This window comes from Thamnophis sirtalis, unplaced genomic scaffold (genome assembly GCF_051295495.1).
Source record: "Thamnophis sirtalis isolate CommonGarterSnake01/CBP01778 unplaced genomic scaffold, rThaSir2_p1.2 scaffold_4, whole genome shotgun sequence".
NCBI lineage: Eukaryota > Metazoa > Chordata > Lepidosauria > Squamata > Natricidae > Thamnophis > Thamnophis sirtalis.
In genome coordinates this window covers 3,417,898-3,557,044 of record NW_028261384.1, presented here as the reverse complement: position 1 = coordinate 3,557,044, position 139,147 = coordinate 3,417,898, and the positions used below count along the sequence as shown (strand labels likewise).

General features: G+C 44.3%; 1 protein-coding gene and 1 pseudogene across 1 annotated transcript; both read right to left on the bottom strand.

The window, feature by feature from the left end:
• Positions 1 to 17,545: 17,545 nt before the first annotated feature.
• On the bottom strand, positions 17,546 to 122,188 carry MINDY4 (MINDY lysine 48 deubiquitinase 4). Its single transcript, XM_087712373.1, has 19 exons — positions 122,075 to 122,188; positions 120,549 to 120,668; positions 117,258 to 117,472; positions 109,276 to 109,365; positions 107,936 to 108,188; positions 100,142 to 100,575; positions 84,992 to 85,050; positions 81,914 to 82,023; positions 77,469 to 77,585; positions 74,878 to 74,966; positions 73,576 to 73,677; positions 71,575 to 71,638; positions 69,060 to 69,125; positions 64,559 to 64,626; positions 46,761 to 46,824; positions 42,837 to 42,998; positions 35,386 to 35,566; positions 28,139 to 28,211; positions 17,546 to 17,798 (listed from the first exon to the last, which is right to left on the bottom strand). The coding sequence occupies exons 1-19, from the start codon at positions 122,135 to 122,137 to the stop codon at positions 17,750 to 17,752; spliced, it is 2,379 nt and encodes a 792-aa protein (XP_087568499.1). The 5' UTR covers positions 122,138 to 122,188; the 3' UTR covers positions 17,546 to 17,749.
• Positions 103,500 to 107,646, bottom strand: LOC148045751 (guanine nucleotide-binding protein G(I)/G(S)/G(O) subunit gamma-5 pseudogene; annotated as a pseudogene).
• Positions 122,189 to 139,147: the final 16,959 nt, after the last annotated feature.

Genomic DNA, 139,147 nt, shown 5'->3' with positions numbered 1-139,147 from the left:
GGTGAGAGGAAGGGGACCCAAGCCTAAGGGAGGGAAGAGTTTGAGTGAAAGAAGGCAAGCAGAGGAAACAGCGAAGGAGCAGAGGCTGTGGAAGGAGATCCCAGCAGGCAGTTCAAGAGAGAGTGAAGGTAGAGGAAGAGGAAGACGCTCCAGCCAGCCACCTGAATACCACCCTATCCGTGACCTGCCTGCTAAGAGGAGGCTGACCACCACCCCATCACGTGAGCCTGGCAAGTAGAGGTGCATCAGAGATGGACCAGGTTGGACTGGCAGCCATACGAAGAGGGCCAGGAGAACCAGACTACAGAGGCCCTTGCGAGGGTAAGCACTACACATATACATACATACATACAACGTACATACATACATACATGCGTGTTCTGACCCCCCCCCCTCCGACCTGCAAATCACGGATTTATCGACTCCTTTGGCTGAAGGCCCAGAAAAGACTCACATGCAAGAATAGTTGGCAGCAGCCCAAAATCCAACAGGCACAGATACAAAGACGGACAGAGTATTCCAATACTGTTTCAAACGGTTGTGTCCTGCAAACGACCCCTCCCAACTTCTCCACTTATATACTCTCTTGGGAGGGGCCAAGCCACAACCACCTGGGCTTAATTATCGTCGCTGAGTCTGCCTCCGGAGCTGCTCCTTCCGTTTCTCCTCCCGTCTTAATCGTGCGTCAGGAACAAACTGCCTTGAATCCTCCTCACTGCTCCATGCCTCAGGCGCTTCCTGGTGGCCAACCAGCCTCTCTGGTCCCTGCTCTGAGTCTGAACCCCACCCAGGGTCCGCCACATCTTCCCTGGCAGACTCAGATGGTTCCTCGCTATCCGAGTCCATCAGTAGCTCAACCGGATCCTGCTGGGCCCCAACACATATGTATGTATGTATGTATGTGTGTGTGTGTGTGTGTGTGTGTGTGTTTGTGTGTGTGTGTAAATTGAACCTTAAAAGAACATGAGGAGGTTAGTATTAAGACCCGTCAGTCAACTGCCTGTGCTAAAAATTTAACAGAAGATCATTTTCATCTTCTAATACAGGTAGTCCTCGAGTTACGACCACAATTGAACCCAATATTTATGTTGCTAAGTGAAACATTCTTTAAGTGAATTTGCCCCATTTTAACTTTTTATGTCACGGTTCTTAAGTGAATCATTGTGTTTGTTAAGTGAGTCACACGGTTGTTAAGGGAATGTGAATTCCCCATAGCCTTTGCTTTTCAGAAGAAGGTTGCAAAAGAGGATCACATGACCACAGGACATTGCAAGAGTCATAAATACGAGTCAGTTGCCAAGCACCTGAATTTTGACCATGCGAGCAAAGATCGTAAGTGTGAAAAATGATCGCAAGTCAGCACTGTTGCAACTTTGAATGGTCACTAAATGGACTGTTGTAAGTCGAGGATTACCTTATGAATATTACCTATTTTTCTTCTTGTGTTTTTTAAAGTGCTTTCGAACTGCTAGGTTGGCAAAAGCTGGGACATATTAACAGCAATAGCAATAGCAGTAGACTTATATACCGCTTCATAGGGCTTTCAGCCCTCTCTAAGCGGTTTACAGAGTCAGCATATTGCCCCCAACAACAATCCGGGTCCTCATTTCACCCACCTCGGAAGGATGGAAGGCTGAGTCAACCTTGAGCCTGGTGGGATTTGAACAGCCGAACTGCTGAACTACAGTCAGCTGAAGTAGCCTGCAGTGCTGCATTTAACCACTGCGCCACCTCGGCTCAACAGGAGCTCACTCGGTTACAGTGGCCCTAGAGATTCAAACCGCTGAACTGCCAACCTTTCTGACTGACAAGCTCAGCTTACAGTAGTTCATTTAATGACCATTCGAAGTTACAACCAAGAGAGAGTTGAATCCAGGAATGCCAATTGGGCGATTCTGGTAGTCTACACATCTTAAAGCGGCCAAGTTTTGAAAAACAGTGATCCGTTTCATAAAGCCCCCTACTCCTCAGGGCGGGGGGTGGCGGAATTGTGGCAGAAAATATAGAAAGGGATGGAAAACATCCAGCAGCAAAAGAAGAAGAAGAAGAAAAAATTCAGCAGAGGACAACCGGATAGACCAATATAAAAAGTGACAATCCCCTTTTGAATTCCCAGCCAGTTAAACTGAAAAAGTGCTAAATTGTTCCCATCGTTGGTCATAAACAGCTGCGGGAGCATCAAGGGGAAAAAAAGCCTCAGAAACTCATTTTTCTCATTGTGTTGGCAATTTTTGGGATATAAAAGGTGTCATTTTTCCTCGAAAGCGGAGCTGGCCCCAAGGACTTCAGCACTGCCAAAAATAAATTCCGTGTGCGTGTGTGTGTTTGTGCGTGTGTTTGTACGAAGTGTGCCTGGTGTTTACAGACTTGCTGTGAATGTGGATCATGCCCAGTGGTGAAATTTATTTATTTATTACTACCGGTTCTGTGGGCATGGCTTGGTGGGAGTGGCAGGGGAAGGATACTGCAAAATCCCCCATTCCCACCCCACCAGAGGTGGCATTTGCTGGTTCTCCAAACTACTCAAAATTTCCTCTACCCGTTCTCCAGAACCTGTCAGAACCGGCTGGATTTCACCCTTGGTCATGCCCATGCTTAGCAAAGGAACATTTCTCAGAAAGTTAAGGGCACCATAATATAATCCAAGGGATGCAGTGGCTCAGTGGCTAAGACGCTGAATTTTTCAATCAGAAAGGTTGGCAGTTTGGTGATTCGAATCCCTAGCAATGCATAACTTTTCAATCAGAAAGGTTGGCAGTTTGGTGGTTCGAATCCCTAGCGATGCATAACGGAGTGAGCTCCCGTTACATATCCCAGCTTCTGCCAACCTAGCAGCTCGAAAGCACGTAAAAAAAAAAAAGAAGATTCAAGTAGAAAAATAGGAACCACCTTTGATAGGAAGGTAACAGCGTTCCACGCGCCTTCGGCGTTAATTCATGCCGGCCACATGACCACGGAGACGTCTTTGGACAGCGCTGGCTCTTCGGCTTTGAAACAGAGATGAGCACTGCCCCCTAGAGCTGGGAAATGACTATCACATATATGCGAGGGGAACCTTTACCTTTAATAAAATCCAAAAAGGCGAGGGACTTTTTAAAATTGCTTTCTGGTAAAATCAAGATTCCATCATCCTCAACACAGGGTCTTTGCACAGTAAAATAGCAATCTGGACAGGTTGTCCTTGACTTACATCCATTTGTTTAGTGACCACTCAGAGTTACAACTGCACTGAAAAAACTGACATGGCCATTTTTCATACTTACAACCGTTGCAGTCTCCCCACGGTCACATGGTCAAAACATCAGATGCTGGACAAGTGACTCATATTTATGATGGTTGCAGTATCCTAGAGTCATGTGACCTTCTGACAAGCAAGCTAAGTCAACAACTGCAGTGATTCACTTAACAACTATGGCAAGAAAGATCCTAAAATGTGGGGGGAGAGGAGAGAAGAGAAAGGAGAGGAGGAAGGAAGGAAGGAGAGAAGAAAGAGAAGAAAGGGGGGAAGGAAGGAGGGAGGGAAGCAAGGAGGGAAGGAAGGAGGGAAGGAAGGAGAGAAGAAGAAAGGAGGGAAGGAAGGAGGGAATGTAGGAGAGAAGGAAGGGGGAAGGAAGGAGGAAAGGGAGGGGGAAAGGAAGGAGAGGAGGAGGGAAGAAAGGAGGGAAGAAAGGAGGGAAGGAAGTAGGGAAGGAGGAGGGAAGGAGAGAAGGAGAGAAGAAAGGGGGAGGGAAGGGGGAAGGAGGGAAGGAAGGAAGGAGGGAAGGAAGGAGAGTAGGAGAGAAGAAAGGAGGGAAGGAAGGAGGGAAGGAAGGAAGGAAGAAGTAGGAATGTTGTAAGATAAGATGGATTTATGGGATGGTAAGAAAGCAATTTCAAGTATATTGTCAACTGCAGGGGGAAAATTGTTATAAATACATATTATTAATAACAGTTATGAGATCATATAATTGTGAATGTATATATGAAATTAATAAAATTTTCAAAAAATAAAAAAATAAAATGGGGGGGGGCAGTCTTCACTTAGCAACAGAAATATTGGGCTCAATTGTGATTGAAAGTTGAGGACCACTGTAGCACCAGGCCAGCTCTTGTCTGCCGGTCGATGTATTAGCATGTCTGATGGCCTCTCAAGACCAAATTTTGTTCTTAAAATCGATTCGTAAAGCAAAGAAGAGCCCTTAACTATGAGCCTTTGAAAAGCTGCTTCCTCTGTACTTCATCGATCTTTTTTAAATTTAATTTTAATTGAAGAAAGTTTTACAGAATAAAAACAAAGGTGATAAGTCAAGAAGCAAATAACAAAGAAATGAAAGAGAAATTAAAAATATATATATATTCAGGAAGTGGTTTCCGATCTGCTGTGTTTCAGTTACACATGCTTTAGTATTTAATTCTTTATAGTGGCTCTCTTCTTTCCATGTTCTCTCCTTTCTAATCATTGAACCCATAAATCACAAGCTCATTCCCGCCCCTCATTTTCAGCAAAAAACATTAAAGGTTTCCACTCACTGATATAGTTATCGTGTTTTCTCTAACCACAAACTATTTTTCTTCTTCTCTGCTAATTGTTCTCTTTCCCAACAGTTCCTCCTTTCTGGGTATTTCAAAGACATTCCATCCATCTTACTTCACAAGTCCTCATTGTGTTTTGTGTATGTGCTGAGCCTATTATTTGTTGCGCACTGAAAAATTCTTATTAGTGCATCACCTCCAATATTTTCTTTCAGTCATTAAGGCAGTTGTAATTTTAGCGAGGTTGAAAATCCTAAATGTTTGTGACTTTTCCTACAGTTGTATTGAATCAGCTTTCCCTCTTTCTTCCTCCCAATAAAGGCAAAGGTTCTAATCGTGCTAATCGTTCCTGACTCTAGGGGGCGGTGCTCATCTCTGTTTCAAAGCTAAAGAGCCAGCGCTGTCTGAAGACGTCTCTGTGGTCATGTGGCCGGCATGACTCAACACCCCCGAAGGCACACGGAATTTTCCCACCAAAGGTGGTTCCTATTTTTCTACTTGCATTTTTTACGTGATTTCGAACTGCTAGTTTGGTAGAAGCTGAGACAAGTCACGGGAGCTCACTCCGTTATGTGGCGCTAGGGATTCGAACCGCTGAACTGCCGACTTTTTTGATCGACAAGCTCAGCGTCTTAGCCACTGAGCCACTCCCAATACAGAGACACATACAAATAAGCAGTATAATACAGTCTTGGCAGTCATAAATGTGACGGGACCTGATTTTATTACCCCCCTTTTTTTGCTATAGTCATTAAGCAAACACCATGTCATAGTGTGAACACTGTGACATTAAATGAACGCGACAATCACTAAGCGATTGCCATGATCATTTAGTGTACAATGAAGTTGTCACAATACAATAATACAATAGCAGAGTTGGAAGGGACCTTGGAGGTCTTCTAGTCCAACCCCCTGCCTAGGCAGGAAACCCTATACCATTTCAGACAAATGGCTATCCAACATCTTCTTAAAGACTTCCAGTGTTGGGGCATTCACACCCTCTGGAGGCAACTTCTGTTCCACTGATTCATTGTTCTCCGTGTCAGGAAATTTCTCCTCAGTTCTAAGTTGCTTCTCTCCTTGATTAGTTTCCACCCATTGCTTCTTGTCCTACCCTCAGGTGCCTTGGAGAATAGTTTGACTCCCTCTCCTTTGTGGCAACCCCTGAGATATTGGAAGACTGCTGTCATGTCTCCCCTGGTCCTTCTTTTCATTAAACAAGACATACCCAGTTCCTGCAACCGTTCTTCCTATGTTTTAGCCTCCAGTCCCCTAATCCTCTTTGTTGCTCTTCTCTGCACTCTTTCTAGAGTCTCCACATTTTTCCTACATCGTGGCGACCAAAACTGAATGCCATTTTGTTAAATAAAATGAGGCTATTTTCGTGGGAAAGTAGCAAAAAGTACTAGTTTCTGGGGAAAACATAATAATCTGAAACAGTGTGATTTTCAGGGTGCTAAAAACAGCCATAAGTGGGATCCTATTGCTACCTCTTAAATAAAGTGAAATGACCATAGGATGAGGACAGTGTTGGAAACTTGGAACCTGGTTCTATGTAGGTTTTGTGGTCTCAGTCATAACTCCGGCTTGTCATAAGTTGAGGAAATTCAACCTGAAATTCTCCCATGTTGTTCATTATTTAGGTGGTTCTCGCCTTTTAATCACAACCGAGACCAAAATTTCTGTGTGAAGCAAGACAATTTGGCCTTCCGAAAGGCTATTAAGACCTGGCTATTCCGGCAGGCCCCGGGCTGTTGACCTCATGACTGAGGTCCAGCCCCCGATTAGACTGGATGTATGTTGTGGCTTTTTAAATCTATGTTTCTTTGTTTTTAACTTTTCGATTTTTTAAATGTATTTGTTGTAAGCCGCCCGGAGTCCTTCGGGATTGGGCGGCCTATAAATTCATTAAATCTAATCTAATCTAATCAGTGAGTTTGCCCCATTTCACTCCCTTTCCAGCTATAGTTGTTAAGCGAATCGGGTTTCCCCATTGACTGTGCTTGTCAGAAGGTCGCAAAAGGGGATGGGTGACCCCAGGACACAGCAACGGTCGTAAATGTGAACCAGTTTCCAAGTGCCTGAATTTTGATCACCTGACCATAGTGAGTTGTAAGTGTGAAAAACGGTCATAAGCCACTTTTTTTCAGTGCCCTTGTGACTTTGAATCGTCGCTAAACAAACTTTTCTAAGTGGAGAACTATCTGTATTCTCAGTTGGATCCTTGCAGACTTAGAAGCATGGCAATAAATGATGGCACTTATTAGGAATGCGGGTCCATGCCACAAAATTCGTCACGCTCTTAAATTAAAAACAACGGAACAGCCCCGGTTGTAAGGAAAGAGACAGTCGCCACTTGGCTGAAAAAAGCAGAAAATCAGTTATTTTTCTGGCAAATAAACTGTCTCTTTCCACCCAGCGAGGAACTAGAAACTCCTTTTTTCTCTCTCCCAACTGAGTACAAAACAAAAAAAAACTCAAAATGACCAAACAATTCTGCTCAGTTCAATTGGTCAAAAAAAGCGCATTTTTCCCCCTTGCCTTTCGCAGCTCATAGAAATGAACCCAAGTAACAAGAACAGAGTTCACCACCATCAGGAAATCGGGGTTAAAAAAAAAGAAAACCAGGAGAAGAAATATAACAATATGCCTGGCAGTTTTTTTTGAAATCCAGGTAGTCTTTGACTTATGACCACAATTGAGACCCAGGTTTTTATTGCTAAGTGAGACATTTGTTAAGTGAATTTTTGCTCCATTTTAACCACCTTTCTGGCCACCGTTGTTAAGGGACTCACTGCAGTTGTTAAGTGAGTCACACGATTGTTAAGTGAACCTGGCATCCCCCTTGTCAGGAGTTACAAAAAGGGATCATGTGAATCCCCCCCCCGACACTACAATAGTCATAAATGTGAGTCAGTTACCAAGAAATCTGAATTTTGACCATGTGACTATAAGGTAAAGGTTCCTCTTGCATGTATGTGCTAGTTGTTCCCGACTCTAGGGGGCGGTGCTCATCTCCGTTTCAAAGCCAAAGAGCCAGCGCTGTCCGAAGACGTCTCCGTGGTCATGTGGCCGGCAGGACTCAACGCCAAAGGCGCACTGAACGCTGTTCCCTTCCCACCAAAGGTGGTTCCTATTTTTCTACTTGCATTTTTTACGTGCTTTCGAACTGCTAGGTTGGCAGAAGCTGGGACAAGTCACGGGAGCTCACTCCATTACGCAGCGCTAGGGATTCGAACCGCCGAACTGTGACTATAGGGATGTGACTATAGGGATGCTGAAATGGTGATAGCTGTGAAAACCAGTCAAAAGTGACTTTTTCTGCTGCTGTTGTAAAAATGAACTGATGTAAGTCGAGGAGTATCTCTGTAGATTCCTTTCACTTGTAGCTTCAGAGAAATCGAAGATTGTCTCCCTCCAGGTTTTTCTTTCAGTGGGTCAGTTCACTTTTCCCCCGACGCCAGGAATTAAATTCAGGAGGAAGAACAATTTTGATTCACGCATGGCCCACGCCTGTCCCTGTCCGAGCAGGAGTTGGACGCGATGAAAATAAAAAAAAACTCCCACAAAGGCATCATGTACTTCCTTAATTTTATCGCCCTTATTCACTTCATGTCATGCCAGGAAGGCCTTGATTCAGGAAACTGAAATCATAAAGCGCTGATGTATTTTTAATGCTCTTTCCCCAAAGTTTGCCAAGGTCTCTGAAATCTATCCCTAGGCAGTTTAGCCTGGAACACTGAAGAAAAAAAAAGAAATTAGAATAGATTCTCTTCATCTCCCTGAACTGTAGATTGGCTGGCATTTCTTTTTCTTTTTGTCATTGTGTCCTTTTTCTTTTTTGGTGAAACCATAAACACGATTAGTCTTTGTTTATAAAGCATTAAATACCTTTTTTGTCATTTTAACAATCTGTTTCCTTTCTGTTTCGGGGGACTCGGGTGGCCTGCCTTTGTAAATCAGATTATCCCCTGATAATAAACACGTCTCCATAATGAGCTCTCTTGCCATATATGACCCGTAATGAAGCCGTGTGCCCAAACAACCATTTTATTTCCTTCAATATTTTTCTTTTTTCTTTTTTAATGCAAACGTCTCTGAAATTCCCATCAGCCAGACTTTCCTGGACCTGCAGTAAAGCCAAATATGAAATTTAATTCCTATTGTAATCCTGCAATATTTACCCAGGCAGCAGATCCCAGAGAAGTGAAAGCAGATCACATAAGCCTTTTTTTTTTTTGTACAAAACGGTACAAAAAATGACCTATGAACGTTTTTCACACTTATGACCGTTTGAACATCCCCAGGGGTCATGTGATCAAAATCCGGATACTTGGCAACTGATTCATATTTATGACGGTTGCAGTGCCTCGGGGTGATGGGATTCCCATTATATGACCAGCAAAGTCAACGGGAAGCCATATTCACTTAACAATCATGTCACTAATTTAAGAACTGCAGTGATTCGCTTAACAACTGCGACCAAAGAGGTAGTAAAACGGAGCAAAATTCACTTTTAGAAAAATGTCTCATTTAGCAACAAAGATTTTCTGGTCCTGGTGATCGACCCAGATTGGATCCTGCAACACTACAATGGCTCGGGTTAGTTGAGAAGAAGACCTAATGGAGGATTAGAACTCGCCAGCCAATAGCTCTAACCACTACACCAGGCTGCTTCTTGGTACATCATTAAAATTATTAAAACCCCTTCTGCAATTGCAGTGCCATTTTATCTAATAAGATGATATGAAATGGTATATATATATATATAGTATTTCCTGCCTAAGCAGGGGCTGGTCTAGAAGACCTCTAAGGTTTCTTTCAACTCCTGTTTATTTTATTCTATATGCAAATTAAAGTTAAACATCATTATGTGTGGCCATGTTTGAAAGATACCTGATATGCCCATCAGGATTTCTTCATATGAAATCATCCAAAGAGGGCTGTCTTCGTTTTGTGGAAACCTTTTGGGAAAAGTGTACAGTATTTTTGAGGTTTGATGGCTAATAACTTTTTTTTAGAGTAGTACCATGAAATTATATATCAGTGGAAAGATAATTTAATCAGTAATGTAATGCAGTAACTTTTATGAAGGATTTACCATTAGAATAGTAGCTATAAAGAAGAAAAGTGAAACATGTAGAAAAAATGAGATATACAAAAATTATCACCATGTCAGTTAATACTTAGTTGATACTTACTTTAGCCTTACAACATCTTCCCATGGAGTGAACCAAGTCTTTTAATTCTGCAGCTGTTATAATGTGAAACCAAGATTGCTCCTATTAACTGGATTTTATTGCTGGCTAAATTTGGCTATATATTTTCATAGAATACAGATAATTGAACAAACCTTGTTGCATTACATTCTTGATTAAATTATATTTCCATTGATGTATAATTTTATGGTATTACTCAAACACAAAGTGATGTTATCAGCCATCAAACCTCAAAAATACATTTCTGAGGCCGTTTTGAGATTCATAAAGTAATGGAAGAAGAATCTTTGTACAGAAATTTGTAGGTTTTCAATTCTGGAGGTATTTAAAAAGTTTTTCCCCCCGTCTTCAAACTTTATCCAAACTACCTGGAGAAGCTGAACTGGCTGAACCAAAGCTCTCCACAAAGTTTTCTAAACAAGCAGGAACCTCAAGAATCTGTCTCTTCAGGGAAGGGGATGAAGCCGTGAATAATTGCACAATATTTAAGACGGTATAATACACCACCTAAAATAGAGAATGGAAGGGAGATAAAGAGAGGGAAAGAGGGAGAAAGGAGACAGGAGAGAGGGAAGTGGAAGAGAAGGAAAGAACAGGAGAGAGGGAAGGTGTGGAAAGAGAGGAGAGGGAGAGAGCAAGGGGAAATAGAGAAGAAAGGATAGAGGGAAAAAGAAGGGAGGGAGGAGAAGAGAAGGAGAGGAGGAGAGCTGAAGATGAAATAGACTATAATATGGTGTATGGAAAGCAGAAGAGCAAATAAAAATTGAAGAGGCTTAATGGCAAAAGGAATTGATATACTATTGAATACTCGAAAAACGCTTTTTCAGATGTATAGGTATGCTTTGGATTATATTATATGTATCATAAAAAAAATAAAAAAACTTTTGACCAACACTCCCCCCCCCCCAAAAAAAAACAAGGAAAGCAGAGGAAGAGCTTTAAGCCTAGGGCAAAGAATAGGAAAACTAACAATTAAAACATTATTTAAACATACCGAGAGTAATAAGGCCAGACTGGGTGTTGGCTGGACTTTTAAGATAAGAGGATTGTTTAAAATGTGTATAGGAAGGATAAGGAAATTTTAAGGAGAAGGTCGATGAGTTTTTTACGTGTTTTCACAATGAATGATGTGACAGGACTGCTTGTAGTGCCTTTTCTCAAGTTCCAAATAAATTGTGGTCTTGTTATGCCTGTCAACATCTCAGCTTTGGAATCTTTTAGCTGTTATTCAAACCCAAATAACCAGGACCAAATACATGTTTTATGCGCTTGGATGCGTACAAAGTTTAGGCGGGGACAGAACAAGCTTGCCCTGTACCGTTCTCCCGTGCATTTTATGAATTCCTTGCGGCTTCTTTAAAAGCAGGGCAGAGAAAATCCAGCGTGTTTTCTTGCTAATGATCGAGGGGTCTTGTGCCAGGAAGGTTTTTTTTTTTTCAAAAATTTGGAATGGAGCCTAAATCCACACAAAGACAGACGAACACGTTCCCGTGTTTTAAAGTTTTTTTTTGGGGGGGGGGGTGAAAAAGAGCCTCGCCTTCAAACATTGCAAGAAGCAGCTTTTTGGCACAAAAGAAGGACTCCGTTTGCAGACTGTTTGCCAAAGGTTATCATTTTTAGCCAGATGCTTGTTCTTTTTCAAGGCTGTTTTAATTTTTATGACCTGGTCTCGGACCTTAATAAATTATTCACCGCTTCATCTCTCCTCTGAAGAGACAAATTCTTGAGATCCCTGCTTGACTGGAAAAATTCGCGGAGAGTTTTCGTTTAAACCAGTGCAATCTCCTCCGGGAAGTTTTGATAAAGATTGAAGACAGTGAAAGGAAAAACAACAACAACAGATTTTTTTTTTTTTTTGCCAGGCTCCATATTTGGAGTTGAAGATCGAGGACCAAATTTGGAGGCAGCCATGACAAGGTTCTAGTCCACAATGCTGTTGCAGTGGAGATTTCTAAATTATGTCAGCAACGAAATCTGCATATCTAGAGGCAGCATATATACTATCATGCTTCCCCCAAAATAAGACAGGGTCTTATTTTCTTTTGATCCCTGAAACAAGTGCTTGGTCTTATTTTCGGGGAGGTCTTATTATTTTTGAGGTGCAGGAGGTGGTGAACGTGGTCACCTCATGGCTGCTGCTGTGCTGCAATATTTTCAGGGAGGGCTTATTTTGGCACATGCGCTCAAAACATGGTAGGTAGTCCTCAACTTACGACTGTTGTTTAGTGACTATTTGAACTTCCAATGGATACCCTGAAAGGTACCTATTTCCCAGTTCCAAAGTTCACCCCTCTCGGTCATGTGATTATATTTTGGGGCACTTAGAAACTGGTCTCAATGTCTGTGATTTATATTTTGGCTTTTCTGGTTCCCATCAAAAACAACCCATAGTGAATGATGGGGTCTTTTGGGGGTGTGTGCGTTTTGCTTAATGGCCATGGATTCATTTAACAACGAACTGCATTCACCTAACATCCCGCTGTAAAAAAAAAGGCCATAAATACAGGTCCAGTTATCTAGTGACAGACTTATGACTGATGTGACTTATAAGCATAATGTGCAGGCCACGTTATGGTCGTAAGCCAGGGACTACCTGTATGTATAAATTAGGGGTGACCAGATTAATTGATTATGAGCCATCCAGTTGTTTTCAACTCCTAGCAGTCCCATCAATTTATTTTCCCCCATGATGATTTACTCCAGGGATCCCCAAACTTGGCAACTTTAAGACTTGTGGACTTCAACTCCCAGAATTCCCAGGTTTGAAGACCTCTGATCTAAGTGGAGAGATTGCAGAGGAAGGGATTGCAAGAGAGTAAGTTATGCTGGCTGGAGAATTCTGGGAGTTGAAGTCCACAAGCCTTAAAGTTGCCAAGTTTGAAGACCTCTGATCTAAGTGGAGAGATTGCAGAGGAAGGGATTGCAAGAGAGTAAGTTATGCTGGCTGGAGAATTCTGGGAGTTGAAGTCCACAAGCCTTAAAGTTGCCAAGTTTGAAGACCTCTGATCTAAGTGGAGAGATTGCAGAGGAAGGGATTGCAAGAGAGTAAGTTATGCTGGCTGGAGAATTCTGGGAGTTGAAGTCCACAAGCCTTAAAGTTGCCAAGTTTGAAGACCTCTGATCTAAGTGGAGAGATTGCAGAGGAAGGGATTGCAAGAGAGTAAGTTATGCTGGCTGGAGAATTCTGGGAGTTGAAGTCCACAAGCCTTAAAGTTGCCAAGTTTGAAGACCTCTGATCTAAGTGGAGAGATTGCAGAGGAAGGGATTGCAAGAGAGTAAGTTATGCTGGCTGGAGAATTCTGGGAGTTGAAGTCCACAAGCCTTAAAGTTGCCAAGTTTGAAGACCTCTGATCTATTCCTATCTTGCTCTTTCTGGTCTCTCAACAGATACTTACCGATATTTGTTCGCTTAATAACCAAAGCCAAAAAAAGGGAGAACCAGCTAAAGTCATAACTCTACCTCTGTCACATAATGACTCACTTCATGACTTAGGATCATAATAGGCACGCCCTATGGTTGTCATAAACCAAAGATCTGTACTTAAAAGGATGAGGTATCTTAAGTTGGTTCTTCAGCACTTCCAAGAGTGTTGTCATTGCCACCGTAGCTGAGTCCATCCACCTAGTTTCTATTCTTCTCCTATTCTTCTCTTTCCTTCTGCCTTTCCCGCCATATTATGGACTTTTCAAGAGATCTGGGCAATTGATTGATTATTGGCCATCATCTTGGTTATCAAGTCTTGGATAGCCCAGATAGACCTTCTCCAGGCTGACCTGTCCCCAATATGGTCCATTTCTGGTCCATTTCCAATCATGGATGCACCACCTTGTAACTGAGTCTCTCTCCATCTTGTTCCTCTTCTTCTCTGTCCTTCCATCTTTTCTACATTTGTGATTCTCCTCGGAGGGCCTAAGTTTTTGCATTGAAAGATTTTACCTGCCATCCAATGTGTGAGGAATCCAGCGTAGATCGAACTTCCACGTGACAATCTGCCTTGGTCCTTCAAGACTTCCAATGATGCACTTACTGCTACGGTAACTGAGTTTGATTGTCCTCTTCTGCTGGTCGTCTTCTTCTTCTCTTTCTTTCCATCTTTCCCAGCATTATGGACTTCTTAAGGGATCTGGTTTTTTCCCCGATTGATGAGTTGGAAGGTACCTTGGAGGTCATCTAGTCCAACCCCCTACTCCAGCAGGAAACCCTACACCCTTCTGGAAAAAGTGGTGGTCCCATCTCTTCTTGAAAACCTCCAGCGATGGAGCACCAAACACCATGAAATCAAACTGAGGTTTACTTTCTAATTCCTGCACAGATTGTAAATTGTTTTCTATGTTTACCAATTGCCTGGTAATCTTTTTTTTTAAAAAAAATATCACAAGGTATATAAAAACAGCTGCTACTACATAGGGTGTCCGTTTAAGCAGATGCCAATGGGAACATCCTCTTCCAGTGTGTATAGCAAACAGGAACTTGGTATTGTGTTTTAGCAGTTAGGGGAAGGATTGTTCCCCTACGGGTGGCCTTGGCCCTGGCCTTGACAATGCATGCAACAGAACAATTATAATATAGACTGATTCACATAATTAACTCAGAAAACAGACTAAGAGGAGAGGTCATTTGGTGGTGTGAAAACTTGCAAAGGTTTGTCTTGATGATGCAGCCAAACAGGGGATCAAAAAGTGTCCAAGAATGCCCAAGTAAATGAGATGAAGAGTGTGAAGTAGAGGAGAGAGGTAAGGGAAGAAGAGAGGGATAGGAGAGAGAAGAGGGGAAGAGGAGGAGAAGGGAGGAGTGGAAAGGGGAGAGAGGAGAAGGAGAGAGGTAAGGGAAGAAGAGGAGGGATAGGAGAGAACATAGGGAGGGAAGAGGAGGAGAGAAAGGAGGAGTGGAAAGGGGAGAGAGGAGGAGAGAGGAAAGGGAAGAAGAGAGGGACAGGAGAGAGAAGAGGGGAAGAGGAGAGAAGGGAGGAGTGGAAAGGGGAGAGAGGAGAAGGAGAGAGGTAAGGGAAGAAGAGAGGGATAGGAAAGAACATAGGGAGGGAAGAGGAGGAGAGAAAGGAGAAGTGGAAAGGGGAGAGAGGAGAAGGAGAGAGGTAAGGGAAGAAGAGAGGGATAGGAGAGAGAAGAGGGGAAGAGGAGAGAAGGGAGGAGTGGAAAGGGGAGAGAGGAGAAGGAGAGAGGTAAGGGAAGAAGAGAGGGATAGGAAAGAACATAGGGAGGGAAGAGGAGGAGAGAAAGGAGGAGTGGAAAGGGGAGAGGGGAGAAGGAGAGAGGTAAGGGAAGAAGAGAGGGATAGGAGAGAGAAGAGGGGAAGAGGAGAGAAGGGAGGAGTGGAAAGGGGAGAGAGGAGAAGGAGAGAGGTAAGGGAAGAAGAGAGGGATAGGAAAGAACATAGGGAGGGAAGAGGAGGAGAGAAAGGAGGAGTGGAAAGGGGAGAGAGGAGAATGAGAGAGGTAAGGGAAGAAGAGAGGGATAGGAGAGAGAAGAGGGGAAGAGGAGAGAAGGGAGGAGTGGGAAGGGGAGAGAGGAGAAGGAGAGAGGTAAGGGAAGAAGAGAGGGATAGGAGAGAACATAGGGAGGGAAGAGGAGGAGAGAAAGGAGGAGTGGAAAGGGGAGAGGGGAGAAGGAGAGAGGTAAGGGAAGAAGAGAGGGATAGGAGAGAGAAGAGGGGAAGAGGAGAGAAGGGAGGAGTGGAAAGGGGAGAGAGGAGAAGGAGAGAGGTAAGGGAAGAAAAGAGGGATAGGAGAGAACATAGGGGGGGGAAAGAGGAGGAGAGAAAGGATGAGTGGAAAGAGGAAACTAATCAAGGAGAGAAGCAACTTAGAACTAAGGAGAAATGTCCTAACAGTTAGAACAATTAACCAGTGGAACAACTTGCGTCCAGAAGTTGTGAATGCTCCAACATTGGAAGTTTCTAAGAAGAGACTGGATGGCCACATGCCTGGAATGATATAGGATCTCATACTTGAGCCGGGGGTTGGACTAGAAGACCTCCAAGTTCCCTTCCAACTCTGTTATTCTGTAAACTTTGTGGGCATTTGAGACCAGTAATCCAAATAGCATTTTTCAAACAGGATTTTCCTAAACAGGCAAAAGTTCTCTGTTAGGATTTTATGAATCAACTCTAGGAATAGCCTGAAAAAAGTTTTTTCTGGGCACTCTAAAACTGGGCTGGATGGATTTTACTTTCAGAAAATCTCAGCCTTCAGAATGTTGGGGGAGCCCAGGGTGTATTTCGTGTCAAAACAGTCAAGATGGCAGCCATGACTACAGAGATGAAGCCCCTCCCCTCTTCCCCTGGGCTTCAGTTGTGCAGATGTAGCAGCCATCTTGACTTTTTTGACCTTGCTCCCCTCTACAGCCACCTCTAATCGGGTTTGGGATTTGTTTTGTGTGAGAAAAAGAAAAAGAGAACTTTTTTTTTCCATATTAAGCCTTCTCTTTTTATTTACTCCGTGACACATAATAATCCCTACATTCGTTTTAAGTCTACAATAATGGGGAGGGAAGGAAGATCCAGGAAGCACCACTTACATCCGTGTTTCTCAAACCTTGGCAACTTGAAGATGTCCGGACTTCAACTCCCAGAATTCCCCTGTCAGCGAATGCCAAGGTTGAAAAACACTGACTTACATTATACACAACAGTCTTGCAATCTGTTTAACGCGCTCGTGACAGCTGATGGGGAAAAAAAGAATTTTAATCTTACTGAAATAAGAAGTTCAAGACAAAATCTGATTGGAAAAAAAATATCCAGAGGCAACCCTACTTGCTGTGGTTCTGAAACTTAAGGCGCAGAAAGGAGCATAAAATCTAGTTTTTCCCTATCTTGTCCCTTCTCGAAATCAAATTAGGTCTCCAATCATGGGCCCCAAAATTCCTAGCATTTTTTCGGACTATCAGTTGATTGATCTGCGAAATTTGCATGGTGACGAAGGAAAATTGGTAGTTTGTGGCATAATTTCCATTATCGACTTCATCACTTCAGTACAACTGCGGGCTGGATTATCCTGGATAGTGTTTCTCAAAACTTCGGGAATTTTCAAGATGGGTGGACTTCAGCTCCCAGAATTCCGCATCCAGCATGACTAGACTACAATTCCCAGAATTCCCCAGTCAGCATGAGTCGGCTTCATTATTTGAACTGGTGAATTCTGGGAGTTGAAGTCCACACGTCGTTGAGAAACACTGCCTAAATAGTGCAAACTCATGTAGCAGAGAGAAACTCAGTAGGATATATTCAAATAGAAACCACTGTTTCTCCACAGAGATAAAATAATAAACAGACGGCAGGCCTTTTATTTCTAGAACACAGAACTATAGGTCCAGAATTGTCTTGGCAAACTAGATTTTGAGTCTAAAAATCCAAGCTTCGGTTACAGAAATTAAAAGAAGAGATAGCCCTACCGGTTCAGTTCTCTGGTAGCCGAGAGTTCCAAGGACTGAATTAAAAACAGATGACAATTCAATTATTTAAAACAATTTTTTTTTAAAAAGGAAAGAATCGGCAGTGATGTTTTTGGTCCCAAACTATTTTGGGACGACCCAAAAGAAATGTCCTTGGGAACCAGAGCTTAATTGCTCTCTTTTTGTTGTTGTTGTTGTTCTGTTTTTTGCTTTAATTTTGGCTTTCTAGCTTTAAAATGGACCCAGGGATTGTTATCATCACTTGTTTTGCTTTTTTTTAAACAAGAAAGGGGGCTGCCATCGGTATTGTTCAACCAATATAATCACAGGATGTGGCAGGGATTCAGCAACGGAATTTGATGGGATGTCGACAGATTTACTATTCTCTCTCTTTTTTCCCCCCCCCCCTTCTTGGTTCGGGGGTGAACCTTCCCATTTCCAAATGTTGTAAGCTCCACGGAGAAGTCGAGCCGTCTTCGGATAAGCCTCAAGGAAGGGTGTGAGGAGTCACGATGAAGGTGGGTTTTGCATCCAATCGGGCCAGGGGACGAGAAACGCGCGGGGCTCCCTCTCCGGGGGGGGTGAAGCCTGGCTTTGCTGGGAGACGTCGGTCACAAGATGGGTTCTGTGCCATTCCAGTTGACCACGGCTCCTTTCCACCTGGAAGAACCAAAGAGGCAGAGTTTCATTTTTTGGTGGTTTCCCCAAAAGAACAATCCCTTTAAAGCTAGAATCAAGAAATTCTTAAAAGCGGGCAGGAGTTTGTAAGAGGCTGCTGGCTTTAGTCAAGAAAGTAGAAGGGAGATACGGCCAGCCCCTCGATTTTCGACCACAACTGGGCCCGAAATGTATGCCGCTAAACGAGGCAGTTGTTAAGTGAGCTTTGCCCTGTTTCTCGCCACAGTTGTTAAGTGAATCATTGCCAATTGTGAAGTCAGAAGCACGGAGTCTTCCCCTTTGACTTTGCTCATCAGAAGGTCACAAAAAGGGGACCACGTGACACACACACACACACCCCCACCCAGACACTGCAACCGGCATAAATATGAGTCAGTTGCCAAGCCTCTGAATTTTGATCACGTGATCATGGGGAATGCTGCGATGGTGGTAAAACGGTCATAAGTCACTTTTTTTCAGTGCCCATTGTAACTTTGGTCACTAAATGAACTGTTGTAGGTCGAGAACTGCCTGCATACTGTAATATCATTTTTAAAAAAAACACACAAGAAAATCACCCAGTTGTTGGGGAAGGTTGTGTGCTGTTTCTTGTGGGCAGTGATTTTTGGACTGCCTATGGGACTCCCCTCCACTCTGTCATCCCACGGTCACTCCCAAGAAGGGCAACAATGCGCCCTCTAAATCAGCCCTCGTAGACAGGTAGTCCTCGACTTACAGCGATCGCTTAGCGGCTGCTCAAATGGGCCCGCCTGCAGTCTAGAGACATGGATTTGAAGCTCCGACAAATCGGGATCTCCCCTGCAGTCACGTGACCAAACCCCGGACGCTCAGCACTTGGACCGCCCTTAGAGACGTCCGCAGCAGTCACATTTCGCGCCAGTTTTACCAAAAACCAGCATTTATTCCCAGTTTTCAGCAAAACGAGTAAATAACTGGTTCGCTTAACAACCGTGGCATTTGCTTTACAACTGCATTATTCACTTAGCGGCCATTGCAAAAAACTTCATAGAGATGAGCTGATCTCTGTTTCCTGACCACCACGACATAGAATAGAATATAGAATAGAATAGAATAGAATATAGAATAGGATAGAATTACAATAGAATATAGCATAGAATAGAATATAGAATAGAATATAGCATAGAATAGAATATAGAACAGAATTACAATAGAATTAGAATAGAATATAGAATAGAATAGAATTACAATAGAATAGAATAGAATAGAATATAGAATAGAATATAGCATAGAATAGAATATAGAAGAATATAGCATAGAATAGAATATAGAATAGAATATAGCATAGAATAGAATAGAATATAGAATGGAATTACAATAGAATAGAATCAAATATAGGATATAGAATAGAATAGAATTACAATAGAATAGAATAGAATATAGGATATAGAATAGAATAGAATTACAATAGAAAAGAATTGTATATAGAATAGAATTGAATATAGAATATAGAATAGAATATAATTGCAATAGAATAGAATTGAATATAGAATAGAAGAATATAGAATAGAATATAATTGCAATAGAATAGAATAGAATACAGAATAGAATATAGCATAGAATAAAATAGAATATAGAATAGAATTACAATAGAATATAGAATAGAATTACAATAGAATTAGAATAGAATAGAATAAGAATAGAATAGAATATAGGATAGAATCAAATATAGAATATAGAACAGAATATAGAATAGAATATAGAATAGAATATAGAATAGAATATAGAATAGAATATAGAATAGTAGAATAGAATAGAATAGAATAGAATAGAATTACAATAGCATATAGACTATAAATAGAAAACAGAATAGTAGAATAGAATATAGAATAGAATAGAATTCTTTATTCTTTATTGGCCAAGTGTAATTGGACACACAAGGAATTTGTCTTTGGTGCATATGCTCACAGTATACATAAAGAAAAATAAAATAAAATACATTTATCAAGAATCATAAGATACAATCCTTAGTGATAGTCATAGGTTAGCAATAAGCAATCAAGTCATACTAGAAAACAAATATAAATTGTAGAGATACAAGCAACATGGTTATAGTTATAAGTGGGAGGAGATAGGTAATAGGAAGAATGAGAAGAATAATAGTAATACAGTCTTAGTACGTAATATGACAATGTTCTGGGAATTAGTTGTTAAGCAGACTGATGACATTCGGGGGGGGAAAACTGCCCTTGTGTCTAGTTGTTCTTATGACCCTGATGGGCAGTTTTTGTTACAGTCATAAATCGAGGACTACCTGTAATTTTCAACACACACACACACACACACACACACACACACACACACACACGGTGGGTTGCTCCGGATCGGCCGAACAGGTCGTAGCGGTGGCAGGAGGCTCCGCCCATCCGCCCGAATGCTTCTGCGCATGTGCAAGAAGCGTTCTGAGAGAGACAGCGAACCCGAAGTTAAAAAAAAAAATTGGAAACCCTCCACGGACACACACACCCACCCCTAGATGTTTCTTCTGAGCAAGGAAAGATCCTCACAGGGCTTGTTCTTTGGACAAACAGACGTGATATAAATCTTTCACACTGTGTTCCTGGCCGGCCCTTCCTCTCTTCCATGGACTGGGAGTGAAAACTCACGGTTGGCCTCCGCAGAATCCATGATGGCGTCTGAACCTCTCAGCAAGCCTGTTTTTTTTTAATGATTTTTGTAAGGCAACCAGGCCTCTGGAAGGAACAACTAGCAGCCGTTTAACAGCCCAGCTTCTGTGTCTCGGGCCGGGACAATGGGGCTTAGTTGGCATCTCCTAATTGGCGCCCTTCGCCTGCAGGATGGAGGCTCCTAACAGCCCCGACTGGCTGTTCTCTTAACAAGCCCACCATTCATGCTTATTTATGGCCCCAGCTTCAAGCAGAGCCAAATTGACGAGAGCTATTGAAATCTTTCTTGGGAAGCAGAGAAAAGAGGAAGAAAGCGGGGCAGGAGAACGCAGTTCTCCGGAACAATATTGCTCGCCACCTTAACTGAACTCTACGGGACCCCTCCGAAGGGGGGGGGTCAGCAGTGGCCGTTTCCCCCTCCCCACTTGCTCCCTCCTAATTTTAAAAAGTCAAGGAAAGCCACGAAAAAGTTCAGGCCTCTTCCTGAACCCTCAGGACGGTTGCAAGGAGGGGGCCGTACGCAATGATGGTGGTGTTTGTATCGGAAGGTGATTTATTTCTCCTGGAAAAAAATAGGAGTTTAGAAGGAATGCAGAAATAATTCGGTTCCACGGCACAGATGGTTTCTTTTTTTTTTTCTTTTTTAAACTAAAGCCAAACATATCAGTCTTATAAAGCATGCCATTCTTGGTTTTTATTTAAAAAAAAAAACCCTAGCCAATAACCCGGCATTGCCTGGTATTTATTTATAGGGGGGGAAAATGTCCGGACCAAATGTAATTTCTACTGTTGGATTTTCCCCCTTACCAGAGGGAGCCCCCTTGTGGAGTACTGTGAAGCCGCTACCATGACAACTCCACTGCACTGTACAGTAGAAGCCATTTTACGGCAGTATGGTAGAAGCCGTTTTAAGGCACAACAGGCTGTATATTAACAGAACACGCACCCTGAGGGGTTTTAGGGTGTCACGCCCACAAAAAGCCATCATCTGTGTACCCCCCCCCCACACACTAATAGTAATAATAATAATAATGGCACAAACCAGCAGTGATAATTCCAGTGGTAATCGGCACATTGGGTGCTATTCCAAAAGCACTGGAATTACATTTAAAACAGTTAAAAATTGACAAAATCACCATCAGTCAAATGCAAAAAGCCGCACTGCTTGGACCTGCATGCATATTACGAAAATACGTTATGACGTCCTAGGCCCCTGGGTGGGGCCCGACTAGTAACCAATGCCAAATCCGGCGAAACAACTGGCCGCTGTGATACAATTGTATAATAATAATAATTAATTGAAAGCACAAAAGAATTTAGCCAAGACATTGCCATGCAGTTTGGAATTGACAAATGTGCAACAATGGCAATCAAAGCAGGCAAGGTCATAGAAGATGATGGAATAGAACTTGAGAATGAAGAAATTATAAAGGCAGTAAAACCAGAAGAAGGCTACAAGTATTTGGGGATTTTAGAGGCCTCTGACTTAATGCATAATAAAGCCAAGGAATTAACTTCACCCAAGTACATTCGACAAATTCGCAAGATATCAAAGTCCAAATTGAATGGAGGAAACATCATAAAAGCCATAAATACTGGGGCTATACCTGTGATTCGATACTCTGCAGGAATAATTGACTGGACCCAGATGGAGTTGGACAATTTGGACAGAAAAACAAGGAAGCTTATGACAATGAATCATGCTTTGCACCCTAAAAGTGATGTTGACCGATTATATCTGCCAAGAGCAGAGGGTGGTAGAGGACTCCTACAAGTAAAACAGACTGTGGAAGAAGAAAACACAGTTTGAATGATTACATCCAGAAAAGTGAAGAACCAATGATTAAGGAAGTAAATAAAGGAGGCCTTTTAAAGACAACTAAGTCAAAAGCTGAATATAAGAAAGAAGTAATTGAGAAGCGAGCTGAAAATTGGAAAAACAAAGCTATGCATAGCCAATACTTGAAAAGTATTGAAGGCAAAGCTGACCAAAAGCTAACATGGAACTGGTTAAGATCAGGAGCACTGAAAAAAGAAACAGAAGGCTTTATTTTGGCAGCTCAAGAACAAGCCTTAGCCACAAACTGCATGAAGGCAAAAATTCAACATGTTACCACCAACACCAAATGTTGCCTCTGTAATGAGAAAGACGAGACAGTTGACCACTTGATCAGTGGGTGCAGCAAATTTTCACAAACTGACTACCTACAATGCCATAACCGCGTAGCTAAGATCATTCACTGGAAATTGTGCCAAAAGTTTGCATTTGAGTACAGCAAAAACCACTGGGACCATCAGGTTGAAAAGGTTTTAGAGACTGAGAAAGTCAAGATCTTGTGGGACTTCAGAATCCAGACCGACAAGCACTTGGCCCACAACACACCTGACATAATAATAGTTGAAAAGAAGAAAGTATGGTTCATTGACATTGTAATATCTGGAGACGCACGAATTGAAGATAAACAGCAAGAAAAAAGTCACAAAGTACCAGGACTTGCAAATTGAAGTTGAGCGACTGTGGAAAAAGAAATTGTGTGTTGTCCCGATTCTAATTGGAGCCCTTGGAGCAATATCTAAAGGCCTACCTCTCTATTTGGAAATTCTAAATTTATCAGACTTGAATATTCTGGTTCTACAAAAAACCACCCTACTTGGAACAGCTTATATCCTCCGATGTTACCTTAACAGTTCCTAGGTCCTTGGTTAGGACTCGAGCTGTTGAGCTACCAACCAGCCCCAAAGGCTGTGAATCTCACCAAAGATTAACCACATAATAATAGTAGAATTTTAAAGCAAAAGATAAAAACTAACAAATGCTGAGAATGAAAAAGAAAAGGAAAAGAACAAAAGTTCAGAAATCAAAGAGAAAGGGAACATTAAAAAATGATGTGGTTTTCTTTTGGAGAAACCAGTGGAAGAGAATTTGCCTTTGAAGGTTGTGGGAGCTTCATCCCTGGAAGCTTCTAGACTGTGTTGAAATATTCATGATTGGGAGAGACATGGGAACAAGGTCAGCCAATGAATAGGCATAGCAGCTAAGTCAGCCAAAGGGAGCTTAAGCAGATCTGTGTCTATGCAGAGAATTGAAACAGAAACTTAAGCAATCTGCTGCTCTGAGAAGTAAACTAGCAGTCAGTCTGAGCTTGTCTGCTGAAATGAAACTAACTGCACGTGTTTCCTGTAGCTCTCCTGCCTTGTGTTTACTTGGAAGAATCACCTGTTGGTATTGTACATTTATTCATCTATTCTTATGTAGATAAAGAAGTTAATGAATCCAGTTGAAACAGTTATCTGTGTGTGCTTTCTGGATTTGATTTTTCTGCAACAAACTCTGGACTGCCATCTGTCAGAAATGGTGTAGGATCTCCTGCTCGGATCTCCGAAGGGTTGGATTAGATGACCGACAAGGTCCCTTCCAACTCTGTTAATCTCATCTGATCTTTTACAGCAGCCATAAGTATAAATATAAATTCATACAAATCTCTGTGGCTACAACATCGTTTAAGTCTTTTCTACAATCTCTTTTTTTCCTAATCATGAAAACCATGTATAATTTCATTTTTTTTCTATTTTGTGCAAAAAGATTAATACGTGAGCATGCATAAATTCCCAGAATTCCCCAGCCAGAATATGTGGACATCAATCCCAGAATTCCCAAGGCATCGTGTATAGACCAACTCCTAGAATTCCCTGGACAGAATGTGTGAACATCAATTCCCAAACTGATCCTTTTAACTCCCTAAATTCCCTGGGCAGCAAATGAGGACTTGCTGCCAGAATTTCCCAGTGTTCTTGAAATTCCCTAGCTAGCATGTTCGAACTTTGATTCCCAGAATTCCCCAAAGGTTACCTGAAGGGAGAGAATAAAAATACACAAAGTGTAATTTATCTGGTTTTATTAAACACTGCTAGGAAGCATCAGCCATCATATATATATATATTTATTTCATTTTATCTTTATTTATTTTTTCCCTTTAGGTCTGTGAACTTTGGTGGGAATTTTTTTATGGAAGATAACATTTATTGTCCCTGAAAACAAATCTTTGCATTGAACAGATTTGAATTCAAGCAGAGTGGATAAAAATCGGATTTTTAATTTTTAAATCGGATTTTTTTTTTTAAAAAAAAAACTTTTTTATCAAATTTATTTTAATAAAATGCCTTTGGAGTAAAAAAATAATAATCTAAAGATAGTTTTCTATTTAAGATATATTAATAATTTAGTTTATTGGGCATGAAATGGAGCTTAGTTATGTAGCATGAGGCTGCAGATTCTGCAATATTTACATTTTTGTTAAACCCATTCAATGATTCCAAACTCTGCAAATTGAGATAACATGCATTGATGAATTCACACAATTTCACAGTAATCATCACATAAATCATAAAACAAAATCCAGGAATATTCCTTATCCCATTGCTTTGCAAATCTATGCACATTACAACCTGTGTGATTGTTTGAAGAGAAACGCACCTGTACCACCACAGGCTCTTAAGAGTGAGGAGGAAGGGAAAGCAGTAAAAATGGAAGTGGAACCTTCTCAGCAGCTTATAAATATAATCTTAAAGAGCACCTGTCATTTCAGGTCCATCATGGGCAGCGCCTGTTAGCGGACATCCACTCACCTGCTGCCCACCACGCAGGGGTGGGCTTCAAAAATTTCAGCAACGAGTTCTCCGCCCGGTTGCTGGGTGGGCATGACCATGGGAGGGGGGGGGCATTTTCACCTTCCCCAGGCTCCAAAGGCTTTCTTCGAACCCCTGGGAGAGCGAAAACTGCCTCTCCCACGCTTTGGAGGCCTTGCGGGAGGCCCGTTTTTCCCTGGGGGGAGGCGGGGCGGGCGGGGTAGGATGGGATTTGGAGGTTCTCTGAATCTGCCCTAATGTTAGCTACGGGTTCTCCCGAACTTTTGCAAACCGTAGCAGCCTACTCCTGCTGCTACGTCCCTCACCGTGTGGTGTCACTGCCACATCACCAGCCGTCCCTTCAAAGTGAATGGGTCTGTCAGTGAGTCAAAGGAGGTCAAGGGAGGAGCCACTGGCGGGACAGAGATGACAGCCGCTCTTTAAAAATTATGATTTAATACAATACAACACAATAGCAGAGTTTGGAGGTCTTCCTAGTCCAACCCCCTGCCTAGGCAGGAAACCTCTAAGATTTCAGACAAATGGCTCTCCAACATCTTCTTTAAAGACTTCCAGTGTTGGGGCATTCACAACTTCTGGAGGCAACTTCTGTTCCACTGATTAATTGTTCTGACTGTCAGGAAATTTCCCCTTAGTTCTAAGTTACTTCTCTCCTTGATTAGTTTCCCACCCATTGCTTCTTGTTCTGCCCTCAGGTGCCTTGGAGAATAGCTTGACCCCCAAATCTTCTTTGTGGCAACCCCTGAGATATTGGAAGACTGCTATCATGTCTCCCCTAGTCCTTCTTTTCATTAAAACTAGACATACCCAGTTCCTGCAACCGTTCTTCATATGTTTTAGCCTCCAGTCCCCTAATCCTCTTTGTTGCTCTTCTCTGTGCTCTTTCCAGAGTCTCCACATCTTTTCTACATCGTGGCGACCAAAACTGGATGCTGTATTCCAAGTGTGGCCTTACCAAGGCCTTATAAAGTGGCATTAACAATTTACGTGATCTTGATTCTATCCCTCTGTTTATGCAGCCTAGAACTGTGTTGGCTTTTTTGGCAGCTGCTGCACACGGCTGGCTCCCTATTTAAACGGTTGTCCACTAGGACTCCAAGATCCCTCTCACAGTTCCTACTATTGAGGAAGGTACCACCTATACTGTACCTGTGCATTCGCTAAATCAACTTAAATCAAGCCCTTTTTACCAGTGATTTAAATCGTGATTTAAATTGACTTGATTTAAAATCCAAACCCACCTTGAGTTCAAGGCAAGATAAATGCTAACAGAGGCAGGTCTTCATTTTGGGAGTGGGGAGTGGGGGAGGGCTGGCGCTTTTCGAAATGCAAGATGAGAAAAATAAGCAAAGAAAAACCTCTGTCTGGATAGGTTAGGGTTAACCCAAGTTATTTCCTCCACCGGAGACAGAAAACAAGGAAGGATTAAGAGGGCAAGACAAGTCTTCCTTCGGGGCAACGAAATGTATTCGCCCGACCCAAAAATAATAATAATAAAAATAAAAAGATCAAGAAACCCACATTCCATTTCCCCTTCGATCTTAATTCAACTTCTTAACGCATATTTTGGAGACTTGACTTAAGAGGGGGCAGCTGAGAATCTTAAGCCAAGCAGCCTTAAAGGAATGTGGAGGTGCTAAATGACCTCGCCATGGTGAGACCAGGAGCCCAGGGGAAATGTTTCTGAAAGGTTATCAATCACAAGGAGAACAAAAATTAAAAGTTTCTCCAGACATTCCAAAGTAGTGTTGGGAAAGAAAAACACCCCTGTTTTAAAAAAAAACATAAAAATGCATTCTGCGATGATCTGTAAGCTCCGGAGGCCGTTAGGAAATTAATGATATCCCCACCACCACCCCAAAAAAAAATTCAGCCGCGACTGCTAAACGGGCCAGCAATTTCCACCCCTTTGTAGGATTTTAAGTAAACAAAAAAAACAGGAAATAATTGGTAATAGAGGTGAATGGAGCCATGCAGCTCCTCAGTTGTTATAGAAGCCTTTTTTTTTTTTAAATGGTAGCTATAGTGTCGGATATAGTGTTGTATATATCTTTAATGTATATGGGGATTTACAATGAGGGGAAAAGATCTATTTATCTGCACCCACGTTTGCAAGGGAGGGAGGGAGGGTGGGGGGGTTTGGCCTGGAAAGCAAGAAGGGACTTGCGACTGTGTGACCTACATCGCTGGTACGAAGGGACAGGGCTTTAAAACTGAATAGATGCAACAGTGTAGTAATTGCATAGTAGTAGGCTGCAGAGCAGAATAGATATTCTGCATAAGGGCACTTTTGGAAGAAGAAGAAAAAAAAAGGGAAAAAAAAATATGCCCTCGACTTAACCACCACAATTTAACCTAAAATTTCCGTTGCTAAATGAGACATTTGTTCTATGGATTTTGCCCCATTTTATGGCCTTAATAAACAAACTGTTGTAAGTCAAGGACTACCCATAGTAGACTATAGAACAGAAGTGAAATTCTGCATAAAGGCATGGAATACACACACACACACACACACACGCACACACACACACACACACACACGCACATATAGGAACACAGAGAGGGAGGGAGGGAGGGAGGGAGAGAGAGAAATTATTCAAGCAAAGAGGAAAGAAGAGAGCATGACGAAAACCTGTATGTGTGCAACCACACCCATAATGCAATGCGCACATGACACACACACCCATGTCCCCCCTTCCCCCGTGCCTGCACGCGTGATGCCTCCCCCCAATTCTGGGCCTAGCAGGCCTCCCTGCAGCCCCCTGGGACAAAAAAAAACAGAGTGTGGGAAGTGCACTACACACATACACCCCCGCATATGCGTAGGCAACCTCCCGCACATGCACGCATGGCCACCCGACCCCGCGCATGCACGCACATCTCCCGCATGCGCACCAGAGACCAGCTGCCTGGTGGGAGGCATGCAGTCATGTGGGGTGGAGCTGAAGGTTGGACTAGAAGACCTCTAATGTCCCTCCCAGCTCTGTTGTTCTATTAAGTTAAACCGGGGGGAGGGGGGGCACTTACTTCGTGCGAATGCAATGCTCCAAAGGGGAAACGAGGTCATTCTCTGGGTTTCCCACGTACAGCTGCGAGGTGTCTGTGGAGAGAAGGAAGGTCAGAATTCATTGCCATCAATTAACGATCCTATTTTGGCCTATCTGCCCACAATAGCAATAGCAATAGCAGTTAGACTTATATACCGCTTCATAGGGCTTTCAGCCCTCTCTAAGCGGTTTACAGAGTCAGCATATTGCCCCCAACAACAATCCGGGTCCTCATTTTACCCACCTCGGAAGGATGGAAGGCTGAGTCAACCCTGAGCCTGGTGGGATTTGAACAGCCGAACTGCAGAACTGCAGTCAGCTGAAGTAGCCTGCAGTGCTGCATTTAACCACTGCGCCACCTTGGCTCAACGACATGGAGATGGACGACAGAATTCACCTCACGGCCATTTAAAAGGAAACTGGGGGGGGGGGGGGGACGACGACTGGAATGTCAGCGGTTATAAACCTGGATAGATATACCGGTAATCCTTGACTTAACAACAGCTCCTCTGGTGACCGTTCAAAGTTACGGCACTGAAGAAAGTCACTTATGACCGTTTTTTTCACACTTACGACCGTTGCAGCATCCCCATGGGCACACGATTGAAATTCTGGCGCTTGGCAACTCACTCGTATTTATGGCGGTTGCAAGTGTTCCCGGGGCGGGGTGGGGTGGGGTGGGGGGTGTGTCGGCTTCACGTAATCCCCTTTCGCGACCTTCTGACACGCAAACTCAACGGGGAAGCCGGATCCGTTTAACGACCGCGTGACTAACTTCACAACTGCAGGGTTCAATTAACACGTGTGTGGGGGGAAAGTCTTAAAATGGGGGCAAAACTCACTTAACAAATGTCTCACTTAGGACATAAATGTTGGGCTCAGTCGTGGTCACAAGTCAAGACTCTAGAAAGAGTGCAGAGAAGAGCAACCAGGATGATTAGGGGACTGGAGGCTAGAACATATGAAGAACGGTTGCAGGAACTGGGGATGTCTAGTACAGAAGTCGGCAAACTTAAACACTCAAAGAACCATTTGGACCCGTTTCCCACAGAAAAGAAAACTCCGGGAGTCACAAAGGTCCTAACCGGAAGCCCCCTGTTCAATTCTGGAGCTGACCAGAAGTTCGGTTCCCCCACCATAGAGTCTCCTCCTAGCGCGGCATACTTTTTCCTCTACCTGTCAAAACCGGAAGCCCTATCAATTGTGGAGACAACTGGAAAACCCTCCCCTTGCCATAGAGTCTTCTCCTGGCGCACTCTGCTTCTCTCCCCCCTCACCCCACCGGAAGCTCCTCTCAAAATTGTGGCGCCGATCGGTGACGGAGCCGCAGCAGAGGGAGGAAAGAGCCACATGCGGCTCCAGAGCCACAGTTTGCTGACCCCTGGTCTAATTTAACGAAAAGGAGGACTAGGGGAGACATGATAGCAGTGTTCCAATATCTCAGGGGTTGCCACAAAGAAGATTTGGGGGTCAAGCTATTCTCCAAAGCACCTGAGGGCAGGACAAGAAGCAATGGGTGGAAACTAATCAAGGAGAGAAGCAACTTAGAACTGAGAACTTTCCTGACAGTTAGAACAATTAATCAGTGTAGGACGGATCCTGAAGTTGAAGCACAAATATTTTGGTCACCAAATGAAAAAGAGGATTCCTTGGAGAAGACCCTGAGGTTGGGAAAGATGGAAGGTGAAAGGAGAAGGGGCTGGCAGAAGATGAGATGAGAGACAGTGGAGGACACTGGCATGTCCTGGCGTGAAAAGATGGTCACCTTTTTCATAAGACACTTTTCGGTAACTTTGACTGGTCACCAAACCAACTGTTGTAAATTGAGGATTACCTGTAGTCTGTTGTAACTTTTGACAGTCACTCAGTGGTTATTAAGTGAGGACTTCCTGTACTTTTCATTACTTCAGCTGCTCTGTCTCCCCACCACCCTCTCCGTACAATCTTCGCGTTGCGCATAACCAAAGGTGAGTTTGGCCAGGAAAGCATCTTTTAAGAGCCGCGGTGGCGCAGTGGTCAGAGTGCAGTACTGCAGGCTACTTCTGCTGATCACCGGCTACCAGCAGTTTGGCAGTTCGATTCTTACCAGGCTCAAGGTTGACTCAGCCTTCCATCCTTCCGAGGTGGGTAAAATGAGAACCCAGATTATTGGGGAAAATAGGCTGATTCTGTAAATCACTTAGAGAGGGCTGTAAAACACTGTGAAGCGGTATATAAGTCTAAGTGTTAGTCCTTCCTTCTTTCCTTCCTTCCTTCCGTGGTGGCGCAGTGGTTAGAACGCAGTATTGCAGGCTAATTCTGCTGACTGCCAGCAGTTCGATTCTCACCAGGCTCAAGGGTGACTCAGCGTTCCATCCTTCCGAGTTGGGTAAAATGAGGACCCAGATTGTTGGGGGCAAGAGGCTGACTCTGTAAACCACTTAGAGAGGGCTGCAAAGCACTGTGAAGTGGTATATAAGTCTAAGTGTTAGTCCTTTCTTCCTTCTTTCCTTCCTTCCCCTTCCTTCTTTCCTCCCTTCCTTCTGTGGTGGCGCAGTGGTTAGAATGCAGTATTGCAAGCTAACTCTGCCAGCAGTTCAATTCTCACCAGGCTCAAGGTTGACTCAGCCTTCCATCCTTCTGAGTTGGGTATATGTCTAAATGTTAGTCCTTCCTTCTTTCCTTCCTTCCTCCTTCCCCCCTTCTTTCCTCCCTTCCTTCTGTGGTGGTGCAGTGGTTAGAACGCAGTATTACGGGCTAATTCTGCTGACTGCCAGCAGTTCGATTCTCACCAGGCTCAAGGGTGACTCAGCCTTCCATCCTTCCGAGTTGGGTAAAATGAGGACCCAGATTGTTGGGGGACAAGAGGCTGGCTCTGTAAACCGCTTAGAGAGGGCTGTAAAAGCACTATGAAGCGGTTTATAAGTCTAAGTGTTATTGCTATCTTTTGCGGGCCAGGAGATGCCGGGAAAAGATGAATCACACAACTTCTGGCCCGAAGGTTGCCCCAAATCCAGGAAGGAGGAGAGCCAACTGTAGCAGCAAAAAACAGCAAATTCCACCCCCATTTATTTCAAAACAAGTTAATGCCACAAACACACATCTACCAGGAAGTTGTGGGGAGAGGAGGGAGACATAAGGCATGGTTAGGTCTGTGAGTATCCTGGGAAAACAAAACTTTTAAGCTGTCACGGATGACAATAGGCTAACCAAGTTGGGGGGTGTGTGCTGGGGGGCACAAGGAAGACGAAAATGTCAGGCCTCTCCCCAGCTCTGCAATTACACCGCGGAGGCGGAGGGTGAGAAATAAACAGGAGGGCCAGGGAGGAAAATAAGAGGGGAAAAACGGGGCAAGAAAGACTTGATGGCGTCCCGCATTGTAAATGTGGCGGTTTTTGATAAAAGGGCCTTTCAAACAGAGCTCCTGCCTCTTTGGAATTGAGAGCTAATGGACAGCGGAGGTTAAAGAAATAAAAATAAAACTGCCCGAAATTTACTACAATGGGCATTTCTTTTGAAAATTTAATGGCGTGCCATTTTCCTGCAATTTCCGTAAGTTCTTGAGTTAGCGGTCGTGGCTTGCAAATTGGCAGAACTTCTACAAAGCGATGGCCCAGTCCGATTCCGTTCGTTCTGTTTATTTATTAAATGTTTATGAGGGGCCCCCCCTGCTTCCGTTGTAAGGACACTACAGGGCTCCATTTTATGACTTCTTTTTTTTGCCATGGTGGTTAAGCAAGCCACTGCAGTCGCTAAGTGAATTAATTCCCTGGTCTTTAAATGAAGGGGTCGCAAAATTGTGTGGTGGAATTGTGAGGGTAGCGTTTGCGACCCTTAACCCAGCTGATTTCTCTCAAGTTGGTGAGGAAGTCAGGAGGGAATTCACCCGTTGCCATCATGCAGTGTCTTGTTTAACGACTCTGGCGACTCGCTTAACAACTGTGCTTAAAAAGAAGCTGGTAAAGCTGCGTGACAGCTCACTTAATTACCACACAATTATAAAGTTTTGGTCCCAACTGTACTCCTTGACTTATGACCACAGCTGAGCCAAACATTTCTCTTGTTGAGGGAGTTTTGCCCCATTTTACGACCTTTCTCGCCTCAGCTGTTAAAGTGAACCATTGCAGTTGTTAAGTTGATAACACGGTTGTTAAGCGAATCTGGATTCCCTCACAGACTTTGCTTGTCAGAAGGTCGTAAAAAGGGATCACGTGACCCCTTTTACACTAAAATTGTCACAGGTATGAAAAGGCTGCCAAGCATCTAAAGTTTGATCATGTGATAACAGGAATGCTGCAACGGGCGTAGGTGTGAAAAACAGTCATAAGTCCTTTTTTCAGTATTGTAATTTCAAACAGTTGCTATACGAATAGTTCTAAATTGAGGAATAGTTATATTGATAACTTGCACCTGTTGACACTCATATACATAAACAGGAGAGAGAGAGAGAGGGAGAGAGAGAGAGAGAGAGAGAAACAGAAGAGATGATAGACAGACAGACAGGCAGACAGACGGATACAGAGATGAGAGAGAGACAGAGAGAGACAGAAAGAAGAGAAAGATACAGAGAAAGAGATGGAGAGAGAGAGAAAGAAAGAAACAGAGAAGAGATAGATAGATAGATAGATAGATAGATAGATAGATAGATAGACAGACAGACAGACAGACAGACAGACAGACAGACAGACAGAAGGATACAGAGATGAGAGAGAGAGACAGAGAGAGAGATGGAGAGACAGAGACAGAAAGAAGAATAGATACAGAGAGAGATTAGAGAGAGAGAGAAAGAAAGAAACAGAGAAGAGATGATAGATAGATAGATAGATAGACAGACAGACAGAAGGATACAGAGATGAGAGAGAGAGACAGAGACAGAGAGATACAGAAAGAAGAGAAAGATACAGAGAGATGGAGAGACAGAGACAGAAAGAAGAATAGATACAGAGAGATATTAGAGAGAGGGAGAGAGAGAGAGAGAGAGAAAGAAAGAAAAAAAGAAAGAAAGAAAGAAAGAAGAGGATAAAGACGGAGAGAGACAGAGAAATAGAAGATAGACAGAACGAGAAGGTAGAGAAATGATAGAGAGAGAGAGACAGAAAGAAACAAAAGATAGATACAGAGGGAAAAGAGAGAGAGAGAGAGAAAGAGAGAGATTCACTTAACAATTGTGGCAGGAAACATTGTAAAATGGGGTAAAATTTAGGTAGGCGTGTGTGGGCATTGATTTGACTGAAGTAAAAGGATGAAATGAAATTAGGCTTGTTGGGGTGTTGTTATTGTTATCTCCCCCGCCCCCCCCCCCCCCCGTCTCGCTCCTTTTTCTTCATTTTCTTTAGAAAAATGCCCCTGGCATTTCATTCGAAGGCTGAGTGTTCTAGATAAAAATGCAGATCGCAGCATAACTGGATTTTGCCCTCACCCCCAAATATTTCACCTGGAATGACCTGTAACTCTGGTGACCTGCAGTTTTGTTTTCATAACTGTCCCAGGGAGTGAAGATGTATTATTATGATTAATGAAACGTAGAGAGTACTCTAAACAACTCTGGGTGGCTTACACTTAAAAAGTTAGTAATAGCAATAGCAGTGGACTTATATACCGCTTCATAGGCCTTTCAGGCCTCTCTAAGCGGTTTACAGAGAGTCAGCATATTGCCCCCAACAATCTGGGTCCTCATTTTACCCACCTCGGAAGGATGGGAGGCTGAGTCAACCCTGAGCCGGTGAGATTTGAACCGCTGAACTGCTGATCTAGCAGTAGCCTGCAGTGCTGCATTTAACCACTGCGCCACCTTGGCTCTTAGTGCAGAAATAAACTGGCTAAGGGGAAGAGAAAGAAAGTAGGCAAAAATCATTTCCCTGTCTAAAGACTTCGGAAGCTAATTAAATGCCTTCCTATCAGTAGAAGTGTGAGGTCCTCGGTGCTTTGTGAGTTCAGCGGTTTTCTTGCAGACATTTCAGGACCCAACTAGGTAACATTATCAATGCTGGAAGGGAGGGAGGTTTGCAGAGGGGAGGAAGATGAGGACTGTGGAGTCCTTGGTGCTCTCGTTTGCTTTCCTGTAGACATCTCAGGACCCAACTAGATAACATCATCAGTCTAGAAGGAGGTGGCATTTGTTCTATGCTTATATACCAGTGAGTTGTCTCTCAGTGTTGGTGGGAATATTTCGTTCTTGGTGATCCTTGATTAGGCTATTGTTTACTGTTATCTTGTTTATCTGAATTGGTAGTTTCTTTATTGGGGTATTGTTTACTTTTTGCTTGTTAGCCAATATTAATCTCTAGATTGTTCCATTACCCCTAGTTGGATCATTGTCTGCAAGAAAACCACCACCAAGGATCTCACAATCCTCCTCCTCTCTCCAACTTTTTCTTCTCCTCCTTCTCCCTCTCTTTCTTCTCCTGCTCCTCCTCTTTCTTCTCCTCCTTCTCCCTCTCTTCTCTTCCTTCTCTTCCTCCCTTTCTTCTCCTTCTCCCTTTCTTTCCTTGTCTTCCTCCTCCTTTCTTCTCCTTCTCCCTCTTTCTTCTCCTCTTCCTCCTGTTTCTCCTCCTCCTCCTTCTTTCTTCTCCTCTTCCTTCTCTTCCTCCCTTTCTTCTCCTCCCTGTCTTTCTTGTCTTCCTCCTGTCTTATCCCTCTTTCTTCCCCTCTTCCTCCTTCCCTCTCCTTTTTCTTCTCCTCCTTCTCCCTCTCTTTCTTCTCCTCTTCCTCCTCTTCTTTCATCTCTTTCTCCCTCTGTTTCTTCTCCTCCTCCTCCTCCCCCCCTGTAGCACTGATGATATTACCTAGCTTGGTAATGAAATGTCTGCAAGAAAACCCTCACGCTTAGAAAGTACCCAGGGGACCCACAGTTCAGTCCCAAACTAAAACAAATATTTTGTTTTATCCATATGAATAATATCTGTGGAAACCACAACTTCCAGAATTCCTGACTAGCACGGATGAAATCTGAGGAGACTGTAAGTCAGTGGTTCCCAAACTTGGCAACTTTAAGACTTGTGGACTTCAACTCCCAGAATTCTCCAGCCAGCTCCTGGCTGGAGAATTCTGGGAGTTGAAGTCCACAAGTCTTAAAGTTGCCAAGTTTGGGAACCACTGCTGTAAGTGATGCTACTAATAAGGAGGAAGAAAATTATGGATTATGACCTGCCAAGAACACAGGGAAGGCTACATTGGTCACATGTTCGACACTCCCTGGACCTGGTCCATCTTTCTTGAAAGTTTTTTTTTTTTTTTTTGATCTCCTACCGATGGTTAGGCGGATCTCCTCTTGCTGATTGGCTAAACCGTCGTAATAATAGAGGTCGAACCGCCGCTCCGTCCTCCAATCCCCCAGCAAATCCTTCCGCAAGCAGAAGAGGACGCTGAAGTGGCTCTCACTGCACACCACCCAAATTGGAAACCGGGGGGTCTTCAGGTAACAGCCCACCTGAGCAAAACGAAAAGAGGAGGAGGGGGGGGGAAAGCGTGCTTCTTTAATTGTCTGTGGAGATTCTCAGCCATCCAGTTGTTTCATAGGTGCACAACATGGGACAGTGATGACGTAACCTTTTTGCCATCGCATGCCAAAAGTGGGGGGAGCATGGTGTGCGTGTGTGTGTGTCATGTGCATGCGTGCCCACACCCATAATTCTATGGGCTCTCTTCTCCTCCTTCTCCCTCTCTTTCTTCTCCTCTTCCTCTTTCTCCTCCTTTCTTCTCCCTTTCTTCTCTTCCTTCTCTTCCTCCCTTTCTTCTCCTTCTCCCTTTCTTTCCTTGTCTTCCTCCTCCTTTCTTCTCCTTCTCACTCTTTCTTCTCCTCTTCCTCCTGTTTCTCCTCCTCCTTCTTCTTTCTTCTCCTCTTCCCTCTCTTCCTCCCTTTCTTCTCCTCCCTGTCTTTCTTGTCTTCTTCCTGTCTTCTCCTCCTCCCTCTTTCTTCCCTTCTTCCTTCTTCCCTCTCCTTTTTCTTCTCCTCCCTGCTTTTTGCGCCCGATGGCGTGGGGGACTCGTTTTTCGCCCTCCCCATGCTCCAGAGGCTTCCCAGGAGCCTGGGGAGGGCAAAAATGGCCTTCCCTGCCCCCCCCCAGGCCCTGGAAGGCCAGAAATGGCCCGTTTTCAAACTTCTGGTTTGCATGTTGGGCTGTTTTTTGCTCTCCGGAGGCTTCCCTGAAGCCTCCGGAGGGCAAAAAATGGCCAAAAAATCATGGCCGAAATCAGCTGGCCATTGCGCGCATGCACGCTGGAGCTGAGAGGGCAATGCCTTGCATACCAGAGGTTCGCCATCACGGACATAGTATAACAAACCCATTGGCCAGAGAGGACGGCTGCTTTGAACGAGGGATCGAAGACGCCGTCTGTGTCAAAACTGAGCAGCACTGCCTCAACAGAAGGGGAGGGATACAACATCACCTGTCTCCTGTCTATAACACAGTCCTTTCCGCAGTTCCAAGAAGGCTCCACACCCCATTTGCACCACTCAGGTGACCCCGAAGACACAGATAAACCTCCAAGTGGCCTCGAGGACTCTCTGAAACGATGCAAATGACCAGCTGTCTGCAAGGAGTATCAATCCTTCCGTTCCCCTCCATCCAGTCAGAGCTGAAGAAGCTTCTTGGATGAGTAGTGAAATGACTTCAAGGAAAAACAAAGAAAGACCAGCTGCCTCTTGGAAGAAAAAAAAAAAGCACCTTTCGGACAACCATGCCCTGAATGACTGAGAATCTCCACAGAGAAGTCCACCGATCTTAAAAGTTCCTGAAGTTGAGAAATACATCCTCAGATAACTATCGTATTTTTCAGAGTATAAGACGCACTTTTTTTCCTCAAAAGAGAGGCTGAAAATCTGGGTGCGTTTTATACATCGAATACAGCATTTTTTTGCCTCCCGAAGACACCCCCCCCCTTCACCAAAATGGCTGTGCATAGCCTTATGGAAGCTTTCAGAGAGCTCGTGGGGGCTGGGGAGGGCAGAAATGAGGGGGGGGGAACGGGCCATTTCCCCCCCCCCCAACCAGTCCCCACAGCACTCTATAAGCCTCCATAAGGCCATGCATGGAATTTTGTTTATAACAAACGGGCCAGTTTTTGCGAAAAAAAGGCTGTGTTTGCTCATTTTTGCGCGGGGGGGGGGGGCAGGAGCACTCTGCAAGCCCCCCCCCCCCCCGGCAAGGCTATTCATGCCTTTAAAAAAAAACAAAAAAAAAACAGGCTCGTTTTTGCGAAAAACGGACCATTTTTGGGAGGTTTTCAGAGTGCAAAAAAAAATTCATTTTGGAAAGCTTTTTAACTGATTGATGAGAATTAGATTGTGCAAGTGCTGTGCCAGCAGAAACAAAGTCTTAGGTGGTGCAGATTGTCAGCGATTTCCTTCTCCAGCACATGGATAAATACACCTGGAAGCATCTACCTACCTACCTACTCTCTCTCTCCCTACCTACCTACTGTATTTCTCTCTCTCTCTCTCTCCCTCTATCTATCTACTCTCTCTCTCCCCCCCTCTATCTACTTATATACCTACCTATCTACCTAACTACTCTTTCTCTCTCTTTACCAACCTACTGTATTTTTCTATCTTTCTCTTCCTCTCTATCCCTCTAACTACCTACCTATTTTTTTTAAAAAATTGCCCCTTCAAAATCTTGGTGCGTCTTATACTCCGGTGCGTCTTATACTCTGAAAAGTACGGTATTTTAAAAGCCATTGTTCAACTCTCCCCAATTATTCTAGTTTGTTTCCTGGGTTGCATAAATTCTTGGTGAAGAGAGATCCCAGTTTAGAGTGATGCTCTCCAAAGGGGAACAAAAGGGCTTGTTCAGCTGGGGGAAGATAAAATCGGGCGGATTTCCTTTCTAAACGCTGGCAGGTGGTAGCACTTTGCAAGGCGAAGGTGGCCTTCTGGCTCCCTTGTGCCCCAACCTCAGATTCTCTTTGATGTCCAATTAGAAACACACTGGGGCATTTCTTTGGAGGGAAGCCAAACTCTGCATGCCCCATTTTTCACGAAAAACGAGATGTGCAGAGGGTTTGGGAGGCCTGCAGAGTGCAAAAACTTTCCTTATTTTATTTACCTCTTCAAAATCTTGGTGCGTCTTATAGTCCGAAAAATACGGTATGTTACATATGGGCCACTTGGAAACATCTAAATCTTCCTCCAGGAAGTGTTGACAGGTGAGTCTTATGTCCACAACTGAGCCGAATGTTTCCAATGCTAAGCAAAGCAGTTATTAAGCGAGTTGTATTATCCCATTTCACAACCCTTTTTTGTCATGGTAGTTAAGTGAGTCATTAAATGAATCAGGTGGTTGTTAAGCGGATCTGGCTTTCCATGGTGACTTTGCTTGTCAGGAGCAGCCTAGCGGTATTGGTTTATACCCGTGTTTTTCATCCTCAGCTACTTTAAGATTTGTGGACTTCAACTCTTAGTATTCCCCAGCCAGCTTCTTGAGTTTTGGGGTGTTTTTGTGGTTTTTTTTTTAGAGAAACCGGCCCTAAAACCAACATTCGTTTTGATCCCCAAAGGGTTACAATTCTGGAGAGAAGATCCAGAGAGCGATGGGCGTGTCAGGCGCCGAGAAGAGGGGGAAAAATAGGATACGGATGGAAATCAGATCACGGCAGAACAAAATGTACACTAAGGAATAAACTAGAGTAAAGTAAATTGTAAAGTATAAATTAAAGTAAAAAATAAAAACTCAGCAAAGGGTAAAGAATAACATAAACATTGAAGGAAAGAATAATGTAAAGAGTAAAAAGTAAAGTAAAATAAAGAGTAATATAAACAGTAAAGTAAAAAAGAAAGTATAAAGCAAAAGGAAAGTAAAAAAGGAAAGGAAAGTAAGAAATAAAGAGTAAAATGAAGAGTAAAATAGAGTAAAGAGTAAAATAAAGAGTAAAATAGAGTAAAGAGTAAAATAAAGAGTAAAAGAGTAAAGAGTAAAATGAAGAGTAAAATAGAGTAAAGAGTAAAATGAAGAGTAAAATAGAGTAAAGAGTAAAATGAAGAGTAAAATAGAGTAAAGAGTAAAATGAAGAGTAAAATAGAGTAAAGAGTAAAATGAAGAGTAAAATAGAGTAAAGAGTAAAATGAAGAGTAAAATAGAGTAAAGAGTAAAATGAAGAGTAAAATAGAGTAAAGAGTAAAATGAAGAGTAAAATAAAGAGTAAAATAGAGTAAAGAGTAAAATGAAGAGTAAAATAGAGTAAAGAGTAAAATGAAGAGTAAAATAGAGTAAAGAGTAAAATGAAGAGTAAAATAGAGTAAAGAGTAAAATGAAGAGTAAAATAGAGTAAAGAGTAAAATGAAGAGTAAAATAGAGTAAAGAGTAAAATGAAGAGTAAAATAGAGTAAAGAGTAAAATGAAGAGTAAAATAAAGAGTAAAATGAAGAGTAAAATAGAGTAAAGAGTAAAATGAAGAGTAAAATAGAGTAAAGAGTAAAATGAAGAGTAAAATAGAGTAAAGAGTAAAATGAAGAGTAAAATAGAGTAAAGAGTAAAATGAAGAGTAAAATAGAGTAAAGAGTAAAATGAAGAGTAAAATAAAGAGTAAAATGAAGAGTAAAATAGAGTAAAGAGTAAAATGAAGAGTAAAATAGAGTAAAGAGTAAAATGAAGAGTAAAATAGAGTAAAGAGTAAAATGAAGAGTAAAATAGAGTAAAGAGTAAAATGAAGAGTAAAATAGAGTAAAGAGTAAAATAAAGAGAAATAAAGTAAAGAGTAAAATGAAGAGTAAAATAAAGTAAAGAGTAAAATAAAGAGTAAAGTAAAAAGCAAAGTATAAAGTAAAAGTAAAGAATTAAGTAAAAAGCAAAGTAAATAAAGAAGTAAAGAGTAAAGCAAAGAGTAAGATAAAGCAAAGTATAAAGTAAAATAAAGAGTAAAGAGTAAAGAAAGGAGCAAACATTAAAGTAATGTAAAGCATAAAATTAAGAGAAAAGCAAAGAGTAAAGTAGAAGAGGAGCGTTATGGAGGCCGCCTATTGTTGCACAAAGTAAGAAACAGACAAAGTGGAGGAGAAATGATTCACCTCAGGGGTTTTCCACTTTCTAGAACCTGCAGTATTTCTCTGGGGATTTAATCTCTTTTAGCTTTGGACAAGAGGAATGTCTGCATTTCTGGGTGGATAATTGCGAGGGATTGGATTCCACCTTGGCTTCTGGCCGTGCCAACATCAACACAAAACAGCTCAAAAAGGGTATTTCTGAGATTTTTTTTCCATGCTCCTCCAGCAAATAAAGTTGCCCTCCCTCACTTCAAAACCCATCAAAATATAGGCAAAGCCCTTAATTTTTTTAAAAAAAATATATTTTGTTATCTCTTCTGTGTACAGAGGTACATTTCAAACCAAGTTCTATTAAGAATACTGGCATGCTTTCAGTTACATTGTGTGTGTGTGTGTGTGTGTGTGTGTGTGTCTGTCTGTCTGTCTGTCTGTCTGTCTGTCTGTCTGTCTGTCTGTCTCAGCATAACTCTAGAACGCCTCGAGCAATTTCAACCAAACTTGGTACACAGATGACTTACTCTGTGGAGAAAAACAATGTGGGAGTAAGACACCCCTAAAACTCCTTGGTGTGTGTGTTCTGTTAGGATACAGCCTGTTGTGCCTTAAAATCACTTCTACCGTACCGCCGTAAAATGGCTTCTACCGTACAAGTGCAGTGGAGTTGCCATGATAATGGCTTCACAGTACTCCACAAGGGGGCTCCCTCTGGTAAGGGGGAAAATCCAACATTAGAAATTACGTTTGTTCCGGACATTTCCCCCCTATAAATAAATATCTGGGCAATGCTGGGTTATCAGCTAATTGATTATAAAGTTCTCATTTAGGGAGAGAAAGAAACCGGAATGACTGACAAACAATTCCCCAAAGACTCAAGTCTTCAAAATCAATGTTTCTCAACTTTGGCAACTTGAAGATGTGTGGACTTCAATTCCCAGAATTCCCAGTAAAGCTGGCTGGAGAATTCTGGGAATTGAAGTCCACGCACCTCCAAGGTAAGAAGGCTGGGAATCGTTGCTGTCGAATACAGATTGATGTGGGAACCGTTTTGATTCCAATTTTGCAATTTATAAGTAGTCTTCAACTTCCAACAATTCGTTTACCGATTGTTCGAAACTATGACAGCACTTTAAAAAAAAGTGATTTATGACCATTTTTTCCACACTTACGACCGCTGCACCATCTCCATGGTCACGTGGTCAAAATCCAAATGCTAACCATCCGGCTCATATTTATGACGGTTGCAGTGTCTTTGGAGGGTGTGGGGGGTCACGTGATCCTCTTTTGCGACTTACTTGCAAGCAAAGTCAATGGGGGAAGCCAGATTCACTTAACAACTGTGTTACTAACTTAACAACTGCAGTGATTTACTTAGCAACTGCGGCAAGGAAGGTCGTAAAATGAGGCAAAACCCATTTACAAGTGTCTTGTTTAGCAACATAAATTTTGGGGCTCAGTTATGGTTGTTAAAGCGAGGATTAACTTTTATTAGAAAATAGTAAGTTAGCTGAAACGGAATTAAGGGGAAAACTGGCATACAGAACAAGGTAAAAAGACAAGAGAGAATTGTTGGCCGAAAGAACCGATGTTTGTGTTGACTTCAGCGGCAACCGAAATCTTGTTCGCTCGACTCAAATGAAGTCCTCCTTTTGAAGTCCCTGATGGATTGATTTGCTTGGGATAACAGAATAACAGAGCTGGAAGTAACCCTGGAGATCTTCTAGTCCAACCCCATTGCTTAGGCAAGAGTGCATGGGCGCACTGGGCCAACTGGTCTTCGGGTTTCTGGCATGCACATGCGCGCTGGCCAGCTCGCCTTTGGGGAGCACCAGAAAGTCAAAGACTAGCTGGCCAATGCGGACATGCCTATATTTGGGGCTGCTATAGGTTCACCATAACGGCCCTATTCAATTCCAGACATATGGCAGTCCAATATCTTCTTAAAGACTTCCAGTGTTGGGGCATTCACAACTTCTGGAGGCAACTTCTGTTCCACTAATTAATTATTCTAACTGTCAGGAAATTTCTCCTCAGTTCTAAGTTGCTTCTCTCCTTGATTAGTTTCCACCCATTGCTTCTTGTTCCGCCCTCAGGTGCTTTGGAGAATAGTTTGACTCCCTCTTCTTTGGGGCAACCCCTGAGATATTGGAAGACTGCTATCCTGTCTCCCCTAGTCCTTCTTGTCATTAAACTAGACATACCCAGTTCCTGCAACCGTCCTTCGTATGTTTTAGCCTCCAGTGTCCCCTAATCATCTTTGTTGCTCTTCTCTTCACTCTTTCCAGAGTCTCCACATCTTTTCTACATCATGGCGACCAAAACTGGATGCTGTATTCCAAGTGTGGCCTTACCAAGGCCTTATAAAGTGGTATTAATGCTTCATGTGATTCTATCCCTCTGTTTATGCAGCCTAGAACTGTGTTGGCTTTTTTGGCAGCTGCTGCACATGGATGGCTCATATTTAAATGGTTGTCCACTGGGATTTCAAGATCCCTATAAACTAGACATACCCAGTTCCTGAAACTGTTCTTCAACTCCTGATCATCTTTGTTGCTCTTCCCTGCACTCTTTCTAGTGTCTTTTTTTATGTCGTGGCGGCCAAAACTGGTTGCAGTATCCCCAAGTTTTGTCTTGCCAGGGCCTTATAGAGCTGTAACACCCCTTCACAAGATTGCAGGCAAAGGGGTGTTAATACCAATTTCCCCCCAAGCCTTCTCCATACCTGGCAGACGTCATAATGCTCAAAGAGGGACAGTAAGCCGATGTTGCTGCGGCCAGCAATGCCTTTCAGGATGGTGATGTTTCCGTTTCCTGAGTCCAGCTCCATCACATCGTTGAAGACGTTGGAGGCAGCCTTGCCGGTCAGTAGCAAGTTGACCAGTTCCTAGTTTCAGGAGAACAAAAGGGTGGATGGATTAGGTCAGTGATGGCGAACATTTCTTGTCCTCGCATGCCGAAATCGCGCACGCGCATGGGCTAGCACATACGTGCCCACACTCATAATGTAATTTGCCCCATGACCCCCATGCTCCCCCACCCTGCGCATGTGCATGCCACCTCTGTGTTCCCCCACGCGTGTTCGTGATTCCCCCCCCCACCGTGCTTTTGGGCTAACAGGCCTCCCTGAAGCCTCCTGAAACCAAAAATGGGACACGGGGGGCGCCACACCCCCATGTCTGTTTCCAGCCTCCAGAGCCCAGGGGAGACTGTTTTCGCCCTCCCACCCTCCGGAGCCTGGGGAGACCAAAAGCATCATCGCGCTACCCTGCCGTGGTGCAGGAGTCCGACTAGGCCACGCCCACCATGGCCACACCCACCCAGCCGCCAGGGGTCAGGCCTGCAGCCATCTTTTCTTTTAAGTATTTGGTCTGCCACACTGTTATGCATTTTCTATTGTGGGAAAATGGGAAGGGTGATTGTATGGAGTTAGATGATATGCAGCCATAACAAAATCCTTTCTAGAAAGCCAAGGTCATCCTTTGTCTCTGCACCTCTGCACTTGACTGGAACTGGATGGGTGGAACTGCCAGCATGGCAGTGGGAGATTGGACTATATCAGTGTTTCTCAACGTTGGCAACTTGAAGATGTCCGGACTTCAACTCCCAGAATTCCCCAGCCAGCGAATGCTGGCTGGGGAATTCTGGGAGTTGAAGTCCGGACATCTTCAAGTTGCCAACATTGAGAAACACTGGACTATATGATGGATTTGTGGTTGTGGGGGCAAGATCTTGAACTTTCAACTAGATGGGGAAAACCAGGAAGCTTTCAGATTTGGGTTCTCCCAGATGTGCCAACATGGCTCTCTTAATAAATTGGAACGTTGAGCAAAATTTTGCCTTGGACTCTGATTTAATTTTGGATACTATTCGGAACCCTGAACACCGGGCAGAGAACTGAAAGAGTTGCTGAATTTTTTGAAGTTCTGATTCAGAAAAGAAGTATTAAAAATAGTGACATCCAACTTTCATCACAGCAGATACACACACAACCCCCCAAAAACTTTAGTAATCCTATATTCCTAAAAGCTACAAGCATCTTCTTCCCATAATCAACCCCACATCAAAATCCCCCCCTTTTTTTCTTTTCCTCTTTCTCATTCTTTACTTTTCTCTTCCCCTTTTCTTTCTTTCTTTTTCCCTTTCCCTCCTCCCTACCTCCCTTTTCCTTCTTAATTAACTTCATGTTGCATTTTAAAAATGTTTTTAATTCAATTGAATTATTCTTTTGAAAGAAAAAAAAATTATGTCTGCTTCTATTCATGTAACAAGTAAATCAAAATGTATCAAAAGGCATGATTGATGTAATTGTTGATGCGTGAAAGACAGAAGGTACTAGCGAAAGACAAAAGCGTGCTGAAAAGTTACAAATCTGCGACCAATTGATTGATTGATTGATTGATTGATTGGCTGATTGCAGGGGGTGGATGCATCAAGACCAGATTTTGGATTTTGGGTTTTCTACCAAGAAAGCAATTATAACACAAATACTACAAATGGCAAGAGATAAAAGATTGTACTACTACTGGATGGATACAGGATGATGTAATGAAATGCTATAATAAAAAAATAATTTAAATTTACTTAAAACTTAGAATACACATAAAATGAAGTAATAATAGTTATAGTGAAATAAATTATTTATCAGCATAAATATAACAAATGTAACAAAAAAGGCAACAGTAAAAAATATTGGGTTTCTGTCTGGATGGTCTCTTGTGACGAGCCAAAGACAGAGAGTGGAAGTGTGACCTTCCTCCCATATTTGGGCATACCAGGGGTTGTGACTTATATATATTGTCAGGCTTGCAATTATATCCTTTTTAGGATCTTTGGCCTGCCACACTCTCTCTTATTTCATTATGCTGTTTCACTAGTGTAGTAATTGGGAGGGGGGAATAGAAAGGAGTAGGATTGTGGAATGTGTTGTTGTCATTCTTTTCTAGAAGACCAAGGTCATCTTTCGTCTCCGCACTTTTACACTTGATGGGAAGCAGCTGGGTGTAGATACCAGCATGGAAGAAGAAGATTGGACCATTTGGGTGTGGGGACAAGATCATGAACTTAACTGGGTGGGATTCCGATGTCATTTCCAGAATTGGGATTAACACAGATGTGCAAAGATGTCTGCTTTATTACATTGGAACTTTAAGGATCGTTTTGCCTTGGACTCTGATTTAATTCTACTTGATACTTGGAACGCTGACACACACACACACACACACACACACGTATATGTGTATGTGTATGTGTATGTATATGTATATGTAAAGACCAGATCTTGGGTGATAAAATGGAAGAAAAGCATAGAAGAAATTAAAATGAAAGTGGAATTACAGGTATTCCTTGACGTACGATCACAATTGACCTCCAAAATTTCAGTTGCTAAGTGAAACATTTATTAAGTGAGTTTTGCCCAATTTTACGACCTTTCTTGCCACAGGTGCTGAGTGGATCCCTGCGGTTGATTAATAAATAACCCGATTTCTATCTGAATCTGGCTTCCCCATTGACTTGGCTTGTCAGAAGGTTGCAAAAGGGGACCACATTATTTCAGGACATTGCAATCATCATAAAAGTGAGTCAGCTGCAATGGATGGAACTCTGAAAAATAGTCATAAGTCACTTTTTTTCAGTGCCCTTCTTACGCTGAACGGTCGCTCAATGAGTCACTGTTGCAAAATGACCTGTTCTGCAGGATGGGTAAAGCTGACTTTAATCACTCTCCCTTAGCCTGACCCACCTTAAAGGGTTAGTTGTTGTGGGGAAAATTAAGAGGAAAGTGTGTTGGATGTGTTTATCACCTTAAACTATTCCTAAAATGCTAAAGTGGAATATAAAATGTTTAAGGTGAAAAATAATAAAATAAAATGGAAAGTAAGATAAAATAAAATATTAAATGAAATAATAAAATGAAACAAAATGTTAAGCAAGGAAATAAAATAAAAAATAAGAAGATAAAGTAAAATGGAAAATAAATAAAATATAAAATAAATTATAAAAAGAAATAACAAAAGGAAATATTAAAATAAAATTTAAATAATAAAAATAATAAAAAATGTAAAATAAAATAAAAGGCAGGTCAGACCTTAACTTCCTAAAAATGTGCCACGAAGAAGCCATATTTGAAACTTTCAGCAAGTAAGAAGGTGGCTGACTGACATGTTCCACAGAAAAGGGCCACCACCGAGAAGGCTGCGTTATGGGCCCCTATGGGCTTAATCGCCTCGAGGACAGGAGCTCAGTGAGTTGATGACCCTTCCAGAGTGACACTGATCAGGTAATTTACCCTCATGTGGGACCTGGGACCTTGACTTGACCCCTTGGTAACTACCGTGTTTTCCCCAAAATAAGACAGGGTCTTATTTTCTTTTGAACCCCACAATAAGCGCTTTTGCCTTATTTTCGGGGAGGTCTTATTATTTTTGAGGTGGCTAGTGTGGTCACCTCACAGCGGCTGCTGTGTTGCAATATTTTCAGGGAGGGCTTATTTTTGGGGGGGAGGGCTTATTTTAGCGCATGCGCTCAAAAGCCCGATTGGGCTTATTATCAGGGGAAGTCTTATTTTCAGGGAAACAGGGTAACAACTCCGGAGGGACAGGTTCTTTAGTTGCACCTTCCAACTCATGGTCCCTGCTCCGCTGTGTACCTGCGTGCAGTATCCGTGCGCCCCGATCAGTGTGCTTGTGGTGACGTCCACATCTCCACGGACTCTGTTGGGGAGAAAAACAAGATCCTCATCAAAATTAAACTGACCAAACTGGTGTGCCTTTCTCCTTTCCCTGCTTGAAATCTGGTTATCAGCCTCGGAAGGTAAACAGAGCACAGAACAATGAAACGGTGAAAACGAAACAGCAAAATGCCAGGGGAAGCATAGAAGGAGAAAGATGCTGTATCGACAAAGAGAGTCCTCGACTTATGACCGCAATTGAGGCCAACGTTTCTGTTGATAACCAAGCCAGCTGTTAAGTGAGTTTTGCCCTGTTTCACGACCAAGCAATCAGATTTTGATCACATGACCACGGGGAATGCTGCAACGGTCGTTAAGTGGGAAAACAGTCCTAAGTCCCTTTTCTTCAGTGCCATTGTAACTTCGAATGGTCAATAAACGAATGGTTGTAAGTTGAGGACTACCTGTAATGATGGATGACCTCGAGGGATGTGGGAAGGAGATACTGCAGAGAAAACAATCAGGTAAAGAGCCTGCAGTCACTAAACCGTGAGAGGAAAAAACTTGGGAGATCTCACCCCAAGCAGTTAAAATGGAGGAGGGAAGTTTGCATTGTCAGACCTCCAAGATTTTTGTTAACGTAGCCTTGCAATGAAACAGATTATTATAAATTACCAGCCGATAACCCGGGATTGCTTCGGGTATTTATTTATAGGGGGTAAAAGTCCGGACCAAACATAATTTCTAATGTTAGGAGCCGCCTGGTGGAGTGCTGTGAAGACGTTACCATGGCAACTCCACTGAGCTGCATCATAGAAGGCATTTTATGGCAGTACAGTAGAAGCCATTTTAAGGCACAACAGGCTGTATCTTAACAGAACAAACACCCCAAGGGGTGTTAGGGGTGTCTTACCCCCCCACAGTATTTTTTTTCCAGAGAGTAAGTCATCTTGTGTACCAAGTTTGGTGGAAATTTCTCCAGGCGTTCTAGAGTTATGCTGCAACATACAGAGAGAGAGGAAGAGAGAGGGAGGGAGGGAGGGAGGGAGGGATGGAGGGAGAGAGAGACAGCCATTTAGATATAGATGATAGATTAGATAGATAGATAGATAGATAGATAGATAGATAGATAGATAGATAGATAGATAGATAGATAGATAGATAGATAGATAGAGATAGAGATGATAGAGATAGAGATAGAGATAGAGATAGAGATAGAGATAGAGATAGAGATAGAGATAGAGATAGAGATAGAGATAGAGATAGAGATAGAGATAGAGATAGAGAGATATTTAATCCCAGGGATTTGGGTTTTACTTGTGAGAGAGCAGATTCCTGTTAACAGCATCTTGTTAGTTCTGCCATCATATCAAACAATCAATTCCTGCTTAAATTGCAAGGAAGTATTTTGGGGTTTTTTTTGGCTTGGATGTCAGGAAGAAGGTAAGCAACTATCATAATTCTCAGGTTATGATTGCCCCATGCAGAAAGCCCTTTCGTTAATTTTTTTTTTTTTTAAAAAGAAATTAAATATTTAAACCTTTTCACTCAAAAAGAAAAATGAATCCAAACCACAGGATCCATTTTCAAAAGTCAACTGGACTTCCTGGGGAGTTTTTTTTTTTCCCCCTTCCCTGAAGACGTTTCTCTTCTCATCCGAGAAGCTTCTTCAGTTCTGACCGAATGGTGGAAGTTGAAGCTGCAACAACTCTCAGAGAGAGCGCTAATGACCAGATGATTGCAAGGAGTATAAATTCCCCCCCCCAATCCTCCATCATTCAGTCAGAACTGAAGAATCTTCTTGGATGAGCAGCGAAACGTCTTCAAGAAATAAAAACAAGAATGTCCAGCTGACTTTTGAAAAGCAGCTTTGAGGCTAACGGAGTAGACTGCAGTTTTTGTTCAAATTTGGCAACTTTAAAATGGATGCATTCCAACTGCTGGTTGGGGAATTCTGGGAGTTGAAGTCTACCCGTCTTAAAATTGCCAAGAATTGGGAAACATCGCATAAAAGTATTCCCAACCAGCGCTGAATGTACATACACACCAGAGGTTGGTTCCTACTGGTTTGGACCGGTTCAGCCGAACTGGTAATAACTTGGCGGCCTGGATTACTGGAACCGGCAGCGACCCTGGCAGGCCTGCCACGCCCCCAAACCAGTTCTCCTACGGCGGCGCCATCTTGATTTTCTGTTCTGCACATTCACAGAACAATTTTCCCTACAGAAATGTAATTTTTCCTCTTTTTCTAACTTTTGCGCATGCGCAGACCTTTTGAATTGCAAGTGTGCACGCACCCAATTTTTTTTTTGCGTGCCGAACCGGCAGTAATGCCAGCAGCAACGCACTCCTGATATACACAGAAGTCCCACATCAAATCCCATCAAATTTCTGAATAATTCTCACAATGCAGTGAAATCTTATCCAATCCTTTTGACTTCGGCCCGCTACAGCTCATGTTCACGAAATGAAATAGAGGTAACTTGGGACCACGATGGAGCCCAAGATTTCTGTTGCTAATTGAGACATTTGTTGTTTTGCCCCATTTTACGGGCTGCCTTGCCACAGTTGTTAAGTGAATCACTGCAGTTGTTAAAAGTTAGTAACACAGTTGTTAAGTGAATTTGGCTTCCCCCATTGACTTTGCTCGTCAGAAGGTTAGAAAAGGGAATCACATAACCCGGGACAGTGCATTGTCATAAATATGAGTCAGTGGCCAAGCGTCTGAATTTTGATCATGTGACCACATGGGGATGTGGGGGGGGGGTTGATACTGCAATGGTTGAAAATGTAAAGAACGATATGTCACTTTTTTTCAATTTCCATTGTAACTTCGAATGAGCCCGGAACAAACTGTTCTAAGAACTACTTGTAATAATGTTACGGAAAGCTTTCAGTAATTTTGATCCTCTGCCTGCTGCAAGACCTTTTGTTATTTTTTTTTTTTAAAAAGAAATTAAATATTTAAACCTTTTAACTGAAAAAGAAAAAAAAATGAATCCAAACCACAGGATACATTTTCAGCGGCCATATAGGTCTCCCCCTAAAATCAAAGGAGTTTAACTAGTATTTGAGCTAAAAGAGAGAGAAAAAAAATAACATCTTAAAGATATATATATATATATATATATATATATATATATATATATATATATATATATATATATATATATATATATATATATATATATATATATATATATATATATATATATATATATATATATATATATATATATATATATAGTGTCACAACCCCTGGTAAGCCCCAATTATGGGAGGAAGCTAACTGCTTCCATCATCTGTCAATCGGCTCGTCACAAGAGTCCATCACGACAGAAACCCAATATTTTTACTGTTGCCTTTGTTATATTTGTGTTTTATTTGTGCTGATAAATAAATAAAGGGAGACTAGTATAGATCTATTTCAAGCTATTTAGCTCCCATCAGCTAGCCATACCCTTACTGGGATTCGAACCTGTGCTGTATTGCATCTTAGGCAAACGTCTTAGCCATTATGCCACAGGTCTCCTCCTTATCAGCTGAAGCCAGATCTATACTAGTCTATACTAGATCTATACTAGTCTCCCTTTATTTATTTATCAGCACAAATATAACATATATATATATATTATATATATATGTTATATATATATAATATATTTAAAGTCAGAACCCCTGGTATGCCCAAATATGGGAGGAAGGTCACACTTCCACTCTCTGTCCTTCGGCTCGTCACAAGAGACCATCCAGACAGAAACCCAATATTTTTTTACTGTTGCCTTTTTGTTACATTTGTTATATATATATATATATATATATATATATATATATATATATATATATATATATATATATATATATATATATATATATATATATATATATATATATATATATATATATATATATATATATATATATATATATATATATATATATATATATATATATATATATATATATATATATATTTGATTGCTTTAAAAGAAACTTGATTCTAAAAATAAAAGCAAGGAATAATTGTGATTGTTCCCTGGAATGCTTAACTCGGCATATCAAGGAAGTATTTGGACTAAAAAAAGCTTTTTAACTGCGGCCGTGAAAAGCAAGTTGATCTCACTAAAAAGGGTTTTATATTAATAAACTGCCATCTTCAAAGAACAATTCCAAGAGTTGATTTATATTAGGGACTCTTTCAAAGAATGTCAAGTCCCGAACATGACCGGAAGAAGAAGAAGAAGAAAATGGAAAGTTGGTGAGATAATATTGAGTATCGCTCGGCCACTGGCCATTTTTTCCCCCTGAATGACCGGCACTGTGGAATTCCCATGGCTTTGCTTGAAGCCAAATCACGGATGAAATAGACGTCAGACGGGAGCTCAGGGACATCCAGTGTGGACAATAGAAGGAAGTTCTAATTCCATCCATGGTTGCGAACGTTCTGGGAACGCCGAGTTGAGGCTAAGATATTGCAGGAGAAGCAACATCTGTGTTTCCCATCATTTTTCCTAGAGAGGAAATAACCTGCATTTCCAGAGGTTAGAAAGCCTCTTTCCAAAGGAGGTCAACCAGTGCATTTGAATGAGGAGGACCTCAAGAGTTTTCGACCAGAGCGGGGCCAATGGGAATTGTTGTTGGAAGACGTTGAGAAGAAAATGGAGGAACACATGAGCTACAGAAACTTGCAGAAGCTCGGTGTGACAATCTAATCGATTGATTGATCGATTAGGATAGAGCTGGAAGGGACATTGGAGGTCTTCTAGTCCAACCCTCTGCTCGAGCAGGAGGCTCTATACCATTTCAGACAAATGACTGTCCTGTCTCTACTTAAAGACGCATTGTTCCTATCATCCATCTCCTCCCACTTATGACTGCAGGACTGTGACTCTGCCTGTGTCCTTACGGTTTATATTGATATTGTTTCCTGGTTGTTTATTTGTACCCTATGACTATCATTAAGTGCTGTACCTTATGATTCTTGATGAATGTATCTTGTTATTTTATGTACTCTGAGAGCATCAAAAGACAAATTCCTTGGGTCCCCAATCACACTTGGCCAATAAAGAATTCTATTCTATTCTATTCTATTCTACCCCATCCTACACATCTCTACTCTACTCTACTCTACTCTACTCTACTCTAATCTAATCTACTCTACCTAATCCATGTATCCTATTCTATTCTACTCTACTTTACTCTTTCTATTCCATATTTTCTATTCTATTCTATTCTACCCTATCCTACACTACTCTACTCTACCTAATCCACGTTTACTATTCTATTCTATTCTACCCTATCCTACACTACTCTACTCTACCTAATCCATATTTCGTTTCTATTCTATTCTACCCTATCCTACACTACTGTACTCTACCTAATCCATGTTTACATTCTATTCTATTCTATTCTACACTACTCTACTCTACCTAATCCATGTTTCGTTTCTATTCTATTCTACCCTATCCTACACTACTGTACTCTACCTAATCCATGTTTACATTATATTCTATTCTACTCTACTTTACTCTTTCTAATCCATGTTTTCTATTCTATTCTATTCTACCCTATCCTACACTATTCTATTCTACTCTACTCTACTCTACTCTATTAAAAACCTCCATAGATGGAGCACCTGCAACTTCTGAAGACAAGTTGTTCCACGGGTTAATTGTCCTCACTGTTAATAAATTTCTCCTTCATTTCAGGTTGCTTCTCTCCTTGGTTAATTTCCTTCCATTGTTTTTTGTCCAACCTTGTGTTGCTTTGGAGAACAGATTGAACCCCCCTCTTTCTTTGTGGCAGCCCCTCAAATACTGAAATGCTGCTATCATGTCTCACTCAGTCCTTCTTTTCTCTAGACTAGCCAGGCCCAGTTCCTGCAACTGTTCTTCCTATATTTTCGTCTCAAGGCCTTTGATCATCTTAGTTGATCTTCTCTGCACTTTTTCCAAAGCCTCAAAGCCTTTTTCCCCCCTAACGTGGTGACCAAAACTGGATGCCGTATTTCCAGGTTTTGCCTTTCATCCAAGATGGTTCTACTTTCAAGCCACCAACTGTGGAGAGATTTAACCAGAAGAAACAAATTTTGGAGCTGGCTGAGAACTTCCCAGCCACATCTGTCTCTCGACCTGCTTGAAACGCTGACCCCCCCTCCTCCCTTTCACAGGAGAACCTCAGGCTCTTCACCAAAGAGGCCTCTTAAAATCTGGATGACTACTTGTGGCGGGAAGCTCCTTTTCTTCTCATCACCTGGAGTTCAACAACCCAAATCTATCCAGCCCGTGTTAAAAAAGAGGGAGGAGGGGAATGTATTACGAGAATGTGTCTCTTTCATTTGTGGTGAAGCCATAAGTACCTGAGGCTATGGCATAAACGACGTTGGTGTTGCAAGCCGCCCAGAATTGCCTCCCAGCGAGATGGGCAGCAAACAAATCTAATTAATTAATCAATTTATAAAGTAGGAGCCAATTTGGCATCACGGTTCAAGCGGGCAGAGTGTCAACTCACAAAGCATCCCTGGTCTGCTCTGGAGTTACAATAGGCAGGAGGGAGGATAACTGACGGAGCAGCACACGGCAGCCACAACAAGGTAGCACATTCCACGCACACCTCTCTCAAGGCTGTCTCCCAGGATACCTGCAATAGTCAGAGGGGAGTAATCTCTACAGACCATGGAAGTGCTCCATTGGAGAATGTGATTTATGACACACCCTGGGAGGAGGGGGGGGAAACAGGGTCATAGTTGGGCAGAGCTGGCTTCACTTGGGTACCTGCCGGCATGTTGCTCCGAATAAATAACTTGATTTCCTTTGAAACCTGACTCAGGACTCATGATTTAATTAGGGCATCCGTAGGAACCCTGACACAGAGACCAAGAGACCTTTGAATTCTAGTACTGACTTAAGCATGGATGCCAGCTGGATAACTTTGGACTTGTCCCTCCTCTTAGCCTTTAACTAGGCAACCTAGTGGTTAGAGATGGTGAGTAAAAAGCCAAGCAAGCATGAGTTCTACCTCATCCTTAGGCACAGATGTTCCAGAGGTGATGATCTGCTGGCTCAAGAGTTGACCAGGAATTGGGAGATCTGGATTTTAGTCTCTCCTCAACAATGATAGCTCCGTGGGAGTGACTTAGGGCCAGCCCCTCCTTCACAGAGGTTACTTGGTGCAGTGGTTAAGGCACCAGGAGAAGCCAAGAACCTGTGAGTTGTCCTGCCTTGCCACAAAAGCTTGCTGGATGACCTTGGGCCAATTACCAGGAGACGTAGAACATAGATTCGTAAGCAGGAAGGGAACTCAGAGATCTTCTAGTCCAGCCCCCTGCTCAAGGTCAAATAGTTCTAATCTACTTTGTTCTTGAAAACTTCCACTGATGAAGTGACTTCTAGTCCCGCCTTAAGCATAAAAAACCAACTGAGTGACTTTGGACCAATCACCAGGAGGCATTGAGTTCTAGTCCTGACTCAGGCATGAAAGCCAACTTGGATGGCTTTGGGCCAATCGCCAGGAGATGGTGAGTTCTAGTCCCACCTTGGCCATGAAAGCTGACTGTGTAAACTTTTGGCCAATCACCAGAAGACAGTGAGTTCTAGTCCTAGCTTAGGCATGAAAGACGATTGTGTGACTCTGGGCCAGTCACCAGGAGACAATGAGTTCTAGTCCCAACTTGGGCATGAAAACTGGCTGACTTTGGGCCAATCAGCAGGAGACGGGTGAGTTCTAGTCCTGCCTTACACACAAAATCGACTTGGGGCCAGTCCTTCTCTCTTAGCCCTAGGGCACCGATGGTAAACCTTTTTGGCTGCCGTGCCAATAGCGGGGGGGAGAACAGGGGGGTCATGTGTCGGCGTGCCAAACCCATAATGCTATGTATGTGTGCCCCCCCAGTCTGCACGCATGCGTGTGATCAGTGACAACGCCCCCTGCTTTTAACATGTTTTTTTTCTCCTTCCTCAGGCTCCAGAGTCTTTCTAGGAGCCTGGGGATGGTGACTTCCGGCTTGTCCGTAGGGCCAATTTTCGACCTCCACAGCCTTCAGGAGGCTTCCCTGAAGGCTCTGGAAGTCAAAAATCAGCCCTACAGACAAACTGGAAGTCACCATTCCCGAACCTCTGGGTTCCCCGTAGGGCCAATGCTTGACCTCCGGAGCATTCAGGGGCCTTCAGAAGGCTTCCCTGAAGGCTCTGGAGGGCAAAAACCGGCCCTACGAGCAAACCAGAAGTTTGTTCCAGTTTGTCTGTAGGGCTGATTTTCAACCTCCGGAACCTCTTCAGGAGGCTTCCCTAAAGGCTCCGGAGGGCCAAAAACGGCCCTACGAGCAAACCAGAAGTTTGTTCTAGTTTGCCCATAGGACCATTTTTTTTTTGTGCTTTGGAGGCTTCAGGGAAGCCCTCCGGGGAGCGAAAAACAGTGCGCGCTGGCCAGCTGACAGGGCATCGCCTCGTGTGCCCTGACAAACGGCTCTATGTGCCACCTGTGGAACGCATGCCACAGGTTCTCCATCGCAGTCCTAGGGAGAAGGAAGCTAGAGCAAACCACATCCAAACACATTGCCGAGAAAGCGGTAAGGCCTTATTCCAGACTGACTCAAAGATTTGGGAGGGAAGAGGGAGAGGAGTTAAGAATGAACAAAAAAAGAAAAGTCTATAGAACTTTTCTCTTGAGTGTTAGCAGAATGCAATGTGAGTCAGAAACGGAAGTTAAATCTAACTTGGGAATGAAAGAAACAAGTATACCAACTGATTAGAAAATATTTTTTTTTGAATAGAAAGCCACTGTGGATATGAAGTGATGGAGGGGGGGGGGGGGAGAAGGACCCTGACTTCTCATTTGGGCATCTCTATATATATATATTCTAAAGCTTATTAGTCATATATTTTCACCCACCTCCTTCTTATAAAAGAGTCCGAGCAGCTTTTCAAAATCCATCTCCGGATCCTTAACCTTTCAAACGTCTGTCTTAATATCCTCAATAATTCTCCTTCTTTGTTGGGTTAGTTTAATTTTCTAAATTTTGCTGTGCGATTATTTGGAGGACTGCAATCAAATGTCCATCTGGCTGGCTTTCTATTTCCTCCTCTATTTTATTAGGCAGCTTAGAAGTTACTTTTTTTAAAGTTCAATATTTTTTTTCTGTTATTGTGTGACTTTATATAACTCCCGAGTTACATAAAGGTTTTACAAAAAAAAAAAAAATGTTGATAAACACATGAGGTTTATCTGGGAAGGACTTTGACGAAGTTGAACAGATTTCAAGAGAGAGAGAAAAGATTTTTTTTAAAAAAAACAACTCCATTAAAATAGTTTTCTAAAAGTTTTATTTAAATCACCAAGTTATTAAGGAGAGTTGGAATTGTATTCCAATACATAATGCTTTCCTGTGCTGGTTTTCTATTTGCATTAAGTATTGATTAAAGAACTTAATCAAGGCTTAATTGGATCTGGCACTGTTTATTTTATCACCAAATTTTTACTGCATGATATCTGCACTTTTCTGCAAAATTTGCAAGATGCAACCTCACATCTTTGGTATGACTTGTGATAAAGCAAAGAAATACTGAGGCCAGATTTTTGCTTTAATTCCAAAGATTCTTAAAGCAAAAATAAAACTGGAAACCAGAATATTTTTCTTTTAGGACTATTGGACAAACTAGAAAAATAAATAAATCTGAACATTACCTGTGGTGACTGCAGTGAGAATCATATATGCACAAAAATGGAAAGACAAATTGCCTATGAAGATTCTCAGTCATGGTTGTCCCAAAGGTGCTTTTTCAAAAGGCAAGTGGACTTCCTTGGTTTTTCCTTGAAGACATTTCACTTCTCATCCAAGAGGCTTCCTCGGTTCTGACTGAATGGTGGAGGATGGAAGGATTTGTATTCCTTGCAGTCATCTTGCAGAGCCTTGCAGAGCCAAGGTGGCGCAGTGGTTAAATGCAGCACTGCAGGCTGACTGCTAGATCAGCAGTTCAGCGGTTCAAATCTCACCGGCTCAGGGTTGACTCAGCCTTCCATCCTTCCGAGGTGGGTGAAATGAGGACCCAGACTGTGGGGGCGATATGCTGACTCTGTAAACCGCTTAGAGAGGGCTGAAAGCCCTATGAAGCGGTATATAAGTCTACTGCTATTGCTATTGCTATCTGGTTGTTAGTGCTATCTCTGAGGTTCGTTGAGGCCACTTCCATCCTCCATCATTCAGTCACGACGGAAGAAGTTTCTTAGATGAGAAGTGAAATGTCTTCAACGAAAATTCAGAAAGTCCAGTTGCCTCTTGGAAAAAAAAAAAACCCCTTTAGGAAAGACAAATTTGAAGATTAGATGGAAAAAGTGACGAATGACCTGCTTTAATTCAAGAAAAGAATTCATCCTGTTTTGTTTCCACTTAGATACCACTTCTGGACTTTAAATTTGGAGCAGGAAAAAAATGAAACTTTGATTTTAGGTTTAGACGATTAAGTTAACTTTGCTGTTATAGAAATGAATAGTACTCTCTAAATGTCTAAAAAGCAAAAAAGTTTGAGGTTATAATTATGTTTTGTATTCTACTGCACCAAAAAAAACAATTGGAAGTCACTATTTTTCCTCTCTTTTCTTTACTTTTCCCTATTCCCTTACATCATTGTTCCTATTTGTATAATAAACTTGAATAAATCAATAAAAACCTCACACTTTGCAGGAAAGTTCTCAGAAAAAGGTAGCAAAGAGATCTAACATTTCTGAAATATCAAAATGGTCACAGAAGGATGGTGTTAGTGACAAGGAGATGGCACAGAATAACAAGGTTGGAAGGGACCTTGGAGGTCTTCTAGTCCAACCCCCTGCTCAAGCAGGAGATCCTACACCGTTTCGGACAAATAGCTGTCCAACCAATCTCTTCTTAAAAGCCTCTAATGACAGAGCATTCACAACTTCTGGAGGCAAGTTGTTCCGCTCATTCATTGTTCTAACTGCTAGGAAATTTGTCCTTATTTCTATGTTGCTTCTCTCCTTGATTAGTTTCCATCCATTGCTCTTTCTCCTGCCTTTAGGTGCTTTGGAGAAAGACTTTTTGTGACAAGCCTTCAAATATTGGAAGACCACTATCGAATCCCTCCTAGTCCTTCTCTTAGTTCCCTCAACCCTTCATCATATATTTTAGCCTCCAGTCCCCTAATCATCATTATTGCTCTTCTCTGCTCTTTCTAGAATCTCAACATTTTTTTTTAATTATGTTGACATTTGGGTATTCTAAGATAGCCTTGCTGGAGTAGAACAGAATAACTGAGTTGGAAGGGACCTTGGAGGTCTTCTAGTCCAACCCTCTGCTCAGGCAGGAAACCCTACACCATTTCAGACAAATGGATATCCAACATCTTCTTAAAAACTTCCAGTGCTGGAGCATTCACAATTTCTGAAGAAAAGTTGTTCCATTGATTAATTGTTCTAACTGTCAGGAAATTTCTCCTTAGTTCTAAGTTGCTTCTCCCCTTGATTAGTTTCCACCCATTGCTTCTTGTCCTGCCCTCAGGTGCTTTGGACAATAGCTTGACTCCCTCTTCTTTGTGGCAGCCCCTGAGATATTGGAAGGCTGCTATCATATCCCCCCCACCAGCCCTTCTTTTCATTAAACTAGACATACCCAGTTCCTGCAACCGTTCTTCATCTGTTTTAGCCTCCAGTTATGTTGTTAGTGCTATATAAAACAATACTATTGTGATCTTAATGCTATCCCTCTGTTAATGCAGCCTAGGACTGAATTGAATTGTGGCTCGGCGTTCAAGTTTGTTAGAATCGATGGCTGGTTAGAGAAGGAAGGACAAGACACCACAAGACTTTGCAAGAGGGACAAAGCTGAAGTTTGTTCTTCAGCTGAGGGAGACAGATGGGCCGTGTGACTTAAAGGTAACGAGGTCCGTGAGAAATGTGGCATCTGGAGCTTGTAATCTCAAGGTAGAGAGGTTGATTAAGCTGAATCGCTTTTTCCATAGATTTGAATAGATTGATTTTAATGGCGCAAACAGCCTCCTCTTTGACCTTCGGTGTTCCCTAGACTAGATTGTTTTTTTTCAGTACTGTTGTTTTTTCCCCTTTTCCCCCCAAAAAGGGGGGGGGGAATGGGATTTTAAAAAAAAAACACCAACATTGTTTCCTTCAACTATTAACAAAATAAAAGCACAAGTTTAAAAACTTTGGGGGGAAAAAGCACAAGTTTAAAAACTTTGGGGGGGGGGGGAAAGCACAGGTTTGAGAGTTTTTGAGACACTGAACGGAGATCTATATCTTTATTTAAAACCTTCACCGAGGTTGCTGGCGGCCAATTTCCTAGCTGAAAATTATTGTCCCCTTCGCTGTTATATACCGAGCACTTTTTGCTGCAGAAATACTTTAGGGTTGCTCCTGGGTGGTTAGAGTTTAGGATCCTACACTTAGGTGCAACTAGCTGGTGGTGTTCCCTGTTAGACAGTGAACAGAATGTTTTAGAGGTTCCACCACAAAACCGCGGTAGAATAAAGCGCGCTCAACGAAAGCGCATACGTGACGTCATCACAGCGCGACGAAAACATCGCGCTGTGAGCGGTAAATTTAAAATTAAAGCGAAAACCTTACCCTAACCCCCCCAAACCTAACCCTAAACCTAACCCTAAACCTAACCCTTAACCTAACACTAACCCTAACCCTAACGCTTAACGTAACCCTAACCCTAACCCTTAACCTAACCCTAACCCTAACCCTAACCCTAAACCTAACCCTTACCTTTATGTGAATCGGCTTGCTTTAATTTTATTTTAATTTTATTTTTATTTTTTTCGTCGCGCTGCTGATGACGTCACGTACGCGCTTTAATCGGGCGCGCTTTAGTAGACCGCGGTTTTGACGGGTCACGTGTTTTAGAATGTGGTGGCCTCACCAATGGGGCTGGTTATTAGGTGTCCGCGTGAGTTAGCCTTTCCCAACTGTGCAACTTTTTAGAATTGTGGACTTCAACTCCCAGAATTCCTTAGCCAAGATGTCTCTTGTCGAATTGCTCCCTTGTCACTGAACACATGGCAGAATGTTTGGGGAGATAATCATGGTTTCCTGAAAGATGCTTTTGGAGGCAACTGGATTTTCTTGGGCTGTCTTTTGAAAACGTTTCGCTTCTCATCCAGGGAGCTTCCTCGGTTCTAATCTCAATTCTTCATTTCCCAAATTCTTCAGTTTGAACCGAAGAAGCGGCTTGGATGAGAAGCGAAAAGTTTTCGAAGAAAAAGGAAAAAACCAAGGAAGTCCATCTGCCTTCCTGGAAAAAGCATTTTCAGATGAGGGAATAGCCATTACTCAAGGGCTACTGACAGCTCTCTCCATTCCAAGGTCATTTCAAAATACATACTCAGCAGTGGTGGGTTGCAAATATTTTTACTACCTGTTTGGGCGCGCTCTTGCACACATGTGCAACGTTTCTGCGCATGTGCAGAAGCACCCGGGCGGGGCCTCCCACCACCGCTACTACTGGTTCAGCCGAACTGGGCCAAACTGGGAGCAACCCACCGCTGCTACTCAGGGAAGAGTTACAAGCAATCCGTGACCCAAGGCCACAACTGAGCCAAAGATTCTGTTGTTAAAGGGAGACATTTGTTAACCAAGCTTCGCCCCGTCTTATGACACCTTTTTTTGGCCACAGCTGTTAAGTGAATCGCTGAGCTGATAAGTTACCAATTCAGTTGTTCTGCGAAACTGCCTTCCCCACTGACTTTATAGCAATAGCAGTTAGACTTATATACCGCTTCATAGGGCTTTCAGCCCTCTCTAAGCGGTTTACAGAGTCAGCATATCGCCCCCAACAACAATCCAGGTCCTCATTTCACCCACCTTGGAAGGATGGAAGGCTGAGTCAACCTTTGAGCCGGTGAGATTAGAACAGCCGAACTGCAGATAACAGTGGCTGCAGTACACCACTCTAACCACTGCGCCACCTCGGCTCTTCTAAGACTTTGTTTGTCTGAAGGTCACAGAAGGGGATCATGTGACCCCCCCCCCCAAGATACAGCAACCGTTGTAAATATGAACCAGTTGCCAAACGTCTGGATTTTGATCCCATAACCATGGGGATGCTTCAAAGGTTGTAACTATGGGGAGCGGTCATAAGTCACTTTTTTCAGCACCGTTGTTTCTTAGAACGGTCTCTAAACTGAAGGTTGTAAGACAAGGACCACCTGTGGAATGGAAAGTGTCTATGGTTAGACTCTCAGTCGCCCAGGTTGTATTTGTCGAGCCGAGGTGGCGCAGTGGTTAGGGTGCAGTACTGCAGGCCACTTCAGCTGACTGTTATCTGCAGTTCAGCGGTTCAAATCTCACCAGGCTCAGGGTTGACTCAGCCTTCCATCCTTCCGAGGTGGGTGAAATGAGGACCCAGACTGTGGGGGCGATATGCTGACTCTGTAAACCGCTTAGAGAGGGCTGAGAGCCCTATGAAGCGGTATATAAGTCTAACTGCTATTGCTATTGCTAAATAGGTAGGTAGGTAGGTAGGTAGGTAGGTAGGTAGGTAGGTAGGTAGGTAGATAGATAGATAGATAGATGATAGACAGACAGACAGACAGAGGTATATAAGTCTAACTGCTATTGCTATTGTTTTTTCAAGAAGCAACTGCCCTTCCTTCGTTTTTCCCTTGAAGACGTTTCCCTTCTCACCCAAGAAGCTTCTTCAGTTCTAATGGGACGGTGGAGGGCGACAGTGGCTTCCACCTCTCTCAGAGAGACTACTGATGACCAGATGGCACTAAACAGTTGTAAGTCGAGGACTACCCCGTACAGTGTGACCCCCCTCCACATATTTTGAGGCTTCCCCCGCAACTGACTTGACTTAATGTGCCATCAATCTGGGTTTTGTTTTTGTTTTTTAGCAAATCGCACCCAGAGACTTTCTCCGGGATGGAGTTGTTTCCAACCTGCCTGTCAGAAATATTTTCCCACCCAGGGCAGATGACAGAATCCATCCATCCTTTCTGGCCTTTTTTGACTGACAGGAAAGGTTAGGTTAGCCTGACATTTGGATCTTGGAGGCTTTAAGGAAGAACAGAGTATTCTCTCCCCTGCCCCCCCCCCCTTTGCCTCTGCCGGCGTTTCCTTCTCCTCCTGAGCGATAAGGCAGATATTCAGAGCTGCTGTTGCTGAACATAAACAGAAGATAAGAACCGGGCCAAATTAGTTCCGGTGTTTGTTCCCTCTCGTTGAGGGGCTCAGGGGTTTTGAGCTAACAGGTTCAGGTTTTGTTTTGTTTTTAAAATTTGCTACTCTAAAAAAATAATAACAATCCACTTGGCATATGGTTCCTTAGTCCCTTTAGTCGTAATTTCCAGTAAAGCCAGAGGTAAAGGTAATCCTTGACTTACAACGGTATGTTTAGCAATCTTTAGAAGTTACAACAGAGGGACGCAGTAGTGGCTCAGGGGCTAAGATGCTGAGCTTGTCGATCAGAAAGGCCAGCAGTTCGGCGGTTCGAATCCCTAGCGCTGCATAACAGGGTGAGCTCTTGTTATTTGTCCCAACTTCTGCCAACTTAGCGGTTCGAAAGCACGTAAAAAATGCAAGTAGAAAAATAGGGACCATCTTTGGTGGGAAGGTAACAGCGTTCCATGTGCCTTCGGTGTTTAATCATGCCGGCCACATGACCACGGAGACATCTTTGGACAGGGCTGGCTCTTTGGCTTTGAAACGGAAATGAGCACCGCCCCCTAGAGTCGGGAACGATTAGGAAGCATGTGCGAAGGGAACCTTTACCTAAAAGTTACAGAGGCATTTTAGGAAAGTGATTTATGACCCTTTTTCACGATTGCATCCCTCATGGTCATGTGATTAAAATTCAGACACTTGGCAACTGATTCATATTTATGACGGCTGCAGTGTCCTGGGAGGGTCACGTGATCTCCTTTTGTGACCTTCCGACCCGCAAATTCACTTCTGCAGCCGTGTTATTAGCAACTGCAGTGGTTCACTTAACAACTGTGGCAAGCGAGGCTGTAAAATGTGGGACAGACTACCCTTAAAGCAGCACATGAAATAGGCTTCAAGATTTAGCACCATGGATTTTTGCTTGATGTCTCGGAGTTTACATGCTCCAGAATCAGATACCAGAAGACACTGAAATGGTCTCAATGTTGGCCAAGATGCCAGCTGCATAATTTTCTTCACACAATGATGTCACAATGGCTACAAGTACCCAATTGACACTAGACCAGTGTTTCTCAACCTTGGCAACTTGAAGATGTCCGGACTTCAACTCCCAGAATTCCCCAGCCAGCAAATGCCAAGTTGCCAAGGTTGAGAAACACTGCACTAGACGATCTTGGAATTCAAGCTGGTTTTCTCAACCTTGACAAGTTAAAGATGTGTAGATTCACCAAAACACGTACCTTCATTATAAAATATGCTAAAACTTCTTGTCATCCAGCTTCCAGAGCAGGGGTCACCAACTTTTCGGACCTCAGGGACCACTAAATTCATAATTTTAAATCCCGCGGACCACTAATATGATTTGCCTAATGACCGGCTGTGTGGGCGTGGCTAGGTGGTCATGTGACTGGGTGGGTGTGGCCAACTCGATGTCACTCACATCGAGGGGTGCCTCGCCGGCCTCTATTTGCCCCTCCCCTCCCCTCCCAGCCACTCCTCTTCACCCCACCCGGGTTCCTAGGGCCCCAACAGGAAGCCATTGCTGGAGCTAAGCAGCCCCCAGGAGAAAGAGTGGGCAAAACAGCTCAGTTCAAATTGGATCTGACCGAGAAGGAGGCTCAGCAGAAGCGCCTCACTGAGGACTAGGAGCATGGGCTTTCCAAGCAGAGGGAAGACCTGCGGGAGTGCAAGGCCAGGTTCTGGCGCCTGGAGGCTCAGTGGGCTGAGATGGTCAGCCAGTTCCAGGCCATGATGCAGTCCCACTGGAACGAGGCTCTCCGGCTCTTCGCCACCAGCGGTGCTTCCCTCCAGCCTTCGCCCAAAGCCCCCCACCAGGGGGCCAAAGCAGACCCAAAATCAGAATTTCTGCCCTCCTCCGACCCCCACAAAAAGACCCCCGAAGGGGGAGACTCTCTGCAGCAACACAAGCGTTCATTGCACGTATTTTGCCATAGTTTGAGGACCCCTGATTTAGTTCAATATAAAAAATGCAAATAATGTTTCTGAGGACCACCAGAATTTTTTAAAGCCCCCCCTCCCAGTTGGTGACCGCTGGTTTACAGAGTATGATCCAGTGGTGGGTTGCAGGCGGTACGCCCTGGTACGGACGTACCGGATCCTGCCCGGAGAACCGGGCACCATTCCAGTATGGTGCTCCGGAGGGCCCACCCGCCTGCCCGCGCTCCTTACCGATGCTTTATGCTGTTGGTACTTCCGCGCATGCGCATGGCACGTAGGGCGCCTGTGCGATGCTCCCCGGAGCAGCTGGAGCATCACAGAGGTTTGCGGAAGCGTCATTTGACATTAGAACACATGTGCGCACCACGAGCATGCATGTGGTTAACTCCGGGGCCGTTCCAACCGTACCGGTTGGAAGGGAATCCGGAACCCACCCCTGGTATGTATGATCCCATGCTCCACGGCATGGAAATTTTGCTGAAGATGCATTCCTCTAGATGTGAATGCGTACGTGTTTAGGGCTAAGAATCAGCCTGGATGTTTCCCTGAGAAGCCCAAATAATTCCATCTCTCGTAAGCAGAAACATTCTTTGAAGCTTTGGCCTTTAGGTGCTTCTTTCAAATGTATATACCAGGGGCTTAAGCACTAATTTACAACATTCTGAGAGAAATACAAACATACTCACCGGTGGATGGATCTTGACAAGATCACTGACAAAGTCAGAAGAATGCAGCCATGGGGACCAGCCTCAAACTGAAAGGCAGGAGAAGAGGGGGAGGTGGAAAAAAATATTGGAGTCATGACTAAAATAGGGACTTCCCCAAGTTCCCCCCCAAAAGTTTTTGGTTGAACAAAAAAAAAAAAAAGTGTATGTGTTGGTTGTTCATCATTTCTGGAATATTTTAGATGTTTCAGCTATTTAGAGAGGCAGTTTGGTTTAGTGGTTAAGGAGACGGTGAGTTCTAGTCCCACCTTAGGCATGAAAACCAAGTGGAAGACTTTGGCCAATCACCAGGAGACAGTGAGTTCTAGTCCCACCTTAGGCATGAAAGCCAGGTGGAAGACTTTGGCCAATCACCAGTAGACGGTGAGTTCTAGTCCCACTTTAGGCATGAAAGCTGACTTTGGACCAATCACCAGGAGGCACTGAATTCTAATCCCACTTTAGACATGGTTGTAATTTATGACAGTTTAGACACTTATGACTAAATTGTGTCATTTTGGGACAAGCCTAATTTTACAATCTTTTTGCAGAACCCGTTAATAGAAGGCCACGTTTTTTTTAAGCAAACCAATAGTTCGTTACAGATACAGTTGCTGGTTTTCAGGCAAATTTGTCGTAAAAATGAGGTCATGTTGATTGTAGGGTGCTACAAACAGCCACAAGTGTTGCCTGGTTGTTGAGTTCCTGAGTTGTGATCACACAACTGCAATTGTGTTTGTGTGTGATTAGCAGAACTTTGAATCCAGGTCCTAAGTGTCTCCAGGAAAGTCTGCCGCAACTTCGAACAGTTGCTAAGCAACCTGTCCTAAGTCAAGAATTACCTGTTCAACGTATTTAATGAGAGTGCTATGGTTTTATTCTTAATTTTTAGACACTGTCCAGAAATTACCGTATTTTTCAGAGTATAAGACGCACCAAGGTTTTGAAGAGGCAAATTTTTAAAAAAGTAGGTAGGTAGATAGAGGGAGAGAGAGGGGAAATACAGTAGGTAGATAGGGAGAGAGTGAGTGAGTAGGTAGGTAGGTAGGTAGGTAGGTAGGCAGATAGAGGTAGGGAGAGAGAAATACAGTAGGAAGGGAGGGAGGGAGGGAGGGAGGGAGGGAGGGAGGGAGGGAGGGAGGGAGGGAGGGAGAGAGTAGGTAGGTAGGTAGGTAGGTAGGTAGGTAGGTAGGTAGGTAGGTAGAGGGAGGAAGGGAGAGCGAGAGAAATACAGTAGGTAGGGAGGGAGGGAGAGAGTAGGTAGATAGGTAGATAGAGGGAGAAAGAGAGAGAGAGAGAAATACAGTAGGTAGGTAGGTAGGGAGAGTAGGTAGGTAGATAGAGGGAGAGAGAGGGGAAATACAGTAGGTAGATAGGGAGAGAGTGAGTGAGTAGGTAGGTAGGTAGGTAGGTAGGTAGGTAGGCAGATAGAGGTAGGGAGAGAGAAATACAGTAGGAAGGGAGGGAGGGAGGGAGGGAGAGAGTAGGTAGGTAGGTAGGTAGGTAGGTAGGTAGGTAGGTAGGTAGGTAGGTAGAGGGAGGAAGGGAGAGCGAGAGAAATACAGTAGGTAGGGAGGGAGGGAGAGTAGGTAGGTAGATAGAGGGAGAGAGGGGGAGAAATACAGTAGTTAGGTAGGGAGAGAGAGTGAGTAGCTAGGTAGGTAGGCAGGTAGAGGTAGGAAGAGAAAAATACAGTAGGGAGGGAGGGAGAGAGTAGGTAGGTAGATAGGTAGGTAGAGGGAGGGAGGGAGAGAGGCTGATGTTCCCACCAATTTGTTGCTGTTTTAATATTATAATTTTTGCACAAATTCCAATGGATCATTTGTGCTACTGAATTGTGCCGCAATTTATAATCAGTGTGGGCGATTTTTTTTACAGCAGCTGAGTATGTGATCAACAGTTTCATCAGCTTCTTTGCAAAGTCTGCATTTGGCCTCATCAGAGGATTTTTCGATTTTGGCCTTGATGGCATTTGTGCGGATAGCTTGTTCTTGCGCAGCCAGGATTAGTGACTCTGTTTCTTTCTTTAATGTACCTGTTGTTAACCATAACCAAGTTTGTTCACTGTCCACTTTATCTTTTATTTTTTCCAGAAATTGGCCATGCAGTGCTTTGTTCTGCCAACTCTCCATTCTTGATTTTATCACATCTTTTCTGTATTCTTGTTTCGTCTGTTGGGCCTTCAGTAGATTTTTGTTCTTTACTTCGATTAATAGATGTTCTTGACTTTCTTTTAAATAATCAGCCAGTGCATGTTTTTCTTCTTCAACTGTTTGCTTCACTTGTAATAATCCTCTGCCACCTGATTTTCGGGGCAGGTAGAGTCTATCAGTATCACCACGTGGATGTAAACTGTAGTGCATTGTCATAAGTTTCCTGGTTTTTCGGTCCAAAAGGTCCAAATCAGCTTGTGTCCAGTTAACTATGCCAGCTGTGTATCTTATAACTGGTATTGCCCAGGTATTTATGGCCTTGATTGTATTTCCACCATTCAATTTAGATTTCAAAATTTTCCTAACTCTGTTGGTGTACTCTCGCCTGACAATAGTTTTTACTTCTCCATGCTTGATGTTATCCAACTGCAGAAGTATTTGTAGGCTTCATTTTCATTGCATTTTATTAGTTTTCCATTGGGCATTTCAATTCCCTCACATGCAGTGATTTTGCTCCTTTTTATGGATACAGTGGCGCATTTTTCCATGCCAAACTGCATTGAAATATCAGTGCTGAATACTCGGACTGTGTTTGTCAATGATTGGATTTCTATTTCTGACTTTCCATAGAGTTTCAAATCATCCATATATAGTATTATTATTATTATTATTATTATTATTATTATTATTATTATTATTATTAATAATAATAATAATAATAATACATTTATATTGTGTGTGAACATAGTTGATTCTGGGTATCATTTATATTAATCCAATTCACAATAACAATATTAGTAATCTCTATCACATTTCTCAAATATAAGTAATAGGTTTATATTGTTCAAACATATACGTATATTCAAAAAAAATGCCTAACTCCTCATCTTTATCTCTATCTTCATCAATATCTTTCTTCTTCATCTAAATATTTTTCTATTATGTATAAACAAATTTAACTAAGTTTCATTTATATTGATCCAGTTTATCCCAACACTGTTAGTAATCTCTTATCACATTTACCAAGTTTATAAATTTAAATTTTGGGCTCTGTTGTGACTGTATTTTTTTTGAGGACAACTTGTTTCTTTGCATTGCAACTTGTGTGTGTTTTTGTGCTGGAGAAGAAGTCTGTCCAACTTTGCTCTCCACTTTTTAAAAGCAAATAAGCAGGTTGGCTTCGCAAGAGAATGGCAATTTTGCAACGGCATAAACGCAATCCAGCCCCTTTCTGGCCTACAGCAGGAGCCAACCGGGGAAAATCTCCCTCCTTCCCACCCACCCTCGGTCCTAATTAGCCTGCCCTTCCTTAATTTTCAAATCAAAATAAGTTCAGCGAATGCCGTTCAGGTCAGGAAAAGCCATTAAAAACTCATTCATCCTGTTCCATAAACATCATTCTTTAAGTACCACTCGAAACAAATTTTCAGTTAGGGAGGAAAAAAAAAAGACTTACCAAAAAAAAAATAAGGCCATAGAAATCTTAGATGGGCTTTTTTTTTTTTTTGATGAAGAAAAAGATTGGTTTGGTGATTTATGCATTTGGATTTTTTTTTAAAAAAAAAAAGTTTCTGGGGGAAATGGAAAAAGTGAGATGTCAAGTGTTCGGTTCTGTTATTCCGTTATTTAGCAGAACGAAGGGACGAAGCCATAATTTTGTGCTTTCGGTCTTTTTTTCCACTTTTTTCCCCCCACTTTCCTGACTTCTTCGTTTGCCTTAGTTTTTCTTTATTATTTTAAATAAATATTCCCCCTCGTATGTATGTGCTGGTCGTTCCTGACTCTAGGGGGTGTTGCTCATCTCCGTTTCAAAGCCGAAGAGCCAGCGCTGTCCGAAGACATCTCCCTGGTCATGTGGCCGGCATGACTAAACGCTGAAGGCGCATGGAACGCTGTTAACCTTCCCACCAAAGGTGTTTCCTATTTTTCTACCTGCATTTTTACATGCTTTCAAACTGCTAGGTTGGCAGAAGCTGGGACAAGTCACGGGAGCTCCCTCCGTTACACAGCGCTAGGGATTCGAACCGCCGACCTTTCTGATTGACAAGCTCAGGATCTTAGCTACTAAGCTACCTTTCCATTATATTACCTAATGTTAAATCTTAATTGTAATAAAGGCAGGATTTTTTTTTTTAATCTAAATAAAATAAAGCAAGCCGGAGGGCAGTTAAGAGCCACATCTAATCCACACACACACCCTCTCTGTTGTGCCTTTCCTACACAACATGGCAGCGGTGCTTTTAAACGCACAAGGAAAAACGGCGTTAAGAAGTGAAGTATAATTGGAGGGCCCCGCCCAGAAGTGACGGCTCCCTTCCCAGCCTCGTTACCTGATGGATATTTTGTTGGAGGAAGATCAGCAGATCTTCGAAGCTTGTGATAGTGTGCAACAGGAGCTGCAACGAAGCAAGAAAGAGAGGAAAAATGAGATCCCGCAGGCAAATGGAAGACGTTGATATCTAGGCGACAAAATCACCCACAGGACAGATTTTTGAAGAAGCGAGTCCCAAATTCTGCTGGGTTGGAAGAGAAACACGGGGCTGGCTTGGGAATTCTGGGAGTTGAAGTCTACCTCTCTTAGTCTTGGCGAACCTTTTCAGCACACGTGGGAGGGGGGGGAAACAGGAACCGGAAGGGCAGCTCCTTGGAGCGCATGCGCGCACTGGGAAGCTGAGCTTCCGGTTTCTAGCATGCACATACGTGCCGGTCACCTCGCCTTCCGGTTTTTGGTGCACACATGCACATGCAGAGATCTGCTGGGCAGCACGCATGTGTGCTCCAGGACCCGGAAGAGCAATAGGCAACGGCTGGCGTGCCCAGAGAGACGGCTCTGCGTGCCACTTCCGGCACGCGTGGAGATAGGTTCTCTGTCACCGACCTATCTTAAAGTGGCCAAAATTGGCATGCACACTGGATTACAGTGTCACGTACTGCAAACCAGGTTTCTGAATCCAGGAGGGCTTTTTTCCTTTCTCACTAGTGTTCAGATATATATATATATTTCTTTTTAAAATTAATGAAACAGCCACTTCGCACTGGCTGTGTCTGCTTCTTTAGGCTACCCGTCTGCCAGGGACATCTGGACTTAACATCATCCAGGAGTAAAGAAAGGGAAAAATTCAGAGCATCTGAAAGGGTTCCCCCCCCCCAAAAAAAAAAACTGGGATGAAGGGAAACAGGGAGCGTTTCTCATACACGTACCAACTCCAAACGGCCAGTCCCAAAGGGTTTAAGTTACTAAGAGGATAAGCCTAAAGATTTATTTATGCTTATCTGGCTACTCGCTGACTTCCAGACATAGAACATTATCTTTTTCATTTCGTTTCTCTTTTTCACTCCTCTCCCCTCTCTTTTCCTTCCTTTTTCTCTCCCCCTCTCTCCCTCTCCCTATTTCTCTCTTTTTCTCTCCCCTCCCTTTCCTTCTCTCTCTCTGCCCCTCCTCCCTCTTTCTCTCTCTCCTCTCCCTCTCTTCCTCCCTCTTTCTCTCCCTCTTTCTCTCCCTCTTTCTCTCTCTTCTCCCCTTCCTTCTCTCTCCCCCTCCTCTCTCTCCTTCTCCCTCTTTCTCTCTCCCCTCCCTTTCCTTCTCTCTCTCTCCCCTCCTCTTTCTCTCCCTTCCTCTTTCTTCTTCCCCTCTCACCTCTCCTTCTCCCTCTCTTCCTCCCTCTCTTTCTCTCCCACTCTCCCTCTCTCTCTTTCTCTCCCCCCTCCCTTTCCTTCTCTCTCTCTCCCTCCTCCCTATTTCTCTCTCTCCTCTCCCTCTCTTCCTCCCTCTTTCTCTCCCTCTTTCTCTTTCTCTCTCTTCTCCCCTTCCTTCTCTCTCTCCCTCTCCTCTCTCTTTCTCTCTCCTCTCTCCTTCTCCCTCTTTTTCTCTCCCTATTTCTTTCTCCCTCCCCTCCCCTTTCTTCTCCCCCTCCTCTCTCTTTCTCTCCTCTCTCCTTCTCCCTCTTTCTCTCCCTCTTTCTCTTTCTCTCCCCCCTTCCTTCTCTCTCTCTTTCCCTCTTCTCTCTTTCTCTCTCTCCTCTCTCTCTCCTTCTTCCTCTTTTTCTCTCCCTATTTCTTTCTCTCCCCCCTCCCCTTCCTTCTCCTCCCTCTCTCTCCTTCTCCCTCTCTTTCTCTCCCTATTTCTCTCTTTCCCTCCACTCCCCTTCCTTCTCTCCCCCCTCCTCTCTCACCTTCTCCCACTTTTTCTCTCGCTGTTTCCCTCTTTCTCTTCCCCTTTCCTCTCTCTCTCCCCCTCCTCCCTCTCTTGCTCTCTCCTTTCCTCCTCTCCCTATTTCTCTCTTTCTCTACCCCCTTCCTTCTCTCTCTCTTCCCCTCCTCTTTTTCTCTCCCTATTTCTTTCTCTCGCCCCTCCCCTTCCTTCTCTCTCTCCCCCTCCTCACTGTCTTTCTCCCCACTCCCCGCTCTTCTCTCTCTCTCTCTCTCTCTCTCTCTCCCTTTTTCTCTTTCTATCGTTGTCTCAATGGGGGGGGCAGAATAATGTCTTCCTTTGAAAAAACTTCAAATCTTAATTAAGATTTGAAGCAGTCAGGGACATCTCATAGATTGGAAAACATTTGTTCAAATTTGGATACAGTATAAAAATATAATAATTATATCTCTACCAAGGAGGGAAGGAATGGAATGGAGGAAGGAAGGAAGGAAGGAAGGAAGGAAGGAAGGAAGGAAGGAAGGAAGGAAGGAAGGAAGGAAGGAAAAGATAAGAAAGTCAGAGAGGGGGCAGGGAGAGAGGGAAGTGGGGAGGGAAGGGAAAGGAGGGGAAGCAGAGTTGATGATGAAGAGAAACACAGGGGAAAGGCAGGGAAGGAGGGAGGGAGGGAGGGAGAAGTCTAAATGAAAATGTACCATTTCTAAGATCCCATCTGGCTTATATTTTCCTGCAGGCATGAACTGCTGTGTTCCTGTAGCCCTGAAAAGGTCAGGAAAACAAAACATTCTGATTTTCTTGAATGCAGGGGCAAAAAAGCAATAACTTGTGGGTGATTCAGCAGACCTAGTTAGTGTACTCTTGCTATTTTGAAGTTTTCACTATTTTCATATTTCCTGAGGGCTGGCTGATAGGAGTTGCAGTTTAATATGAGCTCCCCACCCCCCCACCCCTGCCCCTCCAAAGCCTTCAGATGACCTCAATGAACACAGTATTAAGTTAGTACTGATTAGATATGGGACGTGTGTGTGTGTATGTGTAAGTAAGTGGGGATACAACATCAGTAGCAAACAGAGACCATGGTCAAACTGTCCAAATTAAACTTTGAATGGGCACGCTGGAACACAGAGCTCATTCTCAACATATAACCAATTGTATAGTGCAGGGGTCACCAAACGTTCGGACCTCAGGGACCCTTAATTTCATTATTTTAAATCCTGCGGACCGACCAGTAAATAGGATCTGCCTAATGACCGGCTGGGTGGGCGTGGCTAGCTGGTCATGTGACTGGGTGGGCATGGCCAACTCGATGTCACTCATATCAAGGAGCGCTCAACGGCCCCTACTCGCCCCTCCCCTCCAAGCCCCCCCTCCCCTGCCCGCCCAGGCTCCTTAGGGCCCCAACAGGAAGCAGTTGCTGGAGCTAAGCAGCCACCAGGAGAAAGAGTTGGCAAAACAGCTCAGTTCAAATTGGATCTGACCGAGAAGGAGGCTCAGCAGAAGCACCTCACTGGGGACTAGCAGCATGGGCTTTCCAAGCAGAGGGAAGATCTGCGGGGGTGCAAGGCCAGGTGCCGGCGCCTGGAGGCTCAGTGGGCTGAGATGGTCAGCCAGTTCCAGGCCATGATGCAGTCCCACTGGAACGAGGCCCTCCGGCTCTTCACCACCAGCGGTGCTTCCCCCCAGCCTCCGCCCAAAGCCCCCCACCAGGAGGCCAAAGCAGACCCCAAATTGGAATTTCTGCCCTCCTCTGACCCCCACAAAAAGACCCCAAAGGGGGAGACTCTCTGCAGCAACACAAGCGTTCATTGCACGTATTTTGCCATAGTTTGAGGAGCCCTGATTTAGTGCAATATAAAAAATGCAAATAATAAAATAAAATAAACCAACATTTTCTTATGGACCACCATTAGTCCACGGACCAACAGTTGATGAACGCTGGCTTAATGACTGTTTGAAGTTACAACCGAGGTGGAAAAAAGTGACTTATGACTGTTTTCACACTTACGACTGTTGCAACATCCCCATGGTCACGTGATCAAAACTGGCAACTGGCATGTATTTAATGACGGTTTCCGTGACAACACCCCCCCCCTTTTGCAACCTTCTGACAAGCAAAGTCAATGGAGTAATTCACTTAAAAACTGTGTGACTGACCGAGGTGGCGCAGTGGTTAAATGCAGCACTGGAGGCTACTTCAGCTGACTGCTAGTTCAGCAGTTCGGCTGTTCAAATCTCACCAGGGTCAAGGTTGACTCAGCCTTCCATCCTTCTGAGGTGGGTAAAATGAGGACCCGGATTGTTGTTGGGGGCGATATGCTGACTCTGTAAACCGCTTAGAGAGGGCTGAAAGCCCTGTGAAGCGGTATATAAGTCTAACTGCTATTGCTACTGCTATTAAACAACCGCAGTGGAAAGAAAAGTCGTAAAATGGGGCAAAACCCACGTAACAAATTTCCCACTTAGCAACATTCATCTTGGGCTCCACTGTGGTCATAGGCTGAGGACTGGTGGAGATGAATGAGGGTGGAGCCTGCAATTTTGGGGGTGCCTTCTGCAGTTCCGAGGTCTCCCATCGGAGAAGGAGAAAATAAGATTAGATGGGAGAGACGGCGGGAAGAGCCTGTTCCATGGACATTGTGATGAGATTTATTATCTTTTTTTTTTTTTTTTTTTAAAGAGATGTACCTCTCACTTACAAAGTCAACACCACTTTCTCGCGGCCCCCTGCACGCCATAAAATACCGGCGAGAGCCAGAATAAGGCACTGGATCCTTTCGGTGTCAGACGGCCGAAGGCACCTGCAGGTTATAGAGAAAGAGAGAGAGATGAAAACAACACTGTAATATAAACAGAGAACAAACCCCCTTCTCTTCTGGCATTGATGACGTTCCCTAGTTGGGTCACGAAATGTGTGTGCAAGAAAACAGCCAAGCTCAGAGAGCACCAAGGACCCCACAGTCCTCCTCCTCCCCCTCCTCCCCCTCCCCCCCCCTCCTCCTCCTCCTCCTCCTCTCTTCAAACCAAATCCCTTCTTACAGTGATGATGTTACCTAATGGGGTCATAAAACACCTGTAAGAAAGCAGCCAAACTCAGGGAGCACCAACCCTGAGGGCAACTCACTGCTATATATAAACCTAGAGCAGAGTCCAATACAATACAATAGCAGAGTTGGAAGGGACCTTGGAGGTCTTCTAGTCCAACCCCCTGCCTAGGCAGGAAACCCTATACCGCTTCAGACAAAATGCTATCCAATCTCTTCTTAAAACCTTCCAGTGTTGGGGCATTCACAACTTCTGGAGGCAACTTCTGTTCCACTGATTCATTGTTCTATCTGTCAGGAAATATCTCTCAGTTCTAAGTTGTTTCTCTCCTTGATTAGTTTCCACCCATCGCTTCTTGTTCTACCCTCAGGTGCCTTGGAGAATAGCTTGACTCCCTCTTCTTGGTGGCAACCCCTGAGATATTGGAAGACTGATATCCTGTCTCCCCTGGTCCTTCTTTTCATTAAACTAGACATACGCAGTTCCTGCAACCGTCATAGAATCAAAATCACTGCTTAGCACCGCTTTATAAATCTCTCCCTCCGGGGGGGGGGGGGAAGCCATTTTCACCCTCCCCGGGCTTCAGGAAAGCCTCCGGAGTCAGGGGAGGGGTCATGTGGGCAGGGCGGATTAAGTGGGCCCGTGTGCATGTGCAACAGAGCACGTGCCCGCAATTTTGGCAGGGCGTTAAGAAAAAGGCTCCCCATCACTGGTATAGGTCTCTCGCTTGAGGTTAGACTAGAAGGCCTCCCGGGTCCCTTCCAGCTCTATTCTGGACTGAACTGAAATCCGCATGATTTCCACGGGTTGCCCTTTCCGACCCCACCAAGGAGGTCAAAAGTGGGATCACCCCCGTTTCCCCCCCCCCCACAACAATAGAGAGAGGGGGGGGCGGAATTTCCCTTGAAGGAGAATGGAAAACCATTGGAGCCCCTCGGGGAACGTCGACGACTTACCCAACTGCGTTGTTCCGGCTACTGTCACCGAAGATAAGATGTTGGAGGACGTGGGCTTGAACGGCTGCCAGGACCCCGCACGGCCCACCCTGGAAGAGGCCAGGAAAGAACGGAGGGAAACAATACGTGTGAAAAAAATATATATATTCCTCTGCAGCCTGGATCTCTTTCACCTGGCTGACGGCCCCCCCCCCCCCCCCCTGGCCACGGCTGTCCTTGGATGCTCGTCCGGTGACCCTCGTAGATACAATGAGTTCTGACCCTGCCAGGTTCTTAATTAAAACTTCAGGTCCCTGGACCTTTTCCTGAAGAGGCCGAGCCAGGGTGGTGGTGATACGTGGTGGCTTTGTCTTGCATCCAAAACCGTAAACATTGACGTTTTCTGACGGTCGAAATATTAAGGGGGAGAGAAATAGCCACAGAGGATGGGGTCCCCCCCCCATGTTTTATTTACTGCATTTTTTGGAGAATAAGATGCCCCATTTCCCCCCCCAAAAAAGAGCACGGAAATGTTGGTGTGTCTTATACACCGAATACAGCCATTTTTGGCCTCCTTGAGCCCCGTCTCCGCATCCCATTTTTGCAGAAAATGGTCAAAAAACAGACTTTTTTTTTTTTTTGCAAAAACTGAGGTGTTTTTGCCTGCCTCCGGTCCCCTGGAGCACTCTGCAGCCTTCAGCGGGGCTGAGGGAAGGGGAAAATGACGTTTTTGTGAAATATGGGTGAAAAAGAGGCCATTTTTTTGTGTGTGTGCAAAAACTGAGGCATTTTTGCTTTCCCCCAGCCTCCAGAAGCACTCTGCAGGCCTCAGCAGGGCTGGGGGAAGGCAAAAATCCCCCTGTTTATGGAAAAAATGCCCATTTTCTACTCGATTTTCGTAAAAATGGAAGCGTTTTTGCCTGCCTCAAGTCCCCAGGAGCATTTTGCAGCCTTCAAGAGGGCTGAGGGAAAGAGAAAATGACGTTTTTGTGAAATATGGGTGAAAAAGAGGCCTTTTTTTTTTTTTTTTTTTTTTTGCAAAAACTGAGGCATTTTTGCTTTCCCCCAGCCTCCAGAAGCACTCTGCAGGCCTCAGCAGGGCTGGGGGAAGGCAAAAATGCCCCCGTTTATGCAAAAAAAAGGTCCCATTTTCTACTTGTTTTTCGTAAAAACGGAAGCATTTTTGCTTTCCCCCAGCCCTGCTGAAGCCTGCAGAGTGCTCCTGGGGGTGGGGGGCAAAAACTTTTTTTTGTTACTTATCTCTTTGAAATCTTGGTGCGTCTTATAGTCCGAAAAATACGGTATTTTATTTATATTACCTTTCATTTCCAACAAACAGTGGGAAATATGGGTTCCACCTATTTGTTATAATATTTACCCCAACACTATTAATAATATAACTATATATCAATACAATTACAATAGCACTTAACGTCTTCATCATCAAATTCTCTCGACGTTTGGTTGATGGTTTTAAAATCCTGTTAAAATGGGGTCAGGTTGTACAGTAAAACTCTGTTAGGATTTGGAGGGTTTGGGGGGGGGAGAGAAGGGGAGGGGGTTGGAAGGGTTCCTCCGCCCAATCTCCCCCCCCCCTCCTAGCAGGGCATTTATTGGTCCATTAAAAATGCTTTTGGGTGGAAAAAAAAATGGATGTGCAGGTACACATCCTCGACTTAAAATTGAGCCCAACATTTGTTAGGCGGGACAGTTGTTAAATGAGTTTTGACCCACTTTATGACCTTTCTCGCTGGAGTTGTTAAGTGAATCACTGGAATCAGTCACAGGGTCGTTAAGTGAATCTGGCTTCCCCAGAAGATTGTTAAAAGGGGGATTGCGTGCAATGGCAGGTTTCATAGTTACCTCCGGTTCGCCACGCATGCACCTGGCCTCCCACGCATGCGCTTTGCTTACACACGTGACCCCGGGATGCTGCAACCGTCATAAATATGAGCCAGTTGCCAGGTTTCTGAATTTGGACTACGTGACCACGGGGGGGCGCCACAATGTTCATTAAGTGTGTGGAGAGGACATAAGTCACTTTTTCCAGTGCCATTTTAACTTTAAATGGTCACTAAAGTAAAGGTTGTAAGTCAAGGACCACCTGTGCAATGGAAAGCGTCTATGGTTAGATTCTCAGTCGTCCAGGTTGTATTTGTCACAAAGGTGTTTTTTCAAGAGGCAATTACACTTTCTTTGTTTTTCCTTGAAGACGTTTTGCTTCTCACCCAAGAAGCTTCTTCAGTTCTGAGGGAATGGTGGAAGTTGACAGTGGCCTCAACGACTCTCAGAGAGAATACTAATGACCAGATGACTGCAAGGAGTATAAATCCACCATGCGGATGTGAGGACGCAGATAAGCCTCCAGGTGGCCTCAATGACTCTCTAAAAGGATGCAAATGACCAAGATGATTGCAAGGAGTATAAATCCTTCCGTCCCCCATTATCCAGTCAGAACTGAGGAAGCTTCTTGGATGAGAAGCGAAACGTCTTCAAAGAAAAAAAAACAACAAGAAAGTCCACTTGCCTTTGTACAATGGAAACTCTCTTGCAGGTGACTTTTATCAGCTCCGCTCGGCAAATTCGGGAAGGAACTGATAGGAGCTGGTTACCTTTTTCTGCACGATCCCATATTTCAGCTCCGCGTTTTCACTGAACGTGAAACTCTGGATTTTCCATTCTTCGTTGAAGCATCCAAGACTAGAGCCGAAAAGCAGAGTTTTTAGGTCCTGTATTAACAGAAAAAAGAAAAAAAATGGGTGAGGCAATAAGAGGAACGGCAAAGATGGAGGAAGAAACTGCTATTTTAATTTGGGAAATACATAAAATGACAGGACAGAGACTGAGGTACGCCATTTTAAATCAGGGTGTCCACTCCCAACATTGTCATAGAGAGAGAAGGGGGGAGAGTGCTTTCCCCGCATACTGTCAGTTGAAGTCGGATCTCAGATTACTGCAGAAGGTTTGGGAGGTGTGCACCTCATAGAGGAATGTGATTAATGACACAGACTATGGGGAAGGAAGGAACAGGGGTGAAGTTCAGCCATAAATCAAACAAAGCTTAGACCTGGCTGTCTGTAAGGTTTCCTAAAAATGCCCTAATTGATTCATGAGTCTCGAGCCAAGTTTCAATACAAAACTAGTCAGTTATTAGGAGCATCATAGGCAAGGTCTTTTCGCAGTCAGGTCTGAGCTTTGTTTGATTTATGGCTGAACTTTACTCCTGTTCCTTCCTTCCCCTCAGTCTGTGTCATAAATCACATTCCCCATTGAGTTGCACCCCCTCCCAAGCCTTCTGCAGCAATCTGAGATCCAACTTCAGCCAACAGTATGCGTGGAATGCACTCTTCCCTACTTTCTCTTACTATGACAACATTGGGAGTTGAACACAGGGAAGATAAAGCTGGAGAACATAACTCTTGACTTACATTAATTCATTCAAAGTTACAACGGGACTGAAAAAAGTGACTGGCCACTTTTCACACTTACGACCGTTGCAGTGTCCCCATGGTCACGTGATCCAAATTCAAACACTTGGCCACTGACTCGTACTTGCGATGGTTGTAATGTCCTCAGGTCACGTGATTCCCTTCTGACAAGCAACGTCAACGGGGAAGAAGACAGACTCGCCTAACACCTGGGTTACTGATTCAACAACTTCGGTGATTCATTTAACAACGGTGGCAAGGAAGGTCGTAAAACGGGTCAAAACTCTCTTAACAACTCTCAGCCACAGAAATTTTCTCGGCCACGGAAATTTTGGGCTCAGTTGTCGTCTACGCCAAGGGCTGCCTGCAATCGCCGATGGCAGAAACACTGCGAATGAACCTGGCATACTCTCGTGCTTCCTTCTTTTTCCTCATCACGTTGTTTCAGCAAAAATGAGACACGGCAGAGCAAAATGAGGCTTGGCTGCAGATCCCTTCGCCCTTCTTAACTTCTCTCTGTTTTTCAAGCCTAATTTTTGTTAAAACAAAACTTGAGAGAATTGCTGCTCAGAAATCTGTCATTAATGCCAAATTGACTCATATTTATGACGGTTGCAGCGTTCCGGGGTCAGGTGATCACCTCTGGCAACCTTCTGACGAGCATAGTCAACAGAGAAGCCAGGTTCACTTAAAGACCAAGTTACTAACTTATCAACTGCAGCGATTCACTTAACAACAGCGACAAGAAAAATGGGGTAAAACTCACTTAACAACAGAAATTTTGGGGTCCATTGTGGTTGTAAGTCGAGGATTACCTGTAGCTCGATTTTTCAGAACTCAGGCTGTCCTCGGCCTACAACCACAATTGAGCCCAGAATTCATGTTGCTAAGTGAGAAATGTATTAAGTGAGTTTTGCCCATTGCACGACTTTTCTCAGGAATGCTGCAACCGTCATAAATATGAGACAATTGCCAAGCGTCTGAATAGCGATCGCATGACCACGGGGATGCTGCAACGGTCATAAGAGTGAAAAATGGTGATGTCACTTTTTTTCATGGCCTTTATAACTTTGACCCGTCACTAAACAAACTGTTGTAACTCAAGGTTGCAACTATCTGTATTAGCTTCAACAGTGGCGCAAAATTTTAATTTGCTGAATAGTCCTCGTGGATGGGCTCCCATGAAACTCTCTGATTTAGAAGGTAGTCCTTAGCTTATGGCCACAATTGAGCCCAAAATATCTGTTGATAAGCAAGGCAGTCCTTAACTGAGTTGTGCCTCACTTTGCAATTATTTTCTGATATGGTTGCTAAGCGAATCACTGCAGTGGTTAAGTAAATCATGCACTCAGCAGATCCGGCTTGTGAGAATCCAGTTGGGAAGGTTGCGAAGGGTGATCCCTGGGGACAATGCAACTGTCATAAGTACATGCCAGTTGCCAAGCGCCTGAATTTAGATCACATGATTGTGGGAATGCAGCAGTGGTGGGATTCAAATAATTTAACAACCGGTTCTATGCCATAATGACCATCTGGGTAGGTGGGGCTCGGTGGTCATGTGGCTGGGTGGGCGTGGCCAACTCAACGTCACTCACGTCGATGGGCGCTTCGCCTTAGCTGTTGCAATGTAATAAGGGTTAACCGGAGAGGCAGTTTCTGTAAGCAGGTCAATAAAGATTAGGCTAGAAACAACACCAGAATGTTTCCTTCCTGCCTTCCTTACAGGATTAGCCCTGTAAAGTGGGGAAAAAAATAAAATAAGATTTCTTCCAACAACTGGTTCTCCGAACTGCTTAGAACGTTACCAACCGGTTCTCCTGAATAGGTGCGAACCGGCTGAATCCCATCACTGGAATGCAGCTATGGTTTATAAGTGTGAAAACTCGTCAACACTCGCCTTCCCCCTCCCCCCTGGCGCCGTTGTGACTTTGAATGCTCGCTAAAGAATATAATTTTAAGTCGCGGACTGTCTACAAAGGCAATTTGTCAATCGGTATTTACAGGCCAATTTTAGTCAGGAAGAAAAAATTAGAACCACATTCAGTTCCAGTTAACATGACTTATTTGATCGTTCCTATTCACAAGAACCACAAGGGTCAATCAGTGGTCAGAAATTCGTCACTGGATAAAAGTCAACGGAATTCAAGAGGGGTTAGCAGCGGCGGCAGAGGTGGGTTCCTACCAGTTCGCACCTATTCGGTAGAACCGGTTCGTCAAATCTACCGAACCGGTTAGAAGAGGTTCCACCAGTGGACCCGGAAAGCAGGCCACACCTACAGAAGAGGCTCCAAACTTTTTTGAAACCCACCAGTGGTCCTTGGATAGGATTATTCTACACTATCATGCTCCTATTTATAAACCTCAGTGCCTCTGTGAAAGGTAAGGATGACTACTGCATTTGTGGTGCAATCAGAACATTGTGTGTGTTGAAGTTGTTTTAACGCAAACCAAAGATGCCTTTTAAAAAACAAGTTTACATCCTATTCTTATGCATGCCAATGCTGTGTGTGAGGTAATTTAAGGTGGTTCTGACCAGTGTCATCGGCATCTTCATATTCGGTCACATGGGCGGCAAGCCACTCCCACAAAGGAGGCCACACCCACAGAGTAGGTTCGAACAATTTTTGAAACCCACCACTGAGCGGCGGGGTTAAAAAAATGTTAGCAACCGGTTCCCCGCCCTGGTTGCTGGGTGGGCGTGGCCATGGTAGGCGTGGCCTACTCCGCCTCCTGAACCACGGGGGTGGGGGGAGGGCGTTTTTGCCTTCCCAAAGCTCTGGAGGCTTTCCCTGAGACTCCTGGAGGGCGAAAACGGCCTCCCTGGACTCTGGATATCCGGAACTTCCAGAAGGCCCATTTTGTGTCATCCCAGACCCTCTGCTGGGCCTTGTACTTACCCAGCAGGATTAACGGGCCACATGGAGAGATTCCTGGGGTCGGTGGAGCCAGCTTGTCCTTCCAACAACTGGTTTGGCGAACCAGATGCAAAATTAGCATACGGTTCGCTCGAACCGGTCCAAACTGGTTGAATCCCATCCCTGGGGATTAGGCTTTAACCTTTTGTGATAACGTAATGATTCTAGACTGATGAGTTGCTTGACTCCTCCCCCAGGGTCTGCTTGCTCTTCTCCTATAATTTGGCACATAATTTAGCTAAGAACAAAAGGGAGCTGACCAGATATGTCCTTCAGATTCTGTGGAGTCCTTAATGGTCTCTGAGCTTAGTTTGTTTGTTTGCAGATATTTCATGACCCGGCTAGATAACATCATCCGGTTAGTGAGTTTGTGGCTGCTATTGTTTGTATACAATAGCTTGCCCTGGCAGTGTTGACGAGGGAGAGGCTTTCCCCTTGATGTTGATTAGGGTATTGCTTTCTGCATGACTGTTTGTCTGGTATTAATCCCTGCTTATCTGTTGTTAGATGCTAGAGAAGATAGGGTTTTTTTTTGTCTTTTTATTTCCTTCTTGGCTTTTTATTCTTTCTTTTGAATGGTGTGTAAATATTATTTATATCTATGTGTCCGTTGATAGTTGATGGGTGTAAGTGCCAAACTTCCAGAAATCCCCTATTCCCCTCCCCACATTCAAATTCTGTCCTGTCCTCTGCCAAACTTAATGCACAGCTCACCTTTGCAAGATTGAAATCAATGGGCCTGGTTGTCACTTGGCAGGTATATAGAGTCAATGATTCAGGGCCCTCCCCAACATCCTCCCAGCTTTCTTCATCCTCGATATCAACTAGTAGGTGAAAATAAGAGGTCAACAGTAGTCTAGCAGCATCTTATGGCCTATTAAGAGCATGAAATTCTACTTGTATTCTGTACATTAAAACCACTCCATAATTGAAACTCCTTCAATAGCCAAGAGTTTGCATTTTAATATTCAAAGTTAAAAATAGCCTTTTTTTAAAAAAAAAACTAAAACTTGATTTTCTTTATCTCCTTGAGATGAAACACACTTGGGTAAAATGAAACAGGTTATGACATCCTTAGCCGCCTTAGTTAATATACCAACAGCAGAGTTCCAGCAACACGGATAGCCATAAGCTATCCCTTACATGTCATTTGCACAATAGACTAGGCCCGTGATGGCAAACCTATGGCACACATGCCAGAGGTGGCACTCAGAGCCCTCGCGGTGGGCATGCGCGCCGTCGCCAGCTGCTCTCCTGTTTCCGGTGCATCTGTGCAGGCAGTGGAGTGCCTGAAAACAGGCCAGAAAACAGCCTGAAAACGGCCCGAAGAACAGCCGAGAAAATGGCCTGAAAACAAGCCAAAATGGCCTTTAAAAGGGCCAAAAAAGAGCCTGAAAACAGCCTGAAAAAGAGCCTGAAAACAGCCTGAAAACAGCCCAAAAATGGCCTGAAAACAGCCCAGAAAATGGCCTGAAGACAGCCTAAAAACAGCCTGAAAACAGCCCTGAAAAAATGGCCCGAAAACAGCCTGAAAAAGAGCCTAAAAACAGCCTGAAAACAGCTCGAAAAACAGCCTGAAAACAGCTCGAAAAATGGCCTGAAGACAGCCTGAAAAAGAGCCTGAAAACAGCCCTGAAAAAATGGCCTTAAAACAGCCTGAAAAAGAGTCTAAAAGCAGCCTGAAAACAGCTCAAAAAATGGCCTGAAATCAGCCCAGAAAATGGCCCGAAGACAGCCTGAAAAGGAGCCTGAAAACAGCCTGAAAACAGCCTCAAAAGGGCCTTAAAAAAGGCCCGAAAGAGGCTGAAAATGCCCTGAGAACAGTAAAAAAAAAATGGCCAAAAAAACAGGCCTCCACACGGGGGACAACTGGTCTTCAGATTTCTGGCACTCCGGCACACGCACACACATTCACGCACCTTCCAATTTGGGTGCTCAGTGCCGAAAAAATTCGCCATCCCTGAACTAGGCTGATAAACAAGAATATAGTCTGGCTCAAAAAGCCCATGGAAATAATGCAAATATGGCAGTTTGCTTCTGAAAGAATTTCACAAGGTCATTAACTGAATGGTTGCAGGTCGAAGACGTTCCTACTACAGATCCTTTTATCTGAATTTATCTACCGTGTTTCCCCGAAAATAGGACAGGGTCTTATTTTCTTTTTACCTACAAAATATGGCTTTGGCTTTATTATGGGGGGGGGGGGGAAGGGGGGTTTATTGTTTTGGGGTTGACGGGCGGCTGCTCTCTTGCGAGCGGGCTCCCAAAGAGCCGGGCACAGCCTCATGGGCGAATGGCTGTGTTGCGCTGTCGCAGCAGAGCAACACAACAGCCATGAAGTGACCACGCTCACGAGCAGCCACCCGGCAAACTCCCTTTTACAGCCGGGCACAGCGCCATTCACTGATCTAGGGGTATCGCCAAGCCACGGGAGTGCCTATTCGCCGCCGCCCGGTTCCTGCGGCTTGGCGCCTTCCAAATGCCAGTGAATGGCGCTCTGCACGGCTGGGGAGGGGGTTGCGCAAGCGGCTGTTCTGCTCTCGCTCACCTGCCTCCCAGTCTCACGATGCATGGCCCAGCTCTCATTACGGAGTCAGGGCACCTCCACCACTGCCGCCATCCAAGCCTGGCTTTTTCCGCGGCTTCCAACCCGAGTCTTTCGGCAGTGGCCCCCCTGGGCGCAAGCTCTATGGTTGTGGACCAGCTGCCTGCAGAGCGTACAACCATAGAGCATGCGCCCAGAGCGGCCACTGCCGAAAGACTCGGGTTTTACCTTCCTTCCTTCTTCCCTCCCTTTCACCTTTCCTTCCCTTCCATCTTCTCCCTTCCTTGTACCTCTTTCCTCCCTCCCTCCTTCTTCTCCCTCGCTCCTCCCTCCCTCTCTGTCTTCTTCCTCAAACCCTGCTTTTTCTTCCTCCCTCCCTCCCTTCTTCTTCCTCCACATTTGTTTTCCCTTCCTTCTTCCCTCCCCTCCCTTTCACCTTCCTCGTACCTCTTTCCTCCCTCCATCCTTCTTTCCTCTTTCTTCTCCCTCCCTCTTCCCTCCCTCTCTGTCTTCTTCCTCAAACCCTGCTTTTTCTTCCTCCCTCCCTCCCTTCTTCTTCCTCCACATTTGTTTTCCCTTCCTTCTTCCCTCCCCTCCCTTTCACCTTCCTCGTACCTCTTTCCTCCCTCCATCCTTCTTTCCTCTTTCTTCTCCCTCCCTCTTCCCTCCCTCTCTATCTTCTTCTTCCTCCACCCTTGCTTTTCCTTCCTTCCTTCTTCCCTCCCTTTCCACCTTCTGCCTTACTTATACCTCTTTCCTCCCTCCCTCCTTCTTCTTCCTTGCTCCTCCCTCCCTCTCTTCTTCTTCCTCCACCCTTGCTTTCCCTTCCTTCTTCCCTCCCTATCTTCTTCTTCCTCCACCCTTGCTTTTCCTTCCTTCCTTCTTCCCTCCCTTTCCACCTTCTGCCTTACTTATACCTCTTTCCTCCCTCCCTCCTTCTTCTCCCTTGCTCCTCCCTCCCTCTCTGTCTTCTTCCTCCACCCTTGCTTTCCCTTCCTTCTTCCCTCCCCTCCCTTCCACCTTCCTCGTACCTCTTTCCTCCTTCTTTCCTCTTTCTTTCTTCTCCCTCGCTCCTCCCTTCCTCCCTGTCTTCTTCCTCCATCCTTGCTTTTCCTTCCTTCCCTCCTTTCGGAGATGGAATGCCCCATACTCAGAGGGGCATTCTAGGAATTGAAGTCCACCATCTTAAATTTGCCATGGGAGAGAAAAAAAAGCAGCAACAGATATTTTACCAAAGCAGAACTGACCTAATTCCAGAATGTCCTTGGGCAAATTTTCTCTCCTGGAGGCGGTGGTGGGAGATCTTCTGAAATGAAACAAGATGGAACAACCATATGGTCAAATGTGATCACAGGCTTGGGTAGATTTAGGTGAATTTAATCAAAAACAAATGAGAGGCTCAAAAACTAAAGCTCAAAACATCCGGTGAGCCAATTTCAGAGGCTGGGGCTTTCGATGTTGAAGGCAGGAGTGAGAAAACCTAATTCCCAGAACTTCATACTCACTGTATAATGAAACGTCAACCAGGTGGACCCTCAGCCCATGGGCAACTACTAATGTAGTAGTTACTCCTAGAAAATCTCTTTGGAAGAAGGCGATTGGGTTTTTTTTGGGGGGGGGGATGTTAAAGTGTTCCAACTTTCCAAAACTTTCCAAATCAATTCTGTCTGTACATTTGCAATTCGTATTTTAACCTTTGTGCAAAAGTTGCCAGTCCTTGTTGACTTTTGTTGTTCTTAGGCTGTCTGAGCCACTTCCAAATATTATCTGGTGGATATCGGCTCCCATTGCCTTAGTAACTAATCTTCGTGTGTCTCGAAGTCAAAATGATCTTCCTTAAGTCTCTGTATTCAACGTGCCCGGAGGTTGAGTCATGGCAAATGAGCTTATTTCTTTGTGGAACTGAGAGGTTTCGCTGCCCCTTCAAACAGCTTCCTCGGTCAGAACAGATTAGTTAGCTAGGGAGTTGTTGGGACGTATCAACTCCAAAAATCAAGTCCAAAAGCAGAGATACTGGAATACTGCAATGTGCTCTACATGGGGATGCCCTTGAAGAGCATCCGGCGTCTTCAGCTGGTACAGAACGCGGCCGCGCGAGTGATTGTGGGTGCACCGCGGTTCACCCACATAACACCTGTCCTCCGCGAGCTGCGCTGGCTACCTGTCGATTTCCGGATGCGCTTCAAGGTGCTATTAGTCACCCATAAAGCCCTACATGGTAGTGGATCTGGATACTTGAGAGACCGCCTTCTGCCAATCACCTCCCTGCGACCAATTAGATCACACAGATTAGGCCTCCTCCGTATTCCATCGGCCAGCCAGTGTCGGCTGGCAACTACAAGGAGGAGGGCCTTCTCAGTAGTAGCCCCGACCCTTTGGAACGAACTCCCCGTGGAGATTCGTACCCTCACCACCGTCCAGGCCTTCCGCACAGCCTTGAAGAACTGGCTAGCCCGTCAGGCCTGGGGACAAGGATAGTGCCCCTCCCGAATGATGAATGTATGTTGCTTATTGTTTTTATTATATGTGTCTATGTTACTGTTTGCATTTCCCCCTCCCTGATTTTATGTGAGCCGCCCTGAGTCCCCTCAGGGAAAAGGGCGGCCTACAAATGTCAATAAAATCAAATCAAATCAAAGATACATCACCCTGCCAACAAAAGTGCCTATAGTCAAGGCGATGGTTTTCCCTGTTGCAATGGATGGCTGTGAAAGTTGGACCATAAGGAAGGCTGAGCACCAATGGAGGCCTTTGAACTCTGGTGCTGGAGAAGAAGACTCCTGCATTGAGTCCCTTGGATCTCACCCTCTGTCATCCCCTTCTCCTTTCACCTTCTTCCCCAACCTCAGGGTCTTCTCCAAGGAATCCTCTCTTCTCGTTTGGTGGCCAAAGTATTTGAGCTTTAGGGTCTGTCCTTCCAAAGATCAAAAATCAGAGCTGATTTTCTTCAGGATTGACTGATATGATGTCCTTGGAGTCCAAGGGACTCCCAAGAGTCTTCAACACCACCACAATTTGAAAGCATTATTTTTATTTTATTTTATTTTGCTATCTAAGCGTCTGTTTTTCCCATTTGCCATGGATGGCTGTGAAGGTTGGACTCTAAGGAAGGCCAAGCGCCAAAGAATGGAGGCCTTTGAACTCTGGAGAAGTGCTGGAGAAGACTCCTGCAAGCCCTTTGGACTGCAAGGCCATTCAACTGGTCAGTCCTGGAGGAGATCAACCCTGACTGCTCTTTAGAAGGCCAGATCCCGAAGAGGAAACTCAAAGACTTTGGCCACCTAATGAGAAGGAAGAAGGACTCCCTGGAGAAGAGCCTCATGCTGGGAAAGACGGAGGGCAAAAGAAGAAGAAGGGGACGGCAGAGAAGGAGGTGGAATGAATGGCATCATCAAAGCAGTTGGCGTGAGCTTAAGTGGACTCCAGAGGATGGAAGAGGATAGGAAGGCCTGGAGGAACGTTGTCCATGGGGTGGCAATGGGTCAGACACAACTTCGCAACTAACAACAACAACCAACTCCCCCTACACAAAACATGTTGTTTTTCCCCAAAGTAGAACACCTGTACAATGTTTCTTCATTATCCTGGAGAAACACAGCTGACTTCTTCATGCTAGCCCTAACATCCTCGAATGCTGGACTGGTTCAAAGCATATTTCGGAATGGGAGTTACAGCAAGTCCTCGACTTACAACAGTTCGTTTAGTGACTGTTCAAAGTTGCAACAGCACCAAACATGAAGTGGTTTGTGACCATTTTTCACACTTAACAACCATCACCGCACCCTTGCAAGTTATCTGATCAAGATTCAGATGTTTGGCAACTGACCCACACTTATGACGGTTGCAGTGTCCCCTTTTGCGACCTTCCGACAAGCAAAGTCAATGGGGAAGCCCAGATTCACTTAATGACCGTGTGACTCGCTTAAAAAACCGCAGTGATTCACTTAATAAACGGGGCAAAATTCACCTAACAAATGTCTCGCTTAGCAACATAAATTTTGGGATCAGTGGGTTCAAAGGTCAAATGGCTACCTGTACAGGTACTCGACCAACAATCACAATAAGGGCCTGAATTTTCATTGCTAAACAAGGCGGTTGCTAAGTGAGTTGCGCCCAGTGTTATGACTTTTTGTTTTGTTTTAGCCATGGTTGTTAAGCAAATCCAGCTTCTCCCACTGTGTTTGCTGGCCGGAAGCCAGCAGAGAAAAAGGTCGCGAATGGAGATCACGTGACTTCGGAATGTTGCAAGTGCTGTAAATTGAGGTCAGGAGCCAAGCGCCCGAATTTTGATCACGTGACCATGCAGGGAGGCTGTGACAGCGGTTAAGTAGCAATATAGCAATAGCAGTAGACTTATATACCGCTTCATAGGGCTTTCAGCCCTCTCTAAGCGGTTTACAGAGTCAGCATATTGCCCCCAACAACAATCCGGGTCCTCATTTTACCCACCTCGGAAGGATGGAAGGCTGAGTCAACCTTGAGCCTAGTGGGATTTGAACCGCTGAACTGCTGATCTAGCAGTAGCCTGCAGTGCTACATTTAACCACTGCACCACCTTGGCGTAGGGAAGTAAGGAAACAGTCCTAAGCCGCTTTTATTTTCAGTGCTGTTGCAACTTCAAATGGCCACTAAGTGAACCGTTGTAGGTCGAGGACTTGCGGTAACTCCCATTCCGATATATGCTTTGGACCACTGAGGAAAACAATCCGGCCTGTAGTTGTAAGTCACTTTTTTTAAGTATCGTTCTCACTTTGGTCACTAAGCAAGTAAGTGATTGTAAGTCAGCGACTACTTGGTATCCTGGGCAGTTCAAATTTGGACACTGTTTACCCAAATTATAATCGTTCTAGCTCCATCAGGGAGGGAGGGTGATAGGAAGGAAGGAAGGAAGGAAGGAAGGAAGGAAGGAAGGAAGGAAGGAAGGAAGGAAGATGAGAGAGGGAAGGGAAGGAAGATAACAGACACACACACAGAGAGAGTAAATAAGGTAAGAAAGAGAAAGGAAGAAAGGAAAGAAAGAAGGAACAAAGGAAGGAAGATGAGAGAGAGAAAGGGAAGGAGGGAGGGTGAGAGAGAGGAAGGAAGGGTGAGAGAGTGGAAGGAAAAAAGAGTGATAGAGGAAGGAAGGGAGGAAGGAAGGAAAGAAGGAACAAAGGAACGAATGAAGGAAAATGAGAGAGAGAAAGGAAGGGAGGGAGGGTGAGAGAGAGGAAGGAAAGAAGAGTGAGAGAGGAAGGGAGGAAGGAAGATGAAAGAAAGAGGAAGGAAGATAAGAGAGAAATGAAGGAAGGGAGGATGAGAGACAGGAAGGAAGGAATGAAGGAAGGAGGGAAGATGAGAGAGGGAAGGGAAGGAAGATAACAGACACACACACACAGAGAGAAAATAAGATAAGAAAGAGAGAGGAAGGAAGGAAAGAAAGAAGGAACAAAGGAACAAATGAAGGAAGATGAGAGGGGGAAAGGAAGGGAGGGAGAGTGTGAGAGAGGAAGGAAAGAAGAGAGAGAGAAGGAAGGGAGGAAGGAAGATGAAAGAGAGAGGAAGGAAGGAAGATAAGAAAGATAGAGATTAAGGAAGGGAGGGTGAGAGACAGGAAGGAAGGAAGGAAGATAAGAGAGAGGGAAAGGAAGATAAGAGAGAAAAAGGAAGAAGGATGGATGGATGGATGGATGGATGGATGAAAAGAGAGGGGGAAGGAAGGAAGGAAGGAAGGAGAATTAGAAAGAGAGAAAGAGGAAGGGAAGGGGAGCAAAGGGGAGCAGTAGATGATGAAGAGAAGAGAAGGGGAAAAACAAGGATGGAGGGAGGGGAAAGTTTAAAAGAAAATGTGCCATTTCTAAGATCCCATCAAGGTAACCTATTTTGCTGACGGCCAGGAAAATATAAGGAAAAGAGTCAAGAAAAGATGACTCAGATTGAAAATAACTCCGTGTACAGCCCAGGATGGAGACTGACTCACTGGTATTATGGGATGACTCAGGGCTGAAGGAACAGCCCAACATGGTGTGGAAAAGCCCCATCATGATGAGCTGGAGGTAAAATGATTGACACCCAAGTTTCGCCGTGAGATGCCACCCATTTCTAATCCTGGCGCTGTGGGCCGTAATCTAGAAATTCAGACTTTCCTTGGGGATGCCTGTCTCTTAGCCAGCTGTTCATTTCCACAGTTCTGTTTTTTCACAGTTCTGCTTCACTACAAGGACAAAAATAGGAATGGAGTTCAAGAAAAGAAAGATTCAGACCTTGCTGCTTCACTACAAGGACAAAAATAGGAATGGAGTTCAAGAAAAGAAAGATTCAGACCACCAGAATAGAGCTGGAAAGGGACCTTGGAGGTCATCTAGCCCAACCTCCAGCATCGAAGGACCCACAGCTTCCGGGGGCAGCTTCTGTTCCACTGGTTGATTGTCCTCACTGTTAGGAAGCTCCTCCTTAATTCCAGGCTGCTTCTCCCCTTGATTAGTTTCCATCCATTGCTTCTTGTCCTGACAGGCCTCATTGTGAAATAGAAATAAATATATCCGGAACTCCACTTTGATCACCGTTGGCATTGACAAAATTCCCATCCGTCAATTGCAAAATGCAGCTTGTTTCGGCAGAATTACAGAATGACAGAGCGGAAGGGACCTTGGAGGTCTTCTAGTCCAACCCATGCTCGGGCGGGAAACCCTAAACCTGTGATGGCGAACTGTTCCTGAACTTCCAGTTTGCGTGTTAGGCCATCTTTGGCCCTAGAAAGCCTCTGGAGCCTGGGGAGGGTGAAAAACAGACTTCCTGGGCCCACCGGAAGTCAGAAAACAGACCATTTCTGACCTCTGGGGGTGGGGGAGGCCCTTTTCGCCCTCCCCAGGGTCCAAGAAAGCCATGCACACATGTGTGGGGCAATGGGGTGTGTGTGTCATGGGTGCATGTGCAGGGGGCATGGTGCGTGGGGCATTAAATTATGGGGGTGGGCATGCGAGCAAGCGCAATAGCACATGCGCAGGGCTTTTTGGACACCCAAAAAGTTCGCCATCATTGCCCCTGACCCAATTTAGACCAATGGTTGCCCAACTTCTTCCTTTTAAAATGTCCAGTGTTGGGGGCTTCCGGATTGGGCGTGGTCTGAGAGGAGCTGTTCTTTTTAACAGCTCCGGATCCTTGGCTACGTTGAGCTGTCTAAACAGTATCCATCAACTGTTTGACAGTTTGATTACCTCTTCTCCGGGCATAGGAGGAGGAGGCGAGTAAGCTATGTTTCGGCAGCGCTCCATTTAACCCCCCCCAGAACATAAATCTGGGGTGGAAAGAGGGAGCCGCCCGGTAACACAGTGGATTCTCCGTCCGGTAACACAGTGGATTCTCCGCGTCAAGGACTTCTGCCTTTTTTGCAGAATGAAGGCAGAGCCAAGGTGGCACAGTGGTTAAATGCAGCACTGCAGGCTACTGCTAGATCAGCAGGTCAGCGGTTCAAATCTCACTGGCTCAGGGTTGACTCAGCCTTCCATCCTTCCGAGGTGGGTAAAATGAGGACCCAGATTGTTGGGGGCAATATGCTGACTCTCTGTAAACCGCTTAGAGAGGCCTGAAAGGCCTATGAAGCGGTATATAAGTCTACTGCTATTGCTATTGCTATACGTCCACCCTCAGCTCAAGGATTGATTTATTACTGATTCCAATATGGGCAGAGATGATACTGGAGAACTTCAATGTCCAGTGTTGGGGAGCACAGCTTACATCCTGCGATAAAACCTTTAACCCACCAAACAATAACGTTTGCCTAACCTATAGGTCCTTTTGAAAGACTCAATAGGTGGACAAAAAAAAAAAAGGCCAAATCAGTCTTAACTGTGGCTGGGCTACCAAGTTGTGGGTAGCTCAGACCATCCCTGGAGTTTTCAAGAAAAGATTGGACATCTGTTTGACCTGAATGCTATAAAGTCCAGGGAGCTGGACTAGAAGACCTCTGGAGTCCCCTCCAGCCCTGGGATTCTACATTTTATGCTCTGTCTGAACTAACCCACATTAGAAGACGACAGCCTTCTAAGCCTGAAAGTATGATTCTGCCACGCAAAGAGACTAGAGAGGATCTCTTCCAAGATGATGGGGGAGGAGAGGGGAAGGAGAAGGAGGAGGAAGAAGAATGAAGAAAAAGAAGATAGAAAGAGGGAGGAGAAGGGAAGGAGAAGAGGAGGAGGAGGAAGAAGAAGAGGAAGAGGAAGAAGAAGAAGAAGAAGAAGAAGAAGAAGAAGAAGAAGAAGAAGAAGAAGAAGAAGAACAACAACAACAACAACAACAACAACAACAACAACAACAACTAGTAATGTTTCAAAGAAAAAGTGCAAACAAGAGAAACTTCCTAACAGTGAGGACAATTAACCAGTGGAACAGCTGGCCTCCAGAAGTTGTGGGTCCTTCAATGCTGGAGGTTTATAAGAAGAGACTGGATCTAACTGAAATGGTAAATACTTGAGCAAGGGGTTGGACTAGAAGACCTCCAAGGTTCTTCCAGCTGTCTTCTGATTGATTGATGTTTGCCCTGACTCCATTCTCCAATAGGCTTAGCTGCCCCTTATTCCAACATTTCCGGGGCTCAACCCCTTCCCCAAGTCATTCCCACGTGCGACCACTACAATCTTTTGAGCCCTTCAACTGATGCTATTCTTTGTCTGCCTTTTTGCTAACTATTGTTCTCTTCCACCACCTCCTCCTCCTCCTCTTCTTCTTCCTCCTTCATCTCCTCTTCCTCCTCCCCCCTCCACTTCCTCCTCTTCCTCCTTCTTCTTCCTCCTTCCCCTCCTCTTCTTCCTCCTCCTCCTCTTCTTCTTCCTCCTCCTCCTTCTTTCTCCTCCACCTCCTCCTCTTCCATCTCCTCTTCCTCTTTCTCCTCCTCCTCCTTCTTCCTCCTCCCCCTCCTCTTCCTCCTTCTCCTCCTCCTTCTTCTTCTTCCTCCTTCACCTCCTCTTCCTCCTCCTCCCCCTCCTCTTCCTCCTTCCTCCTCCCCCTCTTCTTCTTCCCTCCTCCTCCTTCTTTCTCCTCCACCTCCTCCTCTTCCATCTCCTCTTTCTCCTCCTCCTCCTTCCTCCTCCCCTCCTCTTCCTCCTTCTCCTCTTCCTTCTTCTTCTTCCTCCTTCCCCTCCTCCTTTTCTTCTTCCTCCTCCTCTTCTTCTTCTTCTTCCTCCTCCTTCTTCCTCCTCCCCCCTCCTCTTCCTCCTTCTCCTCCTCCTTCTTCTTCTTCCTCCTTCACCTCCTCTTCCTCCTCCTCCCCTCCTCTTCCTCCTTCCTCCTCCCCCTCCTCCTCCTCTTCTTCCTCCTCCTCCTTCTTCCTCCTCCCCCTCCTCTTCCTCCTCCTCTTCCTCCTTCTCCTCCTCCTTCTTTTTCTTCCTCGTTCCCCTCCTCCTCCTCTTCTTCCTCCTTCTTCTTCCTTCTCTTCCTTCTTTCTCCTCCACCTCCTCCTCTTCCTCTTTCTCCTCCACCTCTTCTTTCTCTTCCTCCTCCTCCTCCTCCTCCTCCACCTCCTCCTTCTCCTCTTCCTTCTCCTCTTCCTCCTCCTCTTTCTTCCTCTTCTTCTTCTTCCTCCTCCTCCTCCTCCTCCTCCTAGGCCTGCTTGCCTGCAAGGAAAGGGACTATTGGCTTCCCTTCGCTAGAGGGTACCCAATTACCGTACACGCCGCAGACCCTGCCATGCTGTGAGAAGGAAGCAATCCATCATCCTAGCTGAAAGGGACCGGAAAAAATAAGGCCGCATTGTATAAGCAACCCCAAGTGTGCTCCCTCCGATTGTCCAGTCCTGCCTTTGATCTCGAGATATACCAGGGAGGCCGCCTTTACTGGAAGCGCAGGGCTGGGTGGCGGAGAAACTCCTCCGTTTCATTCACAAAGGGACATTTCCTCCACGGCTCCTGCAGACAATAGTCCCATCTTGCCTAATGAGGACGCAAAGGGAATCCCAAAATAAGCCGCGGTGGCCAGCCAACGTTCAGCTGAAGGCGAGGGGGATGGCTCGGGCTTTCTCAACTGAGGGGCAGAAGGACTGGACGAAGGTGGTTGAGGATGCTTTCCAACACTGGAAGATTTTTTAAGAAGAGGTTGGAAAAGAGCAGGAGGTGGAGGGAAGAGGAAGGAAAAAGGAATGAAAGAAGAAAAAGAGGGGAGTGGGGGGGAAAGGAAGGAAGGAAAGGAAAGGAAAGGAGGGAGGGAAGGAAGAAAGGAAGAAAGAAAGAAAGAAAGAAAGAAAGAAAGAAAGGAAGGAAGGAAGAAAAAGATAGATGGATAGATAGAAAGAAAAAGATGGAAAGAAAGAAAAAAAGAATGAAAGAAGAAAAAGAGGGGAGCGGGAGGGAAAGGAAGGAAGGAAAGGAAAGGAGAGAGGGAGGGAAGGAAGAAAGGAAGAAAGAAAGAAAGGAAGAAAAAGATGGATAGATAGAAAGAAAAAGAAAGATGGAAAGAAAGAAAGAAAGAAAGAAAGAAAGAAAGAAAGAAAGAAAGAAAGAAAGAAAGAAAGTAATAAGGAGGGCTTTGAATCTTCTTATAGATAACCTTTGTAATTTTTCACTGTGAGCACGAAGTCACGCATTAAATATGAAATTCTGTTGCCTTTCCAGAGTTTCTCAGCCAGGACAACTTAAAGGCACTTGAACTTCAACTGCCCCCCCAAAATCCGTGTTGATTCTTCCTTTTTAAATCTGCAGCACTAAAACCAAGTTTTATCTTAAAGATCAGGAGGATCCAGGAAACAATAGGAAGCATCGGAGGAGGGAAATGCATAGGATGCCTATCTCGTGTGTCGAGGCCATGATCCTGGACCAATCCAAGGACAATGGGTTTAAGACCTCCGGACTTCTTCCGAGAAACCTCGGAGTCAAAGAGGAAGAAATAAAACTTATCTAGCCAAGGAAGAGAAAACGAGGCTGGGGAACATGAAGATGTGTCCGCTGTTCTCACATGCTCTGGTTACATGCCTTGCAAACGGTTTTTGAGACCTTGATTTCAAACACCGACTTTTCCCCTGAAACTGGGAAGGCCTGGGGTTTTTTTCTTTCCTCCAGATTTTCACAAGGAATCGACCAATCAATAAAAATATTCCTGACTCAGCCCTACCTTCGCAAAGGAGTGGGAAGAATTATTATATATATATATATATATATATATATATATATATATATATATATATATATATATATATATATATATATATATATATATATATATATATATATATATATATATATATATATATATATATATATATATATATATATATATATATATATATATATATATATATATTCATATATTCCTGAAATTTCATTATTTTTGCAATGAAGTCCTTTGTAGACACAGGAGAACGATGGAACAACTCTGCAAGTGCACTGAATGGAACAGATTAAGAAGACAATATTTCACAAATATTAATATAGCTAGTCCTCGACATAACGGCCACAATTGCACATAGAAGTTATATTGTTAAGTGAGACATTTGTTAAGCGGGTTGAACTGTATCCTGTTTTCCTTGTGCAAATAAGGCAAAGGGGCACAGCTGGAAGGGGAATTCTGGGAGTTGAAGTCCAACCGCCTTAAGGCTGACAGATCTTCCTCCCTCCTCTACACTATACAGGAAAGCTCCCGATGTACATCGGATTCATTTAGTGACCGTTCGAAGTTACAGCATTGGAAAAAGTGAATCTGGAAAAAGCTGCAGGGTCTCTGTGATCACATGGCAGAGATGGGTTCCTACCAGTTCGCACCAGTTCGGTAGAACCGGTTCATCAAATCTACTGAACCAGTTAGAAGAGGTTCCACCAGAAAACAGACAACACCTACAGAAGAGGTTCCAAAATTTTTTGAAACCCACCGACACACACACACAGATTCACACAGAGAGAGAAAGAGAAAGAGAAAGAAAGGAAGAAAAAAATGAAGAAAAAAAGAAAAGAAAGAAAAAGTGAGAGATGAAAGAAAAAAAGGAAAAAGGGACAGAGACAAAAGGAAGGAAAGAGAGAGAGAGAGAGAGAGAGAGAGAGAGAGAGAGAGAGAGAGAGAAAACACATGGCTGGCAAGCCACTCCCACAAAGGAGGCCACACCCACAGAGTAGGTTCAAAAAAATTTTGAAACCCACCACTGTCATATGGTCAATGCCAAGAATGCTTGGCAACTGGCATGTACTTGTGCCGGTTGTAGTGTTCCGGTTGGGTCACGTGATTCCCTTTTGGCGACCTTCTGACAAGTGAAGTCGATGGGGAAGCCGGATTCATGGTTTGTCATGGGTGACAAACTTAAAAAAACTGTGGTGATTCATTTAACAACTACGGGCAAGAAGGTCATAAAATGGGACAAAACTTACTTAACAAATGCCTCACTGGGAAACTTGAATTCTGGTTCTGTTGTGGTCATAAGTTCAGGACTACATGTATAGTGCCAAGGTAAATCTCTGACTTAACGTTGTTTTGTCAGCATATTTCTTTTTTAAAAAAGAAAATTCCACAGCCTCCCATTATTTTATATATTCAGGCCCCTACTTGGGTGTTTTCCTTCCAATTTGTTCCACACGGAGAGGAAGAATGATTGCCCAAAGTCTTCGGCTTTGAGCAGTATCAAAATGCAGGATGTGGCTGTTGTTGTTGTTGTTGTTGTTGTTTTTAAGGGGAAAACAGGAGCGAAGAAATAAAGGAGTCTTGAATGGGGCTTACAAACGGGAAATTCAGAAATCCCAGCAAAGGGGAACGACTTGGAAGCCGATACCAAAAGCCCCTGAGCCCCAGGGGATACTTTCTGGAAATACAAAACGGATTTGGGGGTGGGGGTAGCTTTAATTGGGCTCTTTATCTTGTACAGATGGTCCTCAACTTACAACCGCAATTGAGCCCAGCGTTTCTGATGTGAAGTGAGGCTTTTTTAAAGTGCGTTTTGCCCCCCATTTTACGAACTATCTTGCCAAAGTTGTTAAGTGATTTGCTGCATTTGTTAAGTTAGTTTAGTTTAGTTTAGTTTAGTTTTATTTGTCATTTATAGGCCGCCCTTTCCCCAATTCGTGGGAAGGAGTGCAAGACAAAACATAAAATATGTGAATAAAATAAAATAAAGCAGTAAAACACAACATTCATTCAACATTCGGGTGGGGCGGATTAGGATCTTATCCCCAGGCCTGACGGGATAGCCAGATCTTGAGGGCTGTGCGGAAGGTCTGGAGGGTGGTGAGGGTACGAATCTCCACGGGGAGATTGTTCCATAGTGTCGGAGCCGCAACAGAGAAGGCTCTCCTCCGAGTAGTCGCCAGTCGGCACTGACTGGCGGATGGAATTCGGAGGAGGCCTAATCTGTGCGATCTGATGGGACGGAGGGAGGTAATCGGCAGAAGGCGGTCTCTCAAGTTAGTAACATGGTTGTTAAGTGAATCACTGGAATAGTATAGTATAGTGTAGGGTAGGGTAGGGTAGGGTAGGGTAATGTAGTGTAGTGTAGGGTAGGATAAATGGAACAGAACAGAATCTAACAGAACAGATTAGAATAAAAAGAACATGTAATGGAATGGAATGGGACGAAGCAGAGTGAAACAGAAGGGAATGGAATGGAATGGAGTAGAACAGAATGGAATGGAACAGAGCAGAATGTAGAATAGAATTACAGAATAGAATAGAATAGAATAGAATAAGAATACAATACAATGGAATGGAGCGGAATGGAACGGAATGTAGAATAGAATAGAATTACAGAATGGAATAGAATAGAATAAAATGGAATGGAATGGAGTAGAACAGAATGGAATGGAACAGAGCAGAATGTAGAATAGAATTACAGAATAGAATAGAATAATAGAATGGAATGGAATAGAATAAGAATACAATACAATAGAATGGAATGGAGCGGAATGTAGAATAGAATAGAATTACAGAATGGAATGGAATAGAATAGAATAGAATGGAATGGAGTAGAACAGAATGGAATGGAACAAAGCAGAATGTAGAATAGAATAGAACAGAATTACAGAATAGAATAGAATAATGGAATGCAATGGAATAGATAGCAATAGCAATAGCAGTCTGTTTTTTACTCATTTCTGCCCTCCCCAGCCCTCAGGAGTACTCTGGAAGCCTCCTAAAGGCTATCCCCGGCCATTTTTGTGAATGGGGTGGGGTTTTGTGAGGCCAAAAATGCTGCATTCAGTGTATAAGACGCACCCAGATTTTCACCCTCTTTGGGGGGGGGAGGTGCGTCTTATACTCCGAAAAACACAGTATATCCCAATTGTGGAAAACTACCTATATTCCCTCTCAGCCTTCCCAGGCACTTGCAGGATTCGACCTGTGATGCAGCCAGCTGCATTGTCCAGTAGCACCCAACTGACCCTGTTGGTGTTTTGCATAGGGTTTTTTGGTCCATGCAGTGCAAGGGTCAGCTTCCTCGTAGAGGAGGGGGTGTGAAACTCAAAGCTTGCCGGCCAGATCTCATCTGTAGAATGTTTAGATCTTGCCCGCGTTGCCTCTGGCAGTGAAAATGGAGCTCCGAGGGAGGGGGGGGATGTGTGCCCCCAGCTCCATTTTCAGTGGCAGAGGACTGCAGGAGGCTCTCCCGGATGAAAGTGGAGTCCAGGGCAGGCTACGCACGAGTCCCCCCTCGAGCTCCGTTTTCACTGGCAGAAGGCTAGCAAAACAATCTGAAAGCAAAACAAAAGGAGAAATGTTTCCCCTTTGGCATTTGAGCGTCCAAGAAGGGTTAGATTTAGATTTATTAACATTTATTAACATGGGAAAGGAGAAAGGGAAAGAGGAAAGACAAAGGAAAAGAAGGAAAGATGGGAAGAGAGGAAGGAAGGAAAGAGGGAGGAAAGAGGGGAAGGAAGGGTTGGTTCCTCCCCTCGCGCATTTGTGTATAGTGAAGGCTAATCTTTTTCCCCTCGCGTGCCAAAAATGGGGGGAGTGCAGGGGGGTTGTGCGCAGGTGTGCCCACACCCATAATTCTATGTGCGTGACCCCTGCCCTCCCCCCCCACACTTTTGGTGCGGGATGGACCTGTTTTTCGCTCCGTGGCACGACAAAACCGTGCTTGACTAAGCCGCACCCGATTAAACCGCGTCGCTGACGTCATCAACAGGGCGACAACAGCGAGCACGGAGAAAGAAGGGCGCTTTAAATAGCGCTTTGAAAGCAAGCCGATTCAACTTAAGGTAAGGGTTAGGGTTAGGGTTAGGTTTAGGGTTAGGGTTAGGGTTAGGTTAAGGGTTAGGGTTAGGTTTAGGGTTAGGTTAAGGGTTAGGTTTAGGGTTCGGTTTAGGGTTAGGTTAAGGATTAGGTTTAGGGTTAGGTTTAGGGTTAGGTTAAGGATTAGGTTTAGGGTTCGGTTTAGGGTTAGGTTTAGGGTTAGGTTTAGGGTTAGGTTTAGGGGTTAATTTTAGGTTTAGCGTTTACAGCGTGCTTCTGTCTCCGCGCTGTTGTCGCCCTGTTGATGACGTCAGCTACACGGTTTCGTCGAGCGCGGTTTAGTCGAACGCGGTTTTGTGGTGTAACCTTTCGCTCTCCCCAGGCTCCATGGGCTTTCTAGGAGCCGGGGGGGGACAGGGGGAAGCCTCCTGAAGGCTCTGGAGGGCGAAAAACGGCCCTACGGGCAAACCGGAAGTCACTCTCCTGAACTTCCCTACTGATATCCGACTCCAAAGGCAGCTGATAACTGTCGGACGGCCCTGGCCCCCACTCTGCCTCCGACACGGAGCCCTCATCAGAGCCTTCCCCAGACTCCAGGACTGGCCCAGGTTCCCCCTCAACCTCCTCATTGTCCGAATCTGCTGCCAGCTCCGTTGGCTGCTGGTGGGCCACAACAATGCCACTGTAACTTCAAACCGTCACTAAATGAACAGTTGTTAAGTCGAGGACCTGTATTCCTTATGGGAAAAATTTGTTTGGTATTCGTTGTTTTTGGTACTCATTGCTCTCCTTAAATAATAGGTTCACTGGAAGCCCTACCTCGACTTTCACCTATTCATTCAGTGACCATTCAAACTTACAACAGCACTGAAAGAACGACTTATGACCATTATTCACACTTAGCAGCGTCCCTGCAGTCACGTGATCAAAATTCAGATGCTTGGCAACTGGCATGTACTTATGACCGTTGCAATGTCCCGGGGTCACGCAATCCCCTTTTGCAGCCTTCGTACAAGCAGGACTCACTTAACAGCCATCTTTGCTTAGCAGCAGAAACTTTGGGGCTCAATTGTGGTCGTAAGTCAAGGACTACCTCTGCTTGCTTGCAGAAAAACTGGTGGCAGCCAACTATGGCAATTTTACGACTTCAAGAATTTCGTACACAAATGTTTCACGCGCACAGCCCCGTGTGAGTTCTCGGCCAGGTGTGTTACATGCATGCCTACATTTAAAAAAAAAAAAAAACGCTTCACTTAACAGAAATCTCACTGGGAGCTGACCTGATGTCTGTAAACGAGGAATCATTTTTCTGCGAGGACTTCACAACACTCCGATTTCCCGCCGCCGTTTCCTTCCGGAAAACCTCCACCGGGCGCCTTTTTTCATCGCCGGACGCATTTTTCTTTCCTTCAGCTGGCCTTTCCAGGACCGTCTTGGTCAAGGGGTCATCTCCAGAACTGGCCGCATTTCGGACTGTTGAATCGTCCTTCTCGGCACACCGAGTGGAGGGGGAGTTGGGAGAACCGTTCTGACGAAGGTTGAGTGGACACTCCGCGAGGGCAGACAGGAGTTCGTCCCACTGTCTGGGAGTTGTGGTTTTCTCGAAGGAGTGAGCCGGAAGGACTGTAGAACTCTTAAAAGTGGCTTCCTGGCCAGATTCGGCCGGGCTGCAAATTCCAGATAGCCGCCTCTGGTGCCTTCTTTTTAAGGAATCCTGTAGGAAACACCAAAGTCTCATGGAAGGTACCAGCTCAAAACATTATGTTCGAGTACAAAAAGACGGACAGCAATTGGTTGTAGGTGTAATAAGGGTAGTGCTTCTTTAAAACATATGCTTTTAAAAGGTACGTCAGCGCAAGAGAGGTCGTGACTTGGAAGAGACATGGTAACAAGATCAGCCAATGAATAGACGTGGCAACTGCGTCAGCCAATGAGGGCTGTTTGGAAACTGAAACAGTATTTGCTGTGTGAGCAACAAGGAGACAGCAAGGAGCCTGGGCATGGCTTAGCTCTGCAGTTCTGAGTCTGTGCTGAGCTCTAAACAGGTCTGCTGCTCTGAAGTGAAACTGAAAACTGTTCTCTCCTCTGCCTGTGTCTGCTTGTATTTACTACCACATTGGAAAAACCTGCTTTTGGTATTGTATATTTACTTCAAGTGTCATATTATATATAGAGAGACTGAATCCTGCTGAATCAGTTACGTGTGTGTGCTTTCTGGATGCGATTGCTGCAGCAAACTCTGACAAGGTAGTCCTCCACTTACAACGGTTTCTTTAGAGACCGAAGTTACTAGGATACAGGTAGTCCTCAAATTACAACAGTTCATTTAATGAACTGTTCGCTAAAGTTGAAGTTACAATGGCACTGAAAAAAAGTGACTTAGGACCATTTTTTGCACTTATGACGGTTGAAGCATCCCCAAGGTCACGTGATTTACATTTTGATGCTTGACAACTGGTTCATGTTTATGACGGTGGCAGTGTCCCAGGGTCACATGATCATCTTTTGTAACCTTCTGATAAGCAAAGTCAAAGGGGGAAGCTAGATTCACTTAAGGACTGGTTAGAAATTTAACGAGGGCAGTGTTTAATGTAAATGTATGGCCCCTTTTACCCAATGGATTGAAGAGAGCCAATCTGTTGTATTGTAGGGCTGGCCCAGAAACCAGGAGTTGGTGAGTTCTAGTTCTGCATTAAGCATGAAAGCTGGCTGGGTGATTTAGGGCCAATCACTGGGAGATGGTGAGTTCTAATCTCGCATTAGGGAGTAAAAGCCAACTCCTGGTGATTGGCCCAAAAATCACCCACCCGGCTTTCATACTTAAGGCAGGACTAGAACTCATAGACACCTGGTGACTGGCCCAAAGTTACCCAGCTAACCTTTGTCCCTCTGGCAGGGCTAGAATTTTGCATCTCCTTGTGTCTTGTTCCAGATCAAATCAATCTTTATTATAGTCAAAGACTAGCCTAAGGATAGTGGCGTACAGAAAAAAAATTAAATATAAAAAATGTAAGTATTAAATTGGATAAAACCATAAAAAAATCTAAAACAAACAAATGCGGATTAAAAACAAAAAATGGACATATAAAAAAATACGATGAACTGGGGGGAAAAGGAGCTGATGTCGTGCAGGTACGACGTGCGATCTCAGAGCTCTGAGATTGCAGTCAGCATTTTTGCCGCTGGATGGTCCATTCGGACCTAAACCGTCCCGAAGAAATGGTGACAGGGAAGAGTATGTCTTGCTGATCTCAGGGACACCAAAAAGTCCCTGATTGATCCAAGAGAATATCTTCTTGCTGGCGACAATAAACATAGCCTCAAGCTGCTGAAGTCGGGACAGCTCTGCAACGGGAGGAAAGCGGAATGAGAAAGTGTGTCCATCTGGTGAGGAAATCTTATTTTTATAAAAGACTGCCCAAAAAAGATTGAACTTAAATTAAACTGGTAAAGAAAAGGAAATAAGCGGTGAAATTAAGCATTATTGGACAGTGTGTTATCTTTTTTTTCTTTTTTTTTTATGGATGGAAGTTTTGTAAACATTTTTTACTTTTCAAAGTGAAAGTATTGGATTTTTTTCTTTTATTTCTTTTTTTACCTATGGATTAAATCTTTTCCTTTATTTCTACAATACTGGTTGTGATAGATGTTTTCTTTTTATTTTGTTTCATTTAAGAATTTTGTTTCTTCTAAGCCTGAAACATAAAGAAGATATAAAAGGAATATAAAAAGGGCAGTAATCTTAGAGGGAAAAGAAGTTACACTGCCACTTGGAGGTTGGAGGTTGAGACCTGGAAACATTGCTTTTTCTTTTTTCCCTTTGATCATTTTGACCTTGCACTTCAAAGGCTTCAGCTTGTTTATAGAAGAAATAAGGAGAAGAGCATGGGTTGTTTACACAGGTGCTCTTTGGATGCTTGTTGGTAACTGGAAAGAAGTGAAAACAAAGATTTGTTTTTAAACTAGAGTGGCAGTGTTTACTAATTGGAAGGATGGCACGACATCAAAAAGAAACCATAACATTACAACAGATCAGAGACGTGCAGTCACTGGAGGCAGGGGAGGCGGGGGCCGCACCAGTCTCATGAGGAAAAGGGAAGATTTTTTTAAAATAATTAAAAAGGCCAAGGTAGTTGCTGCCAGACTCCAAGTCACAGTGACTCTGAGTCTGCTTAGTGCTAACTGTAGGGGGAGGCGAGAGAACTATGGGCCTCCTTTGCATAAGGAATTTTTCGCCTTTTAAGAGTTAAGCAAGGGTTAAGAAGCGAAAAATTCCTTATGCAAAGGAGGCACGTGATTCTATCGCCTCCTCCTGCAGAGGGCACTTTGTTTAGAGGCTTTTTAAAAACATTTAAGCAGAGTCATCCACGTGGTGACTCTAGCAGCAACTAGCCTAGCCTGCCTGGCCCTGGCTAGACCAAATCTTGCATTTTTGACGCAGCTGGAAGGTATGTGGGTCAGAGGGAGGGGGCAGGGGGGAAGTGTGTGTGTGTGTGTGTGTATGTGTGTGTGCGTTATTTTTTAAAGTGCCTTCCGGGCCGAGTGAAGCAACAACCTTCGGACAGGAAAGCATACAGCTTGTTAGAGAAGAAGATTTTAAGGGGGGGGGGGGTTGAAACAATAGCAATCTTACAAGCTCAAAGTTGGCACATTAATACAAAAGTTTCTGTACAGGCTCCAAGCCATCTTGTTTCATTTCCATATTCAACATAATCAGCTAGGAAAAGGTGTTAGATCAAATCAGAGAAAAGAACAGACTTTCTGTGGTCTGAATGGATTTGTACTTGATGAAACGCCTGTTAATAAAGGATCGTGATGTGCATTTTGAAGGCAAAACTGCTTCAGATCAGCTGCAGCTTGGGGAAAGCCAGGGCTTGTGAGTTTGCCAATCGTGTGTGTGTGTGTGTTTGTGTGTGTGTTTGTGTGTGTGTGTGTGTGTGTGTGGCGTCGGGACAGAGTCTGACCCTCCGACAACCTAGCTGGAAAAGGGTGGGGGGGGGAGTGGAAAAACAAGAAGCGGTTTGAGCCCAATCTAACGGGTTGTGGGGACGAGGAGGAGAGTCGCCTGTTCCTTTAATTTGCTCTGTTTCCTCCCCGCTCCATAATTGGCAAACCGCATCTTCACAAGCCAGGACCGCGTGGTTCTCTGAGGGAGAGAGAGAGAGGGAGAGAGAGGAGGGCGCCTTTGGAAAGGGGGCTGCTGACGCAGAAATCCTCCCTCCCATCTCTCAGGTCTCTTTCCCCACCCCATTTCATTTCATTTCATTTCATTTTATTATATTTATATGCTGCCCTTTTCCCCCGAAGGGGACTCAGGGCGGCTAACAAATCAAATCAGGGAAGGGAGGGTACAGACAAAAAATAAAAAAACGAAACATAACAATACATAATTTAAAAACACACAACAGTCATACCATTCGAAACGGGGGCAGCAGCTCTTTAGCCCCCGGCCTGTCGGAACAGCCAGATTTTAACGGCTTTGCGGAAGGCCTGGAGGGTGGTGAGGGTTCGAATCTCCACGGGGAGTTCGTTCCAAAGGGTCAGAGCAGCCACAGAGAAGGCTCTCCTCCGGGTAGTCGCCAGTTGACACTGGCCGGCGGATGGAATTCGGAGGAGGCCTAATCTGTGGGATCTAATCGGTCTAGTGGAGGTGATTGGCAGCAGGCGGTCTCTCAAGTACCCAGGTCCAATACCATGAAGGGCTTTATAAGTGACGACTAGCGCCTTGAAGCGTATCCGGAGACCAATAGGCAGCCAGTGCAGCTTGCGGAGGATAGGTGTTACGTGGGTGAACTGAGGTGCACCCACAATCGCTCGCGCGGCTGCATTCTGGACAAGCTGAAGTCTCCGAATGCTCTTCAAGGGCTGCCCCATATAGAGCACGTTGCATCCATCCCTCCGCTCCCCCAAAAATCCACCCTCCGCCTTGCCAAGCCGCCGCGATGTCCTCGGAGAAAACAGGTGAAGAAGCGCCCTGGAGGCATGAGGGGGGGCAGAGTGGGAAAAAACACGCGGGGGAGGGAATTGCACGTGTGTGCGTGTGCCACGGAAGACCCCCATCTCCATCCACCCTCTCCAAACCCGGGAGGGGGGTGGGGTAAACCAGCCGGAGTGCGCGAGGCTAGCAAAAATGCCACGCGTGTAATTCCCACGCAAGTCCGGAGATCCATTGGCGAGGGAGGAGAGGAGAGAGAGCTTGCACAAGGGGAAAGAGGCGATGCTGAGTTGCAAAAGGGTGCATTTGAAGTGGGATTGGGAAGAGGGGGCCCCATCTGCTAAATGCCCCGTAAAGGGAAGGGATCGGCTCTTGGTCCCGCAGATGGTTTGGGATGCAGCTACGTTGATTCTCTGCAAGGATTGCATCTTTGCAAGGATGTGCTGCATGTGGCCGTGCAGGGATGTCACCCCAGGGAAAGTGGCTTGGGGGCGGTGTGCGGAGTGCAGAATATTGGCCAGCCGCCTCCATCCCCCTCCTCCAAAAAACCAGGATCTACAAAATGGATAAGGCCCAACCAAGTGGGGAGGGGCGAGGGGTGTTTTGGCCAAATCTGGAGCAGGAAAGTTTTTGTGTGGTGCGAGGGGCAAAGTTGCAGTCTTTGGGAAGGGGGTGGGTTGGGGTGAGGGAGGGAGGGAAAGAAGAGCGGCGTTTTTTCTTTCTCGTTCTCTCTGCCTCACCGGCCATGAAACTCACCGCACGTCACTATAACAGATTATGTTTGGAATTCAAAAATTATTAGAAACAACAGAGAGAATTGAGAAGAGATGGGAAAATATTGAAAATATAAATTGTAATGTGATAAAAGCTGATGGGAAAATGGAAGATATCCAGCAAATGGAAAAAGTGGAGGCTAGAGTCCTAAAAACCCAAGGGAAAAATGAACAAAGAGGCAAGATAATCGTGGATATTGACAGTGAACTGAGTGTGGTTGGAGAAGGAAAGAATGGAACAAGGAAAGGGAAGATAGATGGAAAGGTGCTTTACTCCAGATTTCAAGGTATAGAAGAAGAAAAAAGAGAAGAATTGATGGACTTAAGGAGAGAAACTTTGACAAAAACACTACTGATAACTAAAGATAAGCTGATTAAAGAAGCTGATGGAGGATTTCGAGATTTTACAAGATATGTAACAAGCAACAAGTTGCGAAGAGAAGTCCAAACAAATTTGATTAAGGAAATAACCAGAGTAATTCCACAAATGGCAAAAGAAATAGGACTACACTATTACGTCTATATAAGACACAGGTTGAGATATGAAAATTAATAATAAAACACTAGTTAAATTTAGTTAAAATTAGAGCAATATATTAAAAATGTAGTGATAATGGATAAAGTTAGATAAATAATTGATAATGATAACAATGTATACATATGTATTGGTTTGATAAGAGGAAATTTGGTATAAATTTTAAATGGTGAAAAAAGGGGGGAAAGTAAGTTAAACTTAGTCAAACTATTGTTAAATAAGTGATTGATAATGATAATAATGTAATAATTTGTATTGAGTTGATAAAAGGGAAACTGGGTATAAATTGTAAGCAATGATTAAAAAAAGAGGTCTAAACATTTTGTTATTAAACATAATTAATTTTTATCTTGAATGTGTTATAAAGATACAATGCGGCTGGATGATATTGAAAATAGATAAGGGAATGCCATTATGTTGTTTTGTTTTAAATTTTGGAATGTTTGTAATAAAGGGACGTTAAAACAACTATAGTCAAATGAAGGATGAGGTATGATGATAGCAATATATATAAATGTATTTGATGTAAAATATATAACTTGATATGAATCATAGGTGATGACTGTGGAAGGGATGCATGAAAGTTCTTTGTAACCAATTGACACACTTTCTACAATTTGTAATGGAAGATGATTTTAAGGTGTTTGTGTTTATTCAAAAAATTTATATATATATAGTTATATTTATGCTGATAAATAAATAAAGGGCATATTTATCAGCATAAATATAACAAATGTAACAAAAAGGCAACAGTAAAAAATATTGGGTTTCTGTCTGGATGGTCTCTTGTGACGAGCCGAAGACAGAGAGTGGAAGTGTGACCTTCCTCCCATATTTGGGCATACCAGGGGTTGTGACTTTAAATATATATATATGTGTGTGTGTGTGTGTGTGTGTGTGTGTGTGTGTGTATGTTGCATTTGTGCTGATAATATATATATGTGTGTGTGTGTGTGTGTGTGTGTGTGTGTATGTATATGTATATCTGTATATCTGTATATCTGTATATCTGTATATCTGTATATCTGTATCTGTATATCTGTATCTGTATCTGTATCTGTATCGGTATCTGTATCTACATCTATATCATCTATATATCTATATCATCTATATCATCTATATCATCTATATCATCTATATCATCTATATATCTATATCTATATCTATCTATCCATCCATCCATCCATCCATCTGTCCGTCCGTATCTGTATCTATATCTATATCTATATCATCTATATCTATATCCTCTATCTATCTATCTATCTATCTATCTATCTATCTATCTATCTATCATCTATCTATATACGGCGAACTAAATCTATCTAATACAGTAACAATAACAGTAATACAGTTGGAGGGGACCCTGGGGATCATCTAGTCCAACCCCTGTCCTCACAGAAGACTGATACTATTTCTGACAGATGGCTGTCCAGTCTCTTCTTAAAAGCCTCTATTGTGAATACGAATCAGTTTCTCAAATGTCAGAATTTTGGTGAAATTTGGGATGCCGCAATGGTTGTTATGTGGGGAAAAAATGGCCATCGTGTCCCTTTTTCCACTTATGTTGCGACTCTGAACAGCACCTCTGAGCTATTGTTAAGTTGAGGACTTAATAAAGTTTTTAAACAAATGGATTTAAGAGGGGAGAAGATTTACAACGGCCGTGAAAATGACTATTTTTCACACTTACAACTGCACTTACAACGAACTGTTGTACGCCGAGGACTACCTGTAAAATAAAGTTTTTAAAAAAAATAGATTTAAGAGGAGGGAAGGGGGAGAAGAGGAGGAAGGAAGGAAGCGAAAGCAGTTTAGGAGAAAAGTAAAAAACCTCTTGAGGTGCGTCGGCGGAAGCGGCCATCCTTCCGTGAGATGGAAGATTAGGCTGGCCTCGCGATTTCTCCCTCGAAGTCATTTTGCTCTCCGTAGACAATTCTCCCGGAATCTGTACCCCATCCAGGAGGTCGCATAGTTTCTTCTCTCCTTCGACCTGAGCATCCAATATGGTCCTGGCCTTGCCCTTCTCACTTGGCTTGTGACAATGCCTTCTGGATAGGCTGCTTACTCCCTCGTTGATCTCGTAGCTAAAAAACCCAACGACGACAAAGTTGGAAGGATCAGTGGAGAAAAAAAATAATAAGCCACGCATCTCCAGAAAAGCTCAAGGCTATGAAGTTTCAAGAAAGGTTTGCTTTAGATAAAGAAATTAATTCTAAATTGTAAAGGTAACATGTGCTAGTCGTTCCTGACACTAGGGGGCGGTGCTCATCTCCGTTTCAAAGCCAAAGAGCCAGCGCTGTCCGAAGACGTCTCGGTGGACATGTGGCTGGCAGGACTAAACGCCAAAGGCACACGGAACGCTGCTCCCTTCCCTATTTTTCTACTTGAATTTTTTACATGCTTTCAAACTGCTAGGTTGGCAGAAGCTGGAAGAAGTAACGGGAGCTCACTCCGTTATGCGGCGCTAGGGATTCGAACCACCAAACTGCCGATCTTTCGGATTGACAAGCTCAGCGTCTTAGCCACTGAGCCTTCATGTCTCTATCAGTGGTGGGTTCCAGCTCTCGTTGTAACCGTACCGGGCTCGGTGTGCACCCCATGAAGGCGGCCAGCACACTCATGTGTACTTACTTCTCGCAATGTCTCTGCTAGCCTCCGTGATGCTCCAGCTGCTTGGGGGAGTGTTGCACAGGCGCCATGCGCGTGCGCGGAAGCCCCAAAGAGCTCAAATACAGGTAAGGAGCTCGGGCGGGCGGGTGGGCCCTCCGGAACACCATATCGGAACGGTATCTGGTGCTCCGGGCAGGCACTGGTATGCCCGTACTGGGGCATACCGCCTGCAACTCACCACTGATCTTTATAATGAAAATTATAATTAAAATACACTCTTAAAATAACCTAACTAACACCTAACATGTGGTATTCAGGGTATAAAACTGTATTGAGTTATAATGTAAACACTAAATTGCCTTAAATATGACATCTAAAATTACAGTAAAGCATCTAATAGGCATCCATGCTGGCTGAGGAATTCTGCGAGTTGAACCCCACAAGCTGTGAACACCACCACGCTGCTGGTGTACAGGTAATTCTTACAAGTGTTCACTTAGTGACCGTTCGAAGTGACAACGGTACTGAAAAAAGTGACCTATGACCATTTTTCACACTTACAAGCGTTCCAGCATCCCTGCGATGACATCATCATGATACTTGGCAAGTGGCATGCACGTATGACGGTTTCTGTGTCCTGGGTCATGTGATCTGACAAGCAAAGTCAATGTGGGAAGCCAGTTTCAATTAAGAAATCTGTTACTTTTGAGCCGCGGTGGCGCAGTGGTTAGAACGCAGTACTGTAAGTTAGCTCTGCCGACTGCCAAGGGTTCGATCCTGGCCAGCTCAAGGTTGACTCAGCCTCCCATCCTTCCGAGTTGGGTAAAATGAGGACCCAGATTGTTGGGGGCAAGAGGCTGATTCTATAAACCTCTCAGAGAGGGCTATAAAGCCTTCTATCCTTCCTTCCTGTCCTCCCAGTGGTTAAAATGCAGTATTGTAGGCTAATTCTGCCCATTGCCAGCAGTTCGGTCCTGTCCAGCTCAAGGTTGACTCAGCCTCCCATCCTTCTGAGGTCGGTAAAATGGGGACTCTGATTGTTGGGGGCAAGAGCCTGACTCTATAAACCTCTTAGAGAGGGCTATAAAGCAGTGCAAAGCAGTATATAACCCCAAGTGCTAATGCTACTTTTAACAGTTGATTCGCTTAACAACTGTGCAAAAAAAGTGGAGCAAATCTCTTTTAACAACTGTCTCACTCAGCAACAGAAAGGTTGTGCTCCATTGTGGCCAGTTGACAAGTACCTACAAAAGATGTTAATTGATGTCCAACTCTACTATTAAACTATTTCTCAAAAAGATGTAGTTGCCTAGATTCTGCCTGTCAAGCAGAAGTTCAACAGGGAGAACCTCCTCTATAATAGTTGGAACAAAACTTCCACCTGTAGCTTCTCCACTTGCAAAAATTTTAAACATCAAGGTGAAAAGGGTTAGAACAGGGCGGGCAATGCTACACAAACGCCTCAAGGCGGCAGTAAAGAGCCCAAGGAATCATCATTCGCGTTTGCGCAGAGAAAAAAAATCTCTTCACTTCCCAAAGCTCTCACCATAAACAAACCAGAGCGTCCCACCTTCGGCGCTTCCCATTGGCTGCGCTGAGGAGGGTGGGGCAGGAGAGGAAATCTACTGTATTTACCCTCGCGTTCTTCTGGGGAGGCACCCAGAATTCGGAGGGGAATGCGCATGCTCGGCCGGGGACTATAAATACGAAGCGCCTGAAGATGGACGCTCCATTCCGTGCCGCGCTCTGGTCGCGGCAAGAGGAGGGCGGGGAGGAGGGGCGAGCGAGGCTGCGTCAGAAAGGGGTGGGGCTGTCTCTGTTTATGAAGCTATTCCGCCTTTTTTACAAGCCTCCCTGGGTGGCTGAAACTCGAAAGGGCTTTCCTTTGCATCTTTGATGTTGTTTTTTTAATTTGCAAGCGCGAGGTCGCTTTAAAAGACTTCCTTCTCTCCAAAGGGAGACTCTTTGCTTGCAGAGGCAAAAAAAAGAAATAAAGCATGCATTTGCACTCCAGACAAAAGCCCCCAGCCCTTAAATGCTACATAATAATAAATGTGTGAATAATCATAATCACCATTTAACAGTGATACCCATTGTCATCGGGGCACCTGGCACCATGTCCATGACTTTTACAAGATATATCCACAAATTGCAGCTTCCTGCAATAACACCAGCGGAACTGCAAAAAACTGCCCTACTCGGAACATCTTATATTTTAAGAAGGTCCTTGGCTGATACCTAGGACGCTGGCAGCAACCCGTATCAACCATTGGCACCAGTCAATGAAATTTGTGACACATCTTTAAATGTTCACTTGACTGAGTTTCATGCTTAATGAATAAAAGACAATAATAATAATAATCGTCATTTGGAACACAACACGCCAGATATCACAGTTGTCGAAAACCGAAACGTCCAATTTCTTGACATCGCTGTACCAGGAGATGCCAGAGTTGAAGAAAAAGAACTGGGGGGAAAAAATCATGAAATACCGCAACTTGTCCATCCAAACTGCGTGATTATGAATGAAACATATAACAGTGATACCCATTGTCATCGGGGCACGTGGTACCATGTCCAAGAATACATCAACAAATTGCAGCTTCCTGCAATAACACCAGCTGCAAAAAACTGCGCTACTCAGAACATTGTACGCTAAGAAGGTCCTTGGTTGATACCTAGGACATTGGCAGCAACTCGTACCAACCATTAGCACCAGTCAAATATCACCAGGCTCAAGGTTGACTCAGCCTTCCATCCTTCCGAGGTGGGTAAAATGAGGACCCGGATTGTTGTTGGGGGCAATATGCTGACTCTGTAAACCGCTTAGAGAGGGCTGAAAGCCCTATGAAGCGGTATATAAGTCTGTTGCTATTGCTATATGTGATGCATTTTTGAATATAAATAAGGTATATAATAATTATTATTATTATTAATAATAATAATAATAATAATAATAGGCTACCAAACAGCCAAAAAAGCTGAAAAAATTTCGCATTTACTATATATGGATGATTTGAAACTCTATGGAAAGTCAGAAATAGAAATCCAATCATTGACAAATACAGTCCGAGTATTCAGCACCGATATTTCAATGCAGTTTGGCATGGAAAAATGCGCCACTGTATCCATAAAAAGGGGCAAAATCACTGCATCTGAGGGAATTGAAATGCCCAATGGCCAACTAATTAAATGCAAAGAAAATGAAGCCTACAAATACTTAGGCATTCTGCAGTTGGATAACATCAAGCATGGAGAAGTAAAAACTATTGTCAGGCGAGAGTACACCAACAGAGTTAGGAAAATTCTGAAATCTAAATTGAATGGTGGAAATACAATCAAGGCCATAAATACCTGGGCAATACCAGTTATAAGATACACAGCTGGCATAGTTAACTGGACACAAGCTGATTTGGACCTTTTGGACCGAAAAACCAGGAAACTAATGACAATGCACTACAGTTTACATCCACGTGGTGATACTGATAGACTGTATCTGCCCCGAAAATCAGGTGGCAGAGGATTATTACAAGTGAAGCAAACAGTTGAAGAAGAAAAACATGCACTGGCTGATTATTTAAAAGACACTCAAGAACATCTATTAATCGAAGTAAAGAACAAAAATCTACTGAAGGCCCAACAGACAAAACAAGAATACAGAAAAGATGTGATAAAATCAAGAATGGAGAGTTGGCAGAACAAAGCACTGCATGGTCAATTTCTGGAAAAAATAAAAGATAAAGTGGACAGTGAACAAACTTGGTTATGGTTAAAAACAGGTACATTAAAGAAAGAAACAGAGTCACTAATCCTGGCTGCGCAAGAACAAGCTATCCGCACAAATGCCATTAAGGCCAAAATCGAAAAATCCTCTGATGATGCCAAATGCAGACTTTGCAAAGAAGTTGACGAAACTGTTGATCACATACTCAGCTGCTGTAAAAAAAATCGCGCAGACTGATTATAAATTGCGGCACAATTCAGTAGCACAAATGATCCATTGGAATTTGTGCAAAAATTATAATATTAAAACAGCAACAAACTGGTGGGAACATCAGCCTGAAAAAGTCACCGAAAATCAGATGGTCAAGATCTTGTGGGATTTCCGTATACAAACCGACAAAATACTGGCGCATAATACACCAGACATCACACTGGTTGAGAAAAACAAGGTCACAATCATAGACATCGCAATACCAGGTGATAGCAGGGTCGCCGAGAAGGAACATGAAAAAATCGCAAGATACCAGGACTTAAAAATTGAAATTCAACGACTATGGCACAAACCAGCAGTGGTAATTCCAGTGGTAATTGGCACACTGGGTGCTATTCCAAAAGCACTGGAATTACATTTAAAACAGTTAAAAATTGACAAAATCACCATCAGTCAAATGCAAAAAGCCGCACTGCTTGGATCTGCACGCATATTACGAAAATACGTTACGACGTCCTAGGCCCCTGGGTGGGGCCCGACTAGTAACCAATGCCAAATCCGGTGAAACAACTGGCCGCTGTGATACAATTGCATAATAATAATAATAAATGTGTGCATAAGTTCACCAACTTGCCTACCATCCCTGTCCTACTGTCCCCACTTACTCGTATCCATTTCCTGTATTCATAATCGTGTTTATACTTATATCTGTTATCTTATACATGCTTGACAAAATAAATACATTAAAAATTAAAACCATGCAAGGCCATTCATAAAATACCATTCATAAACTGGGGCAGACAAACTTGGAATCTAGGACTCTCTTTTCTCTTCCCAAGGGGGTATATAGCGTTCAGAAGGTGGCGTTACATAGACTTAAAATCGGAAACATTCCTCTTGGGGATTTTACCAGAAACATATAGTAAAGAAAATGTATATTTGTTTATCCGTGTTATAACAGCAGCTAGGATTGTATTTGCATAAAATTGGAAAAGCGAAGAGATTCCTGGAGAGGAGAATGTGATTAGGAAAATATTAGAATGTGCAGAAATGAACAGATTTGACATTGGCAATTAAAGAGAAAGAAGAAACTGGTTATTATACTATATGGGAAGCATTTCATTGATGGTTAGAGGGTAAATATAAAAATTAGAAGTTAAATTAACTGTGTTAAAATATTAGAGTTAGTATAACTAAAAGAGCTAAGTAAATTAAGAGGATTGTCATAGTAGGAATAGATAAAATAATCAACATGATTGTAAAATTTAATTGTTGCTGCACAAAATATTTGTACCCAGACGACGCACTGCTTAATGGACTGTTTGTACTTTGTATTAAGATAAAATAAAAACTTTACCAAAAAAAAAAGAAGATGGCAAAACAACCCTGTAAGGTAGACTAGGCAGAAACAGAGATCTTAGAACCTCTGCTGCTGAGGGGGATCTTGAATCCAGGTCTCTCCGTAGTCTGAAAAGGCTAGAGAGGAGTTTGCTTGGAATAATGTGGGGATTCCTTTACAGTACTGGGGAAGGGTTGGACTAGAGGACCTCTCAGGTCCCTTCCAGTCCTATGATTCCATGATCTACTGCAGGACTTATACTGGTGTTTCTCAACCTCATCAAGCTTAAGATGCGTGGACTTCAATTCCCAGAATTCTCCAGCCAGTCATGCTGGCTGGGGAATTCTGGGAGCTGAAGGCCATGCCGCTGATTGGAGAATTCCTGGAGTGGAAGCCCACATATTTTAAACCTGCAGAAGTTGAGAAACGACATTCACATTAAGGATCAGGCGATGGATCTCAGTTCTGAGTATTTACATGACCATCTAAGTTGTTCAGACTTAATCCGCAAAGAATGAAGTAGTTTAGAGCAATCGGTATTTGAAAAATATACCACAGGCATCGCCTTATATCCCACCTCCCATTCCTTTCCTATAATAACAGCATTTTATAATCTTTTAATTGGCGTTCACACATTTTAAGCTTCAGGAATGCCATTTCATGTATCATTAACCTTGTAGAAATAACAGAAAAAGTTCCATAGCGCATCATCTGACATTTTATTAAAACGCAGGTTTCCAGAAGGTTCTGGAAACATGCCTCTAGCTTTTCAGGGGCTGCAAAAAAAAAAATGGTTTTAATACATGTCTGAATACACATGGTCCTCGACTTACAACTGTTCATTTAGTGACCAAAGTTACAACGGGGCTGAAAAAAAGTTACCTATTTTTCATACTTATGACTATGACAGCATCCCCACGGTCACATGATCAAAATTCAGGCGTTTGACAACTGACAGGTACGTATGACGATGTCTCGGATCACATGATCCCCTTTTGCGACCTCCTGACAAGCAAAGTCCATGGGGGGGGAAGCCAGATTCACTTAACAACCGTTACTAACTTAACGACTGCAATGATTCACTTAACAACTGTGGCAAGAAAAGCCGTAAAAATGGGGCAAAACTTGCTTAACTAATTTCTCACTTAGCAACTTCAATTTTGGGCTCAATTCAGTGGTGGGTTTCAAAAATTTTTAGAACCTCTTCTGTAGGTGTGGCCTTCTTTGTGGGAGTGGCTTGCCGGCCATGCGACCGAGTGGGAGTGGCTCAGCAATCATGTCACTGGGTGGGCGTGGCCAACTTGTAAAATGTGGTGAAACTCACTTAACAACGCTCTTGCTTAGCAACCAAAATGTTGGCTCAGAAACTCTGGCATTTGAAGCACACAAGCCTTAAAGCTGTTAAGTTACAAGACCTTTGGACCCCTAACCCCTTAGAAAAAAAAACCAGGGGTGTTCAAACTTGACAGCTTTAAGACTTGTGGACTTCAACTCCCAGAATTCCTCCTCCAGTCATGCTGGCTCAGGAACTCTGGCACTGAAGTGTGCAAGTCTTAAAGCTGTCAAGTTACAAGACCCTTGCACCCCTAACCCTTTAGAAAAAAACTTCAGGGGTGTTCAAACCTGACAGCTTTAAGACCTTAAGGTTTAGATAGGACTCTCAGAGGCGGACGGGGCGATTGATGAGCCAGCCAATCAGTGAGCGGCGGGCGGGACAAGAATGGTGCGGTCGGGCAGCGGGAGGGAGCTGGAACCGGTTCTAAATGGCATGGTAGATTTGTGGAACCTCTTCTATAGAAGAGCTTAGAACTGGCAGGAACCCACCCCTGGCTCAATTGTGGTCGTAACCCAAGGACTATTTGTATGCCTGCTCTCGGGTGAACCGCCTGGATACAGGAAGATATTTTTTATAGCTGACAAAGAGGAAATGAACCATTTCTGTATCACCTAGTTTTGATTAATTTTCTCTATCCTGGACAGTCCTGTCCCTGTCTGTGAATAACCACAACAAACCACAGGTTTGAACGCTGTATTCTTTTGGCATTTCAGGAGAGGAAGCAACAGATATGTTTATCTCTTAACCATCTCCGTTTCAAAGCCGAAGAGCCAGCGCTGTCCGAAGACATCTCTGTGGTCATGTGGCTGGCATGACTAAAAACCCTGAAGGCGCACGTGGAACGCTGTTGCCTTCCCACCAAAGGTGGTCCCTATTTTTCTACTTTACATTTTTTTAAGTGCAGATGTTGGGTAACTGGCATGTACTTATGACGGCTGCAGTGTTCCCGGGGTCACACGGTCCCCTTCGGCGACCTTCTGGCAAGCAAAGCCAATGGGGAAGCCAGATTCATTTAACAACCATGAGAACTAACTCAACCATGGCATTGCTTCACTTAACAACTGGGAAAGGAAGAATAGCAATAGCAATAGCAGTTAGACTTATATACCGCTTCATAGGCCTTTCAGCCCTCTCTAAGCGGTTTACAGAGTCAGCATATTGCCCCCAACAACAATCCGGGTCCTCATTTTACCCACCTCGGAAGGATGGAAGGCTGAGTCAACCCTGAGCCGGTGAGATTTGAACAGCCGAACTGCAGAACTGCAGTCAGCTGAAGCAGCCTGCAGTGCTGCATTTAACCACTGCGCCACCTCGGCTCTAGTAGGGTTGGGTTGGTCAATATTTAGTTTAGAGACAACTTGGCAATACAGAATTGGAATCTGGATTTAGAAGTTTAAAATTCGAGACTAAGACGGGGAAAGCAAAGATGATGACAATCTGTTTCTGCACTCTTGCTTTTGTCCCCCTCCCCTAAAAAAACACCTATAAGACCCAAAGCCAACCAGAAACATATTGAAATAAGTCCAGATCTCCTAGCTACCTTCTGTGCTTTGACATCATCCTCTTCTTAGTAGCCATGAGGTCAGTCAGTCAATCAATTTCCAATTCCCAAATCAAGAGATGTTTTTTTTTAAATAACAGATTTCTAATTTTCTAATAATAAGAACAAAAGAAATGGGGCCAAAAACTCACTTAAAAACCATTCTCACTTAGCAAAAAAACAAATTTGGGGTTTGATTGTGTTTGTAAGTCGAGGACCACCTGTACTTCCGTTTTCCAGCCCAAAAACAAAACAAAATCAGCCATTGCAGACCGTGGATTCACTATATGGCAGCCGTGTTTGTTTAATTACCACCGTATGCACTGTATGACTTTCTCTATGCAGTCAATGACTGGTTAAGATTCAGGATCAAATTCTGAAAAGTCATATATACCTGGGAGTTCCTTTTCTAGATTTTTCAGCTGCCGTCTGCCTTCGAGTGGCTTCCCCAGAGAGGAAATTCTTGGGAGGTAAACTCTCCGTACTTCTTGTGGGGCAGGCTTTACTTTCTGGAAATGAGGAATTTCCCAGGAAGGTTTGGTTACCCTGGAGCTCCAGGAAGTAGCTCACCATGATTTCCAGAATGGTTTTTAGAGGCGTCTCTTTGGCCTGCAGTAGAAAAAGTAAGATAAAAGGGGCCGTTAGAATTAGGCTGACTCGATTTTACGGTTTGCAAAAGACAGAGAGAGTTGGAATTGGAATTTATTGCATTTATATGCCGCCCTTTTCCCCGAAGGGGACTAAGGGCGGCTCACAATCCAAGTCAGGGAAGGGGGTACAGACAAGGGATAAAAAAGACGAACATAACAATACACAATTTAAAAGCACATGACAACCATACCATTCGAGGGGGGGGGGGGCAAAAGCTCTTTAGCCCCAGGCCTGTCGGAACAGCCAGGTTTTAAGGGCTTTGCGGAAGGCCTGGAGGGTGGTGAGGGTGCGAATCTCCACGGGGAGCTCGTTCCAGAGGGTCGGAGCAGCCACAGAGAAGGCTCTCCTCCGGGTAGTCGCCAGTCGACACTGGCCGGCGGATGGAATTCGGAGGAGGCCTAATCTGTGGGATCTGATTGGTCTATTGGAGGTAATTGGCAGCAGGCGGTCTCTCAAGTACCCAGGTCCAATACCATGAAGGGCTTTATAAGTGAGGAAGTTGATTTCTAGCCTAATTGTTCTAGGCTCAAGTCTCCTGCTTTGTGATATTTTAAAACAATATTTAAATTAAAGGTTCCCCTCGCACAATCAGTATATGCTAGTCGTTCCCAACTCTAGGGGGCGGTGCTCATCTCCCTTTCAAAGCCGAAGAGCCAGCACTATCCAAAGAAATCTCCGTGGTCATGTGGTCATGTAGGGACGCAGTGGCTAAGACGCTGAGCTTGTCTATCAGAAAGGTCGACAGTTGGAATCCCTAGCACCGCATAATGGAGGGAGCTCCCGTGACGTGTCCCAGCTTCTGCCAACCTAACAGTTCGAAAGCAGGTGAAAAATGCAAGTAGAAAAATAGGAACCACCTGTGGTGGGAAGGGAACAGCATTCCGTGCGCCTTTGGCGTTGAGTCATGCTGGCCACAAATATATGTACTATTAGAGCAGTGCATTTATGAGCATTTATGCATTCTTTTTTCTTCTTTTCTCTCTTTCCTTTTTCCTTTCTTTTTCTCTTTCTTTCTCCCTCTTTATCTTTTTCTTCCTTCCTTCCTTCCTTCCTTCCTTCCTTCCTTCCTTCCTTCCTTCCTTCCTTCCTCATTATGTACAGGTAGTCCTTGACTTATGACCACAATTTAGCCCAAAATTTCTGTTGCTAAACGAGACACTTGTTAAGTGAATTTCGCCCCCATCTTATGACCTTTCTTGTTACAGTTGTCAAGTGAATCACTGCAGTTGACAAATTAGTGACATGGTTCTTAAGTGAATCGGGCTTCCCAATTGTCTTTTGCTTGTGAAAAGGTCACAAAACGGGATCACATGACTCCCTGGGACACTACAACCGTCATAAATATGGTGGACAAGCGTCTGAAGTTTGGTCACATGATTATGGGGATGTTACAAAGGTTGAAACTCTGAAAAATGGCCGTAAGTCATTTTTTTCCAGTGCCGTTGTAACTTTGAATGGTCACTATGTGAACTTTTGTAAGTTGAGGACTATCTGTACTGAATAACAGAGTCAGATCTTGAAGTTCTTCTAGTCAAGCCCCCACCTCAGGCAGGAGACCTTATACCAGTGGTGGTGAACCTGTGGCACGTATGCCGGAATTGGCACGCAGAGCCATCTCTCCGGGCACCCGAGCTATCGCCCGTTGCTCTTCCGGGTTACAGTTTGCCAGCCAGTTGGTCTTCACACGCGCGGGAATAATGGAAACTGGAAGATCAGCCGCCCAGTGCGCATGCACACGACGGGAAGATGACCTTCCAGTATATGTGTGCTCACCGGCCCCCTGGTCTTCTGGATTCTGACATGCACGCATACGCGCACCACAAACCAGATCATCTTCCTATCACAGCTGGCTGGCGCACCGGAACCCATAAAAACATGGCCAGAATCCATGGATCGCGTGCCCAGCTGGTTCCACCACAAAATCGTGGAGGACAAAATCGCGCTCGACGAAAGCGCACATTTGACGTCATCACAGCGCGACGAAAACATCGCGCTGTGATCGAAAAATGTAAAAATAAAGCTAAAACCTTACCCTAACCCCCCCAAACCTAACCCTAAACCTAACCCTAAATCTAACCCTAAACCTAACCGTTAACGTAACGCTAAACCTAACGCTAACCCTTAACCTAACGCTAAACCTAACGCTAACGCTCTAAACCTGACCCTAACCCTTAACCTAACCCTTACCTTTATGTGAATCGGCTTGCTTTAATTTTAATTTTATTTCAATGTTTAATTTTTTTTGTCGCGCTGTGATGACGTCACATGCGCGCTTTCGTCGAGCGAGATTTTGTCCTCCGCGCTTTTGACGGGTCACGGCCCAGCTTCCCTCCCCCCCTGCCCAAGCGGGCTTCTTGCCCAGCCACAGCCCTCTAGCCTGCGACACCAATGCGCTTCTGCGATTTGGAGCGCCTGCCCTTCTTGGGTGCTCCAGAATACCAGTAGCGGGGCTGCGTAGGAACTAAGTCCGTCAGAGAAATATCTGTCTGGCACCAGAGTAAGTGGCGCTCCAGCCGAGAAGCAGCCCCGCCCCCTTGGCAGAAGCGGCAGGAGGAGGGGTGCTGTGGTGGCTTGTTCTCGGTGGCGGGCTGGTGGGGGCTTCATTGACTCTTCCAGTTTCCGGTGTGCATGCGTGCTCTGGAAACCAGAAGGTTGTTTTCCCGGTGCTTGCCTGCGTGCCAGACGGCTGCTCTTCTGGTTTCCAGCACATGAAAAGGTTCACCAACCTCACACCATTTCAGGCAGTATTTTCTTAAGAGCCTCCAGTGATGGAACAGCTACAACTTTTAAAGCACCCATTGATTGATTGTCCCTGAGATCGTTAAAACGCTCATTTTAAAGAAGAAACCGAAAACCCACCAATTATGAAAGTAGTTGCTTGTGCCCCCTGCAGGGGATTAGCCTAGATGACCTTTACAGGCCCCTTCCAATTATATAATTCTATGACTCTAGCTCGAACGGGTTTGTCCCATCAAGACTTATAACTTCCTGGGAACCTTGTTCAAAAATGCAGGAATGTCTGTCCAGTTTTTACCTTGTTTTGTTTGTATAAAGACTGGAGGTGCAAAACACTCCGGAGTTCGTTCCTGTTGTTGATGCTGAGCGCGGTACGGGGAAATTCTTCGTCCATCATGATACTTGTCTTCTTTAAGCCCTGGGTAGGAAAGAGATAATGCTATGAATCAGTATTAAAAGATAACCTCAGTCTTCACACCGCTGGTTAACTTAGAAGTCGGTGTAATCATAATATTCAGAGAAGCTGTCGGCACTGTGTTTCTCAAGCTTCATAACTCTTAAAAGAGGTTTAAGATGTGTGGACTTCAATGCCCAGAATTCCCCAGCCAGCATGCTTTAACATAGTTGACTTCAACTCCCAGAATTGCTCACCCGGCATGGTTGAAAATGCACAGTCCAATTCCCAGAATTCTCCTGCAGGATTATTGCTGAGAATTCTGGGAATTGGAGTCCTGCTGAGACTGAGGAATACTGGGACCTCTTTATGGACTTTTGCTGAAAACAGGGGCGTAAATGAACTTGTGCTTTATGGATAGGATGCTTAGAAAGGATAGAATAAGGAAAGAAGGGGGGACAATGTACCCTTTAGAGAGAAAGGGTAAGATATTAATACAATTATCACTGCTGTAAAGGCAACCGAATTTCATATTTAATGTGTGACTTTGTGCTCACGGTAAAAAATGACAATAAAGGTTATATCTGTAAAAAAGATTCAAAGCCCTCCTTGTTCCGTCTTTTTCTTTCTTTCATTTTTCTTTCTTCTTTCTTTCTCAATTTCCTTTTTATTTCTTTCCTTCCATGATTTCCTCCCTCCCTGTCTCTCTCTCTCTCTTTTCTTTCTTTCTGTCTCTAGTTATCCCTTTTCTTTTACTTCTCTAAGTTCTTTTTTATTTCTTTTCTTTCTTTTTTCTTCTTTTCTTTCTTTTTTCTTTCTTCTTTCTTTCCTTCCCTGATTTCCTCCCTCCCTGTCTGACTTCTCTTTCTTTCTTGTTCTTTCTGTCTCTACTTGTCCCTTTTCTTTTACTTCTCTAAGTTCTTTTTTCTTTCTTTTCTTTCTTTTCTTTTCCTTCTTTTTCCTTTCTTTCTTCCCTGATTTCCTCTCTCCCTCTCTCTTTCTGGTTCTTTCTATCTCTACTTATCCCTTTTCTTTTACTTATCTACGCTTCCTTTTTTCTTTCTTCTTTTCTTTCTTTTTTCCTTCCCTGATTTACTCCCTCTCTCTTTCTTTCTTTTTCTTTCTTTCTTTCTGTCTCTACTTATCTACGCTTACCTTTTTCTTTAAATTTGTATTGTTTTTGCTCTGAAAAAAAAAACTAAAAGTTAATTGCAAACACTAAAAGTTAATTGCAAACATAATTTAACAGTTTGCCTATGGGAAGGAGGAAAAATTTTCTCCGCCTCGCCATCCCCCCCAAATGTATTGTGGGAAATGTAGTCTCCGGAGGGGATCCGGGGCTCTTCTCCAGGTTGGGCACCAGAGGGAGGGGCGCCCCGAAGCTTTTTCCTCCCCCCTCCCGTCCTTTTCCTCTCCCAACCCCCACTCACCTTTTTGCTCAGGAACTCTCGCACTAAAGATGCAGCCACCTCTTCCACGAAAGACGTTTCCATGGGTGGTCCTGCAGCATGCAACGAGGTCTGATTAGCAAATAAAACAAAATGCAAAATTTAAATATATATATATATATATTTTCTGCTTGGTGTCTCCGCCCTCCAACCCGTCGCGGGGGCTTTGCTCAAATTGCAGCTGGCGGGCAAGGCGGTTGCATTACAGTTGGCGGGTTGTCATGGCGATGACGTCACGCGCCGGGAATTCTTTCTCCGCCTCCAGGGTGATCCCAGATGAGGATGCAGAGGGCAGACCTATGGGGGGGGGCGGGGGGGCTTAGAACGGGGAGGACCGGGGAATTCTGGGAGTTGAAGTCCACGCTTCTTGGACAAGGATGGGGGAAGTGGGAAGGAAGTTGGCGGACTGGCTGCAAGAAACAGTGCTTGCAAGTGTCTTTTTATATCGGGTTGTAGGCGATTTGATGGTTTTTTTTTTGTAGTAAATATTTTATCTCTTTTTTTTAAAAAAAAGTTATTTTTGAGAAAGAAGGGAGGGAGGAGGGAAGGAAGATGAGAGAGGAGGAATAGAGGAGGAAGGAAGGAAAGAAGGAAAGGCAGGGAAAGAGAAATAATAGAGAGGAAAGGGGAGGAAGGAAGGAATAGGAGGAGAGAAAGAGGAAGAATAGAGAAGGTGGGGGAGGAGGAAGGAAGGAAGGAAGGGAAGAAGGAAGGGCAGAGAAAGGAAGAATAGCCTGCAGGAGGAGGAGGAAGGAAAGGAAGGAAAGGAAGGGCAGAGAAAGAGGAAGAATAAAGGAAGAGTAAAGAGGGGGAAGGAATAGGAGGAGAGAAAGAGGAATAATAGGGAGAGGAGGGGGAGAGGAGGAAGGAAGGAGAGACAGGAATAATAGAGAGAGGAGGGGGAGAGGAGGAAGGAAGGAGAGAAAGGAAGAATAGAGAAGGTGGGGGAGGAGGAAGGAAGGAAGGAAGGAAGGAAGGAAGGGAAGAAGGAAGGGCAGAGAAAGGAAGAATAGCCTGCAGGAGGAGGAGGAAGAAAAGGAAGGAAAGAAGGAAGGGCAGAGAAAGAGGAAGAATAAAGGAAGAGTAAAGAGGAGGAAGGAATAGGAGGAGAGAAAGAGGAATAATAGAGAGAGGAGGGGGAGAGGAGGAAGGAAGGAGAGACAGGAATAATAGAGAGAGGAGGGGGAGAGGAGGAAGGAAGGAGAGAAAGAGGAAGAATAGAGAAGGTGGGGGAGGAGGAAGGAAGGAAGGAAGGGAAGAAGGAAGGGCAGAGAAAGGAAGAATAGCCTGCAGGAGGAGGAGGAAGAAAAGGAAGGAAAGAAGGAAGGGCAGAGAAAGAGGAAGAATAAAGGAAGAGTAAAGAGGAGGAAGGAATAGGAGGAGAGAAAGAGGAATAATAGAGAGAGGAGGGGGAGAGGAGGAAGGAAGGAGAGACAGGAATAATAGAGAGAGGAGGGGGAGAGGAGGAAGGAAGGAGAGAAAGAGGAAGAATAGAGAAGGTGGGGGAGGAGGAAGGAAGGAAGGGAAGAAGGAAGGGCAGAGAAAGAGAAAGAATAAAGGAAGAGTAAAGAGGAGGAAGGAATAGGAGGAGAGAAAGAGGAATAATAGAGAGAGGAAGGGGAGAGGAGGAAGGAAGGAGAGACAGAGGAAGAATAGAGGGAGAGGAAAGAGGAGGAAGGAAGGGGTAGGAGAGAAAGAGGAAGAATAGTGGGGAGGAGAAGAGGAACGGAGGAAAGAAGGAAGATGAGAGAGGAAGAATAGAGGAAGGGGGAGGAGAGGAAGAAGGAAGGGAGAAAGATAAGAGAAAGAAAAAATAGAGGGAGGAGGGGGAGAAGAGGAAAGGAAGTAAAGAAGATGAGAGAAAGAGGGAAAATAGAGGGAGGGGGACAAGAAGGAAGGAAGGAAGATGCATCAAAATGAAGGAAAGAGGGAAGAAATGAAGGGAAGGATGTGAAAAAGGAATGAAGGACAATTAACACTATCCACAATAATGCACCCATTTGGCATTCTTCCCGCAAAAACCAGCAAATTCCTTGCACACTAAGCTAGGAATGATTAAGTCAGTTGTGCCAGATTTTACCATCTTTTTTGGGCCCGGTTCTTAACCAAATCCCTGAAATCGTCAAGTTAATCATGTGGCCATTAAGTCCGGCTTGCCCCATGACTTTGCTTGTTGGGAGCTGACTGAGGAGTCACCAGTGGCTGTGCAGTTTTTTACACACCATTATAAGCTTTTCTTTCAAAAGGGAATTTCAGAAGCGTTTATGAAAACTTGCAGGGCAATGTATTCTTTATAAGGGATGCGGTGGTAGTTCAGTGGCTAAGCTTGTCGATCAGAAAGGTTGGCAGTTTGAATCCCTCGTGCCACGTAACAGGGTGAGCTCCTGTGACTTGTCCCAGCAGCTTCTGCCAACCTAGCAGTTTGAAAGCATGTAAAAAATGCAAGTAGAAAAATAGGAAACACCTTTGGTGGGAAGATCACAGTGTTCCGTGCGCCTTCCGGCGTTGAGTCATGCTGGCCACAAAAAATATGTACTATTAAATTAGAGCAGTGCATTTATGAGCATTTATGCATTCTTTTCTCTTTCCTTTTTCCTTTCTTTTTCTCCCTCTTTATCTTTCTTTTTCTTTCCCTCTTTCTTCCTTCCTTCCTTCTTCATTATGTACAGGGAGTCCTTGACTTAACGGCCATAATTTAGCCCAAAGTTTCTGTTGCTAAGCGAGACACTTGTTAAGTGACATTTTGCCCCCTTCTTATGACCTTTCTTGTTACAGTTGTCAAGTGAAGCACTGCAGTTGACGAAATTAGTGACATGGTTCTTAAGTGAATCTGGCTTCTGCAAGTAGAAAAATAGGAAACACCTTTGGTGGGAAGGTCACAGCATTCCATGTGCCTTCGGTGTTCAGTCATGCCGGCCACATGACTACAGAGACGTCTTCAGACAACGCTGGCTCTTCGGCTTTGAAAAGGAGATGAGCACCGCCCCCTAGAGTTGGGAACGACTCTAGCACATATGTGAGAGGGGAACCTTTGCCTTTATATTCTTTATGAAAAATCATGATTTTCCATTGTTTAAAGAGTACAGTAGTCCTTGACGTATGACCACGATTGAGTCCAAAATTTCTGTTGCTAAGTGAGACTGCCGATTTTACAACTTTTCTTGCCACTGTTGCTAAGTGAAACACTGCAGTTGTTAAGCTAGTAACACGGTTGTAAAGTGAATCTGGCTTCCCTATTGACTCTGCTTGTCAGAAAGTCGTAAAAGGGGAATCACGTGACACTGCAACCGTCGTAAGTACGAACCAGTTGCCAAGCATCCGGATTCTGATCACGTTGAGCGTGAGGATGCTGTAACAATCATAAGCGTGAAAAACGGGCGTAAGTCACTTTTTTCAGCGCCATTGTAATCTTGGTCACTAAATGAACTGCCGTAAATCGAGGACTAGATGAATTATTCCCAATCACAAAAGCAAACCTGGGATAAAGGAATGAAAGGCATGTAGAAATATGAAAGTTAAGATATACCTGATGAAACTGGGCATTTTTGTTGCAGTAAAATAAGGCATTTGCACCAAATCACAACTTTCTGCTTTTTCATAACAATCTCTACAAGCCATTTCTATAAAGACCCATCAATCTACTCAGTAAAACCCAAAATCAAAGTTCCATTCTTTTCCACTTCAAGCACGAAGTTCAGAAACGGTATCTGCATGTAAATAAAAGAACTTACCGTTCAGTGGTGGGTTTCAAAAATTTTTGGAACCTACTCTGTGGGTGTGGCCTCCTTTGTGGGAGTGGCTTGCCAGCCATGTGACCTGGTGGGAGTGGCTTGCCGGCCGTGTGTTTTCTCTCTCTCTCTCTCCTTCCTTTTGTCTCTGTCCCTTTTTCTTTTTTTCTTTCATCTCTCTTTTTCTTTCTTTTTTTATTTATTTATTTTTTCCTTTCTCTTTCTCTCTCTGTGTCAGTCTGTCTGTCTGTCTCTCTGTGTGGCAGTGATGGGTCTCAAAAAATTTTGGAACCACTTCTGTAGGTGTGGCCAGCTTTCCGAGTCCACTGGTGGAACCTCTTCTAACCGGTTCGGTAGATTTGACGAACCGGTTCTACCAAATAGGTGCGAACTGGCAGGAACCCACTTCTGTAACCGTTAATATTCTTTTCTTTAATCAAAATAGCCAATTTTGCCATTTGAGCCAACGCCATCAACTTCTGCAACTATTTGTCCATAGTAGAAATCAAAGTGGAACTCAATGCCACTTTTTTTCTTATCCTTCCTCACTTCTCCCCCCCCTTCTTCCTCCTCACTGCTTTTACTATTGTGTATCTTATAGTGTTTTTATAACTCAATAAAAATGTTAAACGGATGAAACCGGGCATTTTTTAAAATTTTGTTTCATTTTCATTTCAAGTGCCGCGGTAGTTAGTATTGCAAGCTAATTCTGACTGCCCACCACCAGCAATTTGGCTGTCTCCTGACCGGGTCAAGGTCGACTCAGCCTTCCATCCTTCCGAGGTCGGTAAAATGAGGACCCCCGATTGTTGGGGGCAATAGGTTGACTCTGTAAACCGCTTAGAGCACCGTGAAGCGGTGTGTAAGTGCTATTGCTGGTGCTATTGCTATTTTTGAATGGCATTATAAGACAGCAAATCATACAATGTGTCAAATGCAATCAAAAGCCTTTGGGGAGTTTTCTGGTGGTTGGCAGGTTGTAGCATCTTCACCCGCGTGAAACTTTCTTGAAACTTAGGGAGGCTCAAGGTTAAAACACATAAAGAATGGTTGCAGGAATTGGGTATGTCTAATCCGCCTACTGCCAATTACCTCCACTAGGCCAATAAGATCCCACAGATTAGGCCTCCTCCGAGTTCCATCAGCCGGCCAATGTCGGCTGGCAACTACCCGGAGGAGAGCCTTCTCGGTGGCTGCTCCGACCCTCTGGAACGAACTCCCCGTGGAGATTCGCACCCTCACCACCCTCCAGGCCTTCCGCAAAGCCCTTAAAACCTGGCTGTCCCGACAGGCCTGGGGCTAAAGACTTCAACCCCACTCAAATAGTATGACTGTTGTGCTCTTTTAATGATGTATTGTTTTCGTGTTTGTAACTTTGTTTGTTTGTAACTATCTATCTTTATCTATCTATCTATCTATCTATCTATCTATCTATCTATCTATCTATCTATCTATCTATCTATCTAATCTATCTATCTATCTATCTATCTATCTATCTATCTATCTATCTATCTATCTATCTATCTATTTATTTAAAGAAAATAAGGACTAAGAGTGACATGATAGCAGTTTTCCAATACTTCAGGCTACCCCAAAGGAGTCAAAACACCTGAAGGCAGAACAAGAAGTGGTGGATGGAAACTAATCAAAGAGAGAAGCAACCTAGAACTAAGGAGAAACTTCCAGACAGTGAGAACAATTAATAAATCAATTCCTTCAACCAAATATACGCATACCTTCCTACTTGACTGCTTCATAACTCATAGAATTCAGCACATTTTAATGTGAACATTTTGTACTTGCTTGTCTGGTATGTGACACGGAAGCTAGAACTTCTCAGCGTCGGCTGACTCATTACCCCACAAAAAAGGGTGATGTGTTACATGGTTTGTTTGACACTTATTATGTTTTAATGCTTATCGTGCCTCCTGGAGCCAATTACTAAGATGCTAATAGACTTGGTGGCAGCTTTTCTGACCTTTCACTTGGCTTGAGATTGCTTGATAAGCTAACAATGATGAACTATTTAACTTCAAATGTCATTTAAACTCAGCCATCCATCTATCATTGGCCTAATTCCTAATTCACAAATATTTTGGCATTTCCCTCATTCTTTGGCCCTTCCTCCCTCCCTCCCTCCCTCTCTTTGCTCCCTTCCCATTCCTATAAAGCTAAGGCTGCAACTAAATAATCATTGTTGTGGATGCCAAATGTTCATAGGTTATAAATTACCTGTTCCGATAGCATATTAGGGAGCCGAGGTGGCGCAGTGGTTAAATGCAGCACTGCAGGCTACTTCAGCTGACTGCTAGTTCGGCAGTTCGGCTGTTCTAATCTCACCGGCTCAAGGTTGACTCAGCCTTCCATCCTTCCGAGGTGGGTGAAATGAGGACCCGGATTGTTGTTGGGGGCGATATGCTGACTCTGTAAACCGCTTAGAGAGGGCTGAAAGCCCTATGAAGCGGTATATAAGTCTAACTGCTATTGCTATTGCTATTCCATTATTCCAATATATCACTCATTCCAAAACGGTAGAAAAACCACAACAGAAAATACTTGCTGATATGTTTCCAGTTTATTTATTTGGTGATGCCAGTAATACTGGAAGCGGGCAGATAGGAGGGACACGTCTATACCATAGCAGCATTCACTTCTAGCTTTAGACCAAGAATTCAGATTAAGTCAATAGGCAGTACAATTGTTGAAAAAAAATGAAATAGCACCATTAACTTGGCAAGTAGGAAACAATGTACAAAATATATTCTCCCCTCCCCCACCGCATTTTTCCATTTGCAGGAGAATATGGAATATAATATAATCACTGTGACTCAGGATTGAACGGTGGAGTCCTTTGGAGTTCTCTCCGAACTTAGTTCTTGCATGTGGATGTTTCATTATTTGACGGGGTAGTAGCATCAAGGGTGAGATAACAAAGGGAGCTTTTTCTTCCTCGCCCTGCAAAAAGCTAGTAAGGTCTGAGGCCCTGCTCAGTCACCACGCAGTACAGCCTAAAATGTACATAGAGAGCAGAGAGGAGCACCGCCAGAAGGATGATGACTCCAACCGTCTTCAATATATCTTCCCACTTTTTTCTGAAAAGGGCAGAGAAAAGAGAACAACAGCTTGCTAGGAGAATCCTGGCTAATTCACGATGCTCCCTAGCCCTTTCATTAGCCGGGCGTTTTCGAAACTGCGTCATCTCTACTCAAACGAGCCCTGTTGCTTAAGGAATCCTCGGAACTGTCGCCCAGCTTATCTAGCGGATATCAAGTGTAGCCTATCCAAGAGATTCTCAAACGCCTCCCATCCTACAGGGCACCAGAGGGGAAGGTTGCAGTGGTGGGTTCTGGATCCCGGTGCAACAGGTACGGGGCAACGGAGCCAAGCGTTCACCACATGCACGCGTGCAGCGCACACATGCTTACTTACCACCTGCAAGGCTCCAGATGCTCGGCGGAGCGTCGCGCAGGTGCCGTATACTTCGTGTGCATGCACGGATGCCCCGATCGGCTCAAATATACGTAAGGGTGGATGGGCCCTCTGGAGCACCATACTCGACCTGTACCTGATACTCCCAGCAGGCACCGGTACGCCCATACCGGAGCGTACCAGTCATATCCCACCACTGGAAGGTTGGCTCCCTTCAGGTATATTTGGGGGCCCATTGGGATAGGAAGTGACACATCGGGCTGCGAGGAGGCCTCAAGAGCAATAATCAGCTCACCTTCAGAAAGGGGACAGCATCAAGCACGGATGGCACCACTCATGGGCAAAAGTGAGTTAAGGGGCAACAACACTTTCCTTTTTGATCCAGGCCTTTAAGTATTTGAAATGGACATATCCCTTAAAACAAAATCTTTTTGTCCGTGTGTGGCGAAATTGTGTGGGTGCAACAACGCACATGCACGGGCTCACACCCATAATGTTATGAACCTAGCGCCCCTCCCCCCGCACGTGCACAACCCCACCCACCCCCGCACGTGCTGCCTCATGCGTGCGTGCTCTGTTTTGGGCCTCCTGGAACCAAAAATGGGGCGCGGGGAGGGGGGGTTACGCCCATGCATGAGGCAGCACGGGGGGGTGTGCACGTGGGGGGGCGCTAGGCTCATAACATTATGGATGTGGGCCCGTGCATGTGCGTTGTTGCACGCACACAATTTCACCACACACGGACAAAAAGATTAGCCGTCCCTACCCTAGAATCCCCCAGGATACATCTGTTAGGGTGAGAGTAGCAGACGTTTACTCTGGCAAGATTCTGTCTGTTGAGTGTTTGCAACAGACAAATGCACACGCAACCCTCCCCCCATGCATGCGCCTACATCTCACGCGTGCGCGGCAGAGATCTGAAAACCGGCTGGTCGGCGGGAGGCACACACACACATGCACAGTGGAGCTCAGCTGTGCGAGGGCTCACTTGCCCACAGAAAGGACCTCACGTGCCACCTGTGGGACGCATGCCATAGATTCTCCATCACAGTTCTAGGGAGTGGCTATGTTCTGCCTCGGGCGTTGTAGGCTTGCTGGGGGCATGCAGTTAACTCCACGCTTAGGAATCTCATTCAGATGAAGTTTATTATCAGGCATCCTTAATAGCAAAACTTACAGTTCAGTGTTAAGATTCTTCTGACTTTCCCCATGATCTGTCCTATCACGTGGTGTAAAAAGATGATGATTTCACTCCCGTGCTGAGTGGAGATACAAAACACTACTATTTCCAGTTCACAAAGGCATTTAAACTGCCTGGATATAAACTTTGCACGCGGGAACAATGCCCCAGTGTCCAATCAGAAACACAGATGTGATCACATGTTATGGAACTATATTTCCCATAAGGCAGTCTCTGCCTACATTTCCCATGAGGTACTTTCTTAAAGGAGACGGTTCTTAATTCCTACACTAGCTATATCCTGCTGGGGCAGCAAAGGCTATCCTAATTCCCTTTTTTCCTCTTAACCATCAAATTCTGTGCTGTGCTGCCTCTTGTCTCACGCCCCTCCTTGTGCTCGCTCAGGTCTGTGAAACTGACACTTCATTGTCACCTCCCCCCTCCCCCCCCCCTGGGTCGTGGGAACAGCCTATCACAAAAATCTCCTTCCTGCCGTCTTCCCAAAGCTGTTCTTCTCTTCCGAGACCTCATTCCTGATTTGAACTGACCAGGTTAGCAGCAATACGAGTAGTCCTCGACTTACAACCATTCATTTAGTGACCGAAGTTACCACGGCACTGGGGGAAAAAATTCTTATGGTTGCTTTTCACACTTAACGATAGTCGCAATCCTTGTGGCCGTTTGTGTTATCAAGTTTTGAACACTCGGCAACTGGTTCATATTTATGACGGTGGGCTGCGTCCCGGAGTTACGTGATTCCCCTCTCGCGACCTTCTGGCAAGCAAAGACAAGTGGGAAGGCAGGTCCGCTTAACAACCGGGTCACCCACTTAACGTCTGCAGGGATTCGCTTAACAGCTGCGGCAAGGAAGGTTGTACAACGGGGCACAGCTCAAATCTCGCTTAGCAGCGGAAAGTTTGCGCTCAGTTGTGGTCATAAGTCGAGGACTGTTGTCCCTTTCCATCAAGGAGAGTTCTGGGCAGGGTAAGAAGCGTTGGTTTCCATTATCTGGAAGACGGCAGGCTGGGAAATGTCTCTCCATAATGGTCTTGGTTATCCCTCCTTCCAGGCTGCATCTGGCAATTCCCTCTTTGGTTATGAAGGTCCCCATCCACAGCGTATCCGTGACGAAGGAGAAAAGCCACATCTTGGTTGGTTTGGAGGACGGCAAGTTGATTGTGGTCGGTGCAGGGCAGCCTTCGGAGGTGAGTGTCACCCCCCTGTTCCTCCCACAGCTTAATTTCTCTAAGGGACAAGAATTGGGGGCCATAAGAGCACATGGCCATATGACATTAGGGTCGTACGATCCTATGGTGGTGGACATAAGCAGAAGCAAAAAAAAACCCAAACCTTCCTTCCTTCCACCCTCCATCCCTCCCTTCCCCACTCCCTCCTTCCTTTTCCTTTCCTCTTCTGTCTTCTTCCTTCCCCTCTTTCCTTGCTCTCTTCCCATCTTCCCTTCTTTTTCCTTTGTCCTCACTCTTTCCAAATGTGGTTGGAGAAGATGGCCGCAGCAACCTCTGGTTTGGTCATCTTGTCAGGAAAATATAGCAAAGAAAATGTATATTTGATTATTCATGTAGTAACCGCAGCTGGAATTGCATTTGCACAAAATTGGGTGAAGAGACTCCCCCACCCCAGGTGAAAAAGTGATTTAAAAAAATATTAGAATGTGCAGAAATGAATAGATTTGCAATTAAAGCAAAGGAAGAATCTTATTATTATAATATACAGGAGTTATTCTATCCATGGTTAGAAAGTAAATGTGAAAATAATGTTTTATAAAGTTAAATAAATTAAGGAGAGAAATATTATAATAATAGGTTTGTGAGGTTTAAGTACCAGTATTAAAATAAGCATGTGTATAGATAGATGGGTAGGTAGAGATAGAGATATATAGAATATACATATACATATATAATATAGATAGAGATATATAGAGACAGAAATATAGATATAGAATATGGTGGTAAGCTTTAACTATCATGACACAAAAAAATTATGACACACTGTTTAATAAATGATGAAATGTTTGTATTAAAAGAAAAATTTAAAAAAAATAGGAGTGGGGGGGGGAAATTAGAGCATATGACCAACTCCTGCTGCAGTGTGGAGAAAAAAACCACGGGGAAATGTTGTTTAAATTGCTTATCGGTGTGGGTTCTCCATCACTAGAGGTTTTCAAGAAGAACTGGACAGCCATTTGTCCAATATTGTATCCGTGTTACCCCAAAAATAAGCACTAGGGCTTATTTTAGGGAGGGGGTCTTATTTTTCCCACCATGTACGGGAGGCCCACTTCCTCCGCTTGTTCATGGCGGGGCAGGAGGCCGCGCAGTGCCGCCGCCACAAGGCGAGGCGCTAGAGCTACCCCACGTGCCCCACACCGGCTTGCCTCAGGGCCCCCACAGCCAGGCCATCCCACACACTGACCCTCGCCTCAATTCACGGCCGCAGCACCAACACACCACTCGGCCCCTGCTTCTGTTGCGGCCACAAGCAGAAGAAGCCGGCCGATGGCCATGTAGGCCCCCGCTGTACATGGCTGCTGGCGCTGAGGCAGGCGGCAGGGCGGGGACGGCCTGGCAGCAGGGCCCCTGAGGTAAGTCAGAGCAGGGCCCATGGACAGTTCCCCGCCACTCCGCCTCGCCTCATGGCTGCGGCGACCGGATGGAAGGAGTGGTCTGTTGGCTGCGCAGGCTGTTAAGTAGGGCTTATTTTGGGGATATTAGGTGCATGTGTAAAAAATGTGCTAGGTCTTATTTTTGGGGAAATGGGGGGGTACATAATCTCCCGCTTGAGCAGAGGGTTGGACTCAGAGGTGGGTTCCTACCAGTTCACACCTATTCGGTAGAACCGGTTCGTCAAATCTACCGAACCGGTTAGAAGAGGTTCCATCACCAGTGGACCCGGAAAGCAGGCCACACCTACAGAAGAGGTTCCCAAAAGTTTTTGAAACCCACCACTGACACACATACACAGATAGACAGACAGACAGACAGACAGAGAGACAGACTCACACAGAGAGAGAAAGAGAAAGAAAGGAAGAAATAAATAAATAAATAAATAAAGAAAGAAAGAAAGAAAGAAAAAGTGAGAGAGAGAGATGAAAGAAAAAAAGGAAAAAGGGACAGAGAGACAAAAGGAAGGAAAAAAAAGAGAGAGAGAGAGAGAACACATGGCTGGCAAGCCACTCCCACAAAGGAGGCCACACCCACAGAGTAGGTTCGAAAAATTTTTGAAACCCACCACTGGTTGGACTAGAAGACCTCCAAGGTACCCTCCCAACCAGAGATGGTTCCTACCGGTTCGGCCGAAAAGGTAGTAACTCAGCCGGACACGTGACTGTACCACTTCCATCCTGAATGCCACCATCTTTCTTTTCTGTTCTGCACATGCGCAGAACAATCTTCATTGGAAAAATGTAATTTTCATTCCTTCTTTTAACGGGTACACATGCCAGTCCCAGATCGGTCCCAGAGATGGGCCGTTTTTTGCAAAAACAAAGGCGTTTTTGCCTCCCCCCCCCCCAGCCTCTCGAAGAACTCTGCAGGCTTCAGCAGGGCTGGGGGAAGGCAAAAATGCCCCTGTTTTGGCAAAAAACGGGCTTGGTGAGGTGCGGGTCATGTGACTGAGTGTGCGTCAGTGACTTCAAGTTGGCCACGCCCACTCAGTCACATGCCCCCCATCAAGCCACGCCCACCGAACCGGTAGTGAAACATTTTGAAACCCACCCCTGCTCCCAACCCTAATATTCAACCATAGTCTTCATTCCTAACTCCTCCTAGATCGGCCTCCTAGTTGAGGAACCTCCTCGATGGCTGGACATCAAGGGTGCTGCTGTCCACACAATCTTAGAAGTCCATATGATGGTCAAACTTCTACTGCTTTGCTACAAGCCTGGCAGACCCCGAGAATTAATTGTAATTTAATAAATTTATATGCCACCCAATCCCGTAGGACTCCAGGCGGCTTACAAAAACAAGATAAAAGATAAGAGTTAAAAATAAAAAAGAGAAAAAGAGAAACAAATTTAAAAGCAACACACCATACACCATAGAGCCAAGGTGGCGCAGTGGTTAAATGCAGCACTGCAGGCTACTGCTAGATCAGCAGGTCAGCGGTTCAAATCTCACCGGCTCAGGGTTGACTCAGCCATCCATCCTTCCGAGGTGGGTAAAATGAGGACCCAGATTGTTGGGGGTGATATGCTGACTCTCTGTAAACTGCTTAGAGAGGCCTGAAAGGCCTATGAAGTGGTATATAAGTCTACTGCTATTGCTATTACACTCAGAAGCCCTGAGGTTCTCCTCGTAGTTCTTCTGTATCCTCCGTTGCCACCTCTCTTCTCCTCCCCCAGGTGCGGACGGGCCAGTTCCATCGGCGGCTGTGGCGCTCGACGCGGCGCATCTCCCAAGTGTCTTCGGGCGAGACAGAATATCACCCAACGGAATCCAAATAGAGGCCTCGTTTTTAACTTTCCTGTTGCCTTGTAGTTACCTCTCTGCCACAGCGCCCCCCCCCCCGGGGTTCTCCTAAGAGGAGGTCAACCGCGGCTGCTGTCCGATTCTCTCGCTGCGCCGCCGACCGATTTTTTTTTGTGGCTGCAGGGGATAACCTGCGGCGACTCTCCAGAAGCGAGAACCTGCACACGTCCGGAGCAGGCTCCTGAATGCAGTTCGTGCCGCAGAACAATCTGGGGGTTTTGTGTGTGTGTGCGAGTGTGCGTGTGTGTGTTTTCCCCGAGTCCATTCAGCTATTCCCCACCAATCAATGCTATACTACTGTTGATTCCTGCAGAGCTTGAAACGGCAAATGTTTGTATTCCTCGTCTGATACTGGAGGGCGTGAGCGAGAGAGGACCGGGGCGGTAAGGCTGCCGGAGTGTCTCTTCCCCCCTCGCCCGCCTGCCCGTCGCCCCCTCCCCTTCCCACCATGTGTCAAGAGTCTGGGGATGACGAGTGAAGCAATAGACAACCCAACCTCAAGACTGCGGGGGGCCTCTTGGTGGTGGCCTTAAGAAGACGTTAGTTGCACTAGGTGGGATGCTGCGCCCGAAGGGGACACCCGTTGCTTCCCGTGTCCTGGTGGGCGAGAAGTTCGCTTAAACTCTGAAGAAAGCTTTAAAGAGAAGGTCGGAAGGATCTTCCAGTTGGAAACCCAAGAAAGTTGGGCAGGGGGCAAACCATAAGGGTTACGCCAGAGATGGGGCAGGAGGCGAATCTGCAATCTCCTACACGTAGGGGTCTCCAACCTTGACAACTTTAAAACTCGTGGACTTCAACTCCCAGAATTCCTCAGCCAGCAAGCTGGCTGAGGAATTCTGGGAGTTGAAGTCCACGAGTCTTAAAGTCCCCAAGGTTGGAGACCCCTTGATCCTACAGTATGAAAAAAAAGTCTGGCGCCCTCTGGTGGCTTGGTCCTGAAGAATGGACAGTTTATTGTTAGGGATATGGGAGGACCAGGCATTCATCCGTTGGAGGCCCACGCTTGGCAGCGTACTTTCACTAGCAATAAAGGGCAATCTTGGTGCCCCTGCCTCAAGGCCTTATATGTTCCTCTGTGTCCCAAGATTAGGGGAAGACGCTGAGAGTGGACGATGGTGCCCTCTGTTGTCCTCTTCGCTCCTCCCTTTCGGGGGGGAAAAATCCACTCAATAAAACACACTATCCAAGGTCCCTCCTGATGGAAACAGTGACTCTCCGCTCCATTCCTTTACGTGTTTTATGGAATGGACATCATCTTCACTCTTAAGCACAGGTGCTGATATCCGCACCTGTGACCTTCTGCACGAGAAGATGGAGAAGATGTTCTGAGACGCCCCCCCACACACACACAAGTTTCATCACGAAGAGAAACCGGAGGAGGTTCTATATCGCAACACCAGCTTTGTCCTGCCTTCCCAAAGATCTCTCCAAACCAAGATGAAGTCCTCAACTCCTCCCCGGTTGCCCAACTGCCAGCCTTCTTTGGGGAGGTCATTCCATCTCACATGGTTGAAGAAAACTGTGCCCCTGAAGGAGAACGCCTCTCGCTTCACACCTGCACACCTGTTCACCTAAAAGAAAGTGGTCCTTCATCTACCCGTGTCTGGGTTATCTCTCTTGTGTCCCACTTCCACGGCTGTAGGAAGCACGTCGACGGTTGAATGTCCTGGAGAAGAACAGATACCCGTCTTGTCTCCATCCTCACCTGGCTTTCCTCCCTGGGTTACATTGTCTTCTTCCTAAGGGAGAACATACTTCATCCTCCAGGTGCACCCCTGAAGATCTATCTTCGGTTACCCCTAGAAAGCAATTCCACGCTTTCATAATTCAGCTTCTTGTGATTTTTATCTTCTCTTTAATTATCCTACTGTTCGTTGGTTGGTTCATCCCTCCTGTGGGGATGATGGAGAAGAGGGCAGCTTTCCTTCCGTTCATTTGCGGATGAGGAATTTGCACATTTCCAGAAGCTGGCTCAGATATTTTTTTAAGATGTTACTGCACTCCAAATGTGATGCGTCAGAACAATATTTCTCAACCTTGGCAACTTGAAGAAGTGTGAACTACTCCCACAATTCTTAAAGCATGCTAGCTGGGGGATTTGAAGCGCCCCCCCTCCTTAAAACATACTGGTTGGGAATTCTGGGTGTTGAAGTCCACCTATATTAAAGCATACTAGCTGGGGGATTCTGGGAGTTGAAGGCCACCCATTTTCATATCCCCAAGGTTGAGAAACAGTTGGATAGAAGTTTAAGATGGTGGTTTTAAACCTTTTCTGCCCCGCTAACACATCTGCGGCTCTTACATAGAGGGAAACTGAGTCCAGACTATGAATGTTTTATCATATTCCTTCCACCTCTCTTGCTTTGCCTTTTCGTTCCCCAGGTAAGCATTCTCTAGGAGACTACAAATCCAATCATCCCCAGCTAGTGTGTGTCCCGAAATCCTCAATTGCTCCACAATTGTCTACAAGGTTGAAACCATTGTTAAATCCTTTTCCCCCTAATCTCTTATTCATTCCAGGCCTTCTCTCTTTGAAAGAACATAATAATAATAATAATAATTCTGGAACAGAGACCAATTTCCACCAAGTGCAATATCAGCGTTCCAAAACTTTTGTCACCTCCTTTTATATATACATATATATATATTGGACCTGATTTTACAACTTTGTCTGTGGTTCTGAAATTCCTAAGATTGTGGCGCTGCTTCTGTTTGAGAGAATCCTGAGTCAGATGGATTTATTTGGGGCGAGGTTTAGATTGCAGACCCTAGGCTGAACGTTTGGGGGGGGATTTGGAAAAAAAAAAGTTTGTACGGGGTGATGAACATGCATTTTTATACAATCTATATGGGGGTAGTACGCCATTATTTTTGATCCGTGGGAAATGAAGACAAGAGAAAAGAAAGAGGTTTTAATGATTCTCCGCAGCCTCCTAATGTTGAAAAAAAGACTTTTTTAAAAAAAAAAAGAAGAAAAGTAAGTGTTTTTAAGATTAAAGAGACAGAAGCACGCACTGGAATTCAACATTATTTTGGATTTGTAAGCAAAACTGGATTGCGAAAAATGCTCTAAGGCAATGTTTCTCAACTTTGGACTCTTGGAAGATGGGTGGACTTCAATTCCCAGAGTTCCCCAGCTGGCTGGGGGATTCTGGGAATTGAAGTCCACCCATCTTCAAAGAGTCCAAGGTTGAGAAACATTAAGGATGGACACAGGGACAGGGGGGTGCCGTTTTGTCCCCCGACACCCCTAAAACTTCCATTTTGTCCCAGTCCAGGCTGCCAAAGAGGACCAAGATCCATCTTCCAATCTCAATCATTGTACCAGCCCAGCCTTCTCGGTTTAAGTACGGCCGTTGGCTGGCCAGGGGGAAAATCTGTATTTTGCAATAAATAAATTATAAAAGAGGCGCAGATCCTCAGCTACCCACAGGGCATTTAAAAACTCCCCTTGCAAATCGAGGTACCGGTGAGTAAGGAAAGCATTGCAACTTTTTCTCGGACATTGCTGTATGTTGCTGGCGCTCTCTGCGATGTGGAAAAACGGTGTTTGGCTTTAAAAGGCCAGAGAAGACAGGACAAATCCACTTAGACTGCACTGCCTTGAGTCTTCTTCTTCTTCTTCCAGAAAATTTTAAAAGCACAATCTGAATTTTTAAATTTAGAAAAAGTAAAAAAAATATGCCTTAAACTTGAATGGGACTGCTTGTCTTGAATTTTACTGGTTTTTGCCTCGCTGATGGAGGATATTCTTGTTCACCCGAGTTTAAATAAACAGCTAAAAAAAAAAATATCAATCTTGTGTAGTTTGTTGGCTGTTTTGTGTATGTGATATTTTGGTTGTAGTTCCAGTTGGGAGTATAAACACAAAAGCCAAGAAAATTATGAAATCAGGGCATTCCACCCAAGGCAAGTCATTTTGATGTTAATTTTTTTTTTCTATTATGTTGTACACTGCTCAGGGAGAGATGATGATTAAGAAGTACAGAATATAAATAAATAAGCATATAACATATCTATACAGGTAGTCCTTGACTTACAACAGTTTATTTAATGACCAAAGTTACAATGGCACTGAAAAAATGGGATTTTTTTTCCAAAATGGGACTATTTTGCAAACTTTACACCATCCCTGTAGTGACAGGACCATAATAATTCAGATGCTTGGAAACTGACTTGTATTTATGACTGTTGCAGTGTTCTGGGGTCACGTGATCCACTTTTGCGACCT

Excerpts from the sequence above, each read along its gene's own strand:
- MINDY4 (XM_087712373.1), bottom strand. The coding sequence starts at position 122,137 with ATGGAAACGTCTTTCGTGGAAGAGGTGGCTGCATCTTTAGTGCGAGAG. Across the intron at positions 109,366-117,257 it reads TCTAGAAAAGGAACTCCCAG|ATCACATGACCCAGGACACA; the intron begins GTATATATGACT and ends TTTGCTTGTCAG. Across the intron at positions 46,825-64,558 it reads TTGTCAAGATCCATCCACCG|AGTCCGTGGAGATGTGGACG; the intron begins GTGAGTATGTTT and ends TCTCCCCAACAG.